At 46.7% G+C, this 144,179-nt stretch overlaps 1 protein-coding gene across 1 annotated transcript; it reads left to right on the plus strand.

Moving 5' to 3' along the window:
* The first annotated feature begins 31,373 nt into the window (after positions 1-31,373).
* On the plus strand, positions 31,374-100,915 carry LOC138489289 (zinc finger protein 271-like). The gene is made up of 2 exons (XM_069616990.1): positions 31,374-31,622; positions 96,493-100,915. Exons 1-2 carry the CDS (start codon positions 31,599-31,601, stop codon positions 97,828-97,830), a joined length of 1,362 nt encoding a protein of 453 aa, XP_069473091.1. The 5' UTR covers positions 31,374-31,598; the 3' UTR covers positions 97,831-100,915.
* Positions 100,916-144,179: the final 43,264 nt, after the last annotated feature.

The raw sequence follows: 144,179 nt of genomic DNA on the forward strand, positions 1-144,179 counted from the left end.
TTATAGCATTAAAAGGAATTCCATCGACATCAATACTAACACAGGTCGTCCTTGAGCGCATAGTAAGAATACACGGATTCCCCTCTGTGATCATATCGGACAGGGGAAGTCAATTTGTGTCTTATTTCTGGTAGAAATGTTGCGCCCTGGCAGGGGCGGAAATTTTATTGTCAACCAGCCATCATCCCCAAACCGATGGCCAGACAGAATGCACTAACCAGACCCTAGAGCAGTATCTTCGCTGTCTATTAGATCAGACCGATCAAGCTTGGACAGAAACCTTATGGATAGCAGAATACGCCTATAATAGCTTAACCCATGCTTCTACACAGCTGACCCCTTTTATACTCTGTATGGCCGAAATTCACGGACGACAGTGTTCGACCCACCGGAAGCTATTGAAATGCCTGCAGTCAAAATTTGCATGAGCGAATAACTCAAGCAGCACAAGAAGCAACCAAACATTTGCAGGCAGCTAAGGCTACACAAAAGAGGTATGCAGACCAGCATCGGAGGAAAGCCCCAGATTACCAAGTGGGGGATTCCATATGGTTGGCGTCTAAATATATAGCCCTGAAAGGACCAAGGAAATTTCAGCCTAAATACATCGGGCTGTTTACCATCGAAAAAGTAATGAACCCTGGAGCCATGAAACTGGCACTACCATCCCACATGCGAATACATCCGGTATTTCACATCTAGTTGTTAAAACCTGTACACTCTGGCACTCAGGGGCAAGTTCCTCAAGCACCAATAGTTTTCGAAGGAGAAGAACCCGACTACAAAGTGAAACGTGTCCTAGACTCTAAAATCATGAAGAAAACTCTGTACTATTTGATAGACTGGAAAGGGTATGGGCGTCAAGATAGGTCGTGGGAACCCAGTGAAAATGTCCATACCCCTCGATTACTGCGCAAATTCCACTGAGAACCCTACCAAACCAGGGGCAGGAAGCATAACGTTAGGAGGGGCCTTGAGGGGGAAGACTGTCGTATATACTGGGGAGTAGGCAGGGGCAAGATGGGTTAGGGCCTGGCAAACTAGACATGCCTTGCAGGCATCCATCACTCCCATTCCACCCTTTCACAATAAGGTACACTTTATAACTGGCCTCGGCCCCCTTAGAGGAGTCTGATTGGTTCAGCCAGACTTCCTGTACATCCAAAATGGCGCCTGGCAGCCTTTCAGTGAATCTTGCAGCATGCTCTAGCCTCTGGGCGTGGTTGGCTATATTAGCCATGCCCAAAGGCAGACACGTGCTTCGTGTTGCATCTGTTGCTTCAAGCAACACGCTCACCGCGATCCAGCTTACTACGGCCCTCGAGTGAGACTCCTTGAACTTCAGCTACCTCGATCTGCTTTCAGCTCCGGAACCGCTGCACGCACGTTCCTGGACTCAGCACCTAAGAGAAAAGGAAAGACAAAAAGGCAATACCTGTAAGTGGTCGCGCATTGATCCGACTCCTGGCTCGTCCTCGCAAGTGTGCAGGCAAGTTTCAGCCTAACTTACCTGAACTCCTTGGTGAATCCCCAGCAGCATTGTGAGTTCTTGCGTACTTACGCTCTCAGCAAACTCTTCTGAAGAAACCTGTGGAGAGAGAACAAGGGTTAGACTTGCATCAGCAACTCTTTTTCTCACCCGCTCTGGCATGCAGAACTCCCCATAACCTAAGAATACCCCGCGACCACTCAGAGTTGCCTGAAACACTTACCCTCAGATATTCACCATTCTACGAGCTGGGAACAGCACCGGATCCAGTGAAGCAACTGGAAATCCGAACTTACCTGCAGCAACACACTCAAAATCTGCTGGGTGACGAAACTCAGTGAGTGGCATAACAGTGATACCAGACCCAGGGTCAAGTGGAGTAACTGATCCGTGGGTTCCAGAGACATAGCACCTCTGCCTTGTTCAGGATGGAGAGTTTGTCTAATTAATCCCTAAGGTGAGCCAAACTCCTACCACCGCACCACCACATCACACTACAAGGGGGGGAGAAGGAGGGCTCAGGGTACAAATCTTGGCAGGCTAAGCATCTTACCTCTCTATTGGCAGGTGGTCTGCGGTCTAACGCTAGAGGTCCCGAGAAAGCAGGGAAGGGTCTAGAAGGCTTCATCGCTCCCGCAGAGACCCAGGTGAGTGTGACAATCTTAATATCTAAAAGATCAAAGGTAGCTATGACGGGCATGAACTGAGATTGTATTCACAATTGTTGAATCGATAATACTAACAGAAAGGGTCTCAGCAGGAAAAATATAATCCAGACGCAAGAACGTGTTAAGGGGGAGAGATTGAAACGTGCACTCAAAATCCACAGTATGGGAGAGCCTCCATGTGTCCACTAACCCAACTTTGAATATGAAACGAATAAATGACTTGTGGGATTTGGCACATTTAAAGATACATTTAGATTTTCTGCCCAGGAAGGGGTCAAAAACATTACTAACATCGCCAAACACAAGTTGTTGGATTGAAGAACAGTTTGTTTAATGGTGTCCCAGAATCCGGTCAAGCAAGGTTGGGCCATAAATATTCATAATGGTTACAACAACTGAGCCAATTTGTAATTCAACCCACACCCATCTCCCATTGTCATCTGAATTTTGGCATAACATCTTGTATGATACATTCTTATTGATTAAAGTACCCACACCATTTTTCCCCTACAGCAGGACTGGCACTCACATCTTGAACCCAAATATATTTCAGTTTCATAGCATCTGTTATAGATAAATGGGTTTCCTGAATGCAAGCCACTGAGGGGTTACATTTTTTCAGATGGGAGATCATTTCATACCTTTAAACCGGGTTGTTAATACCTTTAATGTTCCAAGTCACACATTTGAACACCATTGTGCAAAATTAAAAAATAGGTTAATGCAGTCAAATAAAAATACAAATTGAAGTTGCATAATGAAACTCATCCAGTACACTAGGTAATTAAATATAAGGAATTGTGACATGCAAATGTGGGAGATGCACCAATATTGCAAAGGCAAAAACATAAGGGAAGGACACAGAGGAAAAGGGGAAGGAAGTGAAAACGTGAGCATAATTTGATAGACAATAGAAAAAAACATAAGTAAAAACAGACTAGGAAAGACAAGTACCTGGTAGAGCAGGAGTGGTCAAGTCTGTAAAGAGAGATAGTGAATAAAAAAGACTTGGGACTAGGCGACAAGAAACTGTAATGCCCTAAAAAAATATAGTAGCTACAAAAGTCAGGCTGAGTCTCACAAACCGGAGGCAGAAGAATTGGAGGGAAGCAACATATCCATACTATCAGTCTTGAGCAGTGGTTGAAGTGTACGGAAGGAAGTAGTGGAACTATGTTCCCGACTGGCCTTGATCGCTCCACACAAACCCCATCGCCACCCCCCCATGTTCAACACAAACTCCAAAACACAAATGCCTGCTATTTAGGGGAATATTCAGTGCAGTGTACTGTAAGTGCAAGTTTCAACTAAAACGAAACCATTCCGGAACAGTACCTTTTTCAAATAAAAGTATAGGAACAGTAAAACTTAATTAAAAGAAGTAGAGGAGCACTGCTTCCGACCGCTCCTGCCCACTTCGATCACTGTTCTTGAGGGATCTGATGAAAGCTTTAAGGTCTGCAGGATCATCAAACACTGACGTTCTTCAATTGAAGGTCCCTTTGAATGAACACGGATGATATAGGCTGTACCTGACACTGAGTTGCTTCAAGGCCGGGCAGAAGGAGAGGAATTTGTTTTCTTCGCCACGTCCTGAGATATATAGATCCTATTGCCATGCCAACTGAGGGTATTTTTCTCTTTAGCTTTAGAGATGATGAGCTGTAGTTGGGTATATTTTAATAATAAGAGAATCAGAGTACACAGTGGTGATTGTGATGACTGAGAGCTCCTATTAGGACCGGTGTGATGAGCATGCTGAATGTTAAGTGAAATTTCCAATGGAATATGCAGCATAGCAGGCAGCCTTTTTTGAAAAAATAGAATAACATCATTTCTCTTGCACCCCTTGGGTAAGCCAGAAATGCACAAGTTGTTACACCTACCTCTGTTTTCTAACTCCTCATTATGCCATTGCAGATCATTTACAGCTTGTTCCAGATGAAGAACTCTTGGTGATAAATCTTCAACAAGGCCAATTATGTTCTCCATTTCACTCATCCTACTTCCAAACACACTCCATCTGTCATTAAGCTTTTACAGTGATTCATGGCTTCAATAAAAGGTTTAGGTTACCTTGTTTCCTGTAATGGAACATCAATACCAACATCCGTAGGATTAAGTGCGGGAGGAGGTTCACTTTTTGGTATTTTGTGAGTGGCCGACGAGGTTTGCAATTCTTTAGTAACAAGGGGAACTTTTTGACTTCTTCTACCTGAAGCCATATTTAGTAATAAAACACGTTGCCAGGCAGTACTTAGGCAGGTAGAGGAATAGAGGAAAAATGACTCCCCTGCTACAAATGAGGTGAAATTGCTAGGAAAAGCACTTTATTGCCAGAGCACATTTAAAGGAATAAATTAGTTTTACCACAAATATGAGGATTTCTGCAAATTCAAAATTATCCATGAGGTGGCATTGTGAAGTATGGAGAGGCTCGGCCAGACGTGACCTACGGTGTTCTGTCACTGATATTTTTGAAGATCTCTACACAGCGAGCAGCCGCCTTGAATGCCAGCCACCCCACAGAGCGAAAGGAGTCCATGCCGGCAAGTCCGAAACGTTGAGAAAAAGATATGAGCGAACCGCTACTTCCACGCTGGTAATGTAAGGTGAATAAAAGCTTCAAATGTTAAAAACGAGCAGCACAGAATGAAGATATGCTTATTGCACGTGGGAGCGATGCGATCAGGAGGCCATCCTCGTCAGCTTCAAAAGTCCTGTAACTGAGGTTCACCTCTTTTTATTCCAGTCTGTTTTGTCCGCCTTTAATTACTTTAATCTAGTGTTCCAACAGTAAAACCCATGCAGACATGTTTTATATACATTTTTTGACATTGAGGAACTTTTTGGAACAGATATCATATGCTTGTACCTTCGCGACCTGTTATTGTTTGTTCCTTGTAGTTTTGATTCTTGCCTTGTGTATTGTATTCCTTTGTCTATTATTCTAAGACTTGTCGCATGAGTGTAGGCCACGGAGACACTGAGTTCCTCCACTCCGTCTGTAAATTTTGAGAACATTTTTCGGCGACTGCGCCTTTCTCAAATCCGGGCCTTTTCAATAAGGTTACAGTTCACCCAATGTAAAGTAACTTTGCCGTCCTATTATTGACTTTTAAGTCCTGGGTTCAATCCCACCTACAAATTCATTTTCTCCTGCTCCAAGCGTCGTGTTCCTGACGCTTGGAGCAGGAGAAAATGAATTTGAGCAGGATTTGAGAAAGGCGCAGTCGCCGAAACACGTGTCATCCAAGAAAGGCTTAACCTTTATCAAAGCAAACAAATAAACAAAGAATTATTTTCATCAGAAACAGCGGTTGTTTTGGAATTTTTTATTTATTTACTTTGGCGCAAAAGTGTGCAGGCACAGTTGTGCTTTTTCTCATGTTTTATATAAAACCATAGAACGTTTCGTGCAAATGTTGCCTGGTAGGTTCATAAAAGTGAACTATATTTCTGGTGATGTTAATATCCTTGATACATATATTAATTTAAGTATAAACCGATAGGATGAAAACCAATTAATGATTGGCTTTTCTGTCAGGCAGCAGCTATATTCTATAACGGATGAAGATAGCCCACATACAATGAAGACATTCTTCAGTGGGGAGTGCAGCTTTTTTAACAATGCAGGGGATTATTTCAAAACATGCCTCCCATAGAATGACCCTGTTGAGCAACGTAAACATGTCTCTTTTGATTCAGTAGAATATTTGGTCGACTGCAGTTAACAAATTACTGGCAGTTTATATCTCGTCACTGAATGGTCATCACACACCCCCCAGAGTCACACAACACTTGATCATCCCAAAAAATGCACCAACCCCCTCTTAGGAAAATATTTTGATAAAGGGATTATTTTTAATTGGCCCATATTACCTCAGACAATTGGGGCTGCAAAGTCCCACCGAACGGCCAATAGGCACACACCTCCTCTATTAACTCCCCTGTTCCCACCGTGTGTTCCTGCTCCGATGTAGCTCCCTGTCTTGTTGCATGTTACCATCCGAGCCAGACACTGACACACCATCATCATATGGCTCCCTTGACAGCAGCCCACGCTGACTGCGCACACCCTCTCCAGCGCAGCCATCAGCTACACTCAGCATGCTGCTACAGAGGCAGCGGGACATGGAGCAGAGACAGAGGTAGAAGGTGGCCATTGGGCGCACACACTCAGGACACTAGGACAAATGCCATATCATATCATATCATATCATATCATACCTGCAGGCCATACACAACAGTATCCCTGGGGACACATGCAGGATTGCGCATGACAACACAAGGTCTTGCAAAGCAACATATGCCAGTATGGCCGCACTGACAGCATTTGACCAGAGGGTCAGGGAGATGACAGAAGGAGTCTCAGCACTTGCAGAGGCCATCCGCCAAAGCAATGTGTTGGTACGCCAACACCTCCTGGGGCCTGGCTCCATCCCTCCAAGTTCCACAACACCAACAGGGGACTCTCACCAGAGCACACCGAGGTGCCAGTCCCTGTACCAACAGGCAGAGTGAATGACATGAAACCAATTGCCCTGAGTGGCCATGTCTTGGAGTTGGTGGTGGGAGGTGGGAGGCAGTATAGAGTGCTGTACAGTTGGTGGTGGGAGGAGTTATAGGGTGCTGTGGAGTTGGTGGTGGGAGGTGGGAGGGCTAGGTGGATTTGATTGGACACTGGCCTGCGTCGCATCTAGATGGGACAGGGATAGCAAGCCCGCGCCTAGATGAAACTTGAATGTTGGCGGGTGCCACACTTCAATCGTGAACACCAGCCTGCGCAGCATCCAGATGGGGTTGCGAATGATAGCATGCCCACACCTGGACAGATCTCTGGATGCTAGCTTGCACCACATCTGGACGGGACTGTGAATTTTGGCTTGCCCACACCCAGATAGAATTCTGGACATTGGCCCAAGCCGCATCCAGATAGAGTTGTGGGTGTCAACTGGTGCCACACTGGGACAGAACTGTAAAGGCTAGCATGCCAGAGGTCAGGTAACCCACTAACCAATATAAACTCAAACTCTGCATACTTATCTCACTCAAACTCACACAACCATCTCTCGCACAACAAGCCGCACGCACTTCACAACACTGCAACAACACATAAGCCGGACCAACAGCACACGCGGCCTATCACAGACCCGATACCCACACCAAAGCTCAGCATCTGGTGTATACCGAGTTGAAGCTGCCAACAGAACACCACTCCTCTCACTATCCTACTCCCTCTTCACCTTACTAACCCACCCCACCCCACCTTGTCATGTACAGATCCGCCAGAGCGCCTGGGGACCAATTCCGTTGGTGACGGTGTGCGGTACAAATACCTTTAACATTTAACATTTAACATTTAACATAATCATTCATTAAAAATGTTAAGCATCATACATGCGAGGACATTATTGATTGTGTTCATGTGCAATTTATTTACAGTCTTGGAAGTGGCTTGTGTCAGGATAGTGCTCTAGAAGAAATTGGGCTTTAATACGAGTCCGGCGGTAACCCTGCTGGTGCTACCGGTGGGTTGCCGCCAGACTTGTAATATTTTACCGGCGCCTGACTTCCCGGTGCCATTGGGCTATTACAAGTCCAGCTGCCGGGAAGTCACGCGCCGGTAAAATGTAAGTCCCCATTCCCATAGAGTCCAATAGGACTTTATTGAAGAGGGAACTCTGAAGCAAGGGCACTGTTGCTAACAATACGGTGCTTCTGTGAACAGTCTGCCTACCGTGGCCTCAGTGCCCAGCAGGGTCAGACCTGTTGGGCACAGTGGCCACGACAGGCAGACACATAGTTTGCCGGTCCGGAAACAAGGGTGCCGGTGAGCTTACCGGCACCCTTGTTTCCAGACCAGCAAACTTATTATGAGGCCCATTGTCTATTAGTGCCTGCTGTGCAAGTCTCCCTTCCCTCACATCAGCCCTGGGATTAGCTGGTCTGCCTCCTGCCTCATGCACTTCATCTGCTTCTTCCCCAGGGTGTGGCATGTCCCCATCTGAGGGTAGTGGCATGTTCCTCCTCAGGCAAATATTATGAAGCATTGTGCACACTAGCACGATTTTGCCCAATGTGTACGTTAGGGCTCCACGAGTACAATCTAGGCACTGGAATCATGCCTTGAGAAGTTTGAAGGTGTGCTAAATGCAGACACGAGTTTGACTATGGACATGGTTGTAAGAGGTCTTTTGTGGTGTACGTGGATCACACATAGGGGTCAGCAACCACGCCAGCTGCGGATATCCGGAGTCACTTGTATGGGGTTATTCACATACATTAGTAACTGGGTCATACTTGGGGTGGTCTCACACAGTATCGGGGCAGTGGTCATCGTGTGCATGCATGTGTTCATGCCACACATGCAATCTGTACGAGTGATGTCTGTGCACCTTTTGTCAATGGTGTCATGCATTCCTTTGGCTGCACATGCACCCTAGGTCGTTATGGTGGTTGTTCAGTGGTGTGTCCCTGGTGACTGTCTTGTGGCTGTGTGCTGCTCTCGTGCATGGGGCATGCTGGTTTGGCTGGTGTCCTACCCAACTCTATTAGGGGCAGTGGGTCAACATTCTCAGATGGATGGACGTGGGCACATGGCTGTGGCACTTGCCGGCCTGCTATTGGGTGCTGTAGTGTGGTTGTTCGCTGTGCCTCTTTCCTGATGCATTGTGGTACATGTGCTCTAGTGTTTTGATATACAGGCTGCAGCATGTGTTCCTTAGCATGTGTGTCCGACGTGTACATGCTCCCTTGGCTATTCCCTGTCATTGGTGCAGGTGCTGGTTGGGTGCTGCTGGTGCATTCACTTGTCATGTCATGCTTTGTGTCAGTGTGAACAACCTGAAAGGTTAAAGAATATCAAGGCTTACTACCACATAATAGAAATACGCCAGTCACAAGGTCAATGTTACAATTGTACTTTTATTAACAAACAGCTGCTTGGCTCTCAACACCCCGCAATGTGTGCAAGCAGATACCGTGAGATGAGAGAGTACTGAACATTCTAAAAACACGCATATTTATACAATTTCTTCACAATCTTGGACACATCGTCCAGCCTCTCTTCGTGTAATACATAACCTAGGGTTTGTGACCTAACTACATAACTAATTCCTGTTTAAACATCTTTGCATAGTTCGCTGTTTTCCATCAAGCTAGTCACATGTTTTCCAAATACAAGACACAATGGTAACATTCCTCATACTCGCTTATATTTGTCTACCATTTGTTCTTGAGCTTAAAGTCAAATTTCAAGGAGAGAAAACAAAGATATCTGCAGAAAAGCATGTTCAACTATTTGTTATTTTACTTTGCTGTTTGAACGGGAAAGGCACTGTTGGATCAGATGGTAACTAAATTACTGATTAGTACAGCTTTTGTTTAGCTCCAAGGTTCTTAAGTGTAGGATAAACAATCCACCTTAGCAGCTTCAAAATTCTTATCTATGTTGATATCGTGAAACAGCACAAAGTTCATTTTGCTCTGCTGAAGCCGAAAACATTCTGAACATGGGACAAAAAGCAGGAGTCGATCAAAATAGCGGATAACTCAAAATGGCGGCATAGTCAACCTGTTTCAGGTTCATTCAATGCGATATTACAGTGCGATGCGAATGTGCTTAGGCCAATATTTACTATCAGGCAGAATTATGTAAAATATATTTTCACAAACCCCTCCCCTACAATTTTGGTCAGGTGCTTCACTGTGCAAAGGTGGCAGCAATTATACTCACCAACTATCCACATCCGTTGTCCTCAGTGCCTCTCCATGTATCCTGGCAGTGTGCTTTTGCATAGGACCATGGAGTCATGCGTGGCACCTGCGTAGCAGGTCACCTGTACATTCAGGAATAGGTAGTGCTTCCGGGTGCCATCAATGGCTGCAATTACGTTGGGCATTTAGGCAGCGGCACAAAACCTTGCCTTCATGTCATTGATCTGGGCCGGGGTGGTGGGTAAGGCAATGTGGTTCTTGACATGCTGCAGGAGGGCATCAGCACCTGGGCCAGGACTGTACAGAATGTGGGCTGTGCCAGGCCGTGCATCATGGCCACAGAATGCTGGAAGGTGCCTGTTCCCAGGAACTGCAGGACTGCCACCAGCTTGACCAGTGGGGGCACAGCTGTGCAGATGTCTATCCTGCTCCCAATGTCTTCATGGATTTTGGTCAGCAGATCAATGATGGTCTCCCTGTTCAGGCGGTACAGGGTGACCAACTGGGTGTCAGTGAGGGCCCAGGGTGACAGCGGACCCTGGGGATGGGTGCTCGCCTTGCTGGGACAGTTCTCCTCATCCTCCTCTTGCCCTGTGCTCTCTGTGCCCTGGTCTGGTTGTCCAGCATCTCAGGTTCCAGGCCCAACATGAGCATCAGCCTGTTCCAGCTTGCCGCCAATAATGGCAGCACGGTGTTGGAAACAGTGTTTGAGGTAGGGATGTGCCTCATGTGGTCCTCTAGAGTGCATTGGTTGCACCTGTGGCTGGAGGCATTTCACAATGTCCAAAAACACACCAGAGGGTATGGTTGCCTTCCCCTGGTTATCTCTCAGCCTCTTCCACTGCCAAGAGAATGCCTCCCTTATCTTGGTGTTTCACAATGTCCCAGATCACACCAGAGGATATGGTTTCCTTCCCCTGGTTCTCTCTCAGGTCTCCAATGCCAAGAGGATGCCTCTCCTCTCCTAGCCTTTCACAATGTTCGCAATACAGCACCTGGGGATTGACTCCCTTCCGCTGGCCTTTCTCATAGTTCTACGGAAAAACCCTGGTTCACTATCCTACCAGGTCTTGCTCTGCATTCCCCAACCTCAGGTGAACAGGTATGCGCCCCAGACCTGTAATTCCCCTTTTTGAGAATCTGGCAATCGTGGTGCACTAACCTCTCAGGTACTGCCACGAGGAAGATACCTTCGGACACAGCGTGTTTTCATATGTGGGCTCCAGACCCTTATTTCCCTTCGTAGGGGATTTGGCAGACCAGGTGCACTAATCTACCAGGTAGTGTCACGAGGAAGATGGCTCTGGATGCCGTCTTCCGATGGGTGAAGGTCCCAGACCTGCTCTGTTCACTTTCCATCTTTTGTGAAACAACCTGCCCTTTTCCACACTTGTTTTCCTTGTTTGTTTCTCGGGTTTGGATTCCCCACTACTTATCTTTGCCCCTGCCAGTCTTGCCGGTTGCCTCAGTACCTTGAGGATCTTTCCCAGTGGCTGATCCTTGACTTCAGGGTCTTGGCGCCTCTGTTTCTGGCCCATGTGGTCTTCTTGTCAGCTCTGGCGTGCTATCAGCACTCTGTAGCCCTCGCCTTACATTAGTGCGTATGTCCTGTCTTGACCATGCTCCTCATGTTCTCCAGTCACCTGGTGTGCTGTTCGGCTTCTCTGCCAGTCGGTCCTTCCTCATTGGACCATGTGCGGTTACCGATGTAACCTTAGCAAGCTCCAGTTCTTTACTTCCCTCATTCGTCTGACAATTTGGGTGGTCCCCAGGCTCCTCCACGGAAGGCTGAAGAGGCCTTCTTGTTTTCCCTCTTCGCTTTTGAATACTGCTTGCCCAAAATAATCTCGCAGAATACTAGAATGTTCCTCAAGGTTCCAAGGATGATTCCTCATGGCTCTGCAGCTCTTCCTCATCACAGTAGTGGATAGTCCTGATGTCATCAAGTTAACCCTACTCTTACTCGTCCCAGTACCTATTGCAGGATGAGTCATGCAATATCGCAAATGAGAGAGAAATAGGGTTGAGGAATGTGGGTGTGAAGGAGATGTATGACAAAAACATATAGGAACATCAGGGATGCTACTGAAGAGGGTTGGTGAGGAAGGTAGGTTAGGTTAATGTGGGCTATGGGGTCTTCACTTATCTCCTGGGAGGCTTCCCGCCCATGAGATCCACCTGCTGAGTACCACCCCCTGGGGGACTATCGGATAGCGGCCTCACCTCCTTGTCCTCATGGGAAGGGGCTCCCCCTGGGGGACTATCGGGTAGCAGCCTCACCTCACTGGCCTCATGGGAAGGGGCTCCCCCTAGGGGAGAAGTGACGACATGATACGATATGATATGATATTTTATTTATCTGGGGATTCGTCACATGTTATACAATTATTTATTTAAACTATTAAAAATAAAGGTAGATCAAAGTGGACTGTGCTTGTCGTCATTTGATTCAGTGGGAAGAGTGAGTTCTGACATTGTTTAGGGAGGATCTATATTATGCCCTTTTATGGTGGTGGGTGGAGCTATGCAAATTTACCAAATCTACAAATGATGTTGAAAGGGTGTAAGGGTAGGGGGTGCAATGCACAAGTGACCCTCGAGCTCACTGTGAAAAGTTGGCATCTATGTATTTATGTGGTGGAGAGGAATGGGGAGACAGAATTGTAACTTACGATCTGCACCTCCTCTTCGCAAAAGAAAATAATGAAAATGAGGTGTAACGTAAATGAAATTCACAAAAGTCTAACACATGACTTTTGCGCATTAAATTTATGTAACACCTTTTGGAAAATGAACTCCATAGTATTTAAGGAGATACGGCAAACAACGATACCCAATGTGAGCTGACCAACAACTGGCCTGTAAAAGGTCCCTTAAATGAATGTTGTACCATATATGGCTTTAAAAGAATGTTCTTGTACATCATGGTGTTCACAATATAAAAGGATCATGACGTAACGCGAGCAGACACCGATACCGAAACACACCTGTTTCAAGTGTCTTTTTTTACCCCTTGTATTATTGCGCAGTGACAGGTGCCGGGGGCTGTGAACCACAAACCCCCATGTTTATGCAACATTGGCAATGAGGGGGGGAAGACTTCTGTCACCTGCTGAGGTACTGACACTGAAGAACCCTGCTATGCGGACCCAGACAAAGTGGTGTAACACACACACGACAAGCCTGAAGCCCAGTGGTGTCTGATTCAGATCTGGATGCATGCCATTACAGCCTTGCATCCTGGATGCTTTGTACAATAATGTTCCTTATAGTGCACTCAGGTATGGCAGATCTCTGTGAATGCCCTGAGGTTACCACTCCTCAAGGGAGTGCTTGTGTGCCTTGCAGGGGATGTATGAAAGGAAAAAGAAAAGAAAAACTTAGGATAGATGAGCAATTCCTAAAGCAGAGACTCTCTAGTCTCAGGGTCATCACCCTTAATTGGCTAACGCCCTCTGGATGTTGTGTGTTTACGAAGAATGTAGCGATCGTGTTATGTTATGTTATGTTAGCTAAATGTATTAAGCGCAGGTACGCCCGAGGGCATCATGGCGCTGAGCGTGAGCAGGAGTTAATAAGTTACCAGATTCTAGAACAGGACTGTTTTCAGTAGACGACGAATGGAGAGGGGGTCCACGGTCTCGCGCAAGGTGAGAGGAAGAGCGTTCCATGCCTTAGCTGGAACCACCGAGAGGCCTGCCCGCCTTTCCGAGACAGTCTAAACCGAGGGACCACAAGAGAGGCTGACTGGGAGCGAAGACAACAAGTAGGGGTGTAATGTGGAAATTTTGCCCAAAGGTATTCTGCCCCCATGGCATAAAAGGCACTGTGCACTATGCACATGGATTTAAACATGATCCGGTTTTCTACTGGAAGCCAGTGGAGCGGTCTCAACAACGGGGACATATGAGCACCACAAGGGGAATGAAGAATGGCTCTATCGGCAGCATTTTGCATTAGGTGGAGCTGATTGATCAGGTAATGTGACTGTGCTGAGTAGAGCGAGTTGCAGTAATCTAGCCCACTCATAACAAGCGCGGCTACCACCGCGGCTTGACACTTTGTGGAAATAAAGGGACGGATATTCCTAAGAATACAGAGCTTGAAGTGGCCAGTCTTACAGACCGCTGCTACCTGTTCATCCATGGCAAGGGAGGAAGAGATTCTGACTCACAAATTCCTGACCAAAATAACCGGTTTAAGAAGACGGCCAAGCGATGCAGGCCAGCAGTCCGTGGTCCAGAAAAGAACACCTCAGTCTTACTGGTGTTCAGTTTCAGCAAATTTGCTGTCATCCAAGCCCCCAGGTCCTAAAGACACTTCCTAAGCCGACTTGCCGTATCAGACTGGTTCAAGTCTAAGCGGACCAAAAATTGCATGTCGTCGGCATAGAAACAGTAAAGAAAGCCATGGGACAGGATAAGAGATGGAAGAGGCCTAATATAAATGTTAAACAAAAAAACGGTGACAGGGCAGATCCCTGCGGGACACCACAAGAAAGTGAGACAGAACAGGAGCGAAAAAGGAGGGAGAGAGACCGACTGGGAGTGATTGGCCAGAAAGGCTACAAACCAGTCAAGCACTTTGCCGGAAAAGCCGGCAGCAGATAGTCTGGAGATCAGGGTAGGATGATGAACTGTGTCGAACGCAGCTGACAAATCTAAAAGCAGAACTGCTCCGACACCCCCCTGATCCACCAAACAGGCCAGATCATCTAGTGCCTCTAGATCTGTCTATCATCTAGATCGTGCAGCATTACAAGAACATAGTGTGTTGAGATTGATGATGATGAAGGGGGTGCTGCTGGCCAAGATATGGCTCCCAAACAACAGTGCGTTTGGCTCCTTTGATGGAGTTTGAAATTCTGGGTGCACCATCCAGCCAAAGTGGAGCGCCTAGTGATGTATTTTTTTGCCAATAATGGATGAATGATAGAGCTAAGCGATTCACCCATCCTAGTCAGAATGTCCTGCTGTGCACAGGAGCTTCAAGACATTGAACCCCGCGACAATTTATAGCAAGCTGTGAAAGTGGGGCTGAGTAACAGTCGAATGGTTAATGCGGACCATGAATGTTTTCTCTTGCGAGATGCCAAGCAGAAAGGAGAAGAGACGTTGGATGTGTTTCATGAGCACTTCAGACCACTTGCATTTGTGATTTCACGTGTATCGCGGGAGACCGAGGTCACGTGCTGGGGCGTGGCTGGAAATAAAGAATCACTGGATCTGCGCGCCTCGCGCCAGTCCGGATTTATGCAATCTACCTAGTGGTTGTTTGCGGGGTTGCTATTATCACACAGTTCTCAAGAGACAGTGGTACGTTGCATAAATTGGCTGCCAAACACTGGCATATTCTTAAATTGGATAAAGATTTGGCTCCATATCTGACTGGTTACCCCAAATTGACATTTACCAGAGCACCCACAATCAAGCAAAAATATTTTTAGATCCAGTACCACGTACTCCAAGGGCTAATTGGCTACTCCAAGGGCTAATTGGCTACAAACAGGTTGTGGTTTCTATAAATGTGGTAATTGCAATCAATGTAAATATGCAATAGACAAGATTGTTTTGGGAATGCAATTAAGATTTCAGATTTCATAAATTGTTTTGTAGTATATGCTATCATATATGTATGCGGCAAGCATTACATAGGCAGCACCATCTATCCAGCTACGGGTACGCATACGTGACCATCTATCCAGTCTAAGAAATCCAGATTCTAAATTGCCATTGGCCAAGTATTGGCAACAGGAACACCAGATGGCTAACTTAGAGGATTTGCGTTTTATTGGTCTGATGAAAGTCAAAAAGGGAAAAAGGGGAAGTAATTTACAGTTAAAACTGCGCAAAATGGAATCTAAACGAATCTGTTTCCTAAGATCTACAATGTGCGGTTTAAACACAGATCATGAAATGTATGTATTCCTTTAACTTGTCATCTCAAATTACCTTTTTGCAGTAATGAAGATTTTAAGATTAACTTAAAATACATTTCAACCTCACCATTGACAAGTATCCAGTGTCCATGCACCATTGATCATTGAATTTTATTAGCAGGATTTTAACTGCCATATCCTCTGAAGTGGATACTTTCTTGGCATTATCGCCATCACAAGAACTGTTTTTTATCAAACTAGATAATGCACATAATTTGGTTACCATATAACGGTCTGGTGTCTAGACAACAATATCACCTTATTAGGCAACTTTAAGCTTTCTTACGAGGCACTTCTTTGACACTTGATCGTTTTTTGAACACTAATATTATTCAGTTACTCTTTAACAATCATACGGAGCCTGTGAGGTCTTTTTGGCCAAATGACGTTGTTTCCAAAACTTTCTAATAAAGGACACGGAGCATACTATATGCGCGGACGCCATTAGGCAAAGATTAGGCTCCTGGGGATTGAACCCCATCTACATGCAGCGCGGTAAGCACATTTTCTCAGTTATACCATCCATAGTTTAATATTATGGCTATCTAACTGAATGCCCGGGTTGGACTCTAAACAAGGCCCATTTCCCTAATTCATCATTTCAACTTACTTATACTATCAATCAACTAATAGCAAAACAAAACTAATGTCTTCTTTTTTGGAGCCATTTTGGTTTTTTTTAGGTTAATGACGGATAGATATACAATTAATCCAGGAGGAGGGTATGGCGTAATCATACTAATTTTTTTGTTTCCTTTTAAGATAATAAACTCATGTGACTGAGATTTCAACCCGTTGAAGGAAATACGATTATTCAGTCATCGGGGTATCTTACCTCCTATCCTATCAAGACGCTTTTTTCCGCATTGGAACATTTTTTATTCAGAGTGACTAACACATACACAGAAGTGGGACGGATTGGTCCCTGAGGTAGGTGTTTATATATAGATTGAACAGATGACTAGTTATATTGGTTTTGTTGCATACTAACTCAATATCAATAACTAAGGCACATATCCAATGAATTTGCATTGGTTTTCAGATTCGTGACCCAGACATAGAGACCGGGGTAAGCAAATGTTTGTTTTCCGTTGGTCTTTCACCTGCAATTTTTACAGCATGCCCCTTGGGGGGGATTCCAATTAGCGCATGATTTTTCTCACACTTACTTAACTCACAAATTACTTATCGATCCCCACAGGGTGATACATAGATATATATTGTTTGTTAATATGAGGCTAATATGAGGCGGTTTCCACATGCCAATATTATGAATGATATGGTCATCAACATTCAATAACAACCACCAATCATAACCTCACCATCATATGGGCAATGATCCATGTTATTGGACACTGGAACTTGAACTGATCACTGGAACTTTTGGGATCTACATCTCGTTAAACTTAACCTGTTTTTACTTCACAATAACATATCAACTAGGATATATAATTTGATTTATGATAAGATAATGATCAATGTTGATTTTGAATTATTTAAAATGTGTTTCCCTTCGTCTGAATCTTGACCATGATGTTTGCTTTCCTCAATGCCCACATCCAGTGTGGTATGTGTTATTTTATCTTACGGCTTTATACATTGGCAATGTTTAGGATTTTTAGTTTCTTTGCTAACTTTGGCTTTACCATTCCATTTTTTTCAATATCTGTTACAATGATAATGTACAGCCTTGAGAACGACCAAGGTGGTCGAAACACTTGTCGGCTGTTTTGTGAAACCAAGAAATATATACAAATCTTTGGACTACAGATAGTGCTCATTGCAAGTATTTAATTTGTCATATAATTTACTTTGTGATACATTTTGGACTATATCCATTGTGCCGAATACAAATGTACTAAGCGCAAATATCATCTTGGAATACTCATTGCAATACTATTACCTAGCGGTTGGGTCTCTCATTTGCTGCGTGTATGTATGTAGGCCCGAGCGGGCCGGTGTGCACTACTGAAGCTCCTGCTCCATCAGAGGTGAGATATTCCCCCAACAGAACACTGGTGACAAGGACAGAGGCCCATGATGTGGGCCATCCAGATTGTACAAGCAGACCACGCGGTCTGTCTACGACGCGTATCACGGCCAGTGGAGGAGCTGCCACCCCACGAACAACAATAACGCTCAACGCTCGGGTAAGCACTGGGAGCCCAGACCACATCAAACACAGCCTGGCAGGAAATCATATTCAATACCCAAACGTTCCAAAGACATTTTCTCTGCACATGTGACTGCACACGGCAGCGTCCAGCATGTCCCAGACCACATGCTGCACACGCAATGGCACTCACAGCTAGTTCTGGACAATCTAATACATCGCTTGTCAAGATCCTGCACATGTCATACAGGGATTGGCAAGAGTCAGAGCCAGAAACCATTAATCAACCTATCTTCTCGCGAACACACACAGGCACATTGTCAAGACTCCTTCAATGTTCTACAAACCATGAACATTCCATCCATTCGCGCACGCTCACGAGCAGCATTACAAAGCTCACCAACACTCTGGGCGCAGTATTCCCATCTTTGAGAACATCCTCCACACGCATATGCATTAATATGCCAAAACACCCTGTGCAATACTGAATACTCAATACTGCATGCCATGCAAGCTGACTTACTGCTGGATACTGCCTGCAAATCAACCAACCAGCACATGCTCACATGTGCGCTTGAAAGTCGGGCAACTAAATCCCGCGCAAAGGCAGTCCACTCACAAAGCATCACCCAAGCATCGCCATGTCTAGCACGAATGTCAGCCCAACGAGGGCAGGAGCAAGCCCCTCGGACAGGAGGAGCATCAACCCCAACCCAGATTGCCCAAACCCTGCACTAACCACCCTCATGGCGCCAATCCACCCATTTGCCACGGGTGCTGCCATCCGCTGGGGCATCTGGCTTCAACAGTTTGAGTTACATCTCGAGTTCAGGGAAATTTTGGCAGACAGAAGAAAGCGCACTTTCCTCCTGCTCAACGCGTCGGAGCAGCGACATTATGCCTTTTCAACATGCTCCCCAACAATGGCGACACAGACGACTATGATACTGCCAAAGCAGCACTAACAAATTTAAACCCGACCTCAGCCCGGACTACGAGAGATTCTACTTTTGTATGGCCAGACAACGCGAAAGCAAGACAGTAGGCAACTTTCACGCACAGCTATGAGAGATGGCAGTAGGATGCAAATTTCCCAACGAAGAATTTGCAATCCGGCTCCAGATCATAAACAGGATGTCATCGGAAAAGCGGAAGAGAGCCATCCTGTCGGAGAAGAACATAGCGCTATCCCGCATCCTCGAAATGGGATGTCTTTGCGAGCTCACGGACGACCAAGTGGCTATGATTGAAGCCGCAATCCAAAGTCTACTGCTAGACAACCCCCAGAAGAGGTAGGAAGTCGCAGCCATCAAGAGACGTCAGAACACCCGAGACCAAGGGGGCAAGGGCTCTAACCCCTCCTGGCCCTACCAACCCCAAGGGCAAGAAAGTTCCTGCAAATTGTGTGGAGGCCCATGGCACTGAGGGGACCCGTGCCCTGCGTGGGGTTAAACATGCCGAGAATGCAACCGCCTCAACCACTATGCAGCAGTCTGTTTGCATCCACCAGGTGGAAGGAATCGAGAGCAGACACCACAACAACCACAGGGGCAGCGGAGAAAATTCCCCCCCATGAGAACCCCCTCGCCAACAGAGTAGGAAAGGAAGAACAAGGACCGTGGACTACGTGCAAAGATCACCGAACAGCAGCGAAAGCGAAGAAAGCGATGACAGCGTCTCACCTGACAGACGTGACAAAGAAAGACGAAAGAAAGCCAGCAAGAAGATACACCGTGTGCATCTCATTTCGGTAGAACCACGGAGGTCCAGACTAGGGACAAGAACCAGACAACAGAAGAGGCCCTCCTGTACCATTTTCTCAGACAGAAAACCGATGAAAGTGGTCATCGACACAGGGACAACCGTCAATGTGATGCCAACCGGTACCTTCAACAAACTCAGCCCGAAATCGACACTCCAAGACAGATGGGTATAGCTCTTCACCTATGGTTGTAAGAAACCGCTGCAAGGATCCTTCCGGTCCAACCTCTCGCACAACAACACAGCCTGCCGGACAAGGATCTATGTAGTAGACGCTGGCTGTGAAACTCTCCTAAGCTGCAGAACAGCTGAAAAACTACGACTGATCCACTTCGCGTTCCGTATCCAAGCCACAGAGATCGACGACCTGCTCAAAAAGCACCACCATGTGTTCCAGGGCATCGGCTACCTGAGAGGGGTTCCATGTCATTTAATCGCGGGATGTTTTTTCGTGGGTTTTTTTACCGCGATTTTTTTTGTCAAAAAAACCCATCCATTGTCTAAAAAATTCGATGCTCCAGAAGTAGTTTGAAGTAGCTGTTCGCTGGAGGACTCTGAACAACCTAACCTGCATGATTTGGAAATTAGGCTCCGCCCCTTATGCTATGCTATTTCAAGGAGACCCTGCGCGCTCAAGCGCGCGCGCTGCAAAAGTAGCTCGAAGTAGCTGTTCGCTGGAGGACTCTGAGCAACCTAACCTGCATGCTTTGGTACGATCATCAACTCTGCACCATTCAAGTTTTATATGGACTTTATATCGACTCTTATGGATTTTTATGGACTTTTATACTGTTACACATATTTATATGTGTTTCCTGTGGTTGTAGGTCATTTGGTCAAAAACCAAATGATTGAATGTCAAATGGTCGAAAAAATGGTCGATTTTATTTTTATTTATTTTTTAATTTTTTTAAGGGGGGGTTCCCCCCAATCCCCTTTTTCTATATTCATTTTGTTTTTTAACAAACAAAACTAAAAAAATGTATAAATAAATAAAAAAATTCGACCATTATTTTTTCGACCATTTGACTTTCGATCAAATGGTCATTTGATCTTTTATTTTCGACCATTTGACCAGACATCGTTTCCTGTGAATTCTAGTACCTAATTTTATATTTTCTTTATATTTTTTAGGAAATTAGGCTCCGCCCCTTTTGCTACGCTATTTCAAGGAGACCCCACACGCTCCAGCGCCTGCGCTTCAGAAGTAGCTCGAAGTAGCTGTTGTTCGCTGTTCGCTGCTTGCAGCGGAACAGCGGAGACAGCTTTCTCCTTTATGCCCCTTACACTCTAGTCGTTAGTTGCCACATTTGCTAATACGGCGTGCCTTGCGGCCCCTCATGGGGGCGTGTTTTATCTGTGACAGCATTTTAGCCCTCATTGAAAGTGTTGTCCTTGCTGTGATGCTGTAATCTCTAATTGGAGGACAGACTACACCAACAGTCTACAGCTCTCCCTTCTATGTTCGTTGCAACAGTGAGTACCATCTTGATGTCGCAAGCGTAACAAGAGTAAAACATGTAAAGTGTTTTTTGTCAATATCGTAGTCTTACAATATTGATGTGTTGTCGCAGGCTAGGTGCCCATCCAAGCTGTCTGCTCTAACTTTAAAAAAAAAATGCTGCTTTTATATTGTATTGTATCGTTATTTTAGTACTAAGTGTTTTGCAAGTGCTCTGTAATTTTAGACTCGAGCGCTGAGTCTTAGCTGGATTATCTTAACGTTGCTGCTTTCTTGTACTTTGTTCAGGTACTTGTTTTTTTCACTAACACGCCATTCCGGACCAGCCATCTTTTTGTTAACGTTAACGTTATGGCTGATCATGCGCGTGAAATTGAAATGCATAAAACTTTGAGGAATAGACGTATATGCATTCCGAAAGTTATCTTGCGTGCCCCCACTCAGGGAAACCATATAACGGCTTATTTCGCCAAAAATGCTCCACCTTTGAACTATGAACAATCTTCACAATTGTTAACACCTGTGTCTAATGAGTTATGCCTAGAATCTACTGATGCATTGGTAACAGAACTATCCAGCGAGCTGGGCTGTGTTAGCTCCAAGCTTTTGAATGATATATTAGGTGGATCAAAAACCCCCAAACATGTCTCTGAAGTGATAGAAGTGATAGAAGCTACCCCCTTCAAAGTATGCAATGACGTGAACCCAACTCTGGACATGCCTATTGAATTTGTCAAGACCTCTCCTCAGGCCATTGAGACTGATGTTGCTCTTGCAGCGTCTCTCGTATCTCCTCCAACATGTACCATCGACCTGTCTAACTCCAAACTTGAAGAAATGGAGCTCGAATATTTAGACCAAGATCTCGAGTTGTCTATAGGTGAGCCCATAGTTACTCCCTTATATTTCACACCACCATCTAAACCTATAAGTTTGCCTATTTTAAAGAGCATGTCCCAATTGTCCCCTTCTTGCCTACAACAAATAACCACCATCTCGCTGACCCACAATCGACCCCTCTACCACTGTTTAAGTTCAAATCTACTGGCAAGTCTTCTAACCATGCAGATGACCCATTAATAAAAAGTGTGATCACTGACCGCGGTCCAATGCTGGACGATGCCGAGCTTGATTCAAGTATGACCTCGGATGAGAAATTCGAAGCACTAGAAAATTTACTCACTAGCCTACTGGCCAAATGTACCCTATTGGAATCTAAAATCGATATTCAATCTTTTGCTTATCCATTCAAGTTTAAGAAGAAAATGCAGCTCTCATTGCATTCCACAGTCTATTCCAACATCACAGATTCCTCTCCCGGCTGCAAGAGTGATTACACCAGGTAAATCTTTGCCATAGGGCAACCGCAGGAAGACAAACCGTATTTTTCAAGCATTTATGTACCGGAATAAAACCACAAACAGAGTGTGTAAAACAAAAGCTACTTGTGGGTGCCCTCCTATTCAACCCCTCTTGCCAAATACATCTAATATGTCCACGCATGTTAACCCTATCGTCACCATAGCTAATCCCTCTCAGCCTAAGTCACTACCACCTAAAACCTATAAGGGTCCCACTGCAGTCCCACAAAAATTGAAAGTTAAGAAAACATGCACCAAAAAATCGGTATTGCCTGCAGCTGTCGCTCCTTCTGAAGAACGACAAACGGCACTACCGAAAGAGTGGCTTAAAAATTCCATAGAAAAGAAAGACGCCTCTTGTACTATTCCTAATTCTGGCCCAGGCATTGACACACACTGTTCTCATATGGCTGCCCTTCAACTGACCCAATTTGCTGCTGTTCAATCGCATGCTCCTTTGAACAGAACAGTAATTTTGAAGCTATTTCATGAGTTAGTTCCATTACGTGTAATAACCTCTAATGAAATCCACCTATTGGACCAAATTGAGCTAAACAACTACTACTCATCGAATGTGTGTTTTAAAAATGAAGCCACCCTCACCAATGTCCTTGGCTTTGAAGAGAATCTGCTCAAACTCGGATACATTGTTCAATCTGTCGAGATTCCTACAACCAAACGACCAACCACTGTACGGCGTATTTATGCATCACAAACAGCCAAGAAACATGACTCTGTCCCTGTCACCCAACATTAAACTCAAATTTTAGATGTGCAAGTGAGCCTCACAAGCTGGTACCAGCGCATCCTTCTGCTAAAGATCCCTTGCCCTGTGAGGCTATTCCTGAAGGGTACTGGCAATGGCTGCCCCTATCCTTTAAGGATCATTTCTCTGGGACATGGCAATTACCAATATCCCCCGAATTCCTTTACTCCACCAATACCCGGGGACACTCGCACATGTTCGATGTTGATGGATTCTTAAGCAACTCCTGTTGTTTCATATAGTCGCGCTCCAACAAACTTGGATAACAGCTGAGATCCAAATAGACAACCGGTCTACAGTCCATGAAGTGGCAACTAAAGGTCTGTTGGGTCGTCCAAAGGGTGGGCTACTTATATCAGTTTTGAGCGCGTGGACAATAGAAAAACTATCCTTATCATCTCCAAATATTCTAATAGCCAAGATCAGGAAAGCGGATACTAGTATCATTTTTATTAATGTCTATGATATGCCTAAAATGTCACATATCTTAAAAAATATTAAAGGGATTGAAGCTGCACTAAAAAAATACTCCCACAACTTCCCAATTTGGCTGCTTGGTGACTTTAATGCTAAAATAGGTGAGATCGCCCCAGTAGAGCAATTGGTGGAGGGCTCTCAGAAATCCAACTCCATCAAACAAGTTTCTAACACTCAAGGAAAAAAGTGGCACAGACTCTTACAATCCCACAACATCATACTTTTGAATGGTAATACCGTGAGTGACCCTCATATGGCTCCCACGCGTATAGAAGGCTCATCTGCAGTCACCATTGACTACATTTTTTCGAATAACCTTGGCATGCCACTCATTAGGGATATGGGCATTGTGTGTGTCGTAAAGAGAGTGATCACTCGCCCTTATGTCTCCTTATTGATGTAAAGCATAAAATGCACACATTGCCATGTCATGACAAAAATGGTCAGATACTGTTGAATGAAGGATAGAATTGTATCCTAAAGAAACGTCACAATATTGAACAAGCAAAACAATGGCCCGGGAACTGCTACCTTCCTTCATTCAATTGTACTCTTTTGGGCCTAATTCAGGTGACCAATTAATCGAGCACTTTTCGTCTACCATGGCCAGTATTCAAAGCTCTACCATAGAGCAACGTTCATACAAATCTGTTTTGGAGAGAGTCAATATTTTGAAACCAATACGCAAAGATAATGACAAGGTTATCCAATTTGAAAAAAGGAAATTTCGCCGAAATATCAAAAAGTTAGTCCTCCCCAAAAAAGGGCTGGCCACTGTGTTATCGATAACAGAACAAATCCGTGACTTAAAAAAAGTCCATAAATGTTGGCTAAGATCCCATAAAAAATACCTTGAGTTAAATCTTTGGCAAAAGATTGCCAGACTATCTCGTTTTGGTGATGGCAACGCAATATGGCATCTGTTAGCTAAAAACAAAAAAAGAGACTTGACAATAAATTGCATCAATGAAGAGACATGGACGGACCATATAGCCTCCACCCTAGGCAGCACTGAAACTGTTGCTACGGCCCCACCGATCCCTGATTCATCATGGGAATGTAAAGCCTCAATCTTAGACATCATCGCCATTATCGAAAATCTAAAATCATCTCGCGCTGCTGGCCCTGATGGTATATCCAATCTGGTCATAAAAAGTGATCCACCATTATGGGGTGCTGCCTTGCACATATTATTTTGTCATATTGGCATACGTGGAATTCTTCCACCTTCCTGGAAAGCTAGTAACATCCTGACGGTGCACAAAAAGGGAGCTTGGGATGTTCCATCTAATTTCAGAATGCTTGCTATGTTAGCCTCAACATCCAAAGTCTTTACTAAAGTTTTACTTCATGAACTGAATGCTTGGATTGACACATAGAAGATTCTTCCTCCCAATCAGATCGGATTTAGACCCAAATCTAGCACCATACATAATCTTCTCATGCTAAGCTCTGCGATTGAACACTCTTGGACGTGGTGGAACCTAGATGCCTATTGTGCTTTAATCGATTTTTCCGCCGCGTGATACCGTATGTAGAAATCAGCTATGGCACAAATTGGTGGATTGGGGGATCCCAAGTGGTTTTCTGCGTATGCTGATGTTACTTCACGCAGACACATCAGTTAGTGTCCGTATAAAAGCATTGGGTAAACTCTCTAAATCTATGCCCACCAAACGCGGTGTAAAACAAGGATACATGATAGCCGCAAAACTTTTTAACCTATATCTGGCCGATATGATTGCATCCTTTAACATCCATGCAGCCAACCCTATCAAAATTAAGAATGTGGCTTTGGGGTGGCTTGCATATGCGGATGACCTTTTACTTCTTGACTATACCCCAGCTGGATTACAATTTATGTTAAATGCATTAGCCATCTATGCATCCAATAATGCCCTTACAATTAACAATTCTAAAAGTAAAATCATGGTCTTCACACAGAAGTTGAGGCTGAAGCGTCTACGTTGGTCCCTATCCGACGCCCCACTGGAGCAAGTCTCTTCTTACAAATACCTAAGGGTAATTATCAACGATAAGCTCAAATGGGACCTCCATTGGGCAGAGGCAAAACTGAAATGTGAGACATTGGTGAACACATTAAGTGCTTTCATTGGTCGTAATAATGGTTACAATGCATCGGCTGTACTATCTATATACAACTCGAACATAATATCAATGCTGTCTTACGCAATAGTCATTTGGGGCCATAAATTTAAAAAACTCTCATTAGATTCGAAGCCAAACTATTGAGGCGACTATTTCGACTTCCTAAATCCATAAGTATCGAATATTTGTATCTCGAGTTTAATTTAAAGGGCATTTGGAATGTACATTTATCCCAATGTGTAATGTTCTACCAACGTTTGATCACTGTGTCAACTGATACGATAATCGTCCCATACATGCAGGCCTTTTTAAGTCTGGATGTTACCACACCGTTGACTACAATCAGTATTTTGAAGCATACTGATAGTCATTGGCTTTATGAAGGTAGTAATCCATATGTCTCAGGCAACATCAAATATTGGCTCAAGAGAAAATAGAGTCTGCGTTTCTTCAAAATATGCTCCATCTAGAAACCCTGTTATCTGCTACTGAATATTGCAAATACAGATGGGCTCGTAAATCCACTCCAAAATACATATTGGCTTATCCGAGTCCAAACATATTCAGGTTTACCTTCTTCTTAAATTTAACCTGTCAGTTGCACTCTCGCCAAAAAGTTGGATGAACAATACTGCATATAATCACAAATATTGCAGACTATGCAGCAATCTTCTGGAAGAAACATTGTTTCATCTAATTACTGAATGCGAAAGTCTGAACAGTCTCCGTATGAAATACCTTATGTCATTTAATAATGCTGCTAAGGCGCTAAATATTCCTCGCCTATGGTTGGAATTTTTACAGGATGAAGATATTAATTTAATTTATTTTACTGTTATATTGTGTATGTATATTGTAGAGATTTTTAAATGTTTGGTATAACAGCACCTATGTTTAATGTGAAAAACATTTTAAAATGTTCGTAAATGATGTTTTAACTTGTCTAGCTTACATATTGAATGAATTTTAAACTGTGTTTTATGAAATGTTATACAAAGCTTTTGCTATATGTATATTCAATAAACTTGTTATTATAAAAAAAACATTTGATGGGTTTTATCGAAAAAAAACTCACGGTAAAAAACCTAGTGAAAAAACATCCCGCGACGAAAGGACATCGTACCCTGAGAGGCAGGTCGATCAAGCTGCACATTGACCCCACCATTGAGCCCAAAGCCGTGCGACACCACCGGGTACCCTTCCAATGAGGGAGGCCGTCAAAAAAGAACTTGAAAAACTAGAAAAGGCTGGAATCATAGAGAAGACTTCAGGACCGACTCAGTGGTTATCCTCCATGGTGGTGGCACAAAAGCCCAAGCAACCAAATGCTGTGAGAATCTGCATAGATATGAGGCTGCCGAATGCAGCGATCAGGAGGGAGCGGCACATCACACCAACCATTGATGAACTAATCGTCGACATGACAGGCGCCACACTATTCAGCAAGCTAGACCTCTGGTAGGGGTACGACCAACTCCGGCTAGCGAAGGAATCAAATTATATATCACCACTTTCTCTTCCCACCTCGGTCTGAGGAGATACAAGCGCTTGAACTTTGGAATATCATCGGCTGCCGAGGTATTCCAGCATGAAATCCGGAAGGTTTTGAACGGCCTGGAGGGGACGACAAACATCAGTGACAACATCATTGTATACGGAACCAGCAGCAAAGAGCATCACAAACGCCTGCCAACAGTTTTAGAGCAGCTCAAGGACGCAGGACTCACATTGAGCGCAGAGAAATGCGAGTTCGGAAAGGAAGAACTCTGTTTCTTTGGCTACATCTTCAATTGCAAAGGGGTGTCACCTGAGCCAGCGAAGGTGAATGGCATCAAAAACACCAAAGCCCCACTGTCTTTGTGTCTGCCACCGAAGTAAGAAGCTTTATGGCCATGGCAACGTATTGCGCTAGGTTTATCCCAGACCTCGCTACCTTAGCTAGCCCCCTCCGCAAACTCACAAAGAAGGACCAGAAGTGGGAATGGTCATCTCTACACCAGCAGGCATTTCAGCAAATCAAAGTCTCGCTGTCCGCCTCCACGACGATGGTGTTCTTTGATATTGAAAGGGCCACAAAACTCCTTGTAGACGCAAGTCCAGTGGGCTTAGGGGCCGTACTAACTCAAATTGACAGGGACGGCAACGTACACCCCATCGCCTTTGCCAGCCACGCATTGCCCAAAACTGGACAGAACTAAGCGCATATTGAAAAGGAGGCCCTAGCAATCCTCTGGGGATGCCGATACTTTAAGGTATACTTACTTGGGAAAACAGCAAAGGTATTCTCAGACCACAAACCCCTCATTCCCATTTTCAAGGGCTCAGCACCACATCCACCGGCAAGAATTGAAAAGTGGATGCTACAACTACAACCCTACAACATTGAATTTGAGTATCGAGCGGGGCAGACAACCCTGCTGACTATCTATCCCGCCACCCGCGGCCTGCCACAGAACAAGAGAGATAGCATTCAGCAGAGACGGATGAACACGTATGTCACGTCGTCATATGCGCCCGACCTTGGGCGCTCACACTGCAAGAAATCGCAGACGAGACCAAGGCAGATACCATTTTGACCCGAACCAGGCCGGCAGAGGAGGACGACACACCCCAAGAGTCCAGAGAACTGACGCTACACAGGGGTGATACCCCATCAGACTCCCCTAGAGGAGAAGAGGCTGAAAGAACCCATCCTCGCTACCACCTGAGAGAGAGGCTGCGACCGTCGTCCCGCCTCCAAGGGTATGTCATACAGGGTGTCACCGATCGAGCACGACAAGGTCGCGCTCCTAACAGACTAGAATGAACTATGAATATGTTATGTAATGTTATAGTTAGTTGTTGAGTAAGAAGGAAAGCATTCTAAGTTTGGGAAGAATGTGATGTCACGTGTGTAACAGGAGACCGAGGTCACGTGCTGGGGTGGGGCCGGAAACAAAGGAATCACCGGAACTGCGCTCCTCGCACCAGTACGGGTTTATGATATGATATGGCATTTATAACGCGCCTATACACAAGTGTTTCCAGGCGCGACGAGGCAAGGGAGGGGGATCAAGGGGAGTACAGACAACGATCATACTAGACCAGGTGTCATTCAGATCGCGCAAGTGCATGGGATGTGGGAAAGGGAAAAGTTCAGGGGGAAGGGGGAAGGGACAGTGCAGTACACAGGAATAGAATAATAACAATAAGTAAAAGTAACGGCCAGCAGAGGGCAAGTGCAGAGGTAAGTGCAGACATCAGGTGTCAAGTGCTGGTAGTGGGACTGAAGGGATACAGAACAGTCTCCAAGTGCGGGGGGATGCCAGGCAGGCAGTGCAGGTGTGTGTGACTGGCTGGGGAGGGACCTGGGCCCGGGATCAGAGGGTGGCCAGGTAACCAGTGCAGATTCCATTTCAGCCAGGAGGTCAGCAGGGGAGAGGAGGAGAAAAGGCAGCAGCAAAGAGAAAAGTTTTGAGGTCATAGCTCTCAACCATTTATGTTGCAAAGGCGGGTGAAAACACCCGCTTTTTTTTTTGGCGGGTGAGAGGCCCATTGAAACGAATGGGCGTGAAGGTGGCTTGGCGGGTGAGTCAGCTGTTTACAAGGCGGGTGACACCCGCCAAAAGCGTGTGAGTTGAGAGCTATGTGAGGTGCTTCGAGAACTGGAGATGGTTCTCCTCGATTTTCAGGGAGGCAGGGAGGCTGTTCCAGAGGGAAGCCCTAGCCAAAGAAAGAGATCTACCACCAACTCGTTGCTTGGAGAAGCGACTGACCCTGAGGGAGTTGGAGGCTGATGAGCGAAGAGCTCGAGAAGGAAGATATTTAGTAAGAGCGAGTTGAAGGTATTGCGGACATGCAATCTACCTAGCGGTTGTGTCTCTCATTTTCTGCGTGTATATATGTAGGCATGAGCGGGCTGGTATGCCCTGCTGAAGCTCCTGCTCCAAAGTAGCTGAGATATTCCCCCAACAGAACAGCATTCACTTGTGCTCCTCTGAACGAAAAGGATGAAAATATTTGCGCGAGTAATTCATGGCTGCTTCTCAGTAAAATTCATACTTGCCAACCCTACCGATTTAGGCAGTAGGATACCGCTTTTTAAGCAGTCCTACCGCCTACCGATTTTTTTAACACCAAATACTGATTTTTTTTGTAAAAAAAAAAAAATAAAAATAATTTTATTTTATTTTTTTTACATTTTTCTTTTTGCCCACGCCAGCTCGGGGGAGTCTTTCAAGGGCTCCCCCGAGCTGGCGTACCAGGAGAATGCGCGGCATGCAGGTTTTTAATGTCAAAGGCACCCACGGTGGTGGGCTAAAGCGCCCCTCCGCCGCGGGTGCCTTTGGCAAAAGGAGCCATTAGCCCCCACCACACCGGCTCGGGGGAGTCTTTCAATGACCTCCCCGAGCTGGCGTAGCAGGAGAAGGCGTGGCATGCAGGCTGTTAATGTCAAAGGCACCTACGGCGGTGGGCTAAAAGCGCCCCTCCGCCGCGGGTGCCTTTGGCAAAAGGCGCCATTAGCCCCCCACCACGCCAACTCGGGGGAGTCTTTCAAGGACTTCCGCGAGCTGGCGTAGCGGGAGAAGGCGTGGCATGCAGGCTGTTAATGTAAAGGCACCCACGGCGGTGGGCTAAAAGCGTGCCTCCGCCGCGGGTGCCTTTGGCAAAAGGCGCCATTAGCCCCCCACCACGCCAACTCGGGGGAGTCTTTCAAGGACTTCCCCGAGCTGCCATAGCCAGAGAAGGCGCAGCATGCAGGCCGTTGATGTAAAAGGCGCCCACGGAGGTGGGCTAAGGGCGCCCCTCCGCCGCGAGTGCCTTTCACAAAAGGCGCCATTAGCCCCCCACCACGTCAACCCCGGCGAGTCTTTCAAGGGCTCCCCCGAGCTGGCGTGATGGCAGAAGGCGTGGCAGGCGCCTCATTGTCATTGAATGCACCCGCTGCGGCGGGCTCATTCAATGACAATGGGCTGCTGACGCGCCCTATTCCTATCATTACCTCCTCGCCTGACTATTTTTGAAACTTTAAGATTCCTACAGATTTTTGGTCACAGAATGTTGGCATTTATGAAAATTCTGCAAACAAATATTAAGTGAACCAGGCATCAGTCTAATAAGAATTCTTGGGATTGGCAGATCCCATTAATTGGGGGGAGAGGGTGCTAATTCCAAGACTGTTCCCTGATGTTCCAGCGCATTGAAGATGGCATTTAGGAGAGATGGCAGACACTAGACACATTTTCCCAGTATGAGCTGACCAATAGCCAGCCTTTACATGGGACATTTTGATATCCGGCCAATGAGATTACTCTAACTCTTTCTCAAAGTGCTTCCTGGGGGACCACGGGGGCGTGTAGTGCTCCAGAAGCCAATTAATACACACTTGGAAGAACTACATTAGTGACAGTCTCTGCGCACGCTCAGCAGAGTAGTGTCTCCTGTGCTTGTGATTAGTGTCTCTGGTTCTCGGTGTTTAGTATCTCCTGCTTTGCGCAGCCTCAGTGCAGTCCTGGGACCCTCCCCATCTCCCTCCCAGTCTCCCAGGACGTTCACCTCTTCCTTAGTGGTGCTAAAATACTGCAACAGGTTACTGCAGAGTAATCCATTGAGGATCACTAGGGAGAAATCCTCCTAAAATCACTGAAGAGAAGTGCACCCAAGATCACTGCAGAATAACCGCTTCGGGATCTCTAGAGAGAAATCCACCCAAGATCAAGGGAGGAGAGGAGGCCATCCCAGATCACTGGAGAGGAATGGCTGGCCAAGAGCAAGATGAGGTGAGGAGCCTCGTGGGTTATTTATTTGGGGACAGGAGTCATTGCTACCAACTGGGCCAGGTGTGCTGCACGTATAATTTTTTGTATTGAAAAGAAAGCTGAGTGCTCCTATCAGAAACACCGTGCATGAGTTAATAGGTTGGTGAGTGGACCAATGGCCTAACAGGGGACTTTACAATGGTAGCGAATAGTGAGCAGGAAATGATGGAGGTGGCAGATGTGGAAAAATACAAGTGGAAAACCTGGGCATGGGACATTATGGATTGCCAGTACAGCATGTACATTATTTATACTTACTTACAATCCCCAGTAAAGGAAGGTGAAGTTGGGGATTAGTAGGGAGAGATGATGGCACCATAGTCTCCTGCAACTCAGGCGAGTCTCCAGGAAGAAAAAACGCTGTCTCCCAGCCTCTGATATTGCCTTTAATAATGACAATAAATGCACTTTCTGGCAACCACTCCCCCAGGCATTCTGCAGGGCAGCACCAAGGAGATGGGTGGGGTGTTGTGCTGGGCACCGCACATGCCACGTTTCTCTGCTGGTTGTGAGGCTCACATATGTCGCTCCAGGGCCCACATGTACCTGGTACCTGCCTAGGGGTCTACAGAAGTAGGTTTAACATTCCCAATAAAACCAAAATCTAAGCGTCCAACAGAATTGTGATTTATTCACTATTTGTGTATTCTCTATCATATTAAGTGTAACGTACTCAGAGGATTTCTGTGCATGTACAGATCCCCAAATGCACATACATGAATAGCCTGAGCCCCGGCCTATCCTCTTCTAAAGTTCTGTGCATCTCCCAAACACAGCAAGGCCCTCTTCACATGGGAGAAGGAACATGAGGAGAAGGATGACGACCCCAACAGAGTAGCAGATGTTACAGGCAGCTGTGATGAAAGCCAAACTCTGAGGCCATCTGAATGAGAGTATATGGCTCATTGTAAGAAAAAAAACTAAATGAGTAGGTGAGCGTTGTGAAAAATGAAATGTGCACCAAGTCAGCCCCCGAAAGGCTTCGTCTACTAAAGCTCAATATCGACGGCTCGGACACTCGAAAACGTTCCGAGCAGGAGCTCATAGATACTTACGTGCGCCATTAAAGGACACTTGTGAAGCCTCCCCTCACCCTGCACTTCCTCACCCGACCAGAGGCGTCGGATGATTGGCTGGACCAACCTACTTCCCCACCTATAGGCACCGGGAGGCGAGAGCCGGCCCTTCCTGGAAAGGCCCTGAGGGTAAGGCCAGCAACTGTCCTGTGTCTGTCCAGTGCTGACAGTGCCAAGGGCCTGAACCCCTGCTCGCCTGCATACAACTAATCTGATCTCTCCTGCTACCTACCAATCTAGAAGTACGAAGCTCAGACCTACTCCATTCCACTGGAGACTACCTTACATCCTAACGCTCTCTGACTGCTTTCAGTGCTTATCCTATATCCCGGGATTCCTGCGCCATTCCCGACATCCATCATTACCTTACTTGTATACCCACCACCCCGCTGGGGTTGCCCTTCATCTCCTGGGGGAGTCACGCTACATATTCACCTACTACGTACTTGCTGCCACCAAACTGCTAAACGGCATTGTTTACCTACTTAGAATCAGCTCTGAACTAATTGACCTGCTAAGTATACCCCCATGCTGCTCAACACCTCTGGCTGCATCTAATCACTGTGTGACGCACGTATATAGACGAACAATGACAACTGCCCGAAATATGCCAATCTAGGTGGCCTAGTGTTCTCATGCATCTGTTTGAAAAATGCCAATTAAGCCCTCATTGTGAATATTCGAATCTAGGTGGCCTACTGCTTTCGTGCATCTGTTTGAAAATTGCCAATTAAGCCCTCATTGTGAATATTCAAATCTAGGTGACCCGCCTACTGCAATTGCAACGGCTAGTGCCCCATGTTCGCTCATTGACCACCCTGAAATCTAGTTGTGCCTTATGGTCGCTTATTGACCATCCTGCATTTTTGTTGTGCCTTATGGTCGCTTATTGACCACCCTGCATTTTTGTTGTGCCTTATGGTCGCTTATTGACCACCTGCTATCTTCCTGTGCCCCACCTAGCACACAATCATGCCCATAGCCATCTGCAAACTCGCCTCCACCACCACCACACTGCTCACTCTCCTTGCTACACTCACTGCTCACCAACCGTACACATCAATCCGCCCTCAATTTGCACTCCTGCCACACAGCCCACCCCCCAATCCAATACAACCCGCTGCCCCGGATACCTCACAAACTCATTCACATCGCGCTAACACACCCCCTGCACCCTGCACCGCTAGAATGTACAGACTGGATAGACTCAGAGCTCGCACACAGACCACAATATTCAGCACACAACCCCCACCCATTGAACTCAGAAACTACAGACTGAGCTCCCGTATCCTCTCCAAACACATCCCTCACATTGAACACCCTCTCACCCACAAACAACCACACACTAACCTAACCACACCCCACATTGTAACCACACATAACACATCAGTCACATCTACCACCCTCAACTCCACAATCATACCTCACATCAAATGTGCCCTCCTCAATGTTCGATCCCTCCCAGCTCACGCATCTGATATTCATGACCTCATAACTAATAACAACATTGACCTACTAGCCATCACAGAAACATGGTTACATGAAGCATCAGGCCTGGCCGTCGCACTTGCACTACCACCTGGCTTCACCATACTCAGACAAGACAGACCTGAACGAATAGGAGGCGGAGTAGCCTTCATCTACAAGGAGAATGTTCAGCTCCGATTTGTTAGCCACTCGTCGACCAACAACTATGACCTCTTATCGACCAAACTCACACTGTCACCCAACAGCACCATCAACATTCACCTACTATATCGCCCCCCAGGCACCACCCCTGACTCTCAGGAAAGCATCATCCACATCCTCAGCAATAACATCAAGAGCTCCACTAAAACCATTCTCCTAGGAGACCTCAACCTGGGATTTAATGATGCTAAAGACAAATCTGCAGTCGCCCTCTCCAAAAAACTTAATGACCTAGGCTTCACTCAAAAAGTAGAAACTCCCACTCACGCCAAAGGCCGTATTCTAGACTGGGTCGCAGACCATAATTGTCTCTCCACTATCACCTCGATCTCATCATTGCCATGGACCGTCTACAACTGCATCGAATTCTCAATCCCTATCACCAAAAATCACAAAACTCTGACCCCTGCTATTGCTGCACAAGTTAGAAGCTCTAAACAACTTAAAGAGGACAACCTGCGCCCCTACCTCAACACCCCCAAACTAGCACCCCCCTTCACAAACAACCCCAATATTCTGGCAGACATCTACAAAGATGTCGTCACTAAAGCTATCAATGAAATAGCACCACTCGAATGGAAAAAAGAAAATAAATCACTACACACCAACTCCTGGTTCACTGAAGAACTGCACTCAATGTGATCCCACAAAAGAGCAGCTCTAAAAAGCTGGCAATCCAACCCTTGAAACAGCACCAAAAATGAGTTCAACTTAATCTCCAAGCAATACAAAACAGCCATAACTGCTGCTAAAGCCAACACATTCAACGCACAAATCTCTAATGCCAAATCGCACACTAAAGAGATCTTCGCCATCTTCAACAAGCTCATCTCCCCCCCCAATACCCCAGATGAAATAATCAAAGATGAAGCGTGATGTGCCAGCATTCAAACGGCTATGCTACACAAAATTGACCTTCTCCAAAAGAAAATCAAAGACCATTGCAAAGCACTACCTAAACAGACAAGTACCAAACCTTCTAACGCCTCACCCTCCCCGTCCAAGCCCACCATACCTGACTTCTCCTTCAGGGACGTCACTGAAACAGAAGCTATCAATCTACTAAAAAATCTGAAACCCTCCCCCTGCAAAGGCGATATCTGCCCACCAAAACCCGTCAAAGACTGCGCAGATTGCTTTGCACCGCTCTTTACGGCTTTCATCAATGCGTCTTTTAAAATAGGCATTATCTATGCTAGCCTCAAAGAGGCTTGGGTCCGGCCCCTCCTAAAAAAACCTATCCTCGACCCCCTACAACCCAACAACTACAGACCAATAACCACAGTGCCATTCCTCCTGAAATTACTGGACAAAGCCGCACATTGCCAAATCCAGCACTTTCTGGAAACCCACTCCATCCTTGGAACTAGGCAATCGGGCTTCCGGAAAGGACATGGCACAGAAACAGCCCTGGTGGACCTAAAAAATCAGATCACCCAAATCATCGAAAAGAGCAAGCCAGCTCTCTTGCTCCTCCTAGACCTCTCGGCCGCTTTTGATCTAGTCGATCACAAGACCCTCACCTCACACCTCACACACTCTGCCAACTTCTCTAAAGAATCAGCTCTATGGGTCATCTCCATCCTAGAGGGTAGAGCCATGAAAGTCTTCTCGGACATCGCCAACGCCACTCCCATGACAATCCACTGCGGAGTCCCTCAAGGGTCCTGCATGGCATCCACACTCTACAACCTGTTCACTAAACCACTTTTTGACAAACTTCACTCCTACGGCATCACATACACGAACTACGCAGACGACACACAAGTACTTCTAGCCCTCTCAGGTTCATACCACGACGATGCAAAGGCACTCCACTCGATCTACGCCATCATCCAGGCTTGGATGGCAGTAAACGGCCTCTGCCTAAATGGAGACAAGACAGAAATCATGATATTGGGTCAACAGAGCACCCTAGACAAACTGCACATACTGTACGCTAACTTCTCCATTGACAACTCCATCATCCCCGTCTCAACAGCGGTAAAAACTCTGGGAGTATACATAGACTCCTCTCTATCTATGAACAGACAAGTCAGCGCTATCACCTCCTCATCCGCCCATACCACTAAACTCATAAACGCCATCAAGCCTTACCTCTCCAAACCCAACTGCCTCTCCATAGCCAGAGCAACCATTGGAGCCAAACTGGACTATTGCAATGCCCTCCTAGCGGGTACATCAGCAAAAAACCTAAACAGACTCCAAGTCACACAGAAAAATGCGCTCCGGGCTGCTCTCAGCATCCCAAAAAGAGAGCATATCTCCCATGCTAGACATTCAGCCCAATGGCTCCCGGTTAAAGAACGGATCACACTCAAAATCCTCACCCTCACCCACAAATGCCTCTCTCTCTCCGCCCGGTCCTATCTATCAGAGACCATCTCCAGACCCTCCTCCACCCATCCAACCAGGACGCAATACACCAACCTACTCTGCATCCCACGCATCAAAAAAACCAAAGCTGGTGGCCTAAGCTTCCCCTACATTGCCGCCAAGACCTGGAACGCTCTCCCTGCAGACATTAGAGCGGAAAACTCCCTCCCGATCTTTTGTAGGAAACGGAAGACCTCTTTCCTTGCACAATAATGTGACCCCTGCGAATCCATGTAAATATACTGCTTTGCTACTGTACAAATACCATTTCCCACTGTAAATAATGTACTCCTTGTTAATATTGCTTTATTTGTATTGTATTTTTTGTAACCAAGATATGTCTGTAACAAGCGCCACGATGCCCCCGGGCTGACATGCGCTCTACAAATCTGAATAAATAAATAAATAAATGAACAAGTCCATTGTGCCTTATGTATTTGTTTTTATTTCTTCTATAAGCACAACACGCCCATAGGGCTCAGTGTGCTGACAAAACATACAATAACACATAACATAAAATACATCAAACAACCAAATGTTAAAACCCAGAAAGAAGATCCATGATTTCTACAAATGAAACAGGATATCCGTTCAAAATAATTCTCAGCTTGGTATGGGTGACATGTTACCCAGGTGTTAACATCGGCTCTAAATCAATGATACGTTACTTCGACCGCATCCTATAACAATGCAATCTGTAGTGCCCATATAACCCCAATTATTAATGTGCACCCTACGGAGGACTCTCATGTCCTATGTTCTGATACACCTTTCGCTCACTCTTTGATGATGCCAAGCTAGGACTTTATTTCTGAGCACCTCCCTTGACTCGGGGTCCCTAGGCTTCTCAACGTTGATAAGTATAATGTTCCTCGGGTCCATAATAAACCCTTTTAGGGTCGGGTCAGCAATATTTGGCATTTGGGACTTTCTGATGCAAATATTCTTTGAGAGTGAAGAGTAAGGTATACTGTTAGAGCTAGCCGCAGACTCGGCAATCTTTAAAGATGATGAAATAACACCATGGGAACGGTCTACCACTGTTCTGAGGACAGGGCAAGCTTGTACTGCCTAATAGACCACGGTTTCAACAGTTTCCCTGATAAGTGTTTCCAGGTCAGAGGTTTAATTTAGATCCGGTTGTCATAAGTCTGGTCCATTTGACAGGACTTTTCCACCCTTAGAAAATGTACCCAAAGGACACTTGTATCCAATGAGGCAAACCAGGAGCCGAATTCCACAACATTTGTACATGCATTGAGATTCCTTAATACGCTGCCATCTCCCTGTAATAGCTAATTCATCATCCAGCCTCCTCTTAACCAAGGAGGACTGCACCAAAGCTTCCGATATCACGTCCTCCGTCAATTTCATAGGAGACTGCATTGCCAAACTCAAAGAGGACACTGAACTATCCGAACTGCCAGCTCCATTTCCCGTTGACGTTTCCCCAGTGTGACACAGATGGGCAGCCTGATTAGCTGGTGCCTGCTTCACCAGCTCTGTACCAATAGCGGCAATACCCCAATTTGAACCTGGGTCAGCATCATCATCATCCTAATTATCGAACAATTGACCCATCTTGCCCTGAAGTCGTTGTCTCCTCCGGGCACTCAGTGCTAGGACTTCGGCAGCCGACTTCTACTCACAAAAGGGCTGGGGACTCAAAAGGAGGACCAGGCATCAAAGAAACGTGGAACCCTTTCTTACCCCTAAACTTAGGGAATTAGACTGTGGTGATATCTCAAAAGCAGGTTTGGACAACTTATTTAAAGCATGCACTCTAGTAAAAGGCATTTTTTATAGTCACAAATCCACACAGGTCCGAATACTCTGGTCCGAAACTGGACTCCCCACCAATGCCCACACAGTGATGGGGGCTGAAACAGAGGCCTGCTTAAGGTAAAAATAACAATGCCCCCCTGCCTCCATGCCCCCTACAAGGCAATGTATAAATGTGTCAGCGTATCACCTCGCTGCACCCCCACCATAATTTACCTCTCTCCCAGCAGCTTCCATGAGCTCTGAGCACAGATCGCTAACCCCCATGAGCCGTAGCCTGTCACAGTCCAAAGTTGAGGTTGTGGGAGAGGAGCAGGAGAAAAAACAGGAACCAGCTTCAGAGAGCCAACAAGCGACCACCAGCAACCAGCAGTGAACCACGGGAGCCCGGCATGGCCTTGGTTAGCCCTGGGAAGACCCAGCAACAGTGCTGTAGAAAACAGATGAACAACAACGCGGCCACCAAGCCAAACAAGCCGACTACGGTTGTGTTGGAATAAGGGACCCTACAGGCATCACACCTCTGGCGTCAAGCTGCACTGCCAGTAGACAGCCGCTTCTGACACATGGCGGTACGGCATGTGGTTAGCGGCTCAAGTATGCAACCCTTATATCCTAGATATACTTTTCAAAGCTAAACCTCGGTAGTCATTCATATGTTCTCGAATGCTATTTATTTTTAAGTAAAATGGCGAGGATCCCTCAGTGCTATTTGTCCCATTACCCATTCTAAGATGGGTATTTACAGTACAATGGGAGTGTACAGGACTGTGCATCTTAGTGAAATTCTCATATCAGAAAATATTTTTGTGTGTGTTTTGGTTTGCATCAAACCTCACACAGATTACAAAAAGAAAAATGGCAACATATATACACAATTAATTGCAATCCATCAAAGTATATCTGTTTATGATTGATTTAGAAAAGAGAAATCATCTATATATTATTAAAATACATCAGGTTGCTATCATTATAATTAAGAACAGCCATCAGAATATATTTCATACATCTAATATCAGAAAATAATAGATCTGGTTATTCTAGGTTTTAATAATGCTACAATATTTACTGGAATTGAGCATAATAAATTAATATGTTGAACTGCTTTTTTAAAATATTTATATATGGCAATTTCATTATTTTTTTAGAAAACATACACACCATTTTGTCTTTGAAAATGTCCTTACTTCCGGGAATGGTATGCGATCTGGTTAACAACCAATGATCTGCTCCTTCTGTGAGCACAAAGCCAATGCTTAATATTGCGTGTGGGCCACTGGTTGCCAGTGCTGATAAACCATCACATTTAGTACAGTAGGCAAAGACACTAATAATTAACAAATAATGGAACATCCAAGCACATGTGCAGAGCCTGCAGCCTGGTGCTCTGGTGACTTACAAGGTGTCTCAGAACCCCAGCACTTCCCAGGCGGGCAGAGCCAATCTGCGTCCCCCTCAAAGCCTCCATACGAACAATGTATTTTCCGTGTAATGCTGGCTTTCCTGCAGGGCAACCACGATCACCATGTATGCCTTCAAATACTAGGCTGCTCCCCAAATACGGGGGCGCTGCTGTTTTCATATTACCATTAACCACAAAAAATCACCCCTGTAGTGTCCTGTCTTCTGAAGGGGCGTCTAGGGCAGGACGCGAAATGCCAAAGAAAGACACGTCCACACACGTCTGCGTTCGCAGTGTAACTAACTTTATTGGCGCGCTGAGCGTGCTTACATTGGCACAGGTCAGCTGACCTTTGTGCGCATCACTTTGTCTACCATGTGACTGCCGGCGATGCTGCAACCCTCAATCCTCCAAGATAGTGTTTGTTCTCTGGTTGTCGTCCTGCCAGCAGCAACGAAGGTGGATCTAGCAAACATGCACCTAACAATGCAAATATCTCGCACAGAGTGACAGGGAGCCATTATGCATGAACGTGGTGGGTAGCAGAGCCATCCTACATGAAGGTGGTGGGTAGCAGAGCCATCCTGCATGAAGGTGGTGGGTAGCAGTGCCATCCTGTATGAAAGCAGTGGGTAGCAGAGCCATCCTGCATGAAGGTGGTGGGTAGCAGAGCCATCCTACATGAAGGTGGTGGGTAGCAGAGCCATCCTTCATGAAGGTGGTGGCTAGCAGAGCCATCCTTTATGAAAGCAGTGGGTAGCAGAGCCATCCTGCATGAAGGTGGTGGGTAGCAGAGCCATCCTTCATGAAGGTGGTGGCTAGCAGAGTCATCCTGCATGAAGGTGGTGGGTAGCAGTGCCATCCTGTATGAAAGCAGTGGGTAGCAGAGCCATCCTGCATGAAGGTGGTGGGTAGCAGAGCCATCCATCATGAAGGCCGTGTCTAGCAGAGCCATCCTGCATGAAGGTGGTGGGTAGCAGAGCCATCCTGTATGAGCGCGGTGGGTATCAGAGCCATCCTGCAGGAAGGTTGTGGGTAGCAGTAGGAAAGGTACATGCAAAGTTTTAATAGTGCGAGTCCAAACGTTTAGTATCCTGATGAGAGGCAACATAGTAGTGAGGAAGTCCTAGAGAGAGGCTAAATCAGTCATCAAATGGCCTGAGAACAAGAGTGGGAATTAAGGTTTTATTAGAGTGATAGGTCAGGTGGGGTTGGATTTGGCATTTGTTCAGTGGGTTCATCCTGGCAGCCACCACTGTAGAGGTAATGCATTATTGAAACTTTGGCTCATTCTCAAAGAGGAGCCCAAGGTGGTGAGCTTCGAGGCCTGTGGTGAGGAGTTTGGAGAGAAAAGATATTGGGGTTGTTGAAGGGATGCAAGCTGTGAGACATCTGGTTTTATATCACTTGAGCATTCGGTACTGGAGTGCCATCCAGTGACAGGTGGCAGTGAGACAGTTTTATATATAGGAATGCGTCGCTCAGAGGTGAACGATGCGAAAGGGAGGAAGGTTTGGGTGTTATTGGTGAGTAGGAGACCTGGTTTGAGAAGTGAAAAGAAGAGATTGGTTTGTGGAGGGAGGAGGTGTACAGTGTAAAGAGAAGTGAGCAAATACCAGGTACCTGTGTCACACCCACTAAGAGAGGGATGATGTGGAAGGACCAGTCCATTAGGTCTGAAGAGATCCACTGATGGGCAGTGAGCGCATTACCATGTTAGAGGTGTGTGTAGGAGGGTATGATGGCTGATAGTGTCAAAGGCAGCACAGAGATCAGGGTATTAGAATCAAGGAGATTTTGGAATAGTGAGCAGTTGTGAGAAATATGGAGATGTATGTGGCAGCTGGTTCCATGGATGTAGATGTAAGTGGGAGATGGTCCCATGGATGGAGATGTACGCGCGCGCTGGTTCCATGGATGTAGATGTAGGTGGGAGCTGGTCCCATGGATGGAGATGTAAGTGGGAGCGGTCCCATGGATAGAGATGTAAGTGGGAGCTGGCTCCATGGATGGACATGTAAGTGGGCGCTGGCTCCATGGATAGAGATCTAAGTGGGATCTGGTTCCATGGATGGAGATGTAAGTGGGAGCTGGTTCCATGGATGCAGATGTAAGTGGGAGCTGGTCCCATGGATGGAGATGTGGGTGGGAACTGGCTCCATGGATGAAGATGTTAGTGGGAGCTGGCTCCATGGATGCAGATGTAAATGGGAGCTGGCTCCGTGGATGGAGATGTATGTGGGAGCTGGCTCCATGGATGTAGATGTGAGTGGGAGCTGGTCCCGTGGATGGAGATGTAGGTGGGAGCTGGTCCCGTGGATGGAGATGTAAGTGGGCGCTGGTACCATGGATGGAGATGTAAGTAGAAGCTGGTCCCATGGATAGAGATGTATGTGGGAGCTGGCTGCATGGATGGACATGTAAGTGAGTGCTTGCTCCATGGATAGAGATGTCAGTGGGAGCTGGTTCCATGGATGGAGATGTAAGTGGGACCTTGTCCCATGGATGGAGATCTAAGTGGGAGCTGGTCCCATGGATGGAGATGTAAGTGGGAGCTGGTCCCATGGATGGAGATGTAAGTGGGAGCTGGTCCCATGGATGGAAATGTAAGTGGGAGCTTGTCCAATGGATGCAGATGTAGTTGCGAGCTGGTCCCATGGATGGAAATGTAAGTGGGAGCTTGTCCAATGGATGGAGATGTAGTTGGGTGCTGGCCCCATGGCTGGAAATGTAAGTGGGAGCTGGTCCCACGGATGGAGATGTAAGTGCGAGCTGGTTCCATTTAGTGGCTGTTGCAGAAACCCAGATTGCAGGAGATTAAAGAGTCTATTGATCTCCAGTTGGGTGATTCTGTAGTTAAACTCATCTGAGCAGAAAGAGGAGATGGCATTGGTGTAGCACCTGGACCTTGTTGATTCCAGGCCCCTAGAAGGAGCAAGAAGTGGATAGTAAGCTCTAAGGGTGAGGCGTGTGCAGAGTTAAAATCCTTGAGTGTTTGCTCAGTGGAGTGCGTAGTGGGCTAAGAGTTAGGTCCTGACCTTGGGTAGATAAACAACCTTAGAGTCACGTTTTAATTTGTATTTAGTAAAGGGGGAATAGGGTGAGTGGAGGAGGGACAGAAAAAGAGATGGCAGTGGCCCCCGCAGGGAGATATCAATGTTGCAGGGAGTAGCGTAGAGAGATGATGAGATGAAGACCAGGTCCAGAGAGATGCCCTGACTGTGGATGTGCTATTGGTGAAGGGCGACCAGGATGTGGTCAGATGGGAGTAAGTCGAGCTCAAATCAATGGGCATTGGCGATGGTTGGGAGGTTGCAAACACCCAAAAAGATGAGAGGAGCTTTAATGGGAGGGAGGGGTAGGCAAGACTCCGGTGCAGGTCAGGTGAAGGTCATATGAATATGCAGTAGACGAGGCGGATAGTATGGGGCTGAAGAGGAATGTGATCGAAGGAAGAGGAGAGGAAGTCAGGGAGAAGAGAGGTGGATGGGCAAGCCTTGTTGATCATGAGACTTATTCCCCACCTCGCTTCACTAATGAGGCACAAGTGAGGTAGTGCCATGGTGGGTGATCCATGTCTCAGGGATTGCCATGGCAGGGACATGGGATGGAAGGAGTTAAAATAGAAAGTGAAGAACAGGTATGTTTTGTGCAGGGAGCATAGCTCAGGGGCACGCATTTCTCTTGGAAGCAAAACAACGCAGAGCAAAAACGTTTTGAATCCCAGCCTTATGCTTAGAAACTGGTCTCCACTGTCAAACATGTTATAAAAGAGTAATTAATTTATTTTGCAGAGTAATTGAGCATTCCATAGGTGCAGGGTAATATTAGTTGGGGGTGGGTAGAGGCGGTTAGAGGGGGTGAAGGGGAAGCTTCTAATGAGAGAAGCGGGGTGCAGATGCAGTAAAGGTGGTGTAAATGGACAGAGTGCACTTTGTCAGTGGGTTAAAGGATTGGAATGGGGTAGGAGGTGGGTAGGAACAATGGGAGGGACGATGCAGGGCTGTATATGTAACGCCCAACTCAATGGTAGAGCGAGACCAATGAGGGGAAGTGGGAAGATCTAAAGGCGCATTGCTCAGGAAGTTCAGTATCTAGCGCAGGGTCTAGTCAGGTCACGACTAGCAGAGCAAAGCTTGTGGCCGGCAGCAGCCTTAAGAATTCAATAACAGGCAGCTACTGACTAAAGATGAAATAACAAGCTCATAGCAACCAGCAGTGCATTTGTATCATGATGACACAAAATGTAAACAACAGTTTTTTTAATAGCAACTAAACTATGTCAATAACAGACCAGTAGTGACCCTTCACCTGGATCTGCCTACAGGCTAGAAGCCCTTAGGGTGAGTTGAGGAAAGGCCCATGTCAGAGGGTAAGGCCGGGACCCAATGAGGCCTTTCCAGCTCTACCATAGTGTCTTCTGCAGCGTGCAGTGCCAGTGGCTGTTGGTGGGCATGCAAGAGGAGTGGGCAGTGATATAGTTGAGTATTTTCAGAGCATTTGTTTCTAGGTACTGGCTAGTCAGGGGGTTAGTTCCAAACCGGGTCTGCCTTCCTAGTGCTGTCCTGATGGCTTTAGTGGCATGCTTTAACCTTTGATGACCATTGTTTTTTCTGAGTATGTTCCTGTTTCTGTGTCTAAAGGAAGCACAATTGTGATATCACACATATTTTAACCCTACAACGGCACAATCTGGGACTGGCTGTCTCTTGGGTATTTATTTTTTAAAGGTATACAGTGTTCTGCCCAGGCTCTAAGCTACCCACTGTCCCCCTGCCGCACACTGTCAATACTCAGTACTCCACATTCAATACATTATACCTGGTTACCATGCATTGCCACCCCTCAACCTTCTGCAGTAACACACAACTAGCCACACTGCCCAGGCACCACCACTTCCCACGCCTATGCAGTTTAAACAACCCTCTAGGCACTACAACACATCACCTTGCCGCTACAAATAGACGACACGTTCACTTTGAGGTTCAAAGACAACATGAAGTCAGTGTTGGCATCAATTAGTCTCTGCAGGAATCTGGGGTTCTGGCCAAAACCACACAGTGTATGATATATGGTTTGGATGCTGCACTATGAATGTTTGTTGAGATGGATGTATTTTAGTCACAGTTATTTGTTCATCTATGCTGTTGTGTTACGTGATTTATTGATGCTCTACAAAGTAGAATGCCATTAATTGACTTGTTTAAATTTTTGTATCATGATAAATAAAATAATTTGATACTTTTGTAAATAATAGTGTTTTGCTCTCTGGATATCTCTTCAGTTTCTCGTTTTACGATAATACTCTGGTCCAGAGGATAGAGTTTTCCTGCATCTTTCCGCTTTTGCAAAACCACACAGTCATCTGCTTATGATAAGACCGGGACTCACTCACCCTCAAATTTTTGGAATATCCGCATTCAAGCGCTGGAGTATGAGTGCCAAACCATTAATATATATATATATTAAGAAGAATACCTGCCAAAATTCATGCCTACGGTACTCCTCGCGTAACAGAGAATCATAGAGTGGTGTTACCAAAATCATCAGTAAAGATGAGATAAGCCAGTGGTACAATGTTTAAATGTTCCTGTAATTATAATGCCCAACCTTAGAATGTACGTAGCCAAGCCTAAAGCACTTGTGCTGTGTGGCAGTAGTAGTGGTGTTTTAGGGTTTGGCAACAAGAAAGAACCACAAGGAATAGAAAACTCATTTTGCAAAAGACTTTTAGGTCCCCCTGAGTCTGCTCCTATTTATGCCGATCACAGGGGATTGAATTTGCCATTCATTGAAGATGCCTTGGTTTGTAATAACCCAGCAGCACTACTATCAAAAGCAGTGTTTGCACCAGTGACCCGGCCCTTAAGATCCCATGGATGAGAGCGCTGGAGAGGGCTCTAGCAAACCGTTCGAGAAGAATCTCCAGAAATCTTGTGTCTCCTTATGGGGAAAGGCAAATGATGGCCGTGAAAAGTGTATTACTTAATCAACATTCAACAGATAGATCTTATGTACAATGACAGCACATACTAGGAGACATATTGAAATGTTATCCGTCTCGATTGGCATGTCTCTTTATTTAACCTTTTCCACATACTTAAAATCAATGATTTTTAATGACCCGAACATATTTTAATGGTCTAAATTTGAATACGACTTATGAAATCTGGCATAAAAGTGGTATTGAGGAGAGTCTTTGCCCAATTTGCCTTATGTCCCTGGAGACTGTATGTCATTTTTTGTTATGTCCTGTTTATTTAACACCTAGGAAACAGTACATAGTCCCAATTTTGAAGTGTGAAGGATTGCTCGAATGTGACCTTGCCCTCATTTTCCTTTTATGTGCCAACACTGAGATAACAGCAGGGCCCTCACAAATGTTTGCCATGTACATCTAACGTCAGGAATAAAATACTGAACGGCCTATTTTAAAGTTTATTTATCTGCCTGTTTTGATGTAAATTGTGCAAAGCTATTTATGTCCTTTTATTTAATGATGCTTAACGTCAAATCATATGGTGACTAAAGATTTAGGGCCCGATTCATAGAATTAAATTGACAGAAAAAGGGGCGCTTGCGTGCAAAAGGCGCGCAATCGCCCGTTCGCCAATTCATGGAACACAATGCGCAGGGCTTACCCGTGACTTGCGCCAAATCTACACGGGTCAAAGACGTCAATGCAACACCACAAACGCCTTGGGCGAGACGCCCAGTGAAGGTGCATACCTTCTTGCGCATCATCTAAAAAGGGGGCGGAACGCCAGGAATGGGGAGCAACAAGCGTAAATGTGGGCGTTATGTGATAACTACCACAGTAAAATACTCGCAACGCCCACACGCACGCTAACAACATGTATTCATGAATCGAACAGGGCGGAAAACAAACAAGCTAATCTGGAAACATGTCTGCCACGCGAAAGCTTGCGTAAGTGTCACACACAAAAAATTCATAAAAAGGGCATGCGAAAAGCCAATGCGCTTACACAGCTACGATGAATGTACCATTTTTCGCAGCAGTGATCATGGGACACCGCAGGAGGAGGAGGATAGCCAGGGCATGCATTTTTTTACCCACGACCAGCCTTTTTGGGATGCCTGATGACCAGATCTATGGCAGGTATAGGTTTCCATCTCATATCATGTTAGACCTGGTCACAGAGTGGGAAGATGACCTCACATCACCCACCCTGTGCTCCCAAGCACTGAGCCCCTTGGAAAAGGTGCTCAATGTACTGCATTTCTTGGCCACTGGGTCATTTCAGCTGACAACTGCCATAGTCTGGGGCATTTCACAGGCCACGCAGTCACGCTGCCTACACCAGGTGTTGGCAATCATGACTGCATGCCCCTCAGTCCGCAGGCACATATACATGCCCAAAACCCTCGCAGAAAGGCAGGCCGTGGTTCAGGACTTTTACGGGGGGCACACTTCGCTAAAGTGCTTGGTGCCATCGATTGCACCCATGTTGCCCTACGTCCACCTAGGGCCACAGAGCACATCTATCGCAATCGCAAGCACTGGCATTCCATCAAGGTGCAGGTTGTATGTGATGACAAGGGAATCATTACTTCTGTATATGCCAATTATCCAGGGTCCACACATGATAGTTTCATATTCAGAATGTCACCCCTATACCGGGCCCTGGAAGCTGGTAGGCATGGCAACACATGGCTCATTGGTGAGTACAAATTGCCCTGCAAATGCATGCATGTCTCACACAGACAAAACCACACCACTGACAACCCATCTCACCTCCACAGGGGACAGTGCCTACCCTCTGAGCACCTACATCATGACGCCAATACGGAACCCCACACACCACCCCAGGTAAGATACAACGCAGCCCATATTGCAACTAGGGCCATAGTGGAGACGCACATTCGGAGTGCTACAGTCACGCTTCCGCTCCCTTGACCACTCTGGTGGTGAGCTACTATATGCACCACCAGTAGTGTGCAGGATCATTGTGGCAGCATGTGTTCCGCACAATGTTGCAACATGGCGTGGCATACCGGTGGACATGGTGGTGCCCCCACATCCCCAATCACATGCACAGCAGCTGCGCATAGGAGGGAAAGGGCAAGTGGTGAGGCTGCCCGTACCCAGTTTATGGCACAATTTTTCTCCTAAAATCCAACCCCTGCAGAGTGCACACAGCCCTGGCACATTCCAGGTGACAATCGATGATGACAAAGGGACAATCATCTGTCGCAACCATAACACCCTGAGAATGTGTCCTTGGAAGTGCTACATTGTGTGCATCCCTTAGTGCTAAAAGTATCTCAATGTGGTGTGCACAAAAGGAACACACGGAAGATGGAGTATGCCACTAACACCATGGCAAAGTACACATCTAAATGCCGGTATGTTACCTAAACCCTCCCACACTTCATGTCACCTGCTTGACACACCATGCCATGGCATGTAATGTCAAAAGAGACAAAGAAATGGCCAACACCTAACACTACTGTCACAAAGTGTGCAACGATCAACGGAACAAGTTCAGAAATAACTCACTGTCACTCATCAATATAATAATCTACACAGGAACATCAATTGCCCAGTACAACATACCAGAAACACAGGACCCAAGAGTGAATCTGTCCGACAGTGACCATTCATAATTGCACATGTGCCTCAATGTGTCGTGACTTGCACATGGCACCCTTGTATATTCGTGTGGCACTGCTAACCAAAGGGGGCAGGGAAACACATACAGCAGGAAGGCTAACAATAATGGAGATAGTCAAGCCAATACACGAAGATGGAACAAGAAAAAAGGATGGATCTCAATGTCCAAAAAAAAAGGATGCTAACCGTGCACTGGACAAACAATCATGAATCCCACTAGGGGTGTATACACTGGTCAGACCTGAGACTGCTCACAGATATAATGGAAGCCTAATGCCTCTGTGTAAGTTACTTTTACACGTTGGACTCCTTGCAAGCCCATGAAAAGGGGAAGCTGGAGTGGCATTTGTGTCTGGATCCCAAGGCACAAACAAGGAGGGTACCAACACGAGACAAGCCTGCATGGGTCCAGCTGGAATCTACAGTGGATGCCCTCGGCTGCCACACAAAGCAACACACTGTCACATAAATGCACAATAGACAAAAAACAAGTTTAAAAAAAATCAAAAATGTCCATGGGGATCTGGGAGGGGCGGAGGGGAGGGACCACCCAGGAGGGAGGAGGTACAGTGTGCACGTCAACACCCACATGTGTGGATGTTGATAAGAAACAAAAAACCTCCATGGGTTGATGGGCCGCATTGCTAGCATGGATCGGGAGACCTGTCGCTGCTGCCGCCACCCTCTGGTGTAGCATCAGAATGTGGAAGTGGTAAGGGCAGATCACCGTGTATAGCCCTGGTCTGGTCCTCTATGGCAGTGGCCATGCAGGACTGAGATGCTTGCATATGCAAAAAGAAAGAGGTGATGGCTGGAAGGTTTAGAATGAATCTTAACCACTCCCAATGCTCTGGGCAACCCTCCAGACCACTGTTCTTCGCCTGCCAAGCCATTACAGAGGGGGAAAGACCCTATGCAAATCAGGCTTGGCCCCACCCCAAAAGGGGCAGTCCAGCCCGAACTGCTAGGCCACATCCCCTCTGCACGAGACCACAAGCATCCCCAAACATGTTTCGCCCTTGTTGGGGCTCATCAGTGAGGAGTAGCTTGGGTCTCTAGGCCCAGCAGGCACGGGACCCAAGTCTGGGCATAACCGTCCCACTCGGGGTGACAAAGCAAAAACAAAGAAGTGATGGCTGGAAGGTTTAGAATGAATCTTAACCACTGGCAATGCTCTGGGCAACCCTCCAGACCACTGTTCTTCACCTGCCAAGCCATTACAGAGGGGGAAAGGCCATATGCAAATCAGGCTTGGCCCCACCCCAAAAGGGGCAGTCCAGCCCGAACTGCTAGGGCACATCCCATCTGCACGAGACCACACGCATCCCCAAACATGTTTCGCCCTTGTTGGGGCTCATCAGTGAGGAGTAGCTTGGGTCTCTAGGCCCAGCAGGCACGGGACCCACGTCTGGGTGTACCCGTCCCACTCAGGGTGACAAAGCAAAAACAAAGAGGTGATGGCTGGAAGGTTTAGAATGAATCTTAACTATTGGCAATGCTCTGGGCAACCCTCCAGACCACCGTTCTTTGCCTGCCAAGCCATTACAGAGGGGGGAAGACCATATGCAAATCAGGCTTGGCCCCACCCCTAAAACCCCAAAAGGGGCAGTCCAGCCCGAACTGCAACATGATGGCTTGGAGGTCCCCATGCAACACCTCACAGGATGCACGCGGTTCCTCTGTGATGGTACAAGTCAACTGTTGCACCTTCTACTGTGGGCTGCCTCGAGTGCAGCCAGTGTATTTCTGATGGACCTATACTCTAACCTCAGGGCCTCCCTGTGGGCCTGACCCTCTGCAGCCATGGATGCACGCAGAGCCCTCAGTTCTGCCCACCGGCTCCTGGTGCTGGCCTCCATGTTCAGCCTGCGTGAGCAGCATGTGGACCTCAATGCCTGCTGCTGGTGCTCCACCTGTCTTGATGGGGGTATCATGGAACTGGCCACCCTATCCATGCCCGGAGCCAACATCTCATATGAAGCAGCCTGTTTTTGTGCAACAACATACATGGACTGCTCCAACACAGTATCGCCAGCTAACACACGGCCAATGTGTGGGCGGACCCCACGCCTGCCTGGGCCAAAGGAACCTGGCCCTTGATATGATGATGCTGTCTGTGGCTGCAGGACTGCATCCCTCCCTTGAGCAGCTGGCCCAGGACCAGGAGTCAATACTGTGGAGCGTGACTCTGCAGCCGTAACCACCACAGATGGACGTACCAACACTGACTGGCCCTGTGAGGGGTTGTCCCCCCCTTTCAGACATTTGGGATTCAACAGCACCCACAGTCGATGCACTCACCTGCGACAGCACAGAGGTATCCATATCTGTTTCACCACCAGAGCCAAAGATTTCCTCAGAGGGGGACTCAGACTGAGTCAGGGCCACGCTGGCCTGTAGCACCAGTGGATCTTAATGGACTACCACACCACGTCCTCCACTGGTGGTTGGTTGTGGCTCAGTATCCTGTTCCTCCTCCTCCACCTCCTCCTGTGCATCCAGTGCCTCATCACCTGCACATGGACAGAAAAATACATGACGAGCCATGTAAATATCATAGCCCACACACATAGGCATCACAATGTCGTCATGCAACACATTAACCTGCCATGTCACAGACTCCCGCACGTACGCACTGTCAATGCAAGTGAAGGGTAGCATGAAAGCAGCCATGGGCGTGTGTGGAAGGGCTAAATACAACATGTAGGGCATGATGCATAGCACCTGCTTCACACACGAGCACCTGACTGGCATAGTTCATTCGCTAACTTCACTGATGCAAATACACATATGCCACATAGCATAGCCATGCCTGAACTGTTAAACTGCATGAGATGGAACTTGCTGACTACTGTCTCAGAACCATGTACAATGGATGTGACATGTCATGTAATTCACAAACTCAATACACACGTGTCACAAGGTGCTACAATGCAAGGGTGGTGAAATCGAGTGATGCTTTACACACCCATCCCATGAGCCCAGGTCACATTGACATCAATCGAGTGAATAGGCACAGTGAAGGTGAGACCTGGGGTTGGAAGTGGGAGTGGACAGTGCAGCACATGGGAATGGAATACTAATAAAATACAACTACATAATCAGCAATGAAAATGCGTCGGGCTAGTGGAAGTGTAAGTGCAGACATCAGGTGTTAATTGCTGGTAGAGGGTTGTGGGGACACAGTAAACAGCCACCGAGTGTGGGGGATGGCATGGAGGCAGTGCATGGGTTCAACTGGTGGCCCAGAGGCCCGTGTCAGAGATCAGAGTATGGGCAGGTGACTAGTGCATTCTCTCAGTCATCCAGGACACCAGCAGGGGAGAGAAGGAGAGAAAGCACAACACACGAGAAAAGATCAGAAGTGCCTCCAGACCCGGAGAAGGTTCACCTCCAGTTCCATTGAGGCAGGGAGGCTGTACCAGAAGGGAGGCCCCAGCCAAAGATAGACATTAACCACCAACTTATTGCTATGAGAAGTAACTGACCCTGAGGGAGTAGGAAAGGGATGATCAAAGACCATGGGCCTCATTAGGACCCAGGGGGTAAGGGGTTTACGGCAGCGTAAACAGCGCCGACCCTTACCGCCTGATTCCGAGGTCCCTTAGCGCCATGGAGGATTTAACACCTGCTTTTAGCAGGTGTTAAACTGCATGGCGCTAAGGGACCTTGTTGTTAATTACGCCACCGTAATTTACGGTGGCGTAATTAACGCCTTCCCCACTCCCATTATGCCCTATGGGGCAAAAATGGGAATGGGGAAGGGTAAATGGGGATTGGGGACTTACCGCCCCGCCAACCTCGGAATGGGGCGGTAAGTCTGCCAACCACCATGGCGTAAACGTAGTTTACGCCATGGTGGTAAAGGTACGACCCAGGCGGTAACTTACCGCCTGGGTCGTAATGAGGCCCCATGAGAAGGAAGCAAATTTGGAAGATGGAGTTGAAGGAACTGCGACACCTGGACCCACAAGGCCCTGTGGAAAATGCACAGGGATTGGAAATGAACAGTCGTAGCCACTGGGAGCCAGTGCCATCATCACAGTCCTAGGGAGACACAATACCTGGCCCCAAGACAAAAGAACAGTTCCCACAGTCCAGGTCTGGATGAGTTACAGAGGGAAGAGTGGAAGCACAGAAATCTTGATAGAGGCTGTTGCAGTGCCCCACCATAGGTATTACCAGACCTCTGGAGACAGTGAGCTGCTGGGGGAAGGAGAGGAAAGGAAGAATACCCCTGAGGAGGTGCAGCTGGCAGGGTGACCTCTCAGAAACGTCAGAGATGTGCGGAGAGAAGGCGAGTGTGGAGTGGAAGATTGTCACAGGCTATCTGCCATCGCAGGTTGGAGCAGGAAGAGGGCCAAGAGAGGCAGGACAGAGAGTGACCTGGAAGGAGTGAGCAGGTGTGGTGATGGGGTTTGTCACAGTGTGCCGTACATCGTGCGTATGCAGTCTGCAGGACAACAAGCATGTGTCAGTCCACCATAACATGGTTCACCCATGGTAGTCATGTAAATGCAGGCAGAACTGCCAGACAATCATTACACTTTATCCAAGCAACATATACATGTCCTGGACACACACGCATCACCACTCGCCAGACATTCCGTCATAAATTGGCAGGTCTACCACGCCTTGGATCTGCTCCACAACAATCATATCACTAATGATCTCTTCATGTGCAGTGAGTACTTCCTCCTCCACTGCTAGTCCACCTCAAGTCACCAGAGTAGAGGCGTAGTTGGCACCTAGCTTATCTTTGGCTCAGCGCCAGAGGTCATTCCAATGCTTCACTGCCTCAGAAGCTGTGTGCCTCTCACTGCCCAAGGCGTTGATACGATCGGCAAAACACTGCCAGTGGGCCATATGCTGGGCAAGCGTATGTGTGCTCCGTGCCTGCACAAGCATGTCATGTTCGTGTTCCCGCACGTAGTCAGCGAGGATCCGGAGTTCCTCATCACTAAAGCTCCTCTTCCTCAACGTGTGGGTCTCCTGTGCTGTGCCTTGGGACTGAGCCTGTTCGCCTACTGCATGCTTTGCCTTCTTGCAAGGTCGTGCAGACCCTGAGTGACTGGGACCACTTGGGTCAGTAGGGGCTGGAGCACTGGTGGACTGGGCTGTGGCATTACCCATTGATGCTGTAACTGTAGGTAGTCTTGCAGGCATCTGTACCTGGGTGCTGGTGGCTCGACCTTTGTCCGCACTTCTCCTGCCCTTGGAGACAAGGACATCCGCCCCTGGGTCTCTGTGGGCCTGGGCCGGGACCACTACAGGCCTGGCTGGGTGACCCTGAGCCTGGGTGGTAGTTGCTGCAGCTGCCCCTGCAGCTTCCTCACCCTGCCTGGTGTGGACAGCAAATGGCATTGCAGCTCCAGGACCCTGGGCGCTGGTGCCTGGACCTTTATCCACACGTCTCTTGCACTTGGAGACACAGACATCCGCCCCTTGGTCTCTGTGGGTCTGGGGCGGGACCACTACAGGCCTGGCTGGGTGACCCTGAGCCTGGATGGTAGTTGCTGCAGCTGCCACTGCAGCTTCCTCACCCTGCCTGGTGTGGACACAAAATGGCATTGCTGCCCCAGGACCCTGGGTGCTGGTGCCCGGACCTTTGTCCACACGTCTCTTGCCCTTGGAGACACGGACATCTGCCCCTGGGTCTCTGTGGGTCTGGGCCGGGATCACTACAGGGCTGGCTGGGTGACCCTGAGCCTGGGTGGTGGTTGCTGCAGGTGCCCCTGCAGCATCCTCACCCTGCCTGGTGTGGACAGCTGATGGCAATGCTGGTCCATGACCCCGGGTGCTGGGGACGTCAGCATCAGCTGCATCTCCCTGTCCCTGTTGGGTGGAGGGCATTGCTCTCCCTGCATGGCACCTTGGCCACCTCGTCCACCTTTGCCTCCCTTCCCAAGTGTTGCCCTCCCAGTCATGGCACTGATGGATTAGTGCAATGAGAGGTGCAGCTATCAATTTTTCTGGGTAATTTGAGTGAGGGGGCAGTGTACGTGATGTTAAACGTACCAGTGTGCCCCAGCAAGCCTCAATGTAACCCCTAGGGTTAAATAAATGGGCAGCGTAACGCACGGGCATCTCAAAAAAGAAAAATATGTGTACCCCACCCCACAGTGGTCCATGTGTAAAGGAAAAATGTAACGCAGTATGCTGTGGCTCCCAGCAACAAAAACAATACGTACGCGAAGGACACGTAAGCTACTGTTATGTTAAATAAGGGGTTACGCGACACACATGGGCACCCAAAGAATGCAAAATGCATGCGCAACTCACTGTCAGCCTCAAAAGGACACGCGTGTGTGCGCTGAGGCAATCCCCCACCAAAACAAGAGGCTTGCACAGTCGCAGTAATGAAGAGATCGCGTGGAAACGAAGTCCACCCATCCGTCCACTATAACTCGCGCAAGCATGTGATGGTCTCCTACACACTACTTTATCCTGATCCTGAACGCCACGCCCAATGTTCAGCGCATGTCACGTAACTTACATGCTTAGGCCCTTTGATCTGATTACACGCTGACACGCGCTTTCCGCACGTGCGGAGTCACTCTGTTTCCGCCTGCCACGCAAGTAACACGGAAGACCCACACTCCTGCCTACAAGCCAATTTACCTGCCTCCAACTGCCCCAAGCTGCCTCTTACGAGCCATCTGCTGCTGCCTGCCCACTGTGTGTGCCTGCTGCCCACATGCCCTGCAATTTTGATGCCTGCTCTACAGCCAGAATTCAGCACGTGCCCCGTCTGCTCCCCAGCCAAATCACGTGGAAACTCAGCGTGTACCCCATATGCACGCCAGCCAAATCTTGTATAAACTCAGCCCGTACCCAGTCTGCACCCCACTAAAATCACATGGAAACTTACTGCATACCTCGTCCGCACCCCAGCCAAATCACGTGGTAACTCGGTGCATTTCCCGTCTGCACCCGAGTCAAATTGCATGGAAACTCAGTGCGTACCCCATATGCACCCCAGACAAATCACGTGGAAATTCAGCACGTACTACGTCCGCACCCCGGCCAAATCACGTGGAAACTCAGCGCGTACCCCGTCTGCACCACAGTCAAATTGCGTGGAAACTCTGCGCGTACCCCATCCATACCCCAGCCAAATCCTGTGGAAACTCAGTGTGTACCCTGTCCACACCCCAGTCATTTGCGTGGAAACTCAGCGCGTACCCCGTCTGCACCCCAGTCAAATCGTGTGGAAACTCAGCACGTACTCCGTCCGTACCCCAGTCAAATTGTATGGAAACTCAGCGTGTACCCCATCCACACCCCAGCCAAATTGCGTGGAAACTCAGCGCGTTCTCCGTCCGCACCCCAGTCAAATCGTGAGGAAACTCAGCACGTACCCCATCCACACCCCAGCCAAATTGTGTGGAAACTCAGCGCGTTCTCTGTCCGCACCCCAGTCAAATCGTGAGGAAACTCAGCACGTACCCTGTCTGCACCCCATTCAAATTGCGTGGAAACTCAGCAAGTACCCCGTCCGCATTCAGTTTTCACGCAATTTGGTTGGGGAACTTACAGCCCGGTCCAGGGATGGCGCGGAGGCTTGCGCTGAGTTTGGCTTTTTTCTTGCTTTTACTGCACGTGGGGGCATGTTGGGGGCATTACTGGGGCTGCTTGATGTTCCTTGCGCCACGGCTAGTGATGCCTTGGGAGATCCATGGATACGCGTGCCGCACAATTGTTTCTTTGCGCCACGGCTGGTGCACGCGTGGCGCACTCTCCTTCTCGGCACGCAGCACTTGCACCTTTTCTCCGCTGGATTCTATGAATCGGGCCCTTAGTGCTTTGTCTGAAATTGTATAATGATTTTAATTCCTGTGCAAGATTTTAATTGAGAGTCGTGTTGTATGCACTTTTATGGGATATACTTACTGAAATAAACATTGTTGTTGAACATCGACAACACTGTACAACCAGTGGCCTTAAACACAGGCGATTGCCATTCCCCATCAGGGACAAAGTGGAGAAAAGTATTGAAGAAACTGTTTGAGGCAGACATAGGTGAGAAGGTGACTGGCCCAGCCCTTGCGTGTCACCCAATATTAATTGCGGCCAACTTAAACATGCTGAATAAGTGCTGATATGTGTGGGCATGCTTTCTCCTAATAAGGTGATCAAACGTGCAAGATGTTTGACTCCCAACGATTGATGATGAAGTTGCGGACGTACAAGGAGCCTCAATTATTTCGAAATTAGATCCCAATGCATGATATTATCTACTGTTTTGAGTCTCCATACATAACCACTTTCAGGACCGATACAGTACTCTAGAGATATAAAAGACTTCTTTTGGGATATCGTCCACTGCAGAGGTTTTCCAGCACACCATTTGAAGTGTGTTAGCTGGTCTTCCAGATATACTGAATATCAGTGGTGATGTTTTGTTTTATGCGTCCACAGAAGCTGAGTGCCTAGATTGGCTAGGGAAGGTGCTGACAATGCTACAGGAACAGGGTTTGACTCTCATTAGGTAGAAATGTGAGTTCCTAAAAGTCAAATTGGAATTGTTTGGATAAGTATTCCAAGCTGAAGACCTGTCTACAGATCCACGCTAAATAGATGAGATTCATGCCGTATAGCCTCGCAAAATCCATCTGAGATGAAGCGCTTCCTTGTGATGGTTACATTTTGCACGGGTATAACCAAGAACCTACCGACTGTGTCTGAGCCTTTATGGAAACTTACGAAAGAGGTCTCAACTTGCGACTACTTTAGAAGAAAATGCTTTTCTCCAAATCAAAATAGACGCCTTTAGCCAAAGCCACTATGGTATTTTTTGACCCGGCTTGGCTCTCAGAACTCCTTGGTGATGCAAACCTGCTTGCGTTATGAATGGCACTCACACAAAAAGAACTAACCAGAGGGAGATTGCGCCTATTATGTCCATTGATTATGCGAGCAGAGCCTTGTCGGAAATCGAACAAAGATGCTCCCAGATAGACTGAGAGGCAATTGTGTTTATGGATCATAAAACAATCTATTTATCTTGTCATCCAAACAAGAATGGTGGTATGTTTAGCGCAGAGAAGGCTGATGCGGAAGAACAGGTGTTTCTAATGACCAGTGTGTTATAATATAGAATGTTATAAGATTCCATCTAGAGGCATTCTTCTGGTATGATTCTGGAACCGCTGGAATCATATGAGAAGATGCTTCTGTGATGGAGGTTGGTTACAGGGGACCTCCTCTGAATAAACCTGGATAAAAGACTACATATCGTTGTGCTTATTTACAACAAATGGCGACGAGGAGCTGTCTTTGAATGGGGTCCCCAGACACATGTCGGCGCAAGTCCTGGCGCAGCTGGTCGTTGATAAGCGACCGGGGGACAGCTGGAACCTATAATTGTATGAGGAATGACGAATCGTCGTGAATGAGACTATAATAACTTTTCACGGTGAGATTAAGGGATACAGCCTTTATTGTGGACACATTTAACTTACATTAAGGATGGCGTGTGAACCTTGCGGCCAACCATGAGGAACATCGCTTTTCGAATGATGCACTGTAGGTAAGCACGTCAGAAGTCAGTACGTGAGTGGAGGCATTTGAACTTGTTAGAGCAAAGCACCTGCATACGTGCTTTGCGTGCCACCATCTTTGTTGACCGAGGTTGGCATAGTTACGGATGCGAAGCGTCCGTACGGATGAAGCGTATCGTAGAAAGGTAAACCAACATACGCAATGTGTACAAGTCCCTTTGTGAAAGTATTCCTGTGCAAATAGTAATTAAATGGTGGAACGCTGCCTCTGCAGATACAACGTTGCAAATTGTGTGCCACATCATATGGCTTAGAGAGCTGAATATTGTTAGAGTTAAAGTGAACTGTGCCAACACATGAACAATGTAGCAGAGCAATCGACCAATGTTATCAAGACGACTTTGTGTGCTATCATATTGGGATTGAGGATATGGAACGTAATATTATTGAGGAGAAAATAAAAAGGAACAACTGAAAAGAATTTTGATTCTGGAAAAAAAAATACAAGACATTAGAGTGTAACGGTGCTGATTAACTGACAGCCACTTTCAACATGCAGAGTATTGCAGCACCAGTGAAGTTCTTGGCCCAGCCTGGTAATCCTGTGTGTCCATGGGAGCAATGGTTAGATAATTTTCAGGTCTATTTAAGAGCAATAATGGGTGCTAAATATAATGATGACTTAAAAGAGGCCACCCTCCTGAAATGTGTTGGTGCTGAAGCATTGAGGATATTTAGGACCTTGCCTGATTTGAATGACACAGAGGCGGGATCCGGAGATTCTTCCGCTAGTTCCAGGAAATATGAGACTGCACTGTCAAAGTTGAATAAGCATTTTGGTAATAAAACTAACATTGTTTTAGAATGATATAGATTCTTTTCAAGGAAACAGAACAAGAATGAGTCTGTTGATACTTATGTCGCTGCTTTAAGAGGTCTCATTTCGATATGCAAATTCACAGGGGTGGCAGACGATTATCTATCCAATTGGTGCTGCATGTGGTCGACACTCGAATTCAACAACGACTATGGCAAGCGAAAAGTCACACATTAGAACAAGCTATTGAAATAGCTAGATCGTTTGAAATGGGAGAGAGATGTATGAAGGAAGTCCAGAGCAAGACAGAATGTGTTGACATAAAAGCAGTACAGGACATGAGCACTGGAGGAGTTGATAAAGATGAAGAAGCTCTAGTTGCCATCGTGAAGAAGATAGTGAAGTCTGACTTCGGAATAAACCCCAGACCTAGTAGAGAAGTGCTCCAAAGGCCACAAAATAGATGTTTTAAATGTGGATGGTATAAACACGCTAATATAGAGAAGGATTGCCCAGCTCAATCAGCTGAATGCAATAGATGTGGGCAAGTGGGCCATTTTGGTAAGGTATTTCGTAACATCAGAGGAAGGGGCAGATCTAATTCACGACATGCAACAAGGTACAATGGACAATTTGGGCGAGGTACCATGACAAGTGTGAGAGCGATGGAGGAAGTTAGTGGATAAAATGATTTAGTAGCAATTACAAGTAACTTTGAAGAAGAACTACAGATATTGACTTTCACACCGTCCAGAAGCACGGTTGGTCCATGGGTGCCCATGGTCATTAATGGCGTTACACTACAAGTGATGGTGGATACTGGGTCTCCATATATAATGGTAGACACGGAAACATACCTTAATGTTTTGGGAAAGAAAATGGAAGAGTTGTATATGACTAAAGTTAGGGCAAATGGATATGGTAAAACACCAATCAATATTGTAGGCTATAGCTGGGTGCATTTGGAGTTTGAAGGAAGGAAGACCTACTGCAAATTGTACGTAGCTGAAGAAGGTTTTTCAATAGTTGTTTGGTGGGAGCAAGCATCATTGAAGATCAGGATACACCCTGGATAGAATATTCCCATTCTGAGTATAACGAATGATAGTTGTGACTCTGCTGAAAATCTAGCAAAATGCTTCCCTAAAGTCTTTAATAATGACATTGGTGTCCTTAAAGGATTCAAGCATCGTATAATACTAAAGAGGGGTGCTAAACGTGTAGTGCATAAAGTGAGGCGCATTCCGATTGGCACTCGGGAGGCTTTGCAGAGAGAACTAGAAAAATTATGTTCGCAAGACATTATTGAGCCAATAGAGAGCTCCGAATGGTTATCTCCCATTGTTATAGTGAGGAAGCCAGAGGGTTCAATTAGAATGTGTGTTGACCTGCGAGATCTCAACAACAATATTTGGGTAGACCGTCATCCTCTACCCAATAGTGGAGAAATGTTCACTACCATGGAACCAGCAAGGTATTTCACCACATTAGATTTATCCTCGGCATATCATCAAGTCAATTTAGAAGATGAGTGCAGACATCTCATGTCATTTATAACACCTTTAGGGGCTTTTCTTTACAAAAGAATGCCATTTGGGTTGGCATCAGCAGCTGCCGTCTTCCAGAGACTGATGCAACATCTTTTTAGTGGCTTAAAAGGCGTGTACTATTTTCAAGATGACATTTTAGTGTCTGCCATGACGGAAGAAGATCATGACGCCAAACTCTTGGGTGTGTTGCAAGTTATACAGCAGAAAGGTCTCACTCTCAAAATTGAAAAGTGCAAGATAAAAAATAAGAAGTGACATATCTGGGTCATCACATCAATGCGGATGGAATAAGGCCCAAAGAGGCTCTTGTGAACACCATTCTTAAACTTCCTGATCCAGCTAATAAAGACCAACTTCGGACTCTACTGGGCCTCACTGAATATCACTTCAAATTCGTGGATCATTATACAGACAGGATGAGTGAGATGAGGAGATTGATGACTAAAGGCACAACATTTGAATGGTCTGAAAGATGCAGGAAGGAGTTGGATGCAATCAAGGTATTGATCAACAAAGCGCCTGCTCTAAGTTCAAAATGGTTTTGTGGTCCCAATTGCTTTTACTTCTAGGACTTTAAGAGTGGCAGAAAGGAATTATTCAAAGATTGAAAAAGAAGCCTTGGCGGTCATGTGGATTTTAGAACATTTCAAAGGACTGATATGGCGGCTTCCAATTGAACTCAAAACAGACCACAAGCCACTTATCCATGTATTAAATCCGAAGAACCCTCATTTGACCTCCCCACGCATTAGAAGGTGGACCTTGATTATAATGCAGTACAATGTAGTTATAAGGTACACTCCCGGCAAATCAAATATTGTGGCCGACTGTTTTTCTCGCTTAACATGCGATGATGAGGGAAAAGACCATGTTGATTGTGATGAAATAGTAGAAGAGTGAGAGATGGATTTCATCATTGCACAAGTACATCCCAGTTTTGGGAAAGAAGAATGGTTTGAGGCCATGACACTGGATATAGAACAAGGGAATTTAAGAAGAGCAGTGGAAAGTGGTTGGAAAGATGTTAATGTGGACATTGAATACTGGGAGAAGATAAAAGATGAAATTTCATGTGATGAGGCATGTATATATAGAGGGGATCGGATTGTCCCTCCCGCATCTCTAAGAGAGAGAATAATGGAGATCGCTCACGAGGGGCATGTAGGTAGGAGTTTGACAAAGAGAAGCGTCTGAGAAAATTATAGGCGACCAAACATGTGGAGTGAATTAGAAGCACTGGTGAAAGAATGCTCCGCATGTGCAGTAAGTGATAAAGGAAAAATAACCAGGACCACATCGTTACAACCAATAACTATACCAAAAGACTGCATATCGTTGTGCTTATTTACAACACAGTGTCACTTTACCCACATCCATGACACAGCAAGTACTGAGAGATGCATCGGCCACTGATGAATGTTTCCAGCTGGCCTTTGAAGCCACATAAATGGGAAAGTTAACACACAAATGTCTTCACAGACTTGCACCCATGCATCTCGAACAAAGGATCTCCAAACAAACAGCGACCAGACCCTCCAGAGCCTCCTATGACAACCGCATCTTGGTTCCTCAAACGAGCAGAGTGCGCGCTGGGGGCTCGAGCTTCCCATCAATGGCTGCCTCTCTTTGGAACAACCTCCTGAACAATGGAATCTCATGCTGCCTTCTGTAAGGCCTTAATAACTAGGCTCTTTGTCTAGAGGGCTTACCCAAGTGCGATTCTGAACATATGCATCCCCACTGAATGTGTCACACCTTTGCAATGTAAAATTCTGCTCCTCTTAACTGTACCAACTAGAGCAAATGTGATATGTTGTTTCTTGGGCCGCTTATTGTAACCCTCAAGCAAGCCTTCTTAAGTATCCTTGATAGCGCCTCTATGCCCGTGGGCTGCAGTGCGCTCTACAAATCCAAAAATAATAGACTCCCGACTTTGGACCGTCCCCGGACCACTTTGGATACATTTCTGATCTGTTTTGCTCACCCGACACTGGATCTTGTTCTGTCCCCGGATTGTTATATCTTAACGTTCTGTCTCATTTTGCTCGCGCAACACCTGTAATATGCCTGTCACCGGATTGCTTCTTTGCCTGAATCTTGTCGGACACCAGACTGTTTTCTTGTTGTTTTACCAGCACTGCTCCTGTAAACTACACGGACGTTTTCCACACAACATTTCTCTTCACTGCCCTGCATGATAGGTTCTTGTTCTCCTGCTCCTATTTCCACCACATCTACGTTCTACTCATCTACTGGATACAGCACCCAAGCTCCTACTTCCACAAAATCAATGATTTCTGCACCGACTGGATACAACACATCACATCCCGGACTAGAGACTTCCTAGTGCTGTTATCTTTCTAGCTCCAAACAAACGATCAAAGAAGTTGGTTTTTCTAACTTTAAGGCAAAGGTAATCTCGGTAAAGGTAGACAATCAGAATAACAGCAAACTCTCTTACCTTGTCTTCAAACTCAATGTGGATATTAGGGAAATACCTGAGTCCCCCTCTCCCAGCCTAAGGAAACAGGCGTGGAGTGGAGGCGTCAGGGAAACCCTTGGTCGGGAAAAACCCTTGTAGCTGGGGATCGTTGAGAGTTCCCGACGAGGACTGTTGCGGCTCGTGAGCGTCGGGAGACAATCCCCGGAGGTACGAAGGAGTCGAGGATGTCGGTGTCCGTGTTTTTGCCTCTGACTGTTGATACAAACCAGAAAGGTAAGTGTTCTGTCTTTTATGGTAAAAGATACTCAAAAAGTGGGGAGGAAAGGAATCTCGTACCTTGGGAGGAATTCTAAAAGGTTTCAGGTGTTGGTAACAAGGTGGCTGGCATTCGGCAGTCTGAGAAGGGATTACTGGAATTAGTTCTGAAGATATACAAGGTAAAGATAAGTAATGAGTACTATTTGACTGATCTAAGAGAGCGGGAGATAAGTAGCGTACCTACCCTAGCATATAATTCCTTCTGTGAGAAGTCGTGACTTCCATGGAAGAGGAGGAGTCTGGGTACTGTAGTTCAAGAGGTGGAATGTGTCTGCCTTTGCTAATACAGAGTGGGAGAGAAAAAAGGTTAACTGCGGGTTCAACTGAGAAGGGGAGAGTTGTGAGAATCGATGAGCTTACTTACTGGGAGGCAAGTGCCGAAATGACTAAGTAAGAGTTGGGTGTCGGGAATGGCTGGCCTGTGAATTGGTCCGCGAGGAGGCAACTAGCGGAACAAGAAAAAAGGGATTAAGTAAGCAAAGTACGAAAAGAAGAGGTTACGTAGAGCGGTCTGGGATATCCAAATGAATCCTAAATTACTCACGGAGCGTGGCTCACGATAGTCGTAGCAACGCGCTGGTCCATCGGTGTTGATGTGGGAAATACTCTTCCGTGCTGACGGGGAGGAGTCACACCCTCCTGATCTGATCGAAAGACTGGACCAGCGCACGAAGGACTGGGCGCCATTTTGGAAGGACAACTTTGCACCCCTTGTACATACCGCCAGCGGTGCCACACAGACCAATTCCGCGTCGCACTCGTGACAGTATGCCCCCTCCTAAGGGAGGCAAACCCTGGCTTCCCCGGATGGCACCTATAGAAACGATGGACCAAACGCGGGGCATGAACAGCCGAAGCAGGTTCCCAAGTTCTGTCCGCTGAGGAATACCCCTTCCAATCCACCAGAAATTGGAGGATTCCTCTTCTGTATCTCGAATCACAAATACCTGACACCTCATATTCGGGCCCAGTACTGGTCAAGATCGGAGGGGGTGACCCCGAAGGGGTTTTATGGAAACGACTGCGAACATCTGGTTTGAGTTGAGAAACATGAAATGTAGGATGGATACGATTCCAAGAGACAGGAAGTTGTAACCTGTAGGCTGCGGATCCCCTTTTTTCGATCACAGAGAATGGTCCGAAATACCTAGGGGATAGTTTGGAAGGAATTAATCTCCTAGGGAGGAATTTACTTGATAACCAGACTAGATCCCCTTTCCGTATGTCTGGCGAAGGGGTACGGTGTTTGTCTGCCTGTATCTTGTTTCTGTTCTGAGCTTCTACCAGTGCGGCCTGAGCGTCAACGTGGCCTTGTCGAATGGTTTCTACCAATCCATCGATGTTAGGACAAGGGGAAGACTGTGGCGTTTGATAGGGAAAAACAGAGGGATGAAACCCATAAGTGCAAAAAAAAGGGCTGGTATGAAGAACAGAATGAGCGGAGTTGTTATATGTAAATTCAGCAAGAGGAAGTAGGTCCTTCCAGTTGTCTTGGGCGGAAGAGATATAACATCTTAGATATCCTTCGAGGGTTTGGTTCAAACGTTCCGTTTGCCCGTTGGTTTGTGGGTGATACCCAGAGCTCAGGGCTCTGGAAATACCTAAGGTGTCACACAGGATTTTCCAATATTTAGAAGTGTATTGAGGTCCTCGATCAGATAGAATGGTATCCGGCAGCCCGTGTAAAGAAAAGATGTGCTCTAGGAATATTTTAGCCATTACTGCAGCCGAGGGAACTGAAGGGAGAGGAACAAAGTGCGCTAATTTCGTTAAGGTGTCTATTGTAACCATGATGGCTGTACAACCTTCGGATTCTGGAAGGTCAACCACGAAGTCAGTGGTGATAATTTGCCAGGGTCTTGTAGGGAGAGGCATCCTTACCAATTCTCCGAAGGGAGCTTTTCTGGTGGTTTTAGATTGTAGGCAGACAGGGCAGGAGGCGATATATTCCGTGATATCCTGTTTTAGATTAGGCCACCAAAAATACCTCTGTATTACTTCTAATGTGTTATAGATCCCTCTATGACCAGCTGCTTGCGAATCATGACACATCCGTAAGACCTCTGTTTGTAATCCTACATTGGGGATAAACATTCGCTCCTCCTTAAATAGAAGTTTTTTGTGTTCTGTTAGCTTTAAGCGCGGTGCGAGATCAGGTTGTGAGGTTATTATTTTCTTTGTTTCTCTCTGGACTTGGGTAAGAAAGTTCCGTATGACTGACACAATGAGTGCTGTTGGAAATAATTGTTCCTTTTGAAATGGAGATTTCTGTAACGGGTCCCTTCTGGATAGGGCATCCGCCTTTAGATTCGATTTCCCTGGAATAAAAGAAAATTCGATTCTGAAAGGAGAAAAGAAATGTGCCCATCGCGCTTGTCGACTATTACATGTCTGCGCATATTGAAGAGACCGGAGGTTGTGGTGGTCCGTTCTGACTTCAATAGGATGCGATGTGCCCAGTAGAAGATGTCGCCATTCCTCAAATGCTCTTTTTATTGCCAACAGTTCCTTCTCCAAGACTGTATAATTGAGTTCTGCTGGGGACAAAGTTTTGGACAGATAGGCAATAGGTCTTTCAATGTTCCGATCGTCGGGTTGCAGAAGTACCGCCCCTAATGCATGTTGTGAGGCGTCTGATTCCACGATAAATCGCAGTTGTTGATTAGGCATGGCTAGAATGGGCGCCTGGGAAAATAGAGTCTTCATTTCCTCAAAGGATTCTTGTGTCTTTGAGGACCATTGAAAAGGAATACCCTTCTTGAGCAAGTGAGTCAAAGGTAGAGTTAACGAAGAAAAATGAGGAATGAATCTCCTATAAAAATTTGCGAATCCCAAGAATCTCTGGATTTCCTTAACCGAACTGGGGATTGGCCATTCCTTTATTGCTATCACCTTTGTTGGGTCCATGGAGATGCCTTCACCGGAGAGTATGTAGCCCAGATAGGCCACTGAAGTCTTGTGGAATTCACATTTTTCCATCTTGCAGAATAAATGGTTCTGTTGTAAACGGCGCAATACTTCGCCTACGTGTAGGTTGTGTTCGGTTGTAGTAGAAGAGAAGACTAGTATATCATCTAAATAGACAATTACATAGTGTAAAAGTATGTCGGCGAAGATGTGATCCATGAATTGCTGAAAAACAGCTGGCGCATTTGATAGCCCAAAGGGCATTACCCGGTACTGATAATGTACGAAGGGTGTCCTAAATGCCGTTTTCCACTCATCGCCGGCCTTGATGCGTATGAGATGATACGCGCCTCTTAAATCTAGTTTAGTGTAAATGTGAGCTCCCCGGACTGCCTCTAGAATATCCGGAATGAGGGGCATTGGGTATTTGTCGGGTATAGTGATCTTGTTCAATCCCCTAAAATCAATACAGGGACAAAGTTCCGTAGTGTTCTTTTTTGTGATAAAGAAAAGAGAGGCAGCTGCAGGGGAATGGGACTCTGTAATAAGACCGTTCTGTAAATTGGTATGAAGGTAGTCTCTTAGTACCTCTTTCTCTTTGGCTGATAATATGTACATTCTGCCAAAGGGAAGTGGGCTGTCCGGGATGAGATCTATGGCACAGTCATCTCTGCGGTGTGGAGGTAGTTCGGAATATTCCGTCTGGGAAAAGACAAGATGGTATTTTTTATATTGAGGAGGCAGCGTGGAGATTTCGTTTACCGAGGCTTTCAAGTCCTCCTGAGGGGTTTTCTGGATCTCTTTCTCCCTCTTTTCTGCTTGGAGACCCATGCATCTACTGACACAATATTCTGAGCCTAAAAAGAGGGTCCCAGCCGTCCAGTTTATATACGGGTTGTGTCTCTTTAACCAAGGAAGGCCCAAAATGACAGGATAGTGAGCCGTTCTTATGATGTCCAATTCTATGGTTTCACTATGGTTGGATAAGGACATGGAGAGAGGAGAGGTGTGATCGGTGATCGGACCCGAAGTAAGGGGACTGCCATCCACACTCTCGACTGGAATAGAAAGGGTTTTCCCTATTCTGGGAATACTATGGTTCTTAGCCCATATGTCATCTACAAAATTTCCTGCGGCTCCGCTGTCTATTAGAGCCGGGACATTTTCAAGACGAATGTTCTTCCAGGATAAAGATACTCCCACTACAACCATGGAACGGTCTGTGGAGGAAGTTTGCGAGGAGGAGAATGCTCCAATGGGGGAACAAAATTTATGGAACGAACCCGGCCCTGTAGTTCTCTTCACGACCGGGCACTGGCGTTTCCCGTCTTCCTGAGTGGAGCTATGGGGCATTCCTTGACCGTGTGGTTGTTGGCCCCGCAATACATGCAAAGTCCTAGGGACTTTCTCCTAGTCCGCTCTTCCACCGAAAGAGGGCCACGAGTAGTCCCAAGCTGCATAGGTTCTTCGTGAGATGTGGTTTAAGATACAATATGGTGGTTGTCTGCTAATGGTCTAGGATTCTTGCCCTTTCTTCTTTCTCGATTTCTCTCTTGCAAGCGATAGTCCAGTTGCATGACTAATGCAATGAACTCCGCCAGGTTCTGGGGGCGCGGGACTCGGGACACTTCGTCCTTTAATTCCTCGGACAGACCACGCCGAAAGACCGTGACTAAGGTATCATCCGCCCAGGATGTGTCTGAAGCATACTGTTTGAATTTAGTAACGTAATCCAGGATATCGAGATTTCCCTGCTTTAGGTCCATAAGACGTTCTTGAGAGGCTATCACTATTTCTTGCCTACCAAACATGCTTTTGACACTGTTACAGAAGGCGGATATGAATCTAGAATTGGGTTGTTATTAACCACTAAAGGGGTTGCCCAAGCTAGAGCTGCGCCCGTCATTTGGGCTATCATGTGTCCCACTTTATCCCTATCTGTTGGGAAGAAGGCTGTCTTGAAAGTGAATTGAATGGTACAGGATTCCAATAATTCCTTTACCATATGCGGGTTACCATCAAAACGGTCCGAAGGAAGTGGACCTGGCGGGACCTCCGCACTATGGGCGGCTCGGTGATCCTTTTGTCTTAATGTGAGGTTTTCTTGTTTTAATTGCTGTAACTCTGTGGAGAGCGCTTGGACAGCGTTAACTAATTGCTGTATCTGCTGTTCCATAGCGTCTGGATTCAGATTGTCTTCAATATCTAGATCACCAAAGTCTTTTCTTTTTTTTTTTTAAAGGCGTTGCTACTGTTATCTTTCTAGCTCCAAACAAACGATCAAAGAAGTTGGTTTTTCTAACTTTAAGGCAAAGGTAATCTCGGTAAAGGTAGACAATCAGAATAACAGCAAACTCTCTCACCTTGTCTTCAAACTCAATGTGGATATTAGGGAAATACCTGAGTCCCCCTCTCCCAGCCTAAGGAAACAGGCGTGGAGTGGAGGCGTCAGGGAAACCCTTGGTCGGGAAAAACCCTTGTAGCTGGGGATCGTTGAGAGTTCCCGACGAGGACTGTCGCGGCTCGTGAGCGTCGGGAGACAATCCCCGGAGGTACGAAGGAGTCGAGGATGTCGGTGTCCGTGTTTTTGCCTCTGACTGTTGATACAAACCAGAAAGGTAAGTGTTCTGTCTTTTATGGTAAAAGATACTCAAAAAGTGGGGAGGAAAGGAATCTCGTACCTTGGGAGGAATTCTAAAAGGTTTCAGGTGTTGGTAACAAGGTGGCTGGCGTTCGGCAGTCTGAGAAGGGATTACTGGAATTCGTTCTGAAGATATACAAGGTAAAGATAAGTAACGAGTACTATTTGACTGATCTAAGAGAGCGGGAGATAAGTAGCGTACCTACCCTAGCATATAATTCCTTCTGTGAGAAGTCGTGACTTCCATGGAAGAGGAGGAGTCTGGGTACTGTAGTTCAAGAGGTGGAATGTGTCTGCCTTTGCTAATACAGAGTGGGAGAGAAAAAAGGTTAACTGCGGGTTCAACTGAGAAGGGGAGAGTTGTGAGAATCGATGAGCTTACTTACTGGGAGGCAAGTGCCGAAATGACTAAGTAAGAGTTGGGTGTCGGGAATGGCTGGCCTGTGAATTGGTCCGCGAGGAGGCAACTAGCGGAACAAGAAAAAAGGGATTAAGTAAGCAAAGTAGGAAAAGAAGAGGTTACGTAGATCGGTCTGGGATATCCAAATGAATCCTAAATTACTCACGGAGCGTTGCTAACGATAGTCGTAGCAACGCGCTGGTCCATCGGTGTTGATGTGGGAAATACTCTTCCGTGCTGACGGGGAGGAGTCACACCCTCCTGATCTGATCGAAAGACTGGACCAGCGCACGAAGGACTGGGCGCCATTTTGGAAGGATAACTTCGCACCCCTTGTACATACCGCCAACGGTGCCACACAGACCAATTCCGCGTCGCACTCGTGACAAGTGCTCCTGGAGTATTAGGTGTCCTTGAGCCGTCGGGTTAGGGTTTTGGCACATATTCTTCATGTGGGAATTCAAAGACTTCAAATACTCAATCGGATTTCTACCATCCAATACTCTTCCTTGGTAAGGAACTGTCTCTGTTTTCTTCCTTTTCATTTATTTGATTTTGGGTTGTTTAGTTCATTCTTGTTTTTTGTTGATTGTAGGCACTAACACCCTCCTGGAGAATTCAGCCAGGTCTTGTTATCTTCAGTTTAATCAGAAGTTGGTTCCATCCAACCCAGAGGTTAGCATAAGTCTGCATTTGTGTCTATCCTGTTTTTGGTTCCATGCAAGCATTTTGCTAACCTGTCCTTTTGTCCTTACAGCTGGTGGTGTCGAGGTTGAGTCCCTGTCTTCCAATCACTTGACCCTTCGGCTTGTTTTATTGAACGACCGAGGGGTACGTTGGTAGGAAGAACTCATTTTCTACTGGTACTAGAGTAGCGGCCTTTCTGAGATTTTTTATGTTGCCTGGCATCATTCCCCGATTCTACCAAAGCTGCCTTTGTTTTGTCCTACCTAGGTGGTACGGTGGCGGCCTGGGCTAACCCTCTGTTGTAAGACTGTGATGCCATCATCACGGCCCTGGGTCGAGTTTTCGACACGTGATACAAGTCCCAAGCCACTGATTTGGAACTACTCAATTTGTATCAGGGAGATACGTCTCTGCTGACTTATTTAGCCAAATGCAATTAAATACAATCAATTGGTAGCAGAAACAGGATTGCCAGAGAAGAAAAAAGCAGCCATTTTCTACAGAGGTTTGTCTGAGTCACTGAAGGACGTCCTGACCACTGTTCCCGTAGTACCTTCTTTTAATGAGCTGTTGGATTTGGTACTCCAGATAGACGCTAGGAAAGCAGAAAGGAAGGGTGAGAGAAAACCACTACCCCCTGTCCTTGTCCGCTCTGACACCACCAGTAGTGATGGTGAACCTATGCAAATAGGAGCTGTACGGGGATCATTGTCTCCAGCAGAAAGGGAGAGAAGGAGAAAATAAAACCTCTGCCTTTATTGCGGCTCCTCTGAGCATTTTTTTTACAGTCTTGCCCAAAAAGACCAGCAAAACATCTGGGAAACTCCAAGGCTCAACAATAGAGGGAGTCCGATTGTCGAGTACTAACCCCCCGAACTCCACGGATTATTCTCCTTATACCCTCCCGGTGGTGTTTTTGTTTTCTTCAGACAAGTCATGGAAGGCTCTGGTGGCCATTGACTCTGGTGCCACTGCCAATTATGTTGACGCACAATACGCCCAAAGTATGGGTATTCCTGTTGTATCCCAAGTCTTGTCTTGAAGTGGTTAACACAGTAGACGGTACCACCCTGCTATCAGGCCCTGTTACTGAACACACCATCGCCTTGCATATGATAACAAAATGTGGTCATACGGAATCCACCTCCTTTGATCTGATAGCCGCTCCTCAGTACAAGATTATCTTGGGTTTTCCCTGGCTCACCCTTCACAACCCTGTCATCGACTGGTCAGGTCACCAGGTGAGCTTTACCTCAGAACAATGTCAGGCCCACTGTATAGAGGAAAATGGAGACCCTCCCAGACCTAGGGTGCCTCTGCTAGAAGCAGCCCAAGTCGTAGGTGCTTTGACGGCTACCCTGTTACCACCAGAATACGAACAGTACATGGATGTGTTCAATAAAGGTAAAGCCGAGGAATTACCACCACACAGGCCCTACGACTGCCCCATCGATCTGCTTCCTGGAGCCAAGCTACCAGTTGACTGAATTTATTCCCTCACGCAGAGTGAAAACAGAGTACTCAAAGACTACATCGACAAGGCCCTCGCAATGGATTTTATTCGCCTGTCCAGATCACCAGCCGCCAGTCCATTGTTCTTTGTTCCAAAAAAGGAAGGCAACCTCAGGCCCTGTTGACTACAGAGCCCTCAATGCCATTACTGTACATAACCAGTACCCCTTACCTTGTTATTTCATTTTTTTAGACCAACTGGGGTCCTCAGTCATTTTCACCAAGCTGGATCTGTGTGGGCCTTACAACCTTGTCAGAATGCGTGATGGAGACAAGTGGAAATCAGCTTTCAAGGCTCGGTACGGTCTTTTCGAATACTGTGTCATGCCCTTTGGTCTCTGCAATGCCCCGGCCACGTTCCAGTTCTTTGACCAGTATGTCGTGGTATATCTAGACGATGTTCTGATATATTCACCATCTATGGAGCAGCATGTCCAGCATGTCTCATCGGTATTGCAACGTCTCATAGAAAACCATCTTTTTGCCAAGCTGGAGAAATGCATTTTTCATGCCACAGAAGTGGAATTCGTTTGCTATGACCTGACCAACAAAGAGGGAAAGATGAACCACTCCATGGTCAAGGCAGTCCTGGATTGGCCAGTACCCACCACCACAAAGGCTCTACAGTCCTTCTTAGGATTTTCCAATTTTTATAGGAGGTTTATCTGGTCCTTCTCGCCAGTAGTGGCACACTTGACAGCACTTACCAGCAACAAAGTGCCCTTTTCGTGGTCCTCTTTGGCCCAGAAATCTTTCGATTAACTTAAGGCAGCCTTCAAATCTGCACCCATCTTGCAACATCCTGACCCTGCCACGCCTTTCTTTGTCGAAGCAGATGCCTCTGGGGTGGCCATCAGCGCCATTCTGTCTCAGCAATGACCTGACACAGGTGTTCTGCACCCCGTCGCTTTCTTCTCCCGGAAATTAACGCCATACAAGCGTAATTATACCATCACGGAGTGGGAACATTTGGCATTTCGGGATGCTTTCATTGAATGGAGACATCACCTACTGGGGTGTAACCACCAGGTGCAGGTGTATACGAACCATCGTAACCTATTGTCATGGTCATCGGGCCAAGAACACAGACAGGCGCCAGGCTCATAAATAACAGATAACGAGACATTTATTGAGGACAAAATGCTTTTATTGTAAGCATAGCACCTCATTACGGGTGCAAAATGCATTTAACATGGGCACTTTGAAAGCAGCCCCACGTGTACTCTGGGGTGGGGCTGCTATTCACTGGGTTGCCTTGCACGTGCTGACTCACTAGGAGTGGCAGGGTGTGGCAGACAAGTGCCCACGCTCACAGCTATATAAGCTGTTCCAATCCACGAAGCAGATGCTTTGCGTTATTCTGCACATCCATGCAGCGTAACACTCACCGCCGCCTGGCATCTGAACTTACCTTGGAAATCCTGCTTCCTGTTTCCATACTTACCATCTGGGGAATCAGCTCTCACCTGTGTACGTCTTCTTCACATCTCCCGGAGCGCCAAACTCTTCTTCTTGGAACCGCAGCTCACCTTCAAACCTTCCAGAGCGCCGTACTCTTCATCTTGACACCGCAGCTCACCTTCAAGACTTCAGGGACGCTGAATTCTTCTTCTTCTTCACACCGCAGCATTACGCGCTTCGTCTGCGACCACAGCACTTGCAAGAAAAAAGCCAAAATCAAGGTTAGACATGAAAAAGACATTGAGTTTAAGGTCGCACTCCCATCCCATCTCACACTTTCCCTTAAACCATCACTCACATGTTGTCAGACATTGCGGTTTCATCTATCTTCCTCCCGGCCGCGTTCCGCACCTCCACAGCTGTTGTTGAGCCACCATTCCATCTATTGGGAAGAAAGCAGAAGAGAAAACGTTTTTCAGGAAATAACAACAAAATCGAGAGCAATAATGCAAGACAGAAAGTGGAAAGGTGAAAAACAGAAAGAGGAAAAGACAAGAGACATTGAGAAACACTTACTAGCAATCAAGAGAAGAATAGTCGTAGCTGGACTGGACAGTTACTCACCAGAGATCAGTGAAGGAACTAGATCCCATCAACAAGCGCCCCTGCTAGAAGTAGCAGGATGGAGAACTCACCATCAATAAATACTAGGTGAGCCTTATGGGCCGGTACATACCGACAGAAGTCGCACCTTCGGTAGAAGGGTTTGAGAGGTAGCATAGTCATCGAGCAGCTCACTCACCTTTTCTCATATTTGCGCAGGAGCAGAGTCACCAATTGTTGCAGTCCACAGCCTATCCGCAGGGGGAGAGATCCGACGGGTGTGATCACCTTCCTGGGAGGGCTGCAACCGTGCCCCAACCCCTCCGCAGAGACTAGGTGAGCATAACAGAACGTGAAGCCTCTACAACTCTCTGCCTGGGCGTTAAGGAAAATTCCGGGACAGAGCAATTGGCCCAATTACTAGGGGAATTACAGGCTGAGGTACATGCTTCAAGGCAGGAGACCTGTGTACTAAGGAGGGATTTTATTGTAAATAGAGAAAGAACTGATGATTTGGCAAGACAGATGCTACAGGCACAAGCAGGACAGGTTCCCTTGCCTGGGATATCCCACTCTTCCACGCCACAGCATTCGGCACTGATTCAGGTGGTTCTTCCAGGGGCAGTGCCTCTAGCCCCTCCCGAACGTTTCTTCAGCGATCCAAACAAGTTTGCCATATTCATGAACCAATGCCGCCTTCATTTCTTATGCAGACCAGGAGCCTTTCCTAATGATCAAGCCAAAGTTGCATTCGTACTCTCATATCTAGGAAGCAATGCGGCGGACTGGTCAATACCACGGGTAACTCAAGACGATCCTTTTCTTCGGAACTTTGGGGATTTTCAGCACAAGATGGAGAAATTATTTGCCAAGGACACGCTCTAGACAACGAATTGTTGTCACCCAGACAGGGGAACCATGATCTGTTGACCTACATTGCGACCCTCAATGGTCTCATAGCCCAAACCAACTGGCCAGAGGAAAAGAGAACTACGCTCTTTTATCATGGGTTGCATGGAGAACTTAAGGATGTGTTGGCTCAAGTTGTGAACCCACCTGAGGGTTGTGCGAACTACATAGACATAACAGTGCGACTTGATCATAGGTTGCAGAATAGGAAAATGGATCGAGCTAGAACAGAAAGTAGGTCAGTTTATGTGCGACCCCGTGAGAACCAGACCAAACCACACGAACAGTCGGAAACCAATGCAAATTGGTGGTTTACGGAGCCCTCTTACTAAGGTGGAAAAAGAGCAAAGAAGACAGCAACAGCTTTGCTTATATTGTGGTAAAGCAGGTCACTTCCTCTGTGAATGCCCAGTAAAACCACCCAAGAAAATCGTTGGAGCAACCAAGAAAAACGACGAAGAAGAAGAAGTACAGGATTCGGGAAACCCCAATGCCTGGCAAGCGAGAAAAAAGAATCTGTGCAGACCTCACATCTAGTCCTTCCGGTACTTTTGGTGAATCACAAGCAACCGTCAAAGATAAATGCCTTAGAGGCGTACATTGACAGCAGAGCACTGGGAAACTACATTGACCAAGATTTGGCTATCCGAATAGGCCTTCCTCTCCACCAGAAGCAGTAATCGGAAAACGTCACTGCAGTGGATGGTTCCCAACTATCATCCGGGCCGGTGACACAACACACCGAGAAAGACAAGCTTCTGTTGCAGGATGGCCATCAAGAGGACATTACCTTCAATCTCATTGGTGCTCCTCAGTTCCAGATGATATTGGGAATGCCTTGGCTGGAGACCCATAATCCTAGGATCGACTGGCGAAAGCAAGTTCTGACCTTTCCTCAAGACTGTGCCGACACCTGTTACAACAAAGATGTCGTCAACCTGAAACCAAAGAAAGGAATCGTGCTGGGCCTCACTGGCTCTTTACCACTTGAATACCAGGACTACCAGGATGTCTTCCAAAAGGAGCAAGCCAACGTTTTATCCCTGCACAGACCCTACGATTGCCAAATAGACCTTGTGCCCGGAGCCCAAATTCCCTGCAGCCGAATTTACGCTTAAACAGAACTAGAAAATCAACATCTTAGAACTTACCTGGATCAGTATTTGGCAAACGGCTTTATCCGCCCAGGCAAGTCCCCTGCTTCATCGTCCCTTTTCTTCGTGTCCAAGAAGGAGGGGGACTTAAGAACCTGTATTGACTACAGAGCAATCAATCAGATCACAGTAAAAGAAACGATATCCCTTACCACTTTTACCAGAGCTCATGGATCAGGTGAAACACTCTCAGATTTACACAAAGTTGGATTTACGAGGGGCCTACCATCTTGAGAGAGTCAAAAAAGGAGACGAGTGGAAGACGGCCTTCCGTACGAAGTATGGCCTCTTTGAATATCAGATCATGCCCTTCAGGTTACGTAGAGCCCCTGCGGCATTCCAATTCTTCATGAATGACGTACTCCATGAATTATTTTACGTTTGTGCACTTGACATTCTCATCTACTCAAATTCCAAGGAAGAACATGTCAGTTACGTACGGGCAGTCTTAGAGAAGCTTCGACAACACCAGTTGTAGGCCAAGCTGGAAAAATGTTTCTTCCATGTAACCGAGGTCAAATTTCTCGGTTTCATGCTCACACCACAGGGCATACATATGGATACACGAAAAGTGGACGCAATCCTACAATGGCCCTCACCAACATCCACGAAAGGAGTACAAAGTGTTCTCGGATTCGCCAATTTCTATTGTCGATTTATCCCTGGGTTTTCGCAAATTGTACACCCTATTACCTCCCTGCTGAGAAAGAACCAGAAATTCCATTGGTCCACAGAAGCTGAGGAAGCCTTCTGGAAACTGAAACTAGCATTTACCACAGCACCAGTTCTTAAACACCCTCGTCCAGACCTGCCATACGTGGTTGAAACAGATGCTTCAAATGTGGCGATGAGAGCGGTATTGTCGTAGCGGGACCTGGAAACATGACAGTTACATCCTGTCGCATTCTGGTCCTGCAAATTTTCTGCAGAGTGAGAGATCTGACGGGGGTGATGACATTCCTGGGAGGGCTGCAACCGTGCCCCAACGCATCCGCAGAGACAAGGTGAGCGTAACACCTATTGGCTTTGAAGTCTGTGAAGTGTTTGACGGCCCAACATGCCAGTTGGCATGAGTTCTTTGCTATGTTTGATTTTGCTATTACGTATCGACCTTGGCGCATGCACTCAAAGGCAGATGCCCTCTCTTGGTTACATGGTACTTCTTTGCCTGACGTTTCAGATGAAACCCTACTGCTCCCTAACCAGGTGGTTTGTGGATGTACACTCCAGCATTGTCTCAGATCATCCATCCAATCGTGGGCTTCCAAGGGACCGTCTGAATTGGCGGAGTATAACATGGATCTGGCACATTCTATACCCTTTGTCAGGGCTGTGTGTACATTCTAGACGCCAAGACCCGGGGTATTGCCTTACGTTGGTGTCATGATTCAATACTAGCAACGCAGGCGTAAGACGTTGGACCGCTTACGCCGTTGGTACTGGTTGGCATCAATGCAGCAGATGACAATATGTATATTGGCTCTTGCTCGGTCTGCGCTCAATGTAAGTCATCAACCAACCCTGTGGGTTTCCTACAACCCATGCCTGTCCCACAATGCTCATGGAGTATGGAATTGATGGGTTTCATTGTGGACGTACCCCCTGTACAGGGCTTTACCACAGTGTTAGTTGTTGTGGATTAATTCACCAAGATGTCTTTATCTCTATTTGTGCCTTCTCATGGCCTCCCGACTACTCCGGCACTTGCAGCCCTTTTCCTCAAGAATGTGTTTCATTTTTTTGGACTACCTGACATTATTGTAACTGACTGTGATTCGCAGTATACTTCCCAGTTCTAGAGATCACTTGCGTCCTTTTTTGGCATGGACGAAAGGTACTCTAGTGCATATCATCCACAAAAAGATGGCCAGACCGAAAGGCTCAACACAACATTAGAGCAATACTTGTGTTGCCTCACTTTGCAACATCAGGAATCGTGGCAGCTCTGAGTTCGCTTACAACAATTCCCTGCACTCCTCCACTGGTTCCTCACCATTTTTTGCTATGTACAGGCAGCATCCACGTGTGTTCCCTTTGGATCCTATTCTTCCAAGAAATAACCTGGCTGCTCTTGATTGTATCAGGGATTTGATCACGGTTCACCAAGACATCCATAAACATCTGGTGGATGCCCAAGAGAGCTCTAGGGCATTTGCGGACGTGCATCGCTCGCCTGCTCCTGATTATAAGGAGGGCATGCATGTCTGGCTATCCACCAAGAACCTCTGAATGCCCGGTCTAGGTTTGTGGGGCCGTACAAAATCACCAAAGTAATCAATTCCCTGGCTCTGCGCTTAGCCTTGCCTGTTTCATGGAAAACTCATCCCTCTGGTCAAACCTTGTCGGCCCGATACAAGACTACCTACTCGCTCCCGCCTGTCACAGTGCAGGGTGTTGATGAATACGAGGTGTGGGCCATCCTGGATACTAAACTACTTCGGGGTGTACGCCACTACCTGGTTGACTGGAAGGGCTGTGCTTCGGAGGACCAGACCTGGGAACCCCTACGTAACATCAAAGCACCCCTTCTGCTTTCCCATTTCCTTGCTTCTCGGGCTGTGAAGGGCCCTTTGAGGGAGGATGCTGTCAGGATCCAGGCCGCTCATATTCCCAAAACATGCCCAGGGAACACACTAAAGCACACCCTGTCAAGTAAGATTCACCGCATGTTCATACACAGCGGTTTTCAAAGCCTCCGAGAATATCTTTCCTCTATTTGTATCGGTTCCCATGGAAACTTGGGAGATCGCATTCTAGCCTCACGTCACGTGTCCCATGCTGAGTGTCATGACACTGTCACGAGGCTTGACTTTCAAAAGAACGCCTTCGCAAGAAGACGGCGCTTCTGATTGAAGTTAGGTACGGTTACTTTGTATCCTGTGTTCCGCTCTCGTTACCTCCGTTTCCTTGATCCTGTCCTTGCTTCTGGACCGTGCCCTGCGGTTACCTGCAGTGCTTTTTGCTCTCATCTACCTCTGTATCCCTGACCCTGCCTGTCCTCGGAAATCCTCTGCTAAACAAATTTGTATTGACATTGCCCGCATAGACTCCCGACTTTGGCCCGTCCCCGGACTGCTTTGGATACGTTTCTGCTCTGTTTTGCTCGCCCAGCGCTGGATTTTGGTCTGTCCCTGGATTGTTATATCATAACTTTCTGTCTCATTTGGCTTGTGCAACACCTGCAATCTGCCTGTCACCGGATTGCATCTCTGCCTGAATCTTGTTGGACACCAGACTGTTCTCTTATTGTTTTACCAGCACTGCTCCTGTAAACTACACAGACGATTTGCACACAAAACTCACTCCCCTGCATGATAGGATCTTGTTCTCTTGCTCATTGTCAAGCTACTATTTCCACCACATCTACGTTCTATTCATCTACTGGATACAGCACCCAAGCTCCTACTTCCACAACATCTATGATTTCTGCACCTACAGGGTACAACACATCACATCCTTGGGTCAACATTCTTTGGACACTACGAGCATGGACTAGAGACTTCCTAGTGCTCTTAGGCGTCCACGTGCCGTCGGGTTAGGGTTTTGAGACATATTCTTCACGTAGGAATTCAAAGACTTCAAATACTCAATCGGACTTCTTCTTCTACCATCCAATACTCTTCCTTGGTAAGGAACAGTCTCTACTTTCCTCCTTCTGATTTATTTGTTTCTGGGTTGTTTAGTACATTCTTGTTTTTTGTTGATTGTAGGCAGTAACACCCTCCTGGAGAATTCAGCCGGGTCTGGTTATCTTCAGTTTAATCAGAAGTTGGTTCCATGCAAACCAGAGGTTAGCATTAGTCTGCATTCATGTGTATCCTGTTTTTGGTTCCATACAAGCGTTTTGCTAACCTGTCCTTTTGTCCTTACAGCTGGTGGTGTCGAGGTTGAGTCCCTGTCTTCCAATCACTTGACTCCTCAGCATGTTTTATTGAATGACTGAGGGGTACATTGGTAGGAAGAACTCATCGTCTACTGGTACTAGAGTAACAGCCTTCCTGAGATTTGGTGAGCACTCTGTGTGTACCCTGACACTGTGCTGGTACCCAGGATATTAGTATTAGCCCATTGTGGCCAGCAAGGGTCAGCCAAAACTAATGCTTTGGCAAAAGGTGTACTTTCTGAAGCTCAAGGGTCAAGTCGATGAGTTCATGCACAAGTGCAGGTGGTGCCAACGTATGCACCTACCCTCAGGCCACCACTATACAGTCACCCACCAGGAGTGGAAAGCTATGGCCCCACCTGAGAACAGATTTTGGTAAAACACATGAAGACTGATGCTTTGTCAGAGTAATTGATGAGTAGTCCAGATACACCAAATTCAAGTTCACTGGATATACAGCATCCCCGGATCTGATTCCAAGCCTAGAGAACGCGTTCGCCAAACATGCCCTACTTAAAGTGACAATAGATCTCCATTTCAAGGGAGATAGCTTCAAATATATCTTTTGAGAATTCTACGCCATTGCATCAAACTTGATGTACACATTAACACAAAGTATTTAGAATACCACAGTGTGAGATGAACACAGGAGTGTTCTCCCATCTAGACCCTGAGAGCCCTTTATTCAGGTGTCCAGGGAAGGGCCATCGCTCTGGGATCCCAATCCTGGGGGTGGACGAGCGAGGGAGGATCACCTGGGTAGGAGTCTCCTGGGTTATTGGAAGGGAGATACACCAGGCAAGACACAGTATCCTGGCGGGACAATTGGGGAGGAAAAGGAAGTCTCGGACGACTTCATGGGGTATGTTGATTCCCACAACTCTTATTCAGGAGTCATGGCCTGTGATTCTTATCCTATCATTTAAGACCCAAGAGGGAGAAAGAAAAGAGTCAGTTACCCGAGAGGGGGGAGGAAGAAGACCCAAAAGAAACAAGAACAGAGTTCCTGTATTGAGATCTCTTCATCCTCTACCTGTACAAGTTACAGAAAATACCTGTTCCTATAATCAATCCGCAGACAAGATTAAAATATTGTCCTATAATCAAAGTAACACGAACTCAATCTCCTCTCCAATCCCATTCTACCTCAAAACCCTCTCCCTCATTTTTCAGGGGGTATTTCCAAACCCCGTCCATCTCCCGCTCCCCATTTCCAATAAATACTGGGACGAGGAAGAGGCAACCGGGAGTGACGAAGGTTTCCCATGGGAATAACATGGCGATTGTTAAAAGAACTTAAGTCGTCCCACTGATAGTCATGCATGTACTAATTATCACTCATACCTGACTCTACTTGACTGTTTTTCCTACTATAAAAGATGTTGTTCTTCACAGGTTAGAGGGCGAGCTGGGGACGTTGTCTGGACCAGAGAAGCCAAGGAGCATAGAGCAGCAGGATCTGCAGCGTGGAGGACAGTGGTGTGCTGAGACGCTGGCCCAGTGTTTGGAAGGGACAGCAGCGTGGCTAGGGAGCTGTGTCTCCAGAGAGCCTGAGTGAAGCACCCTGCCTTCTGCTGTTGGCGGTCAGAAAAGTGCTTGTTCCCTTGGGATGTGTGCCTGTCCCAAGGATGTCTGAGTGGCAGGTGATGAGGCCCTGACCTCAGCCTCGTGCAACCAAAAGGGACCGCTTGTCAACATACTGCTGCCCGGGTGAAGTTCGTAGAAGTGAGAGAGAAACTCGGGAGCATGCGGTTGTGTAAATGCGGCATGGGGTGGAAAAGAGGAAAGAAACAACAGAAAGCTAGTACAGCAATATAGAGTGTAAGAAGTGGCAGAGGTAATAGAAAGCATGTGAAAGCAAAGAAAAGCAGAGCGCGCAAGGGGCGTGAAGTGAAGGACAGTACAGAGAGGGTGCGAGCGACCCGGCAAAGCGAAATAAGTGTGCAGGTGTGCGCAGGAAAGCTTGAGAAGGTGCCAGTGGGCACAAGAAGGAAAAGAAAATGTGCAAGTGAGCATGGAAGAAGCTAAGGAAGGTGCCAGTGGGCATAAGAAGGAAAAGAAGGTGCAAGTGTGCACAGAGGAAGCTAAGGAAGGTGCCAGTGGGCATAAGAAGGAAAAGAAGGTGCAAGTGTGCATTAGCAGGAAAAGAAGGTGCCAGTGGGCACGAGAAAGAAGTCAAGAAACCAAAGGGGAACAAGAAGAGGTGCACAAAGTACCTGAAGGCAAAATGATAAGAGAAGGAAGAGTAGGAAATAAAGAGAGGGGTTAAAGATCAAAGTGGATGCGCTTAGGAGGAGCAAAGAACCTGACGTTTTTGAAAGTCTATGATGCTACCCCTTGAAGGAATTATATGTGAAAGAACTGTATATGATATAAAGGTACATCCTGACCACTGAACTTGTGTTTGAAACTTAAGAGGGGCCTAGGCTAGCGGAAGGGAAGCCTGAGAAGCCCAAGAGCTGAATTTGTGTTTGATACTCAAGAGGGACCTTGGCTTGGGGAAAGGAACCCTGAGGAGCCCAAAAGCTGAACTTGTGTTTGAATTCAAGAGGGGCCTCAGCTTGGTGAAGGGAACCCTGAGAAGCCTAGCAAAGTGGAATCTTGAAGGAATTTAATCTTGGGGAACGGAACCCCTGAGATGCTTGAAGAGGAACTGTGTTTTTTGTTTATGTTTATGTTTTATACTGGAAAGGATTAAAGTTTGGGGGAGGGAACCCCAAGGAATTTAAGACATTGACATGTGAATATGAATAGCCCTTCTTGATAGAACTCATTATTTTTAGGCTGATCAAACTACACCTGGTGAGAAAACCACCTGAAACCAAACTTGGTATCTGATTTTCTGTTGAAACACAAAATTTAGCTTTCGAAAGACTTCCTACCACATTTTTTCAAAGAGTGAGGGCAAGCATAGACTTAGACACAGACAGGCGTTTATTTTGGACTTTCAGATGTTGAAGGGAACCATCCCTTTAGTGTTAGGGCCAGTTAGGCATTACACCAACCCAGGAACTTTAGTAAATAAAGGTTTTGAAACCAACATCTTTGAGTCTGTGTCTCTCTTAATAACATGTCTGTCTCACAACAGGCTTGAGGTGCAGGCCTTTAGACTCCATTTTACCCTTTCCTGATAGTGTACAGCGCCAGAACGCATGTCTCCAATGGAGTTGCTCCCACTGAGGCTCCCATGGGATGGTCTAAAAAGAGTGTAATTTCATCTCATCCTACAAGATCATGTTTGTCCATACACAAAAGCAAGTGGCTGGCAAGCGTCACACAGTAAACACCAAGGAAAGCAGCTTCAGGAGACTGGCACCCACAGACATCCAGGAAGGAGGTTTTTGTACTCCTCAATAATTGGAAACCCATAGAGAAACTGGGTTTACTTTTTGAGCCGATACTGTGGAGAGTAACAGTAGTAAATGATTCAATGCTAATATTGTTGGCCAAGCACATCTCTCAAGTGGTTACTCGAATTGCATGTTTTTTAAGAAGCTTGAGCACCCAGGATCCGCTGTTGAGAAAAAGGCTGATCCACAAACAGAAGGTGCGTCTGACTCTGAATCCTGAGAAAGTTACTGACCTGAAGAGAGTGATTCAAGTCATGAGATGGATGTAAGGGCAGAGACTGCCAGTTAGTTAGGATGTCCGATCAAGTTCAGAATGCATCCATACAGACACCTCATGGAATCCCCCTGAATAGGGAAGGTGCTCAATATCCAATGAGGGGAACACGGAAATACCAGAGAGACTTGTAGACTATGTAATCTATGGATTCATGTTCTGTAATTTGCCAGTTCATGGGTGTTTCGAGATGTTAGAATAACTGGTTAGTTACTAATAAATGATTAGTTGGGTGTGTTTATAGTTGTATGCATACTAATATTGATTGTCTTTTTTTGAGGGAGATTTTGATGAAGGAGAGGCACTGTGTCTTAAAAGTCATGTGACCTAGTTCATGACACACGTAGTCAGGCCGGTTTCATCACTGCGTATGAGAAATGTGTAGATGGGCCTCTAATGACCGTAAGCCAAAATAGACCCACCACCTAAGAAACCAGTGGCCATTTGGATAATGTAATTGCTCTAGAGCCACAAGAAGCAGTTCTACAGGCATTGCTACCTTCCTTGTGAGCTGCTGTCTCCACAGCAAATCTGTGGGCGAGAGGGCACATCCTCTCTTCGCCTAGAGCTCATGTTCCTCCGTAGGAGCTTTGCCGTGCATTTCAATTATTTGAAGCAAAGGGACTGCAGTGTACGGAGCTGGCAAATGTGCCTGCTGGGACATGGCTTTCATTTTCTGGGGATCTGGGAATGGCAAATAGTTGGCTTCTTTCACCGTCCTGTCTGCAGCATCATTTCCAAGTGGTATTGGATTAGTACGGTTAGTGTGTACAGTGCATTTACCAATCCCTACCTCTGAAGACTGAATGCATAGTAGTGGAGGTTACATAGGCAGAGTCAGAATAAATAGTGACTGCCTTCCTCTTACTCATTTCTAGCACCTCTATAAGTGCCACTAGTTCAGCCACTTGCGCAAAGTAATGTGAAGGCAACCGTTTCTTCATCCTGAGCTGGTGTTCCCCATCCATTAGACCCACAACGGCCGCAATCGTATGCCTCGCACTAGTGTCCTGATTGATTGTCGAGGACCCATCAACAAAAAGTATCTCACCACCCTCCAAGGCATTCTACTTAACATTTGTCTTCTCTTCCTCTTCTCACTCATAAGTCGCACAATCGTGGACAATATCATCAGGTTTCACTGGCTCAGCTACAAATGTTTCAGGATTCACTAGGTGACACCGTACAGGATATATAGATGCATTCGGTAGAATAACCTCATACCCCTGGGTCAACTTGTATTTTTACAAGATCGCAAAGACTGCATGCTCCACGTACAATCTCACTGGGCAACCCATGCTTATAGCTGAAGACTTTTGAATTGCAAAAGTCACTGCCACTAAAGGATGTTCACAAGGAAAGTGTCCTTGCATCACTGGGTCTAGGAATCCATTATAGTATGCTAGAGGTTTATGGCCTAGTGATGTTTTTCTGAGCCAGGACCTCTGTCATCACCTGCCTGTTTGAGTGAGAAAATAGATTAAATGGTTTCTTGTAATTCTAGGTCACCAAGACTGGAGCATTGCTGATATCCGCCTTCAGTTCAGGAAAGCAGGTCACCATTTCTTCAAACCATTCTATTGGTCCCTTCTCCTTCTGCGCTTCCTTAAGTCCCTGCATTAAGGGCCTCATGTAACTAGAGTAGTCAAAGATCCATGATCTACAATTGTTGCAGAGTCCCAATAACTGCTACATTTGTTTCACTGTAACTGGGTGAGACATATTCTGAACTGCAGTGGCTCTCTCTGGCATTGCCTTCCTTCCTGCGGGAGATATCACTTGGCCCAAATATACTACCTCTGTCTATCAGTATTGTAATTTTTCTCTGTACACTTTGAGCCCCTTTTCCGCAAGCACCTCCCCTCCTATCCTTACGTGGTGAATCTCCTCGTCACTGCTCTTCTGTAGTGCTCCAGACTAGCAAATTGTCCACATACTGAATTACTGTAATGGACACATATAAATTCCCTAAATCCATTTGACCCACCCTATTCAAAACAATTGTAGATTCACAGTACCCCTGGGGAAACCTTGTGTGCTCAAATCTCTGACCACGATACCTAAACGTTGTGAGTTACTGAGAATCGTGGTATAAGGGGTCCGAGAAAAATGCATTCTTTAAATCACTCACTGTGAAGTGGGTTGAGCCAGTAGGGATATTACAGAGAAGGGTAGCAGGATTTGGTTCCACCTGGAATTACACCTCAACAACATTATTGAGAGGGTGCAAATCCTGGACCATTCTCCAACTGGACCCCTTTGCTTTCTTCACAGGGTAGATGGCTGTGTTGGGGACACAGACGGTTGTATTATGCCTTACTTCAACAATGCCATAATGGTCTCATAAATACCTCTTTCTGCCTCTCTAGACATGGGGTGTTGCTTAACCCATAGTAATATCGTACCAGGTTTCAATTTTATCCACACTTCTCCAACACTCTTTAACAGCCCCACATCATGAGGATTGCTTGTCCATAGGACCAATCCGCTACGTTGTATCACTGGCTTCACATTGATGTACTCTCAGTATAGGGTCTGCAAAGCTCATCCAGTTATCCTATTCATAGACATCTGGGCTCTGCAGTACAGACTTGTTTTGTTGCAACCCTTTTGAAACTTCAACCATCTCAGTATTTTGGTGACCTTGTGAGTGGTCACCTTCCTAAGTACTTCAGATTCTCCCGTAAACCTGATGTTTCACAATTACCTCCACATCATTTGGAGCATTTGCAATAGTTTCTCAATGTTCCCTCTTCCTGCCATTAGGTGAGTGCTTTTCTCTGCTTTAATGGATTTCCACTTCCTCCCCATCCCACCTCCCCTTCTATCCTTACTTTTACTTCTTCCCTGGTGGCACTTGCCAACAAACTGCATTTGTTCTGTACTTCACTCACACTGCATAGGTCTTCCCCATTTATACACAGCTGGTCACTCAGGTTAGTGGACCTTTTCAGCATTTCAGCCTGGGTCCAACTCGACACTGGATTGGTTTTGGATCTTAGTCTTACTATCGTGACACCTGTCCTTTCCACGCGTCTCTATTCGATCCACAGAAACCCACTCCTCCTTCCAGGGAACTTTACCAGAATTATAATATAAAAAGAACGTCCTGCATGAAAACCAGTTTACAAGGGTAACTGGATATTACCTTCATCCACCCAATCTTTATTCTATTTAGCAGGGCTATGGAGAAGATTTTACTAGTAAATGGTGGCCTTAGAAATATTTACATTTTTTATAAGGTTTTACACAATAAGGCATTTGCAGAAGAGTCAGTGTGATACATTTAGTTCAGGGTTCTACATTAAGATTCAATGAGCAGGAGCTAAAATCAGCCCCTGGGTGTCCGGTCTCACCCAGTAGCAGGAGCTACCACTGGGAAACCAGGGGTGAGTACCCAGTGCACCACAAATCTCACTGCCACATGAGCTGCACACTTTAACCATTCTGTAGGATTCATTATGTTTAAATGTGCACTAGATGTGCCCCAATTCCTCTTTAACTTTCAGTATTTTAGAATGCCTATAATGTCATATATGTATGTTTCTAAGGCACCAACTGGCCTGGGGAGCCAAAGGTAGCTACTGGAAGCTGTCTGTGGTGCTTTAAGTGGCCAGCATACTCGAGCTGGGGCTCTTAGGGGGTGTGGCCTGACAGGGGGTCGGTGCCGCAATTAGGAGGCATCACTTACCTCACCTAAATGCTGCCTGTTAGGCCACGCCCCCATAAATGCACCAGCCCCATTGTGCAAAAGGACAGGGTCTGTGGCCTAACATGCACAATTCAGGTCAGGAAAGTGTTTCCGTTTCATTTATCTGCTGCGCTGCCCCCTGCCAGGCTCCCCTTTCACTGGAGATGCAGGGATCATCACGCTCTCACTGAAGGTGATGATCCCTGCATCTCTAAAGGAAGGGTTACCTGGCAGGTGGTCGGAGAAGCAATGACAAGCTTGGCTTGTTTGTGTTTAAAGCCTGAAGTTCTCGCTTGCAGGCGACAGCCTGATTGTGTCGCTGACCCCCTCCACACACCCCTTTCATTAGAGATGCAGCGAGTTGGCGACACAGTGACAAGGCAATGCTTTTTAATAAAGCCTGAAGCTCTCGCTTGCATGTGAGAGCTTCAGAATTTACAAAACAAGCATTGCCTATTACCAGCCTAGTGGGCTGGAGTTAGCAGGAGACTTCAAGGGACCCAGAAGGGCCCTGTCTCAAACACAATTTCCAGAGCCTGCCAGGGCTTAGCCATGGCTAGCACCCGATGTACTTAAAGCCTTGGTTGTTAGTTTTAAGCCAACTAGGCTCTCCTAGGCTAGGAGCAGGAGCTAAATCGCTCCCAGCTCCCCTAATTTTCAAACCCTGTTAGTTGGTTACATTAACTATTAACTTTCTAACTGAGCATCCTCCACTAGCAAAGATGGCTTTACAGCACCATTTGAAACCTGTAAAGTTTTGCTTGACCTGCCCACGTGATTTAGACCAGCAGCTCTTGTGGATCTTTAAAATACACGTAATAGGACTTGATAATACCCCTAGTACTGACGTAACACCTATTCCTGGTTCTCGAGTGGTTAATCCTATCAAGAAATGGGGTGTGATTTTGCACATACCTGTGCCTTGGACAGAGGCTTACATCGCACCTGCACTGCTTTATGAGCTTTTCTGTGCATGCCACTGTGACAGGTCTGAGAACCACAACCACACCCACACCCACAACCACCTACACACCTTCCAGTCTCCATCCGTCCATGGCAATCAGGTCAGGGGGGGCTCAGATGATGTCTATAATGTGCCACTGCCCTTCAAAACTATATCACTGGCTCATCATCCCTTCAATCCCTTGCCACCCGCACAGATCAGGAGTAACAGGGGTGTCAGGGGTACCAGAAGAGCAGCACTACAGGAAGATGCTGTAATATTATTCCTTCCAAATATCCCAACACACAGGATCCTGCTCCCTGCTTCCACCCACACAGATCAGGGGTACCCACAGAGCAGCACCACGGGAAGATGCTGTAATATTATTCCTTCCAAATACTCCCAACACACAGGAGCCTGCTCCCTGCTTCCACCCACACAGATCAGTGGTACCAGCAGAGCAGCACCACAGGAAGATACTGTAATATTATTCCATCCAAATACTCCCAACACACGGGAGCCTGCTGACTGTTTCCACCCACACAGACCAGGGGTACCAGCAGAGCAGCACCACGGGAAGATGCTATAATATTATTCCTTACAAATACTCTCAGCCCACAGGAGCCTGCTCCCTGCTTCCACCCACACAGATCAGGGGTACCAGCAGAGCAGCACCACAGGAAGATGCTGTAATATTATTCCTTCCAAATACTCCCAACACACAGGAGCCTGCTCCCTGCTTCCACTCACACAGATCAGGGGTACCAGCAGAGCAACACCACAGGAAGATGCTGTAATATTATACCTTCCAAATACTCTCAGCCCACAGGAGCCTGCTCCCTGCTTCCACCCACACAGATCAGGGGTACCAGCAGAGCAGCACCACAGGAAGATGCTGTAATATTATTCCTTCCAAATACTCCCAACACACAGGAGCCTGCTCCCTGCTTCCACCCACACAGATCAGGGGTACCAGCAGAGAGCACCACAGGAAGATGCTGTAATATTATTCCTTCCAAATACTCCCAACACACAGGAGCCTGCTCCCTGCTTCCACCCACACAGATCAGGGGTACCAGCAGAGCAGCACCACGGGAAGATGCTGTATTATTATTCCTTCCAAATACTCTCAGCCCACAGGAGCCTGCTCCCTGCTTCCACTCACACAGATCAGGGGTCCCAGTAGAGCAGCACCGCAGGAATATGCTGTAATATTATTCCTTCCAAATACTCCCAGCCCACAGGAGCCTGTTCCCTGCTTCCACCCACACAGATCAGGGGTACCAGCAGAGCAGCACCACGGGAAGATGCCGTAATATTATTCCTTCCAAATACTCCCAACACACAGGAGCCTGCTCCCTGCTTCCACCCACACAGATCAGGGGTACCAGCAGAGCAGCACCACGGGAAGAAGCTGTAATATTATTCCTTCCAAATACTCCCAACACACAGGAGACTGTTCCCTGCTTCCACCCACACAGATCAGGGGTACCAGCAGAGCAGCACCACGGGAAGATGCCGTAATATTTTTCCTTCCAAATACTCCCAACACACAGGAGCCTGCTCCGTGCTTCCACCCACACAGGTCAGGGGTTCAGGGGTCCCAGTAGAGCAGCACCGCAGGAATATGCTGTAATATTATTCCTTCCAAATATCCCAACACACAGGATCCTGCTCCCTGCTTCCACCCACACAGATCAGGGGTACCAGCAGAGCAGCACCACGGGAAGATGCTGTATTATTATTCCTTCCAAATACTCTCAGCCCACAGGAGCCTGCTCCCTGCTTCCACTCACACAGATCAGGGGTTCAGGGGTCCCAGTAGAGCAGCACCGCAGGAATATGCTGTAATATTATTCCTTCCAAATACTCCCAGCCCACAGGAGCCTGTTCCCTGCTTCCACCCACACAGATCAGGGGTACCAGCAGAGCAGTACCACAGGAAGATGCTGTAATATTATTCCTTCCAAATACTCCCAACACACAGGGACCTCCTCCCTGCTTCCACCCACACAGATCAGTGGTACCAGCAGAGCAGCACCACAGGAAGATACTGTAATATTATTCCTTCCAAATACTCCCAACACACGGGAGCCTGCTGACTGTTTCCACCCACACAGACCAGGGGTACCAGCAGAGCAGCACCACGGGAAGATTCTATAATATTATTCCTTACAAATAGCCCCAACACACAGGAGTCTGCTCCCTGCTTCCACCCACACAGACCAGGGGTACCAGCATAGCAGCACCACAGGACGATGCTGTAATATTATTCCTTACAAATAGCCCCAACACACAGGAGCCTGCTCCCAGCTTCCACCTACACAGATCAGTATTGGACAACACAGATCAGGGGTACCAGTGGTGTCAGGGGTACCAGCAGAGCAGCACTACGGGAAGATGCTGTAATATTATTCCTTACAAATACCCCCAACGCACAGGAGCCTGATCCCTGCTTCCACCCACACAGACCAGAGGTACCAGCAGAGCAGCACCACAGGAAGATGCTATAATATTATTCCTTCCAAATACTCCCAACACACAGGAGCCTGCTCCCCGAGTCCACCCACACAGACCAGAGGTACCAGCAGAACAGCACCACAGGAAGATGCTGTAATATTATTCCTTCCAAATACTCCCAAAACACAGGAGCCTGCTCCCAGCTTCCACCCACACAGATCAGGGGTACCAGCAGAGCAGCACCACAGGAAGATGCTGTAAAATTATTCCTTCCAAATACACTGAACACACAGGAGCCTGCTCCCCGAGTCCACCCACACAGACCAGAGGTACCAGCAGAACAGCACCACAGGAAGATGATGTAATATTATTCCTTCCAAATACACCAAACACACAGGAGCCTGCTCCCCGAGTCCACCCACACAGACCAGAGTTACCAGCAGAACAGCACCACAGGAAGATGCTGTAATATTATTCCTTCCAAATACACCAAACACACAGGAGCCTGCTCCCTGCTTCCACCCACACAGACTAGGGGTACCAGCAGAGCAGCACCACAGGAAGATGCTGTAATGTTATTCCTTCCAAATACACCAAACACACAGGAGCCTTCTCCCCGAGTTCACCCACACAGACCAGAGGTACCAGCAGAACAGCACCACAGGAAGATGCTGTAATATTGTTCCTTCCAAATACCCCCAAGGCACAGGAGCCTGCACCCTGCTTCCACCCACACAGACCAGGAGTACCAGCAGAGCAGAAGCACAGGAAGATGCTGTAATATTATTCCTTCCAAATACTCCCAACACACAGGAGCCTGCTCCCCGAGTCCACCCACACAGACCAGAGGTACCAGCAGAACAGCACCACAGGAAGATGCTGTTATATTATTCCTTCCAAATACTCCCAGCACACAGGAGCCTGCTCCCTGCTTCCACCCACACAGATCAGGGGTACCAGCAGAGCAGAAGCACAGGAAGATGCTGTAATATTATTCCTTCCAAATACTCCCAACACACAGGATCCTGCTCCCCGAGTCCACCCACACAGACCAGAGGTACCAGCAGAACAGCACCACAGGAAGATGCTGTTATATTATTCCTTCCAAATACTCCCAGCACACAGGAGCCTGCTCCCCGAGTCCACCCACACAGACCAGAGGTACCAGCAGAACAGCACCACAGGAAGATGCTGTTATATTATTCCTTCCAAATACTCCCAGCACACAGGAGCCTGCTCCCTGCTTCCACCCACACAGATCAGGGGTACCAGCAGAGCAGCACCACAGGAAGATGCTGTAATATTATTCCTTACAAATACTCCCAACACACAGGAGCCTGCTTCATTCTTCCACCCACACAGATCAGGGGTACCAGCAGAGCAGCAGCACGGGAAGATGATGTAATAATATCCCTTCCAAATACTCCCAACACACAGGAGCCTGCTCCCTGCTTCCACCCACACAGATCAGGGGTACCAGCAGAGCAGATGCACAGGAAGATGCTGTAATATTATTCCTTCCAAATATTCCCAACACACAGGAGCCTGCTCCCCGAGTCCACCCACACAGACCTGGGGTACAGGCAGAGCCGAAGCACAGGAAGGTGCTGTAATATGATTCCATTCAAGTACGAAGCTAAAGATTTATGTAAAAATGCATCTTTATTTCCATGAGTTACGAGGTACAATCAAGAAACAATTACAAAAAGTAATAATTCCTAAGGTTAAAATGTGTTCTTGTCAAGAAAAAAAAGAATCCTTCAGGGATTGGAATTCCTCCCAATTTTACACAAATGACTAGTCTACTCCAAATTCAGAATCTTTCCTGCGGCCCTGATCATAGCTATTCTCCATGTTTGGGTATGTGCAGCTGTGTTGAATACATCTCTTTGCCTTGGACTACTAATAAGACCCACCTCATAGGAGCCTGTTGTTTGCGCAGGTCACAGTTCATCTACATTTCTCTGATACAATATGTGGATATGTAGTGAGCTCCTAGCATCTTCTCAGAATTATTTCTGTATCTTTTCTTTTATTTTTTTTTTTGTCTTCTCTGTTCCATTTGCTCTCCTTTGGCCTTGGGAACACATGTTATAAATCAAAGACCACTGTCCGAAACATGCATTGGTCTTAGTTGTCTTTGTTGTAGTGTGTAGCTGCTGGAACAGTATTTGGTGAATCATACTAATTGTAACATGTTCTAGTTATATATAATGTATGAGATTATATACTCTAAGAGTCAAACATCAGAGCGAGCCTTCGAGTATTAGGCTGAAGAGAAATTCTCAAGAATTAAATGTTACTGTACTCTTATTATACAAGACTGGCTGATGTATGTTTTATATTTCGATCCTTCATTGGACTAAATATAGTACTTTAAAAGTTCCAAAGATGTGTTGGATATATTTTGAGTGAGACAAGGACATTTCCTCTATTTAGCGGCAGTGATTATTGGACTACCGCTGAATGTTTTTGGTGAGTTGCGAGAAAACCTATTCCCCAAGTGATGGTGGCTGAGAAGAGGAAAGGGGGGAAGGGAGATATATATTACCCCAAAGTATCTTCTATAATGCATGCAACACGCACATCCATTGATTGGCAAATGTGCTGCCACTCCCATCTTCTATGCACTGCACCCACCTCACCTTAGAGGCACACATTGCCCTGTATCCGCCCTCCTACTAGTCTGCAACGCTGCCTGTTTGTGCCTTCTGAGATAACACATGAACCAACACTTGTGTAATATCTACTTGTGGTTTAATGCATTTAGCAGGATGTACACAGTTTAACACGAGTGGTAGCAGAGGGGAGAGAACACGCCTTCAGCACACCATCTGCCCAAGACATAATTATGATAGCGTTGTGTATAACAATGGCAATTTCTCCCTTTTCCCAATGCCATATCGTCCTGCTGTACTATCACAGCAGAGGATTATGGAATTAATAATCAATAGCTGTGATGTCATGGGCAACGCTTCCAGCATTTTCTCTACCTCTTTCGTGTCATATAAGAACTGAGGGAAGCAGGAAAAGCCCAGCATCCCAGCCACATATAACAATAGCTTCCCTGACAGTGCAGGGGCCGTGATTCTGGCTGTTTGAGAAAGCTTTGGCTCTGGTGCTGCCACAGGCCACACTGCATTTGACCGCACAGAAACTGTGATTCTGGCTGTTTGTGAAAGCTTTGGCTCTGGTGCTGCCACAGGCCACACCACATTTGACCGCACATCAGCTGTGATTCTGGCTGTTTATGAAAGCTTTGGCTCTGGTGCTGCCACAGGCCACACTGTATTTGACAGTGCAGGAGCTGTGATCCGGGCTGTTTTTGAAAGCTTTGGCGCTGGCGCTGCCAAGGCCACACTGCATTTGACTGCACAGGAGCTGTGATCCTGTCTGTTTAACTCTCTTTTTGCTGTAGTATATATTTCCGTTATGCCTTCCCCTCCACCTGCCGCCCCCCCGCCCCCACTTTGCACTGCTGGTGCTGGGGGCAGCTCATGGAGTGTGAGAAAGACATAGGGACCATAGACACAGTGTCGTATTTACACTAAGACCGACTAGGCCTCGGACAGAGCTGCACATTATTAGAAAGCAGCAATATTTTTATGTGCATTCAGTATTTCATGTTGGTGGCTACAAAAAGTAAATAAATTCTGAATGCACAATTAATGCTTCACATTTTAAAATCTGATGTTTTAAAACACGATGGCCATGGATTTCGGCTGCTTACCCGAACGAGGATGCAGCCATATGACATCCCGTGACGTCACGGCACATGACTAACGTCATATACGCGGAAGGACGCTTTTGAAACACAACCGTCATGATGCACCGGCTATCATCACTTTGTCTCCTGTTCCGGACCGAGGTAAGTAGCTGTTATTGCCCAATATATGATGCTAGCACTTAATCATCTGGGCTATCGAACCCTGCCTATACTTGCTGACTTTTGCACATGTCCCTTAGTGACAGTTTTGCTGCCAACAACGCTCAGTCGCAGCAGGCCCTCAGGGTTTACATGTGTGCCAGACACCTCCAAAATCAGTAACCAGACCGGATTTGAGGTCGCCATCATCTTTCCAGTGACCCCTTAACATTGAAATGGAATTGCTCGCTATGGGCAGAGTTTGAGGGAATCAGGTTTCAGCACCTTGTTGTTGCTGCATCAAGGGAGGTTCCCTGGCACCTGTGTGGCTTGAGAGACCCTCTCTGCTCTGGAGGTGAGGTGCATGATTTTAACGGTCACCGAGGATGTGCAAAGGACTCATTACACTCACTGTCAAATGGCTGCTGGAGGCCTCCATCTACTCGCTGCCAAAGTAATGGTGCTGCCACTGTGCTCTCTCAGGCAGTGTGGGCCATCAGTGTCTGGCCAGCAAATGGACTGATGCTTAATGTCTAGACTGGAGTGCCTACATTTGCCAATTTAGGCCACGTTCTACATGATAAGATTTTGAAGCACAAGCTGGCAATAATGTCCATCAAACATGCACCAAAATAACAACAACAAAATAACTGCTAATTGAGTCCACATACTCTGCTTCTGAATGACCCTTAGCAAGGGATTAAATCCATACAGAGCCATACAGGCAAAGCATGTCCCATGTCAGTGACTTGCTATTTGCTACATAAACTTTGACATATGATGAATACTGATGCATGCAACACTTTCCACACATTTTATCACAGATTGTGGTGTCCTCTATAAGCATGGGTGGGTGAGTAGGTTTCAACATTAGTGTCATGTTTTTCTGTTAATACGCAAAATAAAATGCATTCCATCCACCTGTGTTGCAAAGGCACAGGACCTCCTCTGGTCCCCCACTTGCTGTTTGCTGCAGAAATGTTTGATTTGCATTGACCAATATCTGCACAGGTTGTAGGCAGTGGCAGTGCATAATGGGTCTTGGGGAGCAGCAGCACCAGCTATTATGCACAGGCCATCACTCCTTCTGTCATGCACCTCACTCCATTTCAGAACTGATTATCTATTGCCTAGAAGGACAGAAATCCAGCAAAACCTCATACTGCAGGGGACAAGTAAGCACGCCCTATAGGAATCTATGTGCTCTTGAATTCTAGGTAACGAACGTTAGGGCTCGGGCACTGCGGGCAACGTCACACTTGACTTGCCCAGGATCACACAATGAAACGGTTGCTGAAGAAGTGGCCAACCTGGGGTTAAAGACTCCCGAGGCGAAGCAACAATTTAGCCATAGTGGCCTACTTTTCTTCAGCACTAACCAGTCTTGTGCATCCCCCGATTTCTCTAGAGGCCAGTCCGACTCCACATAACCGATTCCAGCATTAGTCACGGGCAGTGGCAGGGACTCTCGCTCCCACATGGACAGCCGCCGTTGTTTGTCTGTGAACTCTTAAAAGAACCTTATCTTGTAACAGTGTTTGGAAAACCTCAGTTTCCCCAAGCAGGATAGTAGTGTTTCAGCAAGAAAGGAAGGTCAAAGCACTTTGCGGGTAACACTTGCTAATACCACTGTTAAATGTAGACGGAAACATGTTATCTTAATTATTGATGATGGCACTGAATGGCTGGATTAAAGAAAACATGTTTTTAAAAGGCTACAGGGATTTGCATGCTTTGTAGATTTATTTCCACCAAACACAATGTCTCTAATCCATGATTTAAATGTCCTCCAACAAGGCAGATGGAGCTTTGGGTAAGGTGGCAGACAGGGAGTTCTGCATTGGGCCATGTTTGGGGTTCAGTCTTAAGGTTCATCATGTCCCTTTCCACTTCAGTTTTATTCATCCTTCTATATCTTTTAAGGTAATCAGGGCTAAAGGGGGAGGAGTCTTGTGAAGGGGCAGAGTCTGTTAAATGGGGCAGAGTAAAGCAGGGGTGCAAGCACTTTGTTGGGCCTAGCTCAGCTGAAATCCTAAATACGCCACTGCATAGACAACCTTACATTATGATTGGGCAGCTATCAGTCATGGGGTATATTCCATCTCCGGGTACCTAATGGCATCATGAACTCAAGCTTCACTTTTAGTGTCTATCAGATTTCCCTCAGAACCTCTAGATGGAATATAGTCGCATAGCCGATAGCTACTCATTGATAATTCTATTGTTCCTCAGTGAATGTCTTCTTTTAGAAAAAAACCTGCATCAAACAGTGAAAGTGAAATTCCTGCCCAGGTCTCATCTGTTCATGTATGGGGGCAAATACAACTAGATTTGTACTCAATAGTGTACATGTAAGTCTGTGTAGGATTCTCCAGTACATTTGTTCCATGTCTCTCTCCTGATTGGTGTAGGCTCACAAGCGTGGCTTCTCCTAGGACCGCCCAGTGAGTTTGTGAGCTCGGGGGTAAAACGAGGATTATCAGCTCTGTGCTAGAGCTATTGTTTTTTAGGCTGTACGATGATATAAAATAATAAAGTGTACCTCTGCTTCTTTCAACAGAGAATAATCAGCCATCAGAGGATGCATGCTGAGCAGAAGTCATACGAGTGCACGGAATGTGATATTCACTGTAATCACACATCAAAACTGAGAATATATCAGAGATCCCACACAGGCGAAAGACCTTTCAAGTGCTCAGAGTGTGAGAAAAGCTTCACTCAGCGCTCAAATCTGCACCTGCATCAGAGGATCCATACTGGGGAGCGACCCTACCAGTGCTCAGTGTGTCTGAAAAGCTTCACTCAGACATCGAATCTGCAGAAGCATCAGAAGATCCATACTGGGGAGCGACCCTACCAGTGCTCAGAGTGTGTAAAAAGCTTCACTCAGAGATCAAATCTGCACCTGCATCAGAAGATCCATACTGGGGTACGGCCATATCAGTGTCATACTGGGGAGCGGCCATATCATTGTACAGAGTGTGAGAAAAGCTTCACTCAGCGCTCAAATCTGCACCTGCATCAGAGGATTCATACTGGGGAGAGGCCCTACCAGTGCTCAGAGTGTCTGAAAAGCTTCACTCAGACATCAAATCTGCAGAAGCATCAGAAGATCCATACTGGGGAGCGACCCTACCAGTGCTCAGAGTGTGTGAAAACCTTCACTCAGAGATCAAATCTGCACCTGCATCAGAAGATCCATACTGGGGTACGGCCATATCAGTGTCATACTGGGGAGCGGCCATATCAGTGTACAGAGTGTGATAAAAGCTTCACTGGGAGCTCAAATCTGCAGATGCATCAGAGGATCCATACTGGGGAGCGGCCGTTCCAGTGCACCGAGTGTGAAAAAAGCTTTACTCAGAGAACAAATCTGCAGAAGCATCAGAAGAGCCATACTGGGGAGCGACCATACCAGTGCTCAGAGTGTGAGAAAAGCTTCACTTGTAGCTCAAATCTGTCCAAGCATCAGAGGATCCATACAGGACAGAAGCCCTATGGGTGCACCGAATGTGGTAAGCACTTTAATCGTGCATCAAGCCTGATGACTCATCAGAGATCACACACAGGAGAGAAACCCTTCCAGTGTACAGAATGTGAGAAAAGCTTTACTACAAGTTCAAATCTGTACATGCATCTGAAGAGCCATACTGGAGTGCGACCATACCAGTGCTCAGAGTGTGAGAAAAGCTTCACTCAGAGCTCAGATCTGCAGCATCATCAAAGGATCCATACTGGGGAGCGACCCTACCAGTGTACAGAGTGTGAGAAAAGCTTTACTCGGAGAACAAATCTGCTGAAGCATCAGAAGATCCATGCTGGAGGGCGACCACACCAGTGTACGGAGTGGGAATCTAAGGCAAGAAAGCAATTGCGATTCCGAAAGAAAGCCGAATGAGTGAAAAGCAAAGTAGGTGAACTCTGAATATGCCAAGAGGGCAAAATATATGAACTTCGAGAGAGGCCAAGAAGGCAAACTAAAGAAAACAAGAAACTACAGATAACAAGAGGCACTGGTGTTGTAAGATGCAAAAGATTGTGGATTGTAGGATTATTGAAAGAGTGGTCGAAGTGGTCATGCAGAGGTCTGTGTAAAATCCTTGCAGTTTAGAAAAAGACACTGGAGATAAAATGTGGGGAAGGGTACCCCCACGAGGCAAAAGCCAGACTCGAGCCCGGCAGACGGAAGCCTGTACAGAAAGAATTGTGTGATAAATTGAAAAGGAAAAGACTGGCTCGAGCCCAGCAGCGGGAAGCCTGTATAGTAAAGTTCAAAAGCGGAACTGTATAAATATGGAAGCCTGTGCAGAACTGTGTGATAAATTGAAAAGGAAAAGACAGGCTCGAGCCCAGCAGAGGGAAGCCTGTACAGTAAAGATAAAAAGTGGAACTGTATAAATATGACGATGCTGATGAAGCCTAAATAAGTGATTGAACTACCAGAAGCTGGAAGCCCAAGCCTGAACTATTAAACTGTTAAACTGTACCAGTAAGCCACAGTGTGCAATACTGAAAGAACTGTGCCATCCACCTATATCTTTTTGGGAAACTCTCTAGACCCTGTGGTGCTAAACGTGGGGAAGGGAGTTGTTATTTAAAAGCCATTTTGAGATTTCTTCTGAGACACTATTATTTTCTTTTGCATTTCCTTAACACATTTGTCATTTGTAGAAGGAGTTCAAAGTAATGATTTCTTAGTATAGGCCTTTAATGTTGACTAGACTGACTTGGTCTGTTTGTTATTTATTTAATGATTGAGATTGCTCCCATTCTAGAGTTAGGGCCAGTTAGGAATTCTTCCAACCCAACCATATCACCCAATAATTGTATCCATTTTGTCTGCATCTGCTATTGATACCATGCCTTCCTTATATATGGTGTTAGAAGTGGGATACCATTCACTTGACAAAAGTTGAAAACCCCATGTTAATTATTATTTTACCAGCAGTCAGAGAGAAAGTAATTGTTGATGTAGAAGACTCAGAAAGAAGGTCCTTTTCTTACAAGCTCACATCACCAGTAGAGACCAAGATCAATTTTTCAATCCCAATTGCTACTTGATATATATATATTTTTTTATTGTAAAACTTCAGTTCAATATTACATATCTAACTTTTGTTACATTGATTTGACATTCAATTTTTGCTGTTGTATCTCAACCCGACTCAAGTTACTTTACTAAAAAAGCATCTACGTGCTTCTCCACATATCCATGCCTTAAAGTCAGACATTTGTCGCCACTTTGGTTTTATCTGCATCCATAATCATGTCAAGGAAATTGATTAGGCTGCATGATAATTTGATGTTTCTACCAGCTGAGACGAGTTCCCACCATGCTTCTGCATCGTGGTTTATAGGTTTGAATGCGCTCAGGTGTAATTCTCGCTGGGTAATGAGGTCGGAGCATGCGGTTATGAGATGTTTTAGGGACTCGACTTGTCCTGTTTCACAGAATCTACATTTGTTGGTGTCAGTGTCTTTATTTCGACACAACCAAAGCATTTCTCTGGTGTTCAATGCGTTTAGTCTGAATCTTAAGAACTGGTTCCTGTGATGGCGTGAAGGACAAGTTGTTACGTATTTTGGTTAGTTATGTAGTTTCAAAATACTTAATTGTGTTGGGAGAGTGGATTTGAGAGACAACAGTTGGTCGTATGTAGAAATCCAGTCCCAGGCCTCCAGCTTTTGTTTTGCTTGTTGTGGGTGTGTGAGCAGCTCATCGTGGCTTATGTTGGCAGTTTCCATTATAGCTTTTAGTTTCAGCTTCCATGATTTCAAGTAACATTTTCCTCAGAGAGGATAGCGATTTCCATACAATCGTCATAAAGAGCGAATTTAGTGCCAGTTCATATCTCAATGCAACCATTGAGATGTATTTGGGTAGCCCCACTGTGCTTTTCCAGAAACTGCCTTCGAGTCTCTGCCACAGGCTATGGTTGAGATTCCATCCTGCTTCTCCACCAAAGGTTATTGTGGGGATATGTTTCTGCAGATAGAACGTTATTAACGGAGCAAGTGAGAATTTTCCATAATCTTTGTTGATTTTTGCTCCTTGTAAACCCAGTTTATTCGTTCTCTCGATTAAGTCATTTGTCCGTGTGACTTCACAGATGGAGTCATTGATCATGATGCCAAGATATCGTATGGACTTTACGATACTTAGGGCCACGTTTTCGATTTCCCATCTGAAGTTGTCGTCTTTTCTTGAGAAACCTTTACTGATGCACATAATCTTCATTTTGTCCATGTTTAAGGTCAGCTCATTTGCTTTTAGATAGTCGTTTAGACTAAGCAGAAGATGTTGCAGGCCTATCTGGGTCCGGTCGATCAACACAATATCATCTGCATACACAAGGCATTTGATTGGAGTTCCGTTTATCTTTGGGGAGAAGCAACGGGTCGACTCCAGCCACTTAGGCAGATCTAAGATGAATAATTTGAAGAGTTCAGCTGCTAGTGGGCAACCTTGCTTGACTCCTTTATGTGTTGGTAGCGGTTGGGTCAAGGCGCCTTGCAAATTCACTCGTATTTGGATAGATGTATTAGTATGCAGGGCTTTGATTGGGTCTAGTAGCTGAGCAGGAAAGTTCCACCTTTGAAGTTTGAACCAAAGCTTTTCACGATGTATTGCGTCGAACGCCTGTCTTAGGTCGACAAAGGCAAAAAATACTTTGTTCTTTGACTCCAGGGCGTGTAATTTTAAGATGGTCAGTAGGGTGAGGTTTACATCAACTCCTACTTGTTCCGTGAAGCCAGTTTGTCGGCAGTCTGTTATCTTAGCCTCAGATGCCCATGCAGCCAACTTCAGTCGAAGAAAAGAGCCAAATATTTTCCCAATGGTCTCTAGAAGGGCAATAGGACGATAGTTAGCCGGATCGTCTCTACTGCCCTTCTTATAGATTGGGACCACTATTGCCTTTGCCCAGGAAGAGGGCGTTTTCATGGATTTTGAAATTTGACTGAATAAACATTCAATAAATTTGGCCCAATGTTCTTTATGTTTCTTTAACATGATGTTGGAGATATTCAGGGTAATTCATAGAAATTCGCACAAAAGTGGCGCACGCGACTGGCGCACAGCATGCCTGTGCGAATGTCTGCGCCAGCCGCGTGCGCTAAAATCGATTTCCGCGCACAGCGTATTAATGGATTTTCGCATCCAAAACCAGCCGTGGCGCAGCGTGGCGCAGCGTGGCGCAGCGACCCTGCAGCAGCGCCAGTTACGCCCCCAAGAACGCCCTCGCGCAAGGAAAAGCCTTCAAAATCCCCAAATAATTGCAAAGGGCTGCGCTAACCCTGGACCAGTTCACAGGGCTGGCAAACAGCAAACGCCAAGCGGGGAACATGTATCTCAGTGGTTCGCGGGAAGTTCCACACGCGATTTCAGCAGGGTACGTGAATTTCAGGGGTGCGCGGGATGTTCCACACGCGATTGGCCCCGTGCGAGCAGGGTACGTGTATTCCAGGGGTGCGCGGGAAGTTCCACACGCGATTTCAGCAGGGTACATGTATTTCAGAGGTGCGCGTGAAGTTCCACACGCGATTCCATCAGGGTACGTGTATTTCAGGGGTGCGCGGGAAGTCCCACACGCGATTGGCCCCGTGTGAGCAGGGTACGTGTATTTCAGGGGTGCGCGGGAAGTTCCACACGCGATTTCAGCAGGGTACGTGTATTTCAGGTGTGCGCGGGAAGTTCCACACGCGATTCCATCAGGGTACGTGTATTTCAGCGGTGCGCGGGAAGTTCCACACGCAATTTCAGCAGGGTACGTGTATTCCAGGGGTGTGCGGGAAGTTCCACACGCGATTGGCCCAGTGCGAGCAGAGTACGTGTATTCCATGGGTGCGTGGGAAGTTCCACACGCGATTTCAGCAGGGCACGTGTATTTCAGGGGTGCGCGGGAAGTTCCACACGCGATTTCAGCAGGGTACGTGTATTTCAGGGGTTCTGGGGAGTACTACACGTGAATTGGCCGTGTGGGTCCTCCCAGGTGTTCGCTCTGCAACCTCCACGGCCCCTGCAGCCAGCCCACACCACGGGGGACTACCCTGCACCCCTGCTTATGTCCCGCAGGCAGCCCATCCACCATGGGCATGCCCCCCAGCCAACCCATATGTCACCTTGCACTACTGATCAACAATGCATGTCTCCCACCACCCCCACCCCCCAGCAGTCAGGGGCACCCTCCACCAGGCCCCCACACATGTCTCCCACCACCCCCAGCCACCAGGGGCAGCCTCCACCAGGCCCCCACCCATGTCTCCCACCACCCCCTACTCCCCAGCAGTCAGGGGCACCCTCCACCAGGCCCCCACTCATGTCTACCACCACCCCCATCCCCCAGCCACCAGGGGCAGATTCCACCAGGCCCCCACTCATGTCTCCCACCACCCCCACCCCCCAGCAGTGCAGGGGCAGCCTCCACCAGGCCCCCACTCATGTCCCCCTGAACCCCCACCCCCCAGCAGTGCAGGGGCAGCCTCCGCCAGGCCCCCACCCATGTCTCCCACCCTCCCCCTCACTCCCCAGCCACCAGGGGCAGCCTCCACCAGGCCCCCACCCATGTCTCCCACCACCCCCTACCCCACAGCAGTCAGGGGCACCCTCCACCAGGCCCCCACTCATGTCTACCACCACCCCCATCCCCCAGCCACCAGGGGCAGATTCCACCAGGCCCCCACTCATGTCTCCCACCACCCCCACCCCCCAGCAGTGCAGGGGCACCCTCCACCAGGCCCCCACCCATGTCTCCCACCAACCCCACCCCCCAGCAGTGCAGGGGCACCCTCCACCAGGCCCCCACTCATGTCCCCCTGCACCCCCACCCCCCAGCAGTGCAGGGGCAGCCTCCACCAGGCCCCCACTCATGTCCCCCTGCACCCCCACCCCCCAGCAGTGCAGGGGCAGCCTCCACCAGGCCCCCACCCATGTCTCCCACCCCCCCTCCCCCCAGCCACCAGGGGCAGCCTCCACCAGGCCCCCACCCATGTCTCCCACCACCCCCTATCCCCCAGCAGTCAGGGGCACCCTCCACCAGGCCCCCACTCATGTCTACCACCACCCCCAGCCACCAGGGGCAGATTCCACCAGGCCCCCACTCATGTCTCCCACCACCCCCACCCCCCAGCAGTGCAGGGGCAGCCTCCACCAGGCCCCCACTCATGTCCCCCTGCACCCCCACCCCCCAGCAGTGCAGGGGCAGCCTCCACCAGGCCCCCACTCATGTCCCCCTACACCCCCACCCCCAGCAGTGCAGGGGCAGCCTCCACCAGGCCCCCACCCATGTCTCCCACCACCCCCACCCCCCAGCCACTAGGGGCAGCCTCCACCAGGCCCCCACCCATGTCTCCCATCCACCCCACCCCCCAGCCACCAGGGGCAGCCTCCACCAGGCCCCCACCCATGTCTCCCACCACCCCCTACCCCCCAGCAGTCAGGGGCACCCTCCACCAGGCCCCCACTCATGTCGACCACCACCCCCATCCCCCAGCCACCAGGGGCAGATTCCACCAGGCCCCCACTCATGTCTCCCACCACCCCCACCCCCCAGCCGTGCAGGGGCAGCCTCCACCAGGGCCCCACTCATGTCCCCCTGCACCCCCACCCCCCAGCAGTGCAGGGGCACCCTCCACCAGGCCCCCACCCATGTCTCCCACCACCCCCACCCCAACAGTGCTGGGGGGTGGGGGGTGGGAGACATGGGTGGGGGCCTGGTGGAGGGTGCCCCACAGTGCTGGGGGGTGGGGGTGGTGGGAGACATGGGTGGGGGCCTGGTGGAGGGTGCCCCTGCACTGCTGGGGGGTGGGGGTGGTGGGAGACATGGGTGGGGGCCTGGTGGAGGGTGCCCCTGCACTGCTGGGGGGTGGGGTGGTGGGAGACATGGGTGGGGGCCTGGTGGAGGGTGCCCCTGCACTGCTGGGGGGTGGGGGTGGTGGGAGACATGGGTGGGGGCCTGGTGGAGGGTGCCCCTGCACTGCTGGGGGGTGGGGGTGGTGGGAGACATGGGTGGGGGCCTGGTGGAGGGTGCCCCTATACTGCTGGGGGTGGGGCTGGTGGGAGACATGGGTGGGGGCCTGGTGGAGGGTGCCCCTGCACTGCTGGGGGGTGGGGGTGCAGGGGGACATGAGTGGGGCCTGGTGGAGGCTGCCCCTGCACTGCTGGGGGGGTGGGTGTGGTGGGAGACATGAGTGGGGGCCTGGTGGAATCTGCCCCTGGTGGCTGGGGGATGGGGATGGTGGTAGACATGAGTGGGGGCCTGGTGGAGGGTGCCCCTGACTGCTGGGGGGTAGGGGGTGGTGGGAGACATGGGTGGGGGCCTGGTGGAGGCTGCCCCTGGTGGCTGGGGGGTGGGGGGGTGATAGACATGGGTGGGGGCCTGGTGGAGGCGGCCCCTGCACTGCTGGGGGGTGGGGGTGCAGGGGGACATGAGTGGGGGCCTGGTGGAGGCTGCCCCTGCACTGCTGGGGGTGGTGGGAGACATGAGTGGGGGCCTGGTGGAATCTGCCCCTGGTGGCTGGGGGATGGGGGTGGTGGTAGACATGAGTGGGGGCCTGGTGGAGGGTACACACACCACCACACTTGCATGCATGTGTACTCCTCTGCCAAGTGTCGCAGTGTTCAGATGGGCATCCATGTCACATCTGCCCATCAGGCTTCCACATACCGCTGTCACATGCATCCATGTTGCATCACTGTTACACCCTTGTCAAATACACACACATGCACATGTACACAGTGCTGATACATGCAACTGAAAACAACATGCATGCGTCTCATCACGGACATGTCTACTTACATACACATTCATCCAAACATGTGTGCCCACACAACTGCATTTGGCATGCAAGCCTACACACACAAGCACCATCCATGTCTCACACATTCCAGCCCTCGCATGTGTTAGCACCACGGCCCTGTACACCCCCACCCATACTCGACCCCATACAAACAGATGTGCAACCTGCACACTACTGAAAAATCACCACACGCACAGCTCACAATCAGGATGCATGTACACTTACCGCTCGACTCCAGACGGGTCTGCCTCTCAAGGACCTGGACGTGGAGCGCTGGGGATATGCGTTCCAGGACCCTCATCTGTTCTTCCGACAAGTGGCCCCGGCGCCCCTTGGCATCCGCTGCCTTCAAGAGGCGCCGGGCCTTGTTCAGGGCCTGGACCTGAAGTCCTCCCAGCGCTTCTTGACATGTTGTAAGTCACGGACTGCCACCCCCTGAGCGTTGATGGCAGTCACGATGTCAGTCCAGATCCGAGTCCGTCCTTCCTTGTCGGCGCGGGAACTTCCGAAGAGGGCATCATACTGCCCCAGGACTTGCTCCACCAGGACACCAACTTCGGTGGCACTGAATCTGGTGCCCCTCTGCCTCTCTGGCCGGGGGTTGTCAGTGGTCTCAGATGGTGTTTGCCCCGACATGACAACCCCAGAGGCAGGAGTGGGTGGGCAACTGGGTCCTGGGGCTGGGCTGTGGAGCGATGGAATCCCAGTCGGGAGTCTTTGGTTCCAGCAGGGGTGGTCACAGCAACAGCACCCCTGGCTGATGTGCAGGCAGCAAATGGCAGGGCACGTGGGCAGCAGGCAATCAGGCAGCAGCAGATGGCAGGTGGGAGCGTGCTCGGGGCTCTGGGGGGCAGTAGTTCGGCCTTCTGGGCAGGAGCGTGGTCTTCCGTTTGCTTACGCGTGGCCAGCTTGATACGGAGTGATTTGGCACGTGAAAATCCTGCACGTTTGCTTGTAAATCGAGGAAAGGCCCTTAGCGCATATGCACGTCAGCACGCATATGCGATTTCATTGGAGCAAAGGCCCTTAGCGCGTGAGCGCGTCTGTGACGTGAGGCGCGCGGGTGTTTCCCTCATTACACATGATGACAGAGCACACGTGGATTTCCACCAATCGCGTGTGGAACTTCCTGCGCACCCCAGAAATACACGTACCCAGGCCAATCGCGTGTACGCTCACTTCCCGCCGATTACACGCGATGACACTCGGACGTGCAGTTTTACCACGTGTGCTCGCATATATAATTTCATTGGCCCAAAGGCCACCATGCACAGCTGTGACGTCACGCGCATGGCCTTAGAGAATGGCGCGTGTAAAAATAAAGAGATACACGTCCGAGTGTCAAAGCGCGTAATTGGTGGAAATGGCCTCATTGCGTATGCGCGTCTGTGACGTGTGTATAAAAGGTACGTGTAGAACGCAATTTCCTTGTACGTGCTTTTCGTGGAGAGCGAGTGGGTGAAATCTGTACTTCTTGTCGGTTCACACGCGATTTACTTCACGGCGTTTCCAGTTCGTACTCCCTGTTACCTCTGACAGCTTTTTCTCTTTTCCTCTTTTTCCTGGGCCTGTTTCCTCAAACAGCTTCCCTACTACTGTTGTCCTGTCTCCTCAGACAGCGTACAATTCTTCTTTTGGCGGGGGTGTTGCCAACGCGCACCCGCGCATATTTTTCACGCTTTTGTTCCTGGCAGACGGTGAGTCGCGCACGTATCCAACATCTGTGCTTGCCCCGTGTGTCGCGTACCCCTTCAGAGGTCATTCTAGGCTGCGTGTGACACGCATACGTTCATTCTTGTGTTCCTGGGTGCCACAGCGTAGTGCAGGTTTATTTTTCCACGCATGTGGTCTAGGAGGGGTTGCGTGCACCTTACTTCGCTTTTTTGGGGTGCCTGTGCATTGCGTGACCCGTCATCTTTCCCCAGGGGTGACATACAGCCTTGCTAGAGCACTAGGGTACGATTACCATCTGGTACCCAACCCCTTTGACCCCCAATATCCCAGGACAATAGTTCACATCAACTCCCATACGCACAATAACATCAGTGCCATGGCTGGGAGGCGAACAAGCCGTAAGGGTGGTAAAGGTGGCCGAGCCCCAAGTGGTGGCCGTGGTGGATCCGGTAGGGGACGTGGCCGTGACTTGCAGGGTGCCCCTAGCCCCCCATGTGTGGAGGAGCAGTCAGGGACACCCATGCCCACCCTCCCCCCCTGGTTGAGGTTACCGTGGCTGACACCATCCATGCTCAGCCCTTGTTGGACCAGCCCACTGTGGAACCAGACCTGGCACAGGGTGACTCCATGGCTGACTTCCAGGTCAGCAGGTCTAGGCCACGTGCGCCGGTGAATGTTGGTGTCATCAGGCCACGTGGATCAGAGGCAGCTAGGTCATCTGCTGCCCCGCGTAGGCAGGCTGGGGAGGCTGCAGGGGCAGCTGCGGCTCCATCCACCCCACCTCTCACACACCCATCCAGGCCAGTGTCGGTCCAAGTCCATCATGCTGACATTCCCCCTGACACCATCATACTTGAGATAATGCCTGCACCAACTCCCATGCTGAGTGTGCAATCCCACGCTCCTGCCCCTAGCGTCCAGAGCGGTGCAGGACACTCCGGATCCCCACCACCTTCCAAGCGGAAGAGGAAGAGTCCTCGTCCAGTAGAGGCTGATGCCCCAGACACGGCTACACAGTCTGGCCCGTCAAGGAAGCCCAGCTTCAATGAGGCCGAACTGAATGCACTTGTAGAGTATGTGTCCGCACATGACCGCGAAATGGTGATTGTTGCAGGATCCAAGACCACACCTGCACAACATCAGGCACACTGGCAGACCATTGCGGACATCATAAGTGCCCTTGGAATCGTGAGGCGCACAGCTAATGAATGCTACAAGCGCTGGAATGACCTGAAGCGCAGGGCAAAGAATAAGCTGGCCTCAAGTCATGCCGCAACTCTAGTGACTGGAGGTGGGTCTCCAGCAGACGACATAGAACTCACTCCACATGAGCAGGTTGCTGGGACCTACGTCACGGAGGAACAGATCCAAGGCGTGGGAGAACTGGCAGATTACGAGGCATTGTCCGGTGAGTGCACATGCATGTGTATGTCATCCATGTGCATGGTGTGTGTGGGAGGGCTTCTGTTTGGGTGCCAGGGGAGGGTGTGTGTGCCTGAGTGGTTCGGCTCACCCATGTGCCTCTTCCTAAACATTCTTGGCAACAGCATTTGGGTATAGCAGCATCCCTTCGGCCAACATTAGACATCCAGCCCAACACCACGCCAGTTGCCCTTGGAGTGTCATCTTGCCACTACACTGTTGCTTATTTACCTATATTTATTCAGGCAGATTGTTTGCATACCACCACTTTTACTCGGGATTTCTCAGTCCTATTGTCACATGTCTGACATGGCTATGGTACAGTGGACTGGCTCAGTTTCGTGGACATGATTAGTTTGGACATGTCCCTGTGCTATAGGGCCATTTTTGACTGGTAGCTGCATGTTAAACATTAGAACCATTACAATGAAAATAATCAATCATATGAACAAACTGGACTGAATGAACAATTGGTGACCTCCTCTCCCTCTTCACTTCATGGCTAGGGTACATGCCATCTGTGTGATGGCATGTGTATTTGACCTGCCAATCACTGGCCAATGTGTGATGCCACTGCTAGGCAGCATGCAGCAAATGTGTTCATCTTCCACCTTGGTGTCATAAATGTGTGCCATCTGCCTCCCCATCACACGCAGTGACGGTGCATGCATGGGAGTGTTTTAGTCATGTGGGACATGTGTCAATCAAGTACTGTTTCTGTAGCCTCTCAGCCCTCATTGTGTGCCATAGTGCTAATGCCTGTTTCCATTTGTTTTCTTTTATGTCTTTGCAGGGGAAGACGCACCTGATACTGCTGGGGTTGTGGAGATGGTGCAGACCCAAGAGGAGTCTGAGGGCCGACCGACCACCAGTGAGGGACGTGGTGTGGTGGTGGGTGAGAACCCACAACTGCTGCAGGTCGTGCTCTCAAGGGGTGTCTCTGGCTGCACCTCCCCCGAGCTGTACTCAGGTGTTGATTTGGATGATGAGACCTACATGCCGTCGCAGGTGAGTGTTCATGGGAGGGATTCTGTTCTGTCCGACCCACCTGCACCAGGGTTAGAACCCTCAATGGGGATGTCAGTGTTGGCAGGTACGCCTTTGGTGGTTACGGATGCAGGGTCACACTCCGCGACATCTGATCCTGTTCCTGGGCCAGCAGATCAGAGGGGGAATGCAGTCCTGCAGCCTCAGGCAGTGCCGGCACAGCAAGGCGCAGTTTGTCTTGCCCCAGACAGGTGTGGTGCCCGCCGACGTGGTGGCCGTACGCCACCTGGCAATACCGCATGGGAGCAATCCATTTACGGTATGGCAACCCAACAGGCGGCATCATCAGAGATGATGGCTCAGGCCATGGATAGGGTGGCCACTTCCATTGTCCCCCCCGAAAGGCTAATGGAGCGACTACAGCAGGCAACCGACTCCATCTGCCAGTCACACAGGGAGGACATGTTGGCGTCCGACAGGGACAGGCGGGCGGCAATGGCGACTCTGCAGGAAGCCATCTCCATAGAGTCCCAGAGCCACAGGGAAGCCCTGAGGCTGGAACTCCTTCACCTCAGGACGACTCTTGTTGAGCTTGAGGCTTCAACAAACCGAAGGACAGAACAGCAGCTGGAGCGTCTCACCCGTACGCTCTCAGCTGAGATGCAGGCAACTAGGGCGGAGGTCCGGGCATCCCGTGAGTTGTTGCATGGGGACCTCCGCACACTCATCCTCCAGAACGAGACTTACCACACCCGCATGCTTGCAGCCATGGAGGAACAGACTAGGGCTTTGCGTGGGCTGCCTCCCATAGTGCCACCACCTCCGGATGCAGCTGCAGAGGGTGAGAATAGCGACAGCAGTGATACTCCCACAATAGGGTAGCCGTGTAGGCCATGAGCCCATGGAGGTGTTTCTTTTCTCGCAAGATCCACACAGGTGGGTTTTGGTGTGCACCTTGTCCTCGGACAGTGTCCCTTTTGGGACAGTGTTGGGACAGTGTGTTGCCTTGTGTGGCTCCCGTGGGCATACCCTGCATTGTGGCTGGGCACATGCAGGCTCGTCATGGATTGTGTTCAGATGCTTGGGTTTTTGTCACACACACCCCTCCTGCTTCCCGTTTCCATGGGCTTGCAAAGGGTGTGCCCAAGTGACATTTACGTACATGGTGACATTGGACATTCATGAGCTGTGTGGGCAGTCTATAGTCAATACTGTGTATACATTCATAGTGCATATTGTTGTTGTATTATACACTGTGGTGTATTGATATGTGCCTCTGCATCCATCTCATCCTCCATATTTGCAGGTCCATTCCTCATGTCTTCACAATGCGGTCCACCTTGGAACTGGAGTCCATGTTGTAAGCAGTGCACCTACACTCTTGCGTGGCGCTAACACTGTATACTTGCAAGTGTTCGGAGGGCTGTCATCATCTGTTGGTGAGGCTAGCTAATTTTTAAGTCTGTAATGTCATGTTTAAGGTAGGTTAGAGGTTGTGTAGGTGATTGGTATTCTTGGTAAGTATTTGGTAATGTGGGTTGTAGGTCCTGCATTACTGTGAGCATTTCATGTGTGGACAGGTTTCCATGAGGGACACTGTAGCTGCTGACACTTGGGGCATGTTGTGGGGATTCATTTCTTCCCTCTCACATTGCATGACATGCCATGGTGTGTTGTGTGGCCGTGCCGGGGAGGGGGTGGGTGACATGGCACTGTTTTCATTTAGTATTTTGCAAGTGGGTATTCATTTCTGCAGCATGGAAGTGTCTTTTCATGACACTGCATTGGTGGTGTTTGTGTAGGTAGGGATGCACACATTGTGACACTTCCACATGAACAATCTCAGGCTGCTATGGTTCTGACAGTTGACAGTGCCTTTGTTCGTCTTAATTGTCAGGTCGAGTCTTCATTGCTTATCAGATGGTATGTGCCAGGCCTGTGTGCACTCCATTGGGGTGTGATTTCTATGTGAAGTAATTAGCCACCAGCTGCGTACGGGCTGCCTCACCCCATGCCCTCTCCCCTCCCATGCGCAGCAGGCGTGCATGTGGTTGGGGATGTGGGGGCACCACCATGTCCACGGCCAGGCCCCGGCGTGTTGCAACATTGTGCAGGACACATGCTGCCACTATGATCCTGCACACTACTGGGGGCGCATATAACAGCTGCCCGCCAGAACGGTCAGGGGAGCGAAAGCGTGACTTGAGCACTCCGGATTTGCGCTCCACTATGCCCCGGGTTGTAATATGGGTTGTGTTGTATCTTACCTCTGGAGGCTTGATGGGGTTCTGAATTGGCGTCATCATGTGGGTGCTCAGAGGGTAGGCACTGTCCCCTAGTGAGGAGGTGATGGGTATCATTAGAGGGGTAGTGACATAACTCTGCATCTGACATGCATGCATGTGCAGTGGCATTCATACTCACCAAGCAGCCATGTATTGCCATGCCGGCCAGCTTCTAGGTCCCGGCTTAGGGTAGACATTCGGTAAATGAAGCTGTCGTGGGTGGACCCTGGATAGTTGGCATATACTGAGGTGATGATTTCCTTAGCATTACATACTACCTGCACGTTGATGGAATGCCAGTGCTTGCGGTTCCTATAGATGTGCTCTGATGCCCTGGGGGGACGTAGTGCCACATGGGTGCAGTCAATGGCACCTAGCACTTTTGGAAATTGTGCCACACCGTAGAAATCGAGGGTGGCAGCCTGCCTTTCTGCAGGTGTCCTGGGCAGGTATATGTTGTTGTATTATACACTGACTACGGACTGATGGGCGTGCAGTGATGATGTTCAAGACCTGGTGTAGGCAACGTGACTGCGTGGCCTGTGACACCCCACCCACTATGGCACTTGTCCGCTGAAATGATCCTGTGGCCAAGAAGTGCAGTACATTGAGGACCTTCTCCAGGGGGCTGAGTGCTTGGGAGCACAGGGTGGGTGATGTGAGGTCATCCTCCCACTCACTGACCAGGTCAAGTATCATGTGTGGGGGAAACCTGTACCTCCCATACACCTGGTCATCAGGCATCCCAAAAAGGCTGGTTCTGGGAGTGAAAATTCGGGCCCTCACTATGGGGGGTGGGGGTGGTGGGAGACATGAGTAGGGTCCTGGTGGAGGCTGCCCCTGGTGGCTGGGGGGTGGGGGTGCAGGGGGACATGAGTGGGTGCCTGTTGGAGGCTGCCCCTGCACTGCTGGGGGGTGGGGGTGGTGGGAGACATGAGTGGGGTCCTGGTGGAGGCTGCCCCTGCACTGCTGGGGGGTGGGGGTGGTGGTAGACATGAGTGGGGGCCTGGTGGAGGCTGCCCCTGGTGGCTGGGGGGTAGGGGTGGTGGTAGACATGGGTGTGGGCCTGGTGGAGGCTGCCCCTGCACTGCTGGGGGGTGGGGGTGGTGGTAGACATGGGTGGGGGCCTGGTGGAGGCTGCCCCTGCACTGCTGGGGGGTGGGGGTGGTGGGAGACATGAGTGGGGGCCTGGTGGAGGCTGCCCCTGGTGGCTGGGGGGTGGGGGTGCAGGGGGACATGAGTGGGTGCCTGTTGGAGGCTGCCCCTGCACTGCTGGGGGGTGGGGGTGGTGGGAGACATGAGTGGGGTCCTGGTGGAGGCTGCCCCTGCACTGCTGGGGGATGGGGGTGGTGGTAGACATGGGTTGGGGGCATGGTGGAGGCTGCCCCTGCACTGCTGGGGGGTGGGTGTGGTGGGAGACATGAGTGGGGGCCTGGTGGAGGCTGCCCCTGGTGGTTGGGGGGTGGGGGTGGTGGTAGACATGAGTGGGGGCCTGGTGGAGGCTGCCCCTGGTGGCTGGGGGTTGGGGGTGCAGGGGGACATGAGTGGGGGCCTGGTGGAGGCTGCCCCTGGTGGCTGGGGGGTGGGGGTGCAGGGGGACATGAGTGGGGGCCTGGTGGAGGCTGCCCCTGCACTGCTGGGGGGTGGGGGTGGTGGGAGACATGAGTGGGGGCCTGGTGGAGGCTGCCCCTGGTGGCTGGGGGGTGGGGGGTGGTAGACATGAGTGGGGGCCTGGTGGAGGCTGCCCCTGCACTGCTGGGGGGTGGGGGTGGTGGTAGACATGGGTGGGGGCCTGGTGGAGGCTGCCCCTGGTGGCTGGGGGGTGGGGGTGCAGGGGGACATGAGTGGGGGCCTGGTGGAGGCTGCCCCTGGTGGCTGGGGGGTGGGGGTGCAGGGGGACATGAGTGGGGGCCTGGTGGAGGCTGCCCCTGGTGGCTGGGGGTGGGGGTGCAGGGGGACATGAGTGGGGGCCTGGTGGAGGCTGCCCCTGCACTGCTGGCGGGTGGTGGTAGACATGGGTGGGGGCCTGGTGGAGGCTGCCCCTGCACTGCTGGGGGGTGGGGGTGGTGGGAGACATGAGTGGGGGCCTGGTGGAGGCTGCCCCTGGTGGCTGGAGGGTGGGGGTGGTGGTAGACATGGGTGGGGGCCTGGTGGAGGCTGCCCCTGCACTGCTGGGGGGTGGGGGTGGTGGGAGACATGAGTGGGGGCCTGGTGGAGGCTGCCCCTGGTGGCTGAGGGATGGGGGTGGTGGTAGACATGGGTGGGGGCCTGGTGGAGGCTGCCCCTGCACTGCTGGGGGGTGGGGGTGGTGGGAGACATGAGTGGGGGCCTGGTGGAGGCTGCCCCTGGGGGGTGGGGTTGGTGGGAGACATGAGTGGGGGCCTGGTGGAGGCTGCCCCTGCACTGCTGGTGGGTGGGCGTGCAGGGGGACATGAGTGGGGGCCTGGTGGAGGCTGCCCCTGGTGGCTGGGGGTGGGGGTTGTGGGAGACATGAGTGGGGGCCTGGTGGAGGCTGCCCCTGGTGGCTGGGGGGTGGGGGTGGTGGGAGACATGTGTTGGTGATCAGTGGTGCAAGGTGACATGTGGGTTGGCTGGTGGGCATGGCCATGGTGGATGGGTTGCCTGTGGGACATGAGCAGGGGTGCAGGGTAGTACCCTGTGGTGTGGGCTGCCTGCAGGGGCCGTGGAGGGTGTAGAGGGAACACCTGGGGGGACCCACATGGCCAAATCACGTGTAGCATTCCCCGGCACCACCAAAATACACGTACCCTGCAGAAATCGCATGTGAATCTTCCGCGCACATCGGAATACACGTACCCAGGCCAATCGCGTGTGGAACTTCCCACGCACCCCCACCTAGCCAGGCCAATCGCGTGTGGAACTTCCCGCGCACCCCATAGTACACGTACCCAGGCCAATCGCGTGTGGAACTTCCTGCGCACCCCGTAGTACACCTACCCAGGCCAATCACGTGTGGAACTTCACGCGCACCCCTGAAATACACGTACCCGGCCAAATCGCGTGTGGAACTTCCCACGCACCCCTGAAATCCACGTACCCAGCCAAATCGCGTGTGAAACTTCCCGCGCACCCCTGGAATCCACGTACCCAGCCAAATCGTGTGTGAAACTTCCCGCGCACCCCGAAATACACGCACACGTTATTTTTCAGTCAGCGGGTGTCCGTGTTTTTGGGTACCCCTTTGCACGTCATTTGTCCTGGAGGGCCACACTATAGGACATTCATCATAGCTGTATATAGGTGCTATTTGTTGGCGCACCTTTTGGCGCACATTTGTTACAGGTGCAGGGATGCTACCGCCTGCTTTCTTGTGGCGGTCGTGTTTGTGCGTGTGCGCTGGTTTGACCGTGCGCTGTTTTGCCCTATGCGATTCCATGAATACGTGTTGTAGGCGAGCGTGTGGGCGTTCCGCGCACTTGCACCCTGTACTTCCCCCGTGAAGCCCACATTTTGGCAAGTTGTTCCCCATTCCGAGTGTTACGCCCCGTGTTCCGCCTACTTTTGTTGTGTGCGCCGCGCTATGTGCGATTTTCACTGTGGCCTGTGCGATTTTCGCTGTGACCTGGCGCACGCATTTGGATGGCCTGTACGCCAACGTGCGCCGCTCACTTTTTTAGCGCACATCCAATGGTTTTCTCGCGCACGGCCTTCCATGAATCGATGTGTGCTGCTTTTCGTGCGAATTTCGCACTTGCACTGCGATTTTCGCTATTCCACTGCGATTCGCACGTTTTTGGCCACTTGCGCCGCGCTAATTATTCCATGAATCGGCCTCTTGATCTGGTCCTGTTGCTCTCTAATTCTTTAGCCTTTGAATTGCTGTTTCAAGGTCTTCACAGGAAGGTCTTATGTCCCAGACTTTTGCAGAATTTTGTGCATTATTTTGTAGTTCTTGGTTGGGCAGCTCGTATATCGTTGTAAAATACTCAACCCACTTTGCGCTTGCAATTTTGTTAGAGATTCTTGGTATAGATTTTGTGTTGCCCTTGTTTAATATTGCCCAGATTTCACGCGTGTTTTTGGTGATTAATAGTTTTAGCATGGTTTCAGCTTTGTTTTGTTCTATTATCACAGAGTGAGACCTGAGCCAGTTTCTGTAGATCCGACGCCGTTCTTTAACTTTTCTTTGTATGGATCCTAGATGTCGCGAGGATTTCTTTATCATTCGCAGATCTTTCCTCAGTGCCTTTTTTGCCTGGGCGATTTCGTTACTAAATTGATGTTTAGGAGTGTACCCATTTATTCTTGAGTTTACAGATTTCAACGTGAAATCAACTAACATGGGAGGATATTCAATGTTATTTGATTCAGCAGGGCTCTGACATAGTTTTTGGATTAAAGGGCCATTTGTTGTTAGCCGATTTCCTGCCGCGTTTGATGATAGTTGAACTGCGTGTATGTCAGGCTGGTCGTGTCCTTCACTTTCCCACACGAGGCACAACATGCCATGGTCACTATGAACCATCGGAACTACATGGAGTGAATCCACTCTTTCAAATACGTTTCGAGACGCCCAGATGTAGTCTAAGGTATTTTTTCGCTGCAGTCGTTTCCATGTTGGGTTGCAAGGTTGGTCGCCTTTGGTATTTCCGTTGACCATCTGACAATTTCGTGATGCAAGGGCTTGTGACCAAAGTTGTCCTCTTTCAGCTACTTCGTTCTCAGGTAGCGGTGCGTTTTTTATGTTTTGATGGTCATATTGAAACCAACTACAATTTAAATGATTACTGATAAATCATTGTAGTTCAGGAAGGCATCATCAATTAAGCTTGTTACTGTGTTTATGAAGTTCTTGGCTGAGATCATTGCTGGGTTCCAATAACCATTAATTACTAGTAAATGACTGTGATTGTTTGAATTAGACAAAGCCATTTGAACTAGAGTACCTTGTACAAATGGATTTGGATTTACAGACATGAGTGGAGTCATCCAGTTGTGTAGTATCAGTAGAGTTATAAGTCCTGAGAATGGACAGCCTTTGGCATTTATTTTGCTGGATTTAAAAATGTTATGAAACCATCTCGAGTCGGAGTTTCGCAGAGCCAGGTTTCTTGCAGACAAATTGCAAAAACTTCATCCAGTTGTTCTGTAAAGTTGTTAACCAGGTGAGTGAATCCACAAGTGTTCCAAGAGAGCAACGTCAGCTTTGTCTGAGTCACTCATTGTTATTGGCAATTTCCGTTACTCGAGCGAGACCCATCTCCACGTCTTTCAACTGTGGCTTGGTTTCCTGAGCCATTTCGAGTTGCATGGGAGTATGATAGTGATTTTCGCAGGGACATCCGGCAATCTTCACTTGGAGTCACATTGGTGCATACCCTACTTTTCGATTTTTCAGTTTGACTCGAGATTTCGGTTTCCAGGGTGATGTGGAATCCAAATACAAGCAACTTCTCTATTGCTTGTAGCAATATGTTTTTCACAGCAGAAGATGTTATATGAAGCAGTACCTGGTTAGAAGTTTTCCCTGTACTCAACAATTTTGAAGTCATCAGACGTTATTGTTCGCAATTGTGGAATACAGGCAAATCATTTCAAAACGTTGGCTCTGTTTAAATTTACCTCATTGTCATCAGTCTGGATGTTTTTTAGTCACAGTTTCCATAGACGCATGTTTGTTTTTGGACCAAGTACTCTCGAACGGTAATGTGTTCCGTTTTTCCTCTGGGTTATTGTCTGTTTAGGATTTAGCTTTGAACTTTCGATTGAGGATTGTGCCTTCAGCGCATTGAGGTTTTCTGTTTTCGTTGGCTCTCGATTTACTGGTTTAATCAGTTGCGCTTTTTAGTGGATTTTCCTGTCTTCAGGTATATCGGTAGGTTCATTTGCAGAAGCCTTAGTAGAGGAATAGGTGGTGGTGTCACTTTCAATTGAGTACGTTGATAAATTGCATAAGTCAACTGAGCTTTCGGCCACCGAGCTGGAGATGGTTTTTTCGCCAGAGTCCATGCGTTGGCGTTTTGCCGTTTGGTTGTTTGATCGTTGAATGGTTCCTTTTCCCTGAACATGAACTAGTTCTGGTTGAACATCCAGCTTTACTGGACCGTTTTTTCAGTCGAAGAGGCTTGTTTTCTTTGGCGTTGTGATGTTTCTTATAAATGTTTTCACGTTTTGATGCACATGTCTATGTTGTTTACCTTTTTGTCCACATACAGTTGTTTTTTTGTTGAGCTTTAGTTGCTTGCATTGGATTTCGTTCATTGCTATGGCTTTAGCTGGACCACTGAATATGTTGTATGAGTTTGTTTGGATTCTGGCTGGGCCAGGTGTTTCGTCCTGTACAGTTGGAACGTCCAACTGGAGAGCATTGTCATTTGCTGAGGGGACGACGTTATTCTTGGAGATTGGAGCCACCTGAGAAGATTCAAGATCTTTTAGAGGAAGAAGTGGCTGTGAGATTTCAGGGTTTAAGGCGTAAGGATGGGTAACAAAGCTGTTGGAAGAGTTGGCTTCATTCGGTATATTGAATTTCGATGTTTGGATCATTTGATCGTGACTCACATTTTTTCTCAAGTGAAACAGGAGATGGGAGAACCTCTACTTCGCTGACAAGGAGGAAGTAACAACAATAATATACGCAAAGTCTGTCAGCGGATAAAAAACAAATTAGGGAGGAACCCGTCTATAGAACTGGGAGAGGGGCACCCAAATTCGGAACCACAGATCAAACCATGCCAAAAACAAAAACAGAGAAATTAGAAACCATGAATATTTTATTTGTATTTCATTGTATGTTTAAAATATACATATTAAATCATGTTTCAAGCTCATTATCTAAATAATACCATTTAATTAGAAAATTGAAAAACACAGTACTTTTCTAAAAACACGACTGATAATTCAGTCAACACTAACTTAATGTAGCCAAGCAATCTGAACGTCATGCCGGTTGAAGGGGATCATCCAGCTGGCGCTCAGAGGCTACGGCCACATTTAACAATATAAGAACCGCCGCAGCTAACTAGACAAGGCAATGTTGGTTACTTCTAAAGTTAAGACAAACAGAAAAAAGGAGGGGTGCCGTACGTTTTTTCTCATCCATTTGACGGCATCTAACAGCCCTTCAGTTAGGGTGTCATTTTGACAATGATGCCGAGCCGCCAAGTCACTCAGGCGTTCCTGCCACCTGATCGATAAATCTGCTTCCTTTGCCATCTGTGCTTGTAGGAATCCTGTGAACAGTTCTATTTTTTTTCTATTTTTTGTACCAGGTTTGATAGCACGGCCCCTTGGTCACTTATTAGACCATTTAGTGTTTCATATAATTTGGTGAAGGGGGCAAGTGCAACAGCGGATGCAGCAAGGACATTATTGTGTGTCTGAGCTAGAGCTTCCACAGACATGCTTGCGTGTGGAACAAAAGCTGTGGTGGGCTCTTGACCTATTGAAGAAGTGTGAGAGCAATCTAGATTGAAGCGTGAGTCAAGTGGAGAGTAGTTTCCTGTTAGATTGATCGGTTGGGTTTCTTCATGAAAGCGCTTGGTTTGAGCATGTGGAGTGCTTGAGTTTTTTGCAAGGTGGTCCTGATCTTTTAGCAAAGGCTGAGATTTAGACTTGAGCTCGGCTGCGCCTTGTAGCCGCCGCGCTCTTGCAATGGAACTCATTTCCATGTTAGTTGGCCTTTGTGTTGAGCTGTTCGAAGAGCCTTGCACAGACGGTTGCTTAGGCTTTTCGGGTAGGAGTCTTGGTGTAACTGTGGTTCGCACACCTGTTTCCTCAGGGGCTTGACAGGCATAGCCGCTAAGCTTTCCTTGGTCCAAGACGTTGGAAATTAGCCTCGGCACGTAATTCTCTCCCTTACTCTTTGATACCACTGGCATTGCTGTTGGTGCCTTGTGGATTGGATGGTGGGAAGTGGGGGAGCTTACATAGTGCCTGTCTTTGTCAGGTTGAATCGCAATAATCTGCTGGGGCATCTCGTGGTTTTTAGCTGGCTTGTGTCCTATTTGAGGTAGAGGCTGACCACATCCCGACACTCGGTGTGGCTGCACCGAGGTAGGTTGGCTCTTAGGGATGCAGATCGGGAGGTTGGTCGGAGTCTTTGTTGGAGGCATATCATTGTTCACAAGTATGCATGATTCAACTTCACTTGGATTCGAGAGTGAGTTTAGCAGCAGTGCCTCACCTATGCCTGCAGTATTGGTAATGAGATGTAACCCCTCGACATTTGGAAGGCTCATTAACTCGTCATCACTGACCATAAATGAGAAGTCTTTTGTCGTTGGTAGAGTTACGTTTTTTGGAGCCTGTTGCCATTTAGTCTGTTCGAGGAGCGCAAAGGGGTTCGGTGTTCATTTCCGAGATGGATCGATTGGCTGGGTTGGCCAGGGAGTATTATACGTTCACTGTAGGCGGTGCGCATTCATTTCGATCATTTGTCTCTTTATATAAAATGCCATATGGTTGTGGCAAAAGTGAGGTCACTGGAAAAGCAGGAAGCTGGGGTCCCACCAAAGCTGCATCTACTGCGGCACCCTCTGCGGCATCCCCTATGATTGCATCTGGATCAGCTAGCGCGGACGCATGTCTTCCGTGCTGACCTTGATGTATTTGATTGACTAATTTATTTACAGCAGAGTCAATATTTGAATCGAGGTGGCAATCAAGAGAGCGTGGTTGAGACTTGCATACACAACTCGCCACAGCGTGACACAAGTGTACTGTTAGAGGGACTGACAGTGGGACTAGCGCAGCAGGTAAGGTAGAAGGTGCAAGCAAAGTTCGACTTGCTGATTTGCTTACCTTCGTTCCCGCAGGAGCTTTCGTCGCCGTCCACGGATTCAACATGCGCCGGTGTTGAAGTGTTTTCCTGCGGATCTGGGGGCCTTCGACCGTCAGTCATTTACTCTAGTCGTGGCGGACTGGGGGCAGACTGGGACTCTGCACTGGACTCTGCGCCGCGCTCCACGCGTTGGAAAGGCTTTTGAAGTAAAAGTTAATGGCAATGAAAATAGGACTGACGCATCGTGCAGCTCCTCTCTCGCCGAGTATCAACAGAAACTGGGGGCAGACTGGGACTCTGCAACGGACTCCTTGATATTTTACCCATTATCATTTACAATAATGGGACCGCCTAGTCCTGAAGATAAGATAATCCCATACTTTTATTAGACCTAGTGCCCTGGAATCGGTCCTTAAGGGAAGTCCTTCCTCACAGGTAGTTCCCCTTCCACCTATGCCTTACCAATAACAGATCTAAACCATCAATCCGCTATACTCAAATCTGGCTCACTTACTGAAGAATTAAAGTTTTATTAAATCGATCCCAAAAAGGAAGAAGTTTAATCCATCTTTTTCCCCTCTGAGTCAGGAGAAGAGTCAGACAGAACCTTAATACCCCATATAAATATGGCCTCTGTTGAAGATGCATTGGCCCAATTAGCGGCCCATCAGATGCAAGCAGAAACCCATCTCCAGTCAGGTTTGGAACAGATGATGGCCATTCATGCCAGACCCCTGTTGCCTAAAGGTATTCTTCAACGATATCTCGAAGATGAGGACTAGAGGGAATTTATTTCTCAACTTCGAAGGATTGGAAATACAGTTTGAGTTGAATGATAATTAACAAATCTGTTACCTAGGCCCATTACTCAAAGGTGAATTACAAACATCATATCAACTACGTAATCTTCAAGGGGCTACTACTGTTGCATCTATGAAGGAAGTGCTCCTGCAAAGAGTAGGACAAATTACAAATTTCTATAGACCAAAATTAAGGAGCAGCAGACTGAACCCTGGTGAAACTCCTTTAGGGTTGGGGGAACGAATCAAAAACACTGTTTCTTTTTGGACTGCTAAAAACCTTTACCTGAACTGATAGAGATGTTGACCTTAGAGCAATGAATTAACTTGCTACCTCCTTCCCTATAGAAAGCAGTCTTACAGTTGAGCAAGCCTACTCTTACTTTGGCCACTGAAACAGCACAAAATTACTCAGAGGCAAAAAAGCATTTTCACTCTCTACATACATTTGATGAGAGAAAGGATCATAAAGGTTCCTCACATCCAAAACTCTTGGTATCAGAAAGAGAGGGGCGTCTTCCCAAGACTAGAGAATGGATAGGAAAGGATAGGGAAACATCTGAATTTAGAAAACCAGAATTCAAAATGAAAGAAGAGTGAAAGAAAGATGAAACCAAAATGTCTAAACTCCAATTGTCCACCTGAAAGAGGTTGGGCACATAGCTAGAAGCTGCCCCAAGAATCAGAAAGAAGGACCCATGGAAACCAGATGTTTGATGGGAGACGAATGGGAGGAACCAGAAGACGACATTGAGCCTGTTAACGTATGTTTTTTGTCACTCGCCTATTGAATTTACCCATGAAAGGGCTTCCATTAATGGAAGGATAGTAAATGCCTTTATAGATTCAGGCAGCAATCAAACAGCAGTCAGAGCGGACCTGATTCTGTAGAAAGACCTTGAAAATCAGAAACTAGTCAGGGTTACCTGCGTACATGGGGATAATGAAATATATCCAAAGATACCTGTATCTATCGCCATTTTTTTTAAAAAAAAATGTATTTGTATTTAATCAGTGAAAGATTTTTACAAAATAGATTTTTGTGTTTGTTTGCGAATAGTTCTTATGAGGCTTCTTGGGATACCGCTCTCAGTTTCATTCTTGAGAAGATCAAATACTAGTTTGTACATTGTCGTCCTCAGACTGATCAGTAACCCTTTGGCGATTGAGATTTCCCAGAGATTTTTTTAAGGCAATGTCCAAAGGTTTGGCTGCGGCCCTCGACCATCTGGCAGAATCGCCAGAAATAAGCCGACACCAGCCAGTCTCTTCGCTTATTGTCGAAGGGTAAGATATTAGCGGTGCCAAGTAAGCCTCTCTTTCTGAAGACAATGCAGGACAAGTCGTCAAGAGATGTCTAACAGTTTCAAGTTGATCAGCGTTTTCATATAGACGACATGAAGCTGTTGTCGATTTTGATCTGATGGCCAGAATTTCTCTTGTATGTAGGATTTTTAGTCGACCTCGCATGAACGTTTTTCTTAAAGATTTTTCAGGGAATTTATCGCAGTATTTTAGTGGCACTTTCAGATTATTGTGTCCAGGCGGAAGATCTTTGAGTAGTTCATATGACAGATTTTTTTCATTTGTCAGGATCCAGTCTTGCTGCACTATCTTTTCTTTTACTCTCCCGAAATTTGAGATTAAGAGTTCTTCCGAGCAGGCTATCTCTTCCAGTTTGTCTTTCCGTTTCTTCACCCAAGCAGTTAGTGGTTTGCACCCTCCTTTTTGGATTTCTTGTGCTACCACCTGAAAGATGGGGAGGGCGTCTGGGGAGACAATTTTCCTAAATAGCTGGAGAGCACATTGCTCCACTGATGCAGCAAGGGACATGAGACCGAGGTCACGACGGATCGCCGCCATAGGTGCTGACTTAGGGAGGGTCAATACCGTTTTCCACACAAAACCTTCTAGCTTTTGCCATAGATCTTCTGGAAGGCTTAGATTTGCACACATTCCATACGCTAGAGCAGGGACTATTTTTGACTTATAGAAATTTAGAGCTGGTATCCATGAGAACTTTCCAAATTTTCTATCAACGGCTTTCAATTGAGCTGTCAGGTTTTTTGTTTTGTCCCACAGAGCCTCCGTAGTGGTGTTTTCTTTCAGAGAATTGTCTATCCACACCCCAAGATATTTGTACTCGTTGACCTCTTCTAGTTTCTTGTTCTCCAGAAACCAGGCCAAGGTAGTTTTGCGGTCAGCTGTTGACTTGGTGAAAAGCAGGATTTTTGTTTTCTGAGTATTGATTTCTAGGTTATTTTCTTTCATGTAGGCAGAGAGATTTGCTAGTTGCCGCTGTAGACCTATTTTTGTCTGGTCAATAAGGATCAGGTCGTCCGCGTACCATAGACTAGGCACTTTTGACAGACCCACCTTGGGTGGAAATGAACAAATTTTCTCCTCGGTGTACTGGAAATCACCTATAAAGGCAATAAACAGTGCTGGTGCCAGTGGGCAACCTTGCTTTACCCCACGGTTGGTCAAGATTTTGCTAGACAGGTGACCTTGCTGGTTCAAGCGAACACGCATAGAGGTTTGAGTGTGTAAAGCCATGATTGGATCCAGGATTGAGGTTGGGCAGTTCCAGATTTTCAGTTTTTCCCAGAGTTTCTCGCGATCCACCATATCAAATGCCTTTGATAGGTCGACCAGGGCCAAATGAACTTTAGGAGCACCTGCTTTCACCCTTGCTTTGATGATGTTTAATATCAGGATGTTAATCATGGTCCCTGTGCCCTTCTGGAAACCCGTCTGAAAAATGTCAGACGCCGGAGAAGCTTTAGCCCACTTCTGAAAATGCGTTATTAGTAGAGTCGCAAATATTTTTCCCAAAATGTCCAACAATGCAATGGGTCTGTAATTTTCTGGATTTTCCCTAGACCCCTTTTTGAAAATTGGGACCAGTATCGCCTCTGTCCAGGTTGCCGGAATCTGTTTGGTTTTGTGGCAATGTATGAAAATTTCCTTTATGACTGCGGCCCAGTCATCTGGGTGTTTTTTGATGTCAATGTGGGAAAGACCATCGGGGCCCGGGGCTCTTGAGGTTTTCAGTTGTTTTATTACTCTCAGAATATCTTCCACGTCAGTCAGTTGGATCCAGTAATTTTAGAGTGGTCCATTTTCCCAGCCATGGACGCTGCAGGGGCTTCAAAAAGGGCGCTGAAATACGACAACCAGTTTTGTTCCGAAACTGCATTTGCCATTGATGGAGCGCTTTGCCCGTTGATGGTTTTTAATACATTCCAAAAGTCTCTTGTGTTTTTTGAAGCAAGGGACTTCTGCATGATCTCTGCGTCGTTCTGATAAAGACTTGCCACGTGATGTTTTATCCACGATTTGTAGTGGCTCGCACCCTTTCGGAATTCAGCCCATGCCACTGCTGTTTGATGCCTTAATGCAAAGTTTTTCAGGTTCCTTACTTCCCGTCTCTTTGTTACCACCAGCCGGTCATAAGTATGCTTGTGCGCGGGTTTCTTGCCCTTCTTTCCTGAAAAGGCCACTCTATGGGGCAGGAGTAGAGGAGTGTAGTCTAGTCTTTTAGCAGGTAGGCTGGTTGTTCTAAACTGAGGGTCTGTGCTCAGGATATCCTTTATGGTCTTGATGTTGTCAGCCGTAAGGCGCAATCTGGACTGTTGCACGTTTGACTCTACTTCTAAAGCATATGTAAGCTTTTCCGGTATCTGTGCTCCCCACGCTAGTTTTAGCAAGTTATGGTCGCTTTCCGAAGTTTTCACAACTTTGAAGGATGAGACAAAGGGGATCAGACCTTCAGTTACAAAGATGTAGTCCAGGGTAGCAAAGGATTTGCCTCTTTCCCATGTTGGAATCTGGGGTTCGTGGTTTTTTAACGTAGCTGCGTTGAAAAGATTTCTTGATTTCATCAGTTTAGACCACGCCAAACCCCTTTTTTCTGCCAGAGACTGGATTGAAATTGGTTTTTCAGATGTTGTCGAAGTTTTGCATTTGGCGTTTAAATCACCGCAAACTATGAGGTTATCAATTTGGAAGTCTGCGGTGATGGTGTCAATAGCGTCCGCCACTGCGTTGCAGAATTTTTTGCAGTTGTTCTTTCCGGGTTCCAATATAAGTTTATTATCGCAAGGTCTGAGGTGGTCCATGCAGCCTGCTCAGGGTCATATCGCTGCCATGATGTCAGGGTGTCGAGCATACCGTAGGCTTTGATGATTTTAGTTTTTGGCGTGACACCTGAGCCGATGCGGATTGCCGTTAGAAGACCCGCAGAAGGCCTTCTCTTTAGTGATTTACAAGCTGGAGAGATTTCTATTGTGAATACATCAAGTGTCTGGGGGTCTGACAGCCACGTTTCCTGTAAACACAGGATGTCGAAGCTTCCTAAGTTTATGTTGCTCGGGCGAGTCAGATGGTTGAAGCCTCTAGTGCTCCATGATGCCATAATCAGATCATTATTTGCCGATTCCGGGGCCAGTTCCACTGTAGACGCCGGGAGCTCCAGAGGACTTCCTGTTTGCTGCGATCTCTTGTTGGATCGGCTGAACGTGTCCGCCAGCCACTTCCACGGTCCATCTGAAATTTTTCGCTTCTTCTGACACATTTGACTTTTCATGGCCTCATCCCATTTGTCTGTAGAGTTGATTCTATGTCGCGGTGTCTGAATGTTTTTATAGTTGAATGATGTGCAGTCCGTCCGGTGTGTTTTCCCATTTTGGTGAGGGACCTGACTTTGTCTTTTTCTCTCCGATCGACGTGATCATGGTCGTTGCTCGGGCGCTGGTGTCTAGTGATTGTGTTCCTCGCTGAGTCTTGCCTGCGTTTTTGGTTATAGAGTGCTTCAGTTTTTGAGATGTAATGAACCTTTGTCGGGGAAGCCCTCTTCCGAATTTCTTTTTTGGGCAACTTTCGAGCCTGTTTAGGTACTAGGGTCAGATTGAATCCTAGTTTATGTAGATCTTTATAGACCTCTGAAGAGATTTCTGCAACGACTTTGTTTCTTACATGGATGAAAGCTTTCGCTCTATGCTCCCGATGATATGGTTCGACTAATTTGATATCATTAGTCGTCAGATGGTTTCATTTCTTGACTTTTTCTACAGTTTTGAGGACCATTTTTCTATTTAGGACCATGTAACCTTCTTTTGCTGACACTTGTTCGATTTTATAAACTGTAGTTCCTTCAGGTTTTGTGTCAAGTTCCTTGGTTCCTTTTGGCGCCCATGAATTTTCTAGGTGCTTCGTGGTCATTCCGGGGTGCTTACGTAGTTCATTTTGCATTTCTGGGGACAACGCCCTGTTTTGTCTTTGCTCTCTAGTGCTCATTTTGTGACTATCTTTAGGTTCTGTTTGATTCTTGACAACCTCCTCTCTCCGACGTCTTTGTCTAGGAGCTTCTTTGGCGTCCTCTATTTCCTCAGATTCGTTTGCTAAAATGGTTTTTGCTGCATCTTCTAAAGCTGATTTGGATTCTGGTTGATGTGAAATCGTTATAATTTGAGGGTCTTCTGCATTGTCGTGATGTTGGGACAAATTCATTAAATCACTATTTTCTTGAAATTCCTCGATCGTTTTGGGCGATGTAGGCAGAAGATGATGATCTGGATTGGTAGATGGCGTAGGTTGAGAGTGTTCAGTCATCTTTATTTTTGGCTCTTCGTGTTTCTTTCCTTTTGTGCCAAGCCCCACAACCAACATTGGTCAGGATGCCTTTTCTTCAATTGTCTTCTAGTTCCAATCTAGATGTGTTTTTTATTTGTGCAGTTTGCTTTAATTGAGTTTTTTGCAACTCCCGCTCAGTTTGCTCATTTTTTTTCTTTGATTCAGATGTGGCAGATAGATTGCCTGAAGGTTTCCTTCCGAAAATAGGTGCTAAGTCCTTGTGGATTTGCCCTTCGGCAGTCTGCGAGGCTGTAGAAATTGTAGATAGCGGCTGTTGAGCGAGATTCCGCCTTTCCATAAGTTGGGCTTCTAATTTGGAAAAAAATTTCTCCATAGCTGCTTGTGATGACATACTTTTCTTGTCTAAAGCTGTTATGAAACCTTCGATGTTGGTCAGTTTTTCTATCATTGCCACTTGCATGGAGTTATTATCTTTAAGAGTTTCGTTGATAGAGTCATAGAGCTTGGCAAAGGGGTTTAATGCGATTGTGAAAGATGACATTATTTGCAGCAGATCTATTTTTTTGCTAGGGGAGTCTTTCTGTGTCGGAGCTGATATTTCACTAAGTCTTCGACTGGTGACCGGTGTGTGAAAACCCTTGTCACCAATGTAGGGAGAGGGTCTGTCCATACTTCTTCTGTCTGTAGACAGTAGTGGATCCTGAATACGCCTATCTTGCTCTGCTGTTCATCCTTTGGGGTATCGTGAGGGTTCTGGTATATGGGCTTTTGTCCATGCGTGTCTGTCTTCGATTGGTGCCATTGTCCTTTTTGGAGAGCACCGGTCTTCCAGAGGCGTACTTGACAAAAGAGGACTGGCTACTTTCTGAGCCCCATAAGTCACAGGTGTTTCATTTGTCTTGGGTACCAATGGACTCTCACCGCTGCTAAGGGCGCTTGGGGTAGTTGGCGGCTGTGGGAGCAGCCCTGTGCCACCGTCCTGGTATGTAAAACTTGTCGTTTTTTCTGTGGTTATTTCCTTTTGGGCTAGGGCTTAGGGTTTTGGGTCTTGCCTTGGAAGACTTTGATCAGTCTTACTAGCTTTGCTTACAGGTAAGGGGTCTTGGACCGCCTCCAGGATCTCCGCGTCAGAAAATTCTGAATCTTGATCTAGCTTCCTTTTATGTTGGTTCCGAAAATATTCCTTAAGAGAGGATGATATTAAGGGAGTTGGAAGACTCTTTGTACTTCCTTGGTTTGTGGGTCCCAATTTCCTTTGTTTTTTCGTATATATTTTATTTGGAGTCGATTTTTTATTTGTCGGACCTTTTGTGATTGGGTCCGTTGTTACATGGCCAATGGGCTCATTTGTCTTTAGGAGTAACCGTGTTTGCGACATCTTTTGGGTTTTGGATCTGATTTACCCGCCGTGGAGATGTTAAGAGTTTGTCCTGTGCTTTCTCTGTTGAACAGGCTTCTGATGTTTCCTCATCTGAAGTCCTAATGTCGTAAGTTATTAATTGATCATCTTGGTCCGAGGTGAAAGAGACGCTTGTCATAAGCCTTAGAGGCCGGTTTGAAAAGGAGGGTAGTGTTTGATTTCCACTGTGAAGTTTGATATTTCTGTGAATCAATGCAGTCGTTTGAGCCTTGGATTGTGGAAGAATCTGGCTCTCAATTTCTCCGATTTTGTTTTTCACCTCGTTTTCAGCTGGCAGAGGGTTTTGAGATGGATATGACCCGTCGTCTTCCAAGACAGGCGATGTGGTTTCCGACCCCCACCGTTGAGGTTCCTGTCGAGGCCGTCCTCCGACAGCCTCAGACAGGAGACCACTCGTCAATGTGATAGAACGGGAGGGGGTCCGTAGGTCAGTTTGTTCAGTCGATGGGACTTCTTCCAGAGTGATCGTTTGGTTATTTCTTATGCTCTTTCCTGTCTCAACCACCTGGCAGGACCCCACTGGAGGGGGAATATCGCCCTGGTCCATTGGATCCAGTCCGTACTCTGCAACTTGCCCCATCTGTGCTTCGGTCCTCAATTTGGCAGAGAGTGATGTGGGTGATCGGAGGCGCTTAGCTGCCACTGGAGATTTTTGAGCCTCTAAGCTCATAGACGAATCAGCGGCAATCGGGCTCAGAATCGAGCCATCTGGATGGACGATCTGGGGTGTAGGTGATGTAAGACATTCTCCCCCAAGTTCGTTTAGAAGGGTGTCGCTGCGAAGCCACCGCTTCTCGTGGGTTGTCTCGGTCTGAGGTGGCGGTGCCATGTTAACCGTGATAAATCCAAAGATATTAAAGAAAAAAAAAAATCTGAGTCTGAGGTCGTAGGATATGTGTGGGGAGGTCAAAAGGGAGGGGGGGATCCACTTACCGCCTCTCCGAACTCCGGACACCAGACACACACCACACAACACTGTGTTTTTGTAGTAAGCGGACTACCGGATTTCCTCTTGATTCGCCCCCAGTGCGCCAGTCGCTCAACAGTCACTGGGCTTTACTCCTAACGGGCTTAACGCCGCAAGGGTGGATGGCTCATCGTGAAAAGGATGATTGAAGTCACGTGAATCGTCACATGAGCCGAACGAGCCATGCCTCCTCCAGGAAGCGCTCAGGCACCACGGCACCCGCAAGAGCCCCTTCAGGGCTCAGAGTGAATGCAGATAGAAACGTTTGTTTCAGAAGTAGCGTGCAGTTCTATCGCCATTAAAGGAAAGCAAGTCATACCCTCAACCATTATACCAGGCCTTCCAGAAAAGGTAATATTTGGTAAGGATTTTCCCAACTTCTCTAAGTTAATGTAAAATGTTAATGTTAATGTTATGTTAATGTTAAAGGTCATTTGTACCGCGCACTATCACCACCGGAGTGGTCCCCTGGCGCTCTGGCGGCTCTGAAAGAGGGAGGGAGGGGTGGGTTAGTGGGTGGAGGCTGGAAAAGTGCAAGATTGCAGTGATGTGCTGTTGGCAGCCTCAGCCCGGTGGTTCCGTCGGCTGGGCCTGGGGTGTATGCGGCCGGTAGTCATCGTGTGCTGATGTGCGAGTCTATGTGTGTTTTTGTTTTGTTGTTGCAGTGTAGTGAAGTTCGTGCGGTTTGCTGTGCTGGAGGTTTGTGGTTGTGTTTGGTTTGGAGTTTGAGAGGTGTATGCAGAGAAGGAAGTTGTTAGTGGTATTGGTTAGTTGGCATCTCTATCCTGGATTGATCCGGTTGGGCTCGTGTAATCTTACACGACGGGATGCTTGTACACCCTGTGCCTCAGGAGGTACGTGCTCGTTTTTTTTTTTTCTCCATTCGAGGCCGTTTGAGGATTTAGCTGTCCCCTCCGCCCGCTCCCTTAATAACTTTGCATGCTCCTCACCCCCCCACATGACTAGCGCAGCTGCTAGTGTCCATACTTCCGTTTGTGTGGTGATTAGTTGTGTCTTGTCCGTTCCACAGCTCGTGGTACCTAGTTGTGGCTGTACGGGTGATGGGGGATGGTGAGGGTTGGCTGGAGTCGTTGCCTCCGTCTCCCTGGGTCTCGCAGGTGGACCCCTGTGTCAAGGTCCTTTTTGTTGAGTCATTTGTCTTATTGTTGTTTCGGTTTTAGTCTCTGGTTTTGAAGAGCCAGGTTTTTAGTAATTTTCTGAATTTGAGGTGATCTTTGGTGTTCCTTATTATTTTTGGGATGCTGTTCCAGGTTTTCGCGGCTAGGTGGTAGAAAGCGGTTCCTCCGAGTTTCTTCTTGATGTAAGGTTTTTGTTCCAGTCGGATTTCATTGGTTGACCTGAGCGGTCTCGTTGGCTTGTAGATTGTTATTTTCTTTTGTAGGAATTCTATTCCTTGTCCGCTGATTGCCCTGTGCGTTATGCACATTGTTTTGAAGATGATGCGCTGTTTTACTGGGAGCCAGTGTAGTGTTTTTAGGGCCGGGGTGATGTGGTCTCTTCTGGATAGTTTGAGGAGTAGTCTGGCTGCTGTGTTTTGGATCCTTTGTAGCTTCTTCAGTAGGTATTCCTGTCCCACCACCACTCCCTCAATTTCCCCCCACTAATAATTGGCAATCAGAATTATTTTCTCCTTCTGTACTGAGATGGGATTGGTCAAAATATCCACCCAATAACATTAATATGACAAAGGTCGCTTTCTTAGGTACGCAAAGTCTTAAGAGAAAAGTGTATAGAAAAGCTGAGGGTGTTTCACTTCTGGCCAGAAGGGATCTTCAGTCCTGGGAAATAGTGAGGGGTCCTTAGGGACCAAAACCAAGAAAAACTCAGGTGAGACATGTAATAAAAAGGGTAAAAAAGACCTATCAGAGGCCTTTATGGGATATTTGATGGAGTGTCCTATTGAAACTAATCATTCTCCCCTTATCTGGGTAAGGCAGCAAAGGGAATCCAATCCACGGGATATGCGATGGTTTCTGGACTTACATCCATGTCATTCCACAGTAGAACACCAGAAAGGTAATGATCAGAGCAATGTAGATATACTTTCACGGTTCCTCTGTGGAAGAAACAGATCTGTCCACATTGCATAGGGGAACGGTATGTGAAAAACCATAGGGTATTTGGCAACCTAGTCCGCGGGGATCCAGTGCTCAGGTGGCCAGGGAAAAGCCATCGCTCTTGGATCCTGACCCTGGGGCTGGACGATGGAGGATCACCTGGGTAGGGGGTCCTCGGGGAGTTGGGGAGACACATCTGATGGCGAGGCATGGTATCCCCCTATTTCCACAACCCATCTAACCCCTATCCCTGCTTATTTTATGGGGAACTACAGATCCCATATTTCCTCCCTACATTACAGTGGCAACACTGCTGAGCCAAGGAAGAGGAGGAATAAGGTCAGGCAGATTACCTCCATTGATTTACAATGTCCCTGTTTCTGTCCCTGTAATGAGGCCAGGCAGATTCACACACGTGATCTTAACTGTGTACACCTGCCACTTGTTAATACTCCCATTGAGACAAATAAAAGGTGGCATGCACAAGCACAAAGAGAGTGAGGCTGGGTACAAGAAGGAACAGCTGTTTCGGAGCTGATGGGAATAGGCGATGAAAGTCGGAATGCCAAGGCGCTGATCTGCAGTTACGAAGATCGAGGGAAAGCCAGGCGAGTATCCCCCACATTCGGGAAGCCATAAGCGTTCTGAGACAGAAACAGAGTGTGCAGGAAGAAACTTTCAAGGTACTTGAAAGCAGTACGCAACCCTCCCGGGTGAACAACAGAGTTGGGGAGGTGCAGAGGAGGCATTGGAGATGACCTTGATCGCTGCATGAGGAGCGTTGATGAAAGAAGGCTGATTAACACAACCAGTGAGTTAAAAAGGGCAACAAAAGTCTAGTTTGTGTTAAAAGCAAAATTTAACTGTAGCACATGAGTTGAATGTTCACACTTATGCCGATAAAACACATAATGATAAAGGACAATTGCTGAATTGTAAGAGGAAGGAATACAAAATAACAGAGTGGTCCTTCGAAAGGCTCTGTGAAATGTTCTGAGTTGATTGGGAATGATAGGCAAGAAAGCATTTGGGATTCCGAACGAAAGTTGAATGAATGAAAAGCAAAGTAGGTGAACTTTGAATATGCCAAGAGGGCAAAATATATGAACTTTGAGACAGGCCAAGAAAGCGAACTAAAGAAAACAAGAAACTACAAGTACCAAGAGGTATTGGTTTCGTAAGAGCAAAAGAAACTACAAGTACCAAGAGGCATTTGGTGTTGTAGGAGACGGTAGATTGTGGAAACTTCAAGTACCAAGAGGCATTGGTTTTGTAATAGGCAAAGGATTGTGGATTGTAGAAAGAGAGGTTGAAATGGTCATGCAGAGGTCTGTGTAAAATCCTTGCAGTTTCGAAAGTCTTTGAATGTGAAAAATACACCTGAGATAAAATGTGGGGAAGGGGACCCCCAAGAAGCAAAAGACAGGCTTGAGCCCGACAGAGGGACACTTGTGCAGAACTATGTTACAAAGTGAAAGATGAAAGACAGGCTAGAGCAAGGCAGAGGAAAACCTGTGCAGAACTGTGTTACAAAGTGAAAAGTGAAAGACAGGCTCGAGCAAAGCAGAGGGAAGTCTGTACAGTAAAGCAGAACTGTGTATATATATATATATATATTCAGTGAAAAAAACTTTGTTAAAGGGACGTTATGGTTAAGTTGCGCTACTAAAACCCTATGAAATTCAGTGAAAAAACTTTGTTAAATTGACGTTATGGTTCCAAGGAAAACCGAAAAACCCTTGAAATTCGGCAGTTATGGTAAGCTAAGCAACCATAACTCGCGCCGCCACCCTGCACTGCTAAGACTAACACCCAGGACATCAAAGATGACATCACAAATGTCATTGATGACATCACTGATGACATCACATGTGTATGTACTTCTCATGAAATATGTGTAGAAGGGATTCTTATTATGTTGCGAAAAAAGTGTCAAGAATCATTGCAAGAAATATACCCTAATAAGTGCATTGAACGATGTATTGATATAAATAGCATCCTATTATGGGGTTCTATCTAGTATACTAAGCTACTCATACAGAAACATAACATTGTGTGCAGCGTACAAGATGAAGGTATGATATTCGTAATGTTAATATGTTGAATAATGAAATGATAATTGTTTTCTTAACAGATTTTTGTGTACTGTGAAATATGTAATAAGTAGCTAATAAAACCCATGTATTACATAACTGCATTTCTATAGACAAAACACAAAGACACAAGAACACATACCAATATGGGTATATACAGGGAAAGTGAAGTTAGCAAAAAAGCACAAGTAGTAGCAGAAACAATTCATAACTTAACTGATTAGTTTGATGCAAATAAATGATTGCTCTGTTTCAAAGCTGCTATTTACCCTATGTATATGTATCACTTGATGTGATTGGACCCTAAGGAAAGTAGTGTGAGTACAATGTATACAAATATGACCATATACAGGGAAAGTACAGCCATAAAAAAACAACAGAACTATCAGAAAGTGCTCATACGCCTAGTGATTCTCTTTATGCACAAAAAGGATTGCTGTCTTTCAAGCTTGTGTTTTCCATATGTATATGTTTCATATGATGTGACTGTAGTCTAAGGGAATTACTGTAAGAACCTACTAGAAGGATATGTCTACAAATAAAATAAAATTCTTAGTTTCTGACTGTTACTGAAGAAAACCATGTGGCCTAGATATGTCAGCAAAAGATAAAATAGTGAGCCAGACATGTGATGTCATCAGTGATGTCATCAATGGCATTTGTGATGTCATCTTTGATGTCCTGGGTGTTAGGCTTAGCAGTGCACGGTGGCGGCGCGAGTTATGGTTGCTTAGCTTACCATAACTGCCGAATTTCAAGGGTTTTTCGGTTTTACTTGGAACCATAACGTCCCTTTAACAAAGTTTTTTCACTGAATTTCATAGGTTTTTAGTAGCGCAACTTAACCATAACATCCCTTTAACAAAGTTTTTTTCACTGAATTTCATAGGTTTTTAGTAGCGCAACTCAACCATAACGTCCCTTTAACAAAGTTTTTTTCACTGAATTTCATAGGTTTTTAGTAGCGCAACTTAACCATAACGTCCCTTTAACAAAGTTTTTTCACTGAATTTCATAGGTTCTTAGTAGCAAAATTTAACAATAATGACTTTGACTTTATATACATGTCATATGGAACTGACTAGATCTCTTCTTATGAACTTGATGTCCGCAAACTTATTTAATGTTCGCGGACATGTTCGGAGAACAGTACCACTACCTAAAAACTGTGGGGGGGGTTTGGGGGTATGTTTGATTGTTATATCATAATATAAGAACAATTAACAAATTCAAAAAGCAGCACACAAACACATTATATATAGTAATACATAAGAAATGTAACCCATATATGTAACACACTAACCATTCATTTAAATACAATATGTTCTGAAGTGGAATATACCACAAGAACATAAATTGGCTTCCAACATAATTACCTCACAGACACAACAGAACTGAGAACAAGACCAGACCCACTGAATACATAGGACTTATCTTACCAGAAATAGTAAGTGTACTTCATTTTACTCATATATTTATAAACTTTCTGTATTAGATTAAAAAATATATTATCTTTTCTTTTTTTTCTCACAGAAATGTCTAGTACTCTGGAATGGCTAGAGGACAATTTCCCACATGAAGAAATGTCACAAGATAGTGAAACTAATGGTAAACACTTTATAATATAAACCATTTAAATATTATTATTTTGTATACATTTAACATATATATATTTTTTTATACAGAGCATAACAAAATAGAAACTACCTCTGAAGAAGCTGTTATGGAAAACACGCTTCACAACATAAAAGGAAAAATTGATTTACTGTTGACCAATTTTAATAATTTGAAAACTTTTGTTGAAGATCATTTTAAAACAAAAACGTCATACCATTGCCCCACATGTACTTGTCCCTCCTCACCATATCCCAGTCAATTATCCCCAAACCCTCTCCATAATCCAAAACGTTTTGATGAGATTTCCATCCCTTCCTCACCTAATACCAATCATGTTGAAACCCCAAATTCTCCTGTTTTTGTTTCTGTTTCTGCCTCACCTTCTCTGTCATAAATTATTAATATATGTTAAATAAAGTTTAATTTTTATATTGTATTGTGAATAGTTTCCGTTTTTTTTTTTTATAAAAACAATAAAAGTGTCAGCGGACAGTGCGAGTGTTCTGAAATGTTCGTACATAAACGAAAATGGAGGTGTCCTGAAGAACACCACACCTGTTCGTACTGTTCGCTAGCAAGTTGAAACTGTTCTAAGAACACATGTGCTGTCCTGAAATGTTCGTAAAGAAACAAAAATTAAAGTGTTCTAAAGAACACTATATCTGTCCGTAATGTTTGCTATCAACTTAAAACTGTCCTAAGAACACAATTGGTGTCCTGAAATGTTCGTAAATAAACAAAAATGATGTGTCCTGAACAACAGTACAACTGTTCGTAGTGTTCGCTACCCAATTGAAAGTGTTCTAAGAACACAATTGGTGTCCTGAAATGTTCGTACATAAACTAAATTACACGTGTCCTGAAGAACACTATATCTGTCCTTACTGTTCGCTACCAAGTTTAAACTGTTCTAAGAACACACGCGGTGTCCTGAAATGTTCGTTTCACGTGTGACGCACTTTTAATTACTTCAGAACCCGAACAGTGTCCGTAGGACATCAATGCGCATGCGCTAACCAATCTCCGTGCACTTGGTGTCCTGCGGACAGGCGCTTCCTTCGCAGACTAGTTCGCAAACAGATCATATGACCGCGCCCACGCTCATCGTGTGTCCTGAAATGCTGACACTGTTCGTGTCCCCGAACAATTTAAAAGTACATTTTCAGTTATTCCATAATATTTCTCAATAAAATCTCACCATGCCACAAGTCCCACATAGCAATCTTGAGTTTCTATATACCTTTTGAAACTTTCCGATCCTTTTTTTGTGTTCGATCTGTCCGCGCAGAGTGCGCATGTCCGCGGACCGCGCACAAGCACCCCTATAAAAGACCACGCCCAAGAGCTTATTCCCATTGTGTTTCTGGCTATTCTTCATAACACAGTGATTTTTGCTGCCACCTGCAGACTACACCATCATCGACATGGCATCCTTGGCTGCTGAACTGCCACTTGGTGCTGCACCTGCTTCAGCACCACCACCACCCACTCCACCACCACCACCTCCCCAAGGGCCTGAAGAGGGGAACAGGACTGAGGATGCGGAGGAGGAAGAAGAGGATGATGAGAATAAGGTAGAGGAAATCCCTACTACCCGCACTAGGCGTGAGTCTTGGGTGTGGCGGTTATTTACCATTCATGGGAATGGTCCTAAGGCTCGTGCGAACCATATTACCTGCAATGAGTGCAAAATGATACTCAGTCGCGGGAAGCACGGTAACTACAGCTTTGGGACCACTACTATGAAGCGACACCTAAGGTCATTTCACTCTGGGGCTATTCGCAGGGTTGTACCTTGCGAAGAACGTAGCAGGTTGATTTCCTCTACTTCATCCTCTGTTTCTGATCCTGTCACCACAAGGACCACCTCTGTGGGACAGCGTCTTTCTCACGCTGCCTCACAGGCCATACAGAATGCTGATGACCCTTACCTTTAGAGGGTCACAGTTGTATGTATGTACTGTGACACAGTACTCTGCAGGGGGGAGCGACTTCGGAGTGCTTTTGAGACTATCGTCTCAGAGCACGAGAAGACCTGATCACTACCCAAATAAAACCCACTCTACATCTTCCTCCCTCAGCTCGCCCTTTCTTATCCCTGTGGTTGGTGTCCCCCCTTTACCCTCCTTTACCCTCCTCTCCTAGTGTGTCGTGTCTGAAAAACCAAAAAAAATACAAAATTACAAAAATCCAAAAAAAATAAGGCTCTTTTCAGAGCCGCCTTTCCCAGTTAAAAAATAGAAGTGAAAATAAATGAAGCAGGGCTCTTTGTATTTTTTAGAAGTCCGCGAACAGTTCGCGAACATTAAAAAAATTGGGTTACTTCTCCATCACAAACATTGTAATTTTCTCTGAAAAGAAGTGGTGGCTCTGAAAAGAGCCTTTGGTTGGTGTTTGTAAGTCAAAAATTGTAAATGCTTAACATCTACTTCAAAATCGTTGTTGTAATTCCAAAAAAGGTTGCAATGCATTTTGTACATTTCTCAGAAAAATCTGATTGCCAGCATAAGTAAGATGGACTCCATCTCTGCGAAAAATGTATGTACTACAAAACATAATATTTTCATTGTGAAAAGAAGACATGCCAAAATCTCTTAGAAAGCCACAAACAACCTTATTAACATTGCGCCTTGCTTTTTCCATTTGTGGACCAAATGAAGAAGAACGAAGCCACATTTGTCTCTGCGCAATCCGTGAAAATATCACTTGAGAATTAGGAAACATGTCCATAACCTTCCTCAGTCCTTCTTTCATAGCAAATTGCAAAAAGATGTCAGTCACATGCCCTAAACTGTTCCCTCCACAATGAATTACAATTATGTCTGGATGTTGCTCTGTCTCCAAAGTAGCACAGAGAGGTAGCAAATCCAACCACTTCATTCCACGTACTCTTTGCCACTGTACTTCCACATGTGGGAATCCAAGATCTACAGCTACTCCACAGCTTTCTGCATGCACCTTCAACCAATGTATCCACGAATCTCCTAAAATCTAAACAATCTGATTTCTGAAACACACAGCCATAGCTATCTTTTGTTCTCTGAGCAAAAAGAGTATCTCAGAAAATCTCTCCTGGCACAACATACCCACCAAACTTTCCTGACCAATCCCTTTCAGTGCTTATTCTCATTTGCATGACTTCTGAACCCAAAAATCCCCGGATGTAACTCCCGATGTCCGGGAACTACCGCCATGTCCGCGGACATATCGTAACATGAACAGCCCTTCTACCATTTCCACTACACTCTCTCTGCCATTCCCTCATTGGATGTACCTCAAAAATCACATGACCATGCACCAATCACATTCAAGACCTCTACATCTAACTGCATCATCATAGATCAGCACTGCAAATGTACTCTGAATCTCTCTGAGTACAAGTGTCATATCATTGGCAAGCATCATCTACCACAAATACTGTACAAGTCTTCAAGATTTCTACTTGCAGCTCCATGCATATCCATATGCATGAACACAAACTTCAGGTATGCATATTTTCTGTATAGTAGATGACATAGCTCTCAACCATTTTTGTTTTACAAGTGGGTGAAATCACCCGATTTTGTTTTTAGCGGGTGAGACGCCCATTGGAATGAATGGGCGTGCAGGAAGCTTGGCGGGTGAGTCTGCCCTTTACAAGGCGTGTGACTCCCGCCAAAAGAGTGTGAGTTGAGAGCTATGGTAGATGAACACATTTTCAAACAGACTTTTACCTTGTAAAATCTGTAAAATGAATTTACTGTACTTTTTTCAATTTCCTAAAATCAACTACCACTTATACACCTTTATACTTTTTACTTTCTTTATACACACACACTCAAATCATGTTAAACTAACATTTTTTAAATGAAATATATAGACTACATATATTCAAACAAAATTGCATGCAAACACAATCTATGTTTAAACCTTTATAAAAAATACTTATACAATTTCATATTTTTTGTTTTTATTTATTTATTTACTTAATTACTTTAAATTAGACATGACATTGAGGCGCTATTACCTAGAACAGTTTACTTACAGAAATAGTGGTATTCACTAATATATTATAAATTTCACAAGACATAGTAAAGATATTTTATTTTTGCTACAGTTAGACATTCAATACAATTTGTTCATTAAGAACATATCATATGTACTGAACTGATGCAATGTATCTTATGTAAATAAATTAGTTTAATGGTTTTACAGAAGGCACTGAGGATTTCAATTAAAAAAATCAATATCTAAATTAAAAACAGTGCTATATACAAACAAAGTTACTATTTTGAAGCTTTTACAGTTGCAGTGAAGACCAGTTTCCTGAAAAGAAGCAGCCGAATTCGAAGAAGAAAGAAAAACTAAGAAGTTACCTGTTAATTTAAAAAAAAAGTAAGTAAAATATCACCATATCATTTATATTATTAATCAAATATACTATAACATTAATACCAGCTATTTTGGTTTCTTAAAATAGAGATTTTGTACCATTTTGTCCAAAAATGTCCATGTCGTAAACAGCGATTTACAACCAGAATGGCCCACAAATTTCTTTTTTTGGACACACAAATTAGCCAACTGAACCACTACAATTTTCATATTAGAGAACAAACAACTGTTTTAATTGTATATATTACATTTACTATTTGTACTTTTCCACACCACTAGCTTACTTTTTTTTTGTCATCTGAACCCCAGTTTAGTGACACATAAATTCAAGAATACCTATCCCTACTAGTTTTAGTTCCCAATGCACAATCGCACACCATTACATACATCTTTATCATCTTACTCAAACACTCATGCACACAGCACACATACATTCCAGAACACCCCAACCCATATCTTCTTTATTTTTTTCAACAGACCCTAAAGAATGCCTACCAAAAGACACCTCCGTAGAAAGCAACACAAAATTAGAGCAAATGAAAATGAAGGTGTCCAACATAAGCATCCATCTCTAGCAGAATTTGTAAAAAAAGTTGAAACAAAACAGCTAATACAATCATTTAGTGAAACGCAAGAAGTTTCAAGCACAACAACTTCGCTTCCTCTATCAAAATGTAAAACAAACCAAAAAACAATTAACAGAAAATCAGCTATCAGTACAGATAAAACTACTTCTTCAAATGTTAATATAGTGCAAAGTAAGCATACCAAGAAAATCATTTTAGCCAAAATATACCGTCACAAAGTCCTTCAAAATCTTATAAAAACAAGAGAGAAATCAGGTTCAAAGTGTAAAACCTATCATAGGAAATTAATCTTAGAAGCATTGATGGACAGTGCAATTCTTCTCAAAAGAAATTTATTTATTTTACTGTTAAACAAAATGAAACCACTAACAAAACTAATAACTAAATTACAAAAAAGACTTCTCAATAAGCGAAATGTCAACAGAAAGAACGTCTTAAGTATCTGCGGAGGTGAATGTAATCACACTACGAGCACAGAACCATATTTTAATGAAGAAGCGTACAAACAAAAGCAAACAAATACAATTGCCATACATAGCAGTGGTCGAGGTTATGAAAAAGTGAATAATACCATAATGGAACAAGAAGTACTCCTTACAAAAATATGCCCTGAAAACTTAGAATTACCCCTCCATTCAACTGAATCAGAACGTCTAGTGTACAAATGACCATGCACGTCAATGTGTAACATTCCCAAACAATGTTTCAAATCTTTACACCAATTCCTCAATAAATATGTAAAAAGCAAAGACAAAATCAAAATCTAAATTACTGCAAAATATAGATACCTGTCCAGTGCGCAAGTACACAGGACTACAAGGACATTCATTGGCCTGCATTACAGGACCTACTTGTAAAACCACTTTCCATGATATCAAAAGGATATCAACACATCATTCAACTATAAGAAATCTAGTCTATAAACTGTACTATGCTAAAAGTCCTGCTTTAGCACTAGCAAAGTTAAATAACATCCTTCTACATGGTACAGCAAAACACCTACTTGAAGAAATTCACTATATCCAGAAAAAATATTTTGGACGTGAAAGCCATTTACAGAATGAAATAGCTTTAAACCAATTAAGCAACAATTCTACACATGGTAACCTTTTGCTAAACACATACAAAAAAGAAATACTAAAATTTAAAAGTACATCAGCTGAAGTACCAAACCATGTATGTGTATGTTGCCGTAGAATATTTTATAAAAGTAACACAAAAACTGTGGACCTATCATACAAAATAGAAGACAATGAAGATTCTAAATGGTTTGAATTAGCTCTCTACCTTCTAGCAGAAAACAAATATGAAATAACTGAGCCCTTAATACTTTGCAGTTATTGCACTACAAAACTTGACAACAACCAAACTCCTTCACGTTCTATCACAAATAATTTGGAATGATACCCAGTACCAAAACCTCTACAACAACTTAATTTATATGAGAGCATCATAATTCGAACAGTACACCCATTTCAAGCAATAATACACCTTAAACCAAAAACAGCAAAATTACCTCCCTCTGAATTGGTAAAAGGCATTCGTGGAAAAGTAGTTTATTTACCATTACATCTAAAAGAAAATGTGTATACTCTAGGAGTGCAACTTCCAATGCAGCAATCTTTAATTATATTAGTAAATGGAATGCCTACAAAAGACAAAAAAATATGGCAACAGCTGGTAGATTTATATAAAGTTAGACAAGCCTTCCAATATCTTAAAGAGAATAATGAATATTACAAAGAAATTAATATTGAAGACAACTTGAAAGATACAACTGAAATAATTCAAGAAACACAAGAAGCTGGTCAATTTGAGCTACTAGATCCTGCTACAATATCAAATACTTTAGACCAGTATACAATTCATCCTTTGCACTGTAATGACACCGTACAAGATGTACTGGAAACTTACCAAATGCGTCAAACAAAAGGATCTCCAATCAGTATATGGGAAAAAAGTATAGAAGCATGTGCTTTTCCTCTACTCTTTCCAACTGGAAAAGGAGGAAGGTATGATGATAGACCTATTCAAATATCAGATTCAGAATACCGCTCATTACGGATGTATTCTGAAGATCCCAGATTTAGACAAAATGTGGAATACATATTCCACCTACTCTTTGAAAGTGAACTAGCAACTTTATGTTACGGAGTTGCACACATATTAAAATCAGGATCACACTTTCAAAATATGACAGCTACACAATTATTAGAGAAAGTGCAACTAAAGGATGAGGTTTTACAATCAAATATTACAAATCTATTAGCAAATATGCATGGTACTAAAGAGTACTGGTTTCAACGTCATGGAGATGTACGTTGTATGATCAGAAACCTTGGCCCACCCACTTGGTTTTTTTACATTAAGTTGTGCAGAATATGCATGGGAAGATTTACATGATTTCCTACGCATATCAAATAAAAACAAAACAAACATAGATATTCTAACACCTGGAGAACTTTGTTCTTTGGATCCTGTTAATGTTTCAAGATATTTTCACCATCGCTTCATTGCTATGCTACATTTTATTTGTAATAAAACTGTTCCTCCCCTTGGAGAAGTGCAACACTTCTTTTGGAGAAAAGAATACCAAGCCAGAGGAGCACCACATATCCACATGCTTTTATGGATTAAAGATGCTCCTAAATTTGGTCAAGACAGTGATGCCACTGTTTTACAGTTTATTGAAAAATATGTCACTTGTGAAATTCCATCAGAAGCCACAAATAGTGATCTTTGTGCACAAATTTTACAATTTCAAAGACACAAATGTGGAAAATATTGTCGTCGCAAATACAAAAACAAAGGCAAATACTACACCAAATGCCGATTTGGTTTCCCTAGACCAGTTACAAATACAGGTCAAGTAAACAACCTCATGTCTTCAGTTAGACATTCTGTTAAAGGAAAGTCACCTAAAAATACATATTACATAAAAAGAAAAGAAGAAGAAAAATATATCAATGATTATAATGCAATCACTGCCCACTTATGGAATGCAAACATAGATGTGCAGTACATTGCAGACAATTCTACTGCAGTTGCACGATATGTCACAGCATACTTAACTAAAGCAGAAAAGACAGAGCTCCAAGACCTCTGGAATGACTTGTCATCAGATAAAACAGTATCCCAGAAATTATACAGCTTGGGCATAAAAATGCTCAACCATAGAGAATGTGGATCTTATGAAGCAGCTGATCGTTTAACTGGTACTTCATTGTATGGTAAATCTGAAAATATAGTATGGCTAAGTCTTGGTCCAGCTAAATCTAGAAAAAGAGTTCTAAAATCATATGAAGATATAGAAACAATAGCCAAACATGATCCCAAAAGCCAAGACATTTTAAAAAACAATTTATTGGACACATACTACCCAAACAGAAGTAATACTTTGGAAAACATGTGTCTATACCAAATAGCCCAAAACTACACATACAAAAATAATATGAAACCCGATGAAAAAAAAGGTAAATATAGAGTGACAGACTGTGAAGGCAGCTTAGTTAAACTCACTAAATCAAATTTAATTAATCATATCAAATTGTCATTGAAGACTCCTCAACATAAAGAAGTATATTACATGTCCCTGCTACAACTCTTCAAACCATGGAGAAAAGAAGAACAATTACTAGATAACTATGACTCATATGAGGATGCATTCAAAGCAAATGAAAGCACTATAACTGATGTAAACTTTACACAGTACAAAACAATGTTGCACAATGAACAGCAACATGAAGAAGAACTCCAAGCTCAACTAGATAAGGATACTCCTGACAGTAGTCAACCTTCTGTAACAGGAATCCAAGAACCACTGGGAGAACCACTGATAACAAATGAGGCAGAATTAGCTATGATAGAAGTGAAAACACCATGTGTCAGTATGAAGATAAGGAAGACTTAACTATACTACAATCAAAACTAAACAATGAGCAAAGTAGCATTTTTCAAGAAGTAACAAAACAAATTGCACATGGTGTAAAACATGAAAATAAAGAATGTTCCTGCCATAATTATAAACTTATACTACTGTACGTCAGTGGTGAAGCTGGTTCTGGCTAAACATTCCTAATCAATATCATTAGTAAGTTCCTTCAACAATTGACAAACAACAAACTGTCAGCTGTTGTCACTGCCCCCACAGGTTTAGCTGCCTACAACATAGGTGGTGTTACATTACACCGATTACTACTATTACCAGTAGAACACCAGAACAAATTAGACTATTACAAACTTTCTGCAGAAGCAGCAATGGAATTACGCAGAGTATTGAAACAAATGAAAATGCTACTAATAGATGAAGTGAGCATGGTCTCCAACCTGATGTTAGCTTTGATTCACCTCAGATTACAAGAAGTACTCAAAACAGACTATGAAGAGCTCTTTGCAGGAAAACACATTATTGTTTTTGGAGATCTGCTTCAATTAAGACCAGTAAAAGGTGAACCTATTTTTAAAACATTAGGGCACAAACTCTGCCGTAAAACTGTTGGCAGCATTGGAAATGTCAACCTTTGGCAACATTTCCAATACAGAGAATTAACAGAAAACATGCGCCAATCTGCAGATCTAACTTATGCCAACATTTTAAAAAGTTTGAGAGTTGGTATACTTTCTAAAGAAGCAGAAGCAACATTGAAAACCCGGCACATTAATGCACTTTATGGCGATAATGCATGTGCTACAGATGTTATGGAACAATTAGCCCACAAAAATGTCAATTGTATGGCCTTAATGCCAACTCTTGCAAGCTGTTTCAAATTCAATGAAATCATGCTAAGTAAAGAAATGCAACCAATAATGGA

This window comes from Ambystoma mexicanum, chromosome 9 (assembly GCF_040938575.1).
Source record: "Ambystoma mexicanum isolate Mex_15411 chromosome 9, UKY_AmexF1_1, whole genome shotgun sequence".
NCBI classification, from domain to species: Eukaryota; Metazoa; Chordata; class Amphibia; order Caudata; family Ambystomatidae; genus Ambystoma; species Ambystoma mexicanum.

Coding starts and splice junctions, on each gene's coding strand:
- LOC138489289 (XM_069616990.1), top strand. CDS start 31,599: ATGGCTGGCCAAGAGCAAGATGAG. Junction 31,623..96,492: donor CTGGCCAAGAGCAAGATGAG/GTGAGGAGCCTC, acceptor TTCTTTCAACAG/AGAATAATCAGCCATCAGAG.